The following is a 144,179-nucleotide window of genomic DNA, read 5'->3' as shown; positions in this document are numbered from 1 at the left end:
TCACTTGCTGAAGAAATCCCAAATCATTGGAAACAAGAATGGTATCATCCACATAAAGAGCAAGAATCACAAAACTGCTACCTTGGCGTTTTATGTATAAGTTGGGATCTGACGAGCAAGAGATGAATCCTTTAGAGGTGAGAAAAAGATCAAATTTTGTATAACAAGCTCGCAAAGCTTGTTTGAGACCATATAGTGCCTTATGGAGTTGAGCAACAAGGTTCTCTTTACCTGGAATAACAAACCCTTCTGGTTGTTCCATATAAATTTCCTCTTCCAAGTCACCATTAAGAAAAGCAGTTCGCACATCCATTTGATGAGCTTCTAAATCAAATTGAACAGCAAATGCCAATAAAAATCGAACACTTGTAATGCAAACAACTGGTGAAAAAGTCTGTTGATAATCTACACCAGCTACTTGGGAGTAACCTTAACCTAAACGTGCCTTGAACTTGTCAAAAGATCCATCTGCTTTTACTTTTGTCTTATACACCCACTTACATTTAATAGCTATACAACCAAGAGGTAATTCAGTTAGTATCCATGTACCTTTAGAGATAAGAGAATCGTACTCTCCTTCCATAGCCTCTTGCCATTGATCCTTTTGTGGCGAAGAGATAGCTTCATCATAAGTAACGAGATCTTCAGAAGTAGAAAAAGCATTATCAGCAATATCGTCATCATAAACATGACATGAGCCATGTTCAAAATCAATAGGCAGATCAACAAAAATATCAATATCATCATTGGCAACATTTGGAATGGATGGTTGTGAAGAGGAAAGTTGCTCTATAGAAAGATTTTCATCTTCTGAAAGAAATGGAAAAGCCTGAAGCAATGATTTAGTATCATCAGAATCATCCATGGACCATGAGCCTCCCATAAGCTGTTCGTTAAAAGTAGCATCACGATTCACAATTACTTTCTTGGAGGAAGGGTCATAGAATTTGTAGCCTTTGGAAGTGTCACAATATCCAATAAAAATAACTTCAAGACCAGGAGCATCAAGCTTTGTTCGTGTTTCTTTGGGAACATGAATATAAGCAATACATCCAAAGGTTCGAAAATGAGATACAGAAGGAATGTCACCTGTCCATGCTGTGATGGGTATCTTACCAGAGGGTGCAGTAGTAGGAAGATGATTCTGAATAAATGTTGCTGTCAAAGTAGCTTCAGCCCACAAAACACGAGATAAGCCAGAATGAATCAGCATACATCTTACAGCATTGAGAATAGTGCGATTCTTTTGTTCAGCAACACTGTTCTGTTGAGGCGAATATGGAATAGTGTGTTCATGATGAATTCCACTGTCAGAAAAGTAACTCACAAACTCTCGAGAAACATATTCGCCTCCATTGTCACTACGAAGCTTCTTAAGGCGACGACCAGTTTGAAGTTTCGCAGCCTTGTGGAATTGTTTGAAAACAGATAAGGCTTCAAATTTTTGTCTAAGTAGAAATACAGTCGTATACCTTGAGAAATCATCAATGAAAGTAATGAAGTAGCGATATTGTGATCTCGAAGAAGGTAGAGGTCCACATATATCAGTATGAACAAGATCCAATATGTCATGAGAATGAGTTGTATTTGAAAGAGGAAAGGGTTTACGATTGTGTTTCCCAAGAGCACAAAATTCACAAATTCCCATATGGGGATGGGCTTTAACACTAGGTTGGTAACCTAACAGGACATAAAAGTGTCCTTTCAGGGTTTTGAAAAAAACCTTCAAAACCATAGTAGATCCATTCATTTTGTAAAATCCTTTCATGAGGTTATAGTTCAAGGCCTCCTACACATGGAAAAAATAAGAAACTTATAAAATTTCTCTTCTTTTGGTCACACCAAGCCTCCAAAGTTGATGGACGAGTACATTTTCATCAAAACAGTCATTTCTTACGTTTTTGCTACATAAAAATAAGATTAGGGATTTTTGCAGGACTTGAGATAAATTCCCTAGTTAACTTCAATGGGTTGGTGATCAGAACATATGATTGCTTCTCGCTCACTATTTTTTGTATTGCCAAAAAAAATAGGTACAAAAAAGTTGAATTTTTACCATTCTGCAAACCTATCATCAAAGTTTATATAGCCACGCTCAATACGAATAATATATGCATGTTTTCTTAGTTCCCTATTGTCCTTTAGGTTCATAAGGAGCCATGGAGCATGTCAAAAGAATAATAAATCTCTTACCAAGGGAAATCTTGGGGACAAAGATGAAGTGCTAAATACAGCAAACATGAAAAAACTGGGTTCAACATTATGAGTTGTAGAATCCCATAGAAACTATTCAATATCTAGCCAAATTTGATCCTTATGATTAGATATGGTTACTACCTACAAAATTCATGTAGTTGTCACAAGAAACTAACAATATTGAAAAAGCTATACTTGATATACTAGAATGTTTCCTTTTCTTCTATAATTGAAAAAATCAACCATCGTTGTCTACTATGCAAAATAGGGTATTAGGTGCCCCAAAACTCAAGGAATATTAGCTTTATGTTACAATATGCGACATAGAAAATGAAAACTGCATTTGGATATCATGAAAGCCACCAATAAAATCATAGAAGAGCTAAAATTGGCTAAAAAACAGATTTGACAATTTTTGTAATTTGGTCATAACTTACAACTTTAACATTTATTTCTCCCTAGAAGCATCAAGACATGTTGAGGACTACTAAAGATAGTTCTCTAGCATTATAGATCTCACAAACATGAATTCTAGAGTGGTATAGTTGCAAAAAGTTGAAAATAGGACCCGTTTTTTCACACAGTTTAGGTTGTGAAATGTTATGCAAGGACAAGGTTAAAGATAAAATTGATATTCCAAAAAAATGTCAAGTTTTTTTCAGCTCATGAGACAACTTTCTAGACAGATAGCACCTCAAAATCCATTTTGAAACTCTTGACATAATTCAAGGAAAATGGTCACTTAACAGGACATAAAAGTGTCCCAGGACATAAAAGTGTCCCATTACCAACCTAGTGTTAAGATCCATGCCATGAACAAGATCACAACGTTGAAGATCAAGGAGTTTTGAGAAATCAGCATGAACAAAACAGTGATGCCATACTTTGCAATCATGATCACCTGGAGCAGTGACAATATTTGCTACAGCATCGTTGAGAGAGAGTTCAAACAAATTACCGTTTCGAGGAGCAGTGGCTATAGTCTGTCCATCTTTCTCAATTTGGCATTTGGTATAATCAAATCCAACAAACAGACCAAGATCAACAAGTCTAGCAACTGAAAGAAGATTACGTTGAAGATCTAGTACATGTAATACTCCTCGCAAAATTCGAGTGGAAGAAGATAAGGTACCAAGATATAAGTCTCCAATACCCTTTACTTGACAAGTAGTATCATCAGCAAGATAAACAACACGTTGAACTGGCAGTAAATGATATTTATGGAGCCACTTAGACTGATATGTCATATTTCCTGTAGCACCAGAATCGACAATAAAAAGTGATCCATCACGTACATGAAGTATTCTGTCTGGAGCAACTGAACATAGGACGCAACTTGTTTCTGGTACAATGTTGTTTCGATGTTTAGAAACATATGCTCTATTCCGATCTATGTCGAATCGACGCTTATAGCACACATGAGTGGGATGATCAGATCGTCCACAATATTCACAAGAAGAAGAAGAAGAAGAGTCTCTAGATAAACGTGGTTATTTTGTAGTAATATTGTGTTCTTCACCATATTGACGTGCCCAACAATCATCTTCAATATGGCCATTTTTGTTGCAGTAAGAACATTGCTTATTAGGAAATTTGAGACGAGAGAAAATATTACCGCGACGTCCACCTCTGCGGTTTCCTCGTTGAAATGGACGCCTTCGAGCATAAAAAGCACGTTCCATCTGTTGTGACTCAGTCTCCTCTTGTGAAATCATAGCTGTATCGTGACCAGCATTCCAACATTCTTGACGTTGAAAGTATTCAATTAAAGACATGCAGGCTTGGTCGAAATGAAGACCATCTTTATTAGAGAGAATAGTAACAATGTTATCATAAGAAGAGTCCTTCACTGTATCAAGGAGAAGTGTAATCAGTTGCTTTTGTGGAGCAGGATCACTGGCAGCAGCAAGTTGATTAATAATAGATTTGAAAGATTCAATATGTCCCGTCATGGCAGTACCAACTTCTTATTGTAACTTGTTAAGCAACCCTCTCAAATAAAGTATTTCTGTAACAGATTTCTTCTGAAATTTTTCAATAAGGTACTTCCATACGTCATGGGAACTAGGCAGTTCATACATATCAAGCAAAAGGGAATCAGTAAGAGCAGAAAGAATATACTGATGAGCTGCTTTATCATGTCGTTGTCAATCCGTATAGGTAACATTCCAATCTTCAAATATAGGTCCTTCAGTGATAAGCACGTTATCATTATCCGTATCAACAGGTTGAGGCGGACAAACACGATTTCCAAGAACAACATCGGAGAGTTCATCGCCTTCAAGAATTAACAACATCTTTGCTTTCCAGCCTGGAAATCCTTGACCTTGGAAAGGAGGAATAGAACGTTGGCCAGAAGGAAAGCCGTTGACGAGAATATTCATAGCCATATCTTGTTGCGAGAAGACGTATAAGATAAGTTCACAGAATCTGCACACCATATATGGTGAAGGCCGCAATTGAGAATGAGAGAGATATGAGTATTGCGTTCTGTCAACGATAAACGTAAGAAGGATGCTCAAGGAACGTCCAAAGATGTGAGAGACGTCACCCAAAAAAGGCAGGGTAAAGGAGACGTTAATAATAAACGAGTCCTCAAAATAGAGTGGCGTGAGACACAAAATTGACGGCCACAATACGAATAGCAAAAAGTTAAATCTTCTCAAAAAAGTTAACGCCAAAATAAGAAAAACGATCGCGGATGCTTCACGAAGAAGTAGGACGAAGAAAGTTGCGTCAAGCTCAATTGCAGTAAAAACAGCATAACTTTCTGTTGCGAACTCCGATTGACGCAACCCTAGAACTCAAATCGAAGAGCTCGAGGAGACGAACAAGTTTTGGATGAAAAAAACCATTGCGCATTTTCCGTTTCTCCAAATTTTGAGCAGAACAGCAAAAAAAATTGAGATGAAGTTCAGGGTGTCATCAACAAGAAAACGTAATCAACGATTAGATTGATTAGAAATAAACGCCACATAAAACACTAATCATATTCTTCTTAATACAAAACAACCACAGTTAACAAGAATCAACGCTCAAAAATAAAATTTGTAGCAATTTTGAATCTTACATGCGAATCACATACACATACTGTTGTATCACCATGAATTGAATCGGCGCATGATCGTTACCGCTCTGATACCATGTTGAGATGTAGAGAGAAAGAGAGAGAGACGAGACAAGAGACACACCATATACGCTCCCAAAGACTGATTCATATTGAGGACAAGATACAAATATATAGGTGAGACCAAGTTCAATAGAGTGAGCCATAGCTCCAACAATTTGAAGACCGAAGAACCCTATTATATTTTGGTTCATGCTTATCATTCCTATACCATAGTAAACAAGTAAGTTAGGTAATCAAAGACATCCTCATGGCCTATAGTTGTCCAAAGAGCTTTGTCAGCAGATACAATTTCTTCCCTTAGGTGGAATTTGCTTATATATCTTGCTTCCATAGAAGCATTGGAATGTCACGTTTCAATGTGCCTATGAACATGAATGCGTACTTGCTTTAAATTTCTCTAACCTAACTATAAGCAGAGAGGCTTCAAAGAGAATCTGAGATGAGATAAAGGCACAATCCAAGGCCTTACAACAACATATTCAGGATCCTAAGGACCACCAACAACACTATGCTGACTAGAAGAGATCCAACCAATGCTTTCAAGCAAGGGGATAGAGTATTTCTATGGGTCCAATTGAAAAGAAGCAATTTATCTCTAGGAAATTTCAAAAGGCTTAGTTCAATACATTGTGGTTTTAGCAAAGTAGTCAAAGTACTCAGCGATCAAGCCTACGAGCTAAAGCTACCGAAATATCTCGAGGTTCATGATGTGGTTCATAGCACTATTCTAATGCCTTACATTCTCAATCCCAATCATTCTCTAGATGATGAGTTAATCTTAATGCAAAATCATAGAGTACTATAACTTCAATTGGCTTGTATTCTCAAATTGAGAGAAAGAACCCTTAGAAACAGCGTGATTAGAGAGAATCTTGTCAATTGGAAAGATTATCCTACTAAGATACTACATGAGTGGATGAAGTCTCCCTTTGTAAAGACTTTTTTAATCTTCTTTCTTTGGTTGAGATGAGGACATCTGAAATTCTTTAAGTTGGGGTGAATGCAAGATTTTTACCTTTACAAATTAAATAAAGTGTGTATGTTTCTATTTGAAAATATTAGATTAAACAATTGGTAGATCCTTATCATAAATTTAGTTGTTCTTCATATTTTTAGAATCTTAAGCACAAAATTACTTCAGCTAAGAATTTTTTGAATCAAAATTGGCCCTGTCGAAATGCTCTCTAGCAGTAGAGGGTTTGCTCAAACTCACTACAAGAGTAAAAACTCTAGTGACCTAATCAGGGCCTAATCAAGGTTATGAACCCCGAATCGCTGATATTAATGAAAGGCAATTGATTTTAAACTATTTTTATTGAAACAATTGATAGAGTTAAAGGGGCAATCGCACACAAGGCTCTAGATGAAAAACTACATTAAAGCAATAAGAAGAAGAAAGGGATTAGTATATTGTAGAGAAACTCTGCAAGAAGATAGAGTCATACACAAAGATAAAGGTAACTTTTCCTAATAATACTTATATTTTTGCATTTAAAATTTGTTTTGCTCTTTAATTAGAACATAGCCAAAATAGTGCAAGTCAATTGGCCATTGAAGGGTACTCACATGCTATGGTGGACACATGCAATGGGTTAGAACACAGATAATATACACTCCCACCTAGATGATCAAGGAAGGGGCTATGGTGGACCCATGCAGTGGGTTAGAACACTAATAATGTACACTCCCATCTAGATGACCCAAAAAGGGGCACCCATAACTCAAAAACAACTTAAGCACTTACGATGAACCCTTCAAGAGAACATGAAAATCTCAAGCACCAACTCCCCTACCCATGCCATTATTCTTGAAATTGAATTCTAAAAGGGTTCCTAATCTGCTAATTCTAGCCTCTTGGACTTCCATTGCTATCAAAAACCTTTAAATGCTTACAACAACTATATCCCTTGGATTTCATGGTACCCAAGACACCAAAAAATGATTTTCATCCTTGTGGAGCTCAAAAGGTACATCATTTTCTTGAAGGGGTACCTCTACATCCACAACCTCTTCTACCAACTCCTTAGGGCACTGCACCCCAAGCCAAGCACCCTTTGGAAAGCACTACCCCATTCGCTCCTAGCAATCACAATACCCTACACCACAACTAAAGAATCACTAGAGTGAAACATGTTTGGTGAGTATATCCCTAGTCCCATACCCAGCTCTCTTTGTAATATGCCATCAATCATCAACTACACTTGTTATTTACAACTATCTCTTGCCCTCTCAAGGACATGTTTTGCATGCTTTACATCAGGTTTTTAAGGAGAAAACATACTCCAAACTTAATGCACATTAGCAACGTATATAAAGAGGCATAGGGCAAGCACAAAACAACAAGCGAGAGAAATTTGCAACAAAAGTTCTAGGCGGCAGCGGAGCACATCGAGCCCGCAATCTCAAAACCGTCTCCCATGACTCTCTCCAAGGTGGTGACTAAGGCAACAGCCAAGGCTTAGTCCTTTTTGGCATACTTGACAACAAGCCTACGAAGGCTTTGTTGGCACCATTGGCAGCATGCGAAGGACAACATTTGCTTGAAGTAAAAAAAAATCTTGGGAGGCCACCCACTCGACTGGGTTTCAACTTGAGCATGCTTAACCACAACGTAGCTAACCATTGAGTTAATCTCTTTCTTACCTATATCCTCAAATATTTTGGGGTTAACATTGAATATTTTGTCTAACAAGAAAAACCATGTGTAATAAGCATGAGGTGGGTGTGTTATGAACACATATTAGTAATTAAGGGATATAATCCATTATTGTTTTTGACCTTAATCACCCTACACGTTGTTACTATTCCGCCTAATTTTCCCCTTCTCAACCACTTTAAGTGATATATAAAGCATGGTCTTTCTTCCCACTTATGTTTGTGTACGTGCTAGGAGGATGTGTTCGTAGATGTAAAGATGCATAATCCTTTGCACTAGAGCCATATCTTTACGTCTTTCCTACTTTTTCATTCATTTATCTCCTTACAACTAATAATTAAATTTTTTTTATTGATTCTCAAATTACATCCTTTTGTCTTGATGTGCACTGCATGAGAGATGGCCCCACCAAGGAAGAAAATGTGATGTCCCAATGCCATGCGTGAAGCTCTATCAAATCTTTAAACTGTTGCACTAGTGAACAAAGTTACTAATAGCCATCGTCAATTACAAGCCATTGTTGCACTCAAACTTGTCCTAGTAAGTCAAATTCCCAATTTTGCATTCATCATACATAAATTGACCTTAGTAAGAGAAGCTTAGTATGTCCTTTAAAAAAGGCCAAGAATGTGGTTTTCATCAGAAGAGATGAGCATTGTTTCTAAATCAAGTTGAAAAAGCTATTGGAGGAAAGTATTATCTATTGTTAAGTAAACCTACTTGATCATTATTGTAAGACATCCCTTGAGAAGAAATTTATTTCTTATAGGATATCTTATCTCCATATGGAACTTGTGGTTAGCAAGAGGATCCCATAGTCAGAGAAGGGGAAACACAACTGCTAGCAACGAATATGCTAAACTTAGGAGCTATTGCATCTTGTGGTGAGCGAGTACCACTAGAAGTTGGCTGAGATTTTCAACTTTGCGGTTAGTGAATAAGAAAACCTTTGCAAAGGCTCTGTTTACTAAGTAGAGAAAGTTCATGAGTAGCGGCAAACTTATAATAGTGGATATTCCATTTTGTTAAAAGATAGGGATGTCTTCATTAGAAGGGCATTAGACCTTTTTTAAGAAAGAATTGTTTGGATGATGTTTGAAAAGATATATGAATGAAATTATAACAAAATTTATTACAAGAATCCTAACTATAAGATTTCAAGGAAGGAACCTACATGCACATGCAACTGCAAGAGAATCTACTCTTGGTGAAGACAAAGAGAAAGCAATTTCTTATGAAACTATTGACAACCCTAGAGCACAATGATAATATTTTATTATTCAAATGCTAAGGACACATTGTTCTCCTCATCAATTGTGCTGGATTTAGGACAGTAGAATTGGCTAATGGAAAAATTGTATATACTGATCTCCTACGAAAACCATTGACTTTGAACTAGGGGTACACTCTAGCTTTTACCCTAATGCGATTTTTCAAGAATCAATCTAGCATCCACTATGGCTAAGGAGGTTCGACCTTTAGAGATAAACATGCAAAACATATCAAAGGACACATAAAAATGGGATTCCAAGGATTTAATTAGTTAAAGAAAACTTCCTCCTCAAGAGTATGAGAGTTGGACAATGGATATTTATGGTCAAATTGAATCAGGTCGATACGGAGTCAAATGATTCAAAACCTTCATGGCTATATGAGTAAATGGATGTATTTCCTAAACATCTCACCACCTTCCCTCTGCTCAAGAAATTGACCATGAGATAGAGATTCTCCCATGAAGTGAACCTTTATCAAAGAGACCTTACAAAAAGGCCCTAACAAATGCCATCAACTAAAGGAGAAAGTTCGTCAACTTCTAAAGCAAAGATTTATTAGACCAATCATATCGTGCACTCGTACTCTTTGAAAAGAAAAAGATGGAACTCTGGCTTTGGGTCAGCTATAGAAAATTGAACCAGGGAACTATTAAGAACAACTACTCTATATTATGCATCAATGGTAGTTGGACAACACACATAGATCCAATGTCTTCTTGAAGATAAATCTAATATTGGATTATTACCCAAATAATAATAAAGGAACCAGATATCCCAAAGATAGGCTTCAACACACGAGATGGTCTTTTTGAATTTATAGTAGTATCAATAAATTGACGCAACATATTTCTAAGCCTTGCCTAGATGAATTTGTCCTTGTCTTCTTTGATCATATTCTATTCTACTCAAAGAATGAGGAAGAACATGAATCACAATAGACAATAGAAACTATATGCTAAAATGAGAAGGTGTACCGTCTTCTCTCCAAAAATCAAATTCTTGGGATTTATCATTTCTCGAGAAGGTATCTCAGTAGACCCTACTAAAGTTCAAGAAATTGTCCATCTAATGTAAGCAAGCTTAGAGGATTTTTGGGGCACGACTATTACAGAACCTTTATAAATGGCCATGATGTGATTGCTTCGCCTTTGACATGCCTTCTAAAGAAAGGGATAAAGATTAATTGGGAACTGCAACACCATGAACAACTTGATAAACTTAATTATTATGTTACCCTTGTGCCTTGTCTGAAGCTAATAATATTCAACCGAACCTTTGATGTTATCGGCGATGCTAGTGGTGTAGCAGTTGGAGGAGTACTAGGTCAAGAAGGCATATGGGTAGCTTTCTCATCATGTAATCTATTGGTGCATGTGTGAGTTCATTATTTGTCATTACTAGTACCTCTTTGGTGTTTATATCTCTTGATATTCTCCATTCATTTGAATACTACATTTGTGTGGAACCATCTTATAATGCATTTTCAAGCAATTTATTTCTAGCATATTATATTGGTATATATATGGTACACATTTTGTGAGGATTGTTGAAGGCGAGTGGGGAGAGCTTGGTACCCATACGAAGTGGGCTATGTCCATGGAGCTCCCCTTACGCAACCTCACCATGGGACATGTATGGATGGATATAAGTGCTTTTATCATTTTGCATAGTCAGTTCGTGTTTGCACTTAGCTTGAGGCAAAGATCAATCTATATCCAACTCATGATATATTGTTATTTATTTATGGTGCTTTGAAATTGCGAATTATACCAAAAAATTTCCAAAATTTTGTAAGACTTTTCCATCACTTTTGGATAGTGTTTATCATTCAAAACATGTATTGGTGGTACCAAAAAGAGGTGTCTTAGACAATCCTTTGGTATCACTTTACAAACCCATTTTCATGATTTACATGTAAAATAAAGTAGAATGATATATATCAATAGATAGCTTTTTAAAAGTAAATCCAAAATTATAAGATCCAAGTTTTGATATTGTTTGTAGGTCCCCACTTCTTGTAAAAGGCACCATCAAAAAGTACTAAAAGTGGTACCACCAAATATACTTCATATTTATGCATGTATTGATATTTTCATCGACTTGATCTCATTTGTGCATTAAATATGACAAGTTCATTGTCACATAGAGAGAGCTCTTTAATACCAAGACGTTTAATGGTAGTAATGTCCCAAGTAGATTTAGGATGTTCTCATACAAACAAGTTACTTTATACCAGTGTGTGACTTAACAGCTAAGCTTGAGACTATTTTGATGAAGAGAGGGAAGAGCTTGACGCATTGGCAAAGTCTACTATTATATTACATTTGGAAAACTCTTTTTGCTTAATGGGCTAATAATGAAAAGTATTTTGAAATGCTATCAAAAAACTTTTGTAGCAATTAAAAGAACTAGATTATTTCAAGAAATGTTCATCTTATGAAGAAGTTCTTTACCTTGAGAATCACAACAAATAGTTCCATTGTGCCACAACCATTCACTTGCTCATGAGACATGTTTCACTAGGAGTAGCAATTCATTTCAAGAAAGCAAAATGCTGCTTTCATTGTTGATAGAGGTAGAAACCATCTAAGGGAAAGTAGAAAGCAAAATGCTGCTTTCATTGTTGATAGAGGTAGAAACCATCTAAGGGGAAAGTACCATCAGAGGAGCAAGTCTCAAAAGTAGTTGATTCATTGCAATAAGAAATCCCTACACCAATGGGGACATGGTGGCTAGCAAGGGTTCTATAGGAGGATGTGTTGCGACAATATGGTGCAATCAAAGTATGGTTGTATGGTGGCTACAACTTGCATTGCTCTTGCAACCACAAAAGAATATCTTGCAAGAGACGGACAAATGCGGTCTATATCCTTGTACTTCGAATCTTTGGGGGATGATGAGAGCTTTTCTCATATATTCCCTTTGGAACCTCCTCAGATTCCCTTTTGCTTCCAAGTGGTGTATCCCTTTGCCAAAAATAACATGTGCAGTGGATCTAGCAAGAATGTCTCATAAAATTATTTGTAGTAGTGATGCCATACTCAATGAGACAAAAATGCACAAACTCTCCTACACATATTGAACGTAACCTTTCAAGATATTGTGCCGCATTTTTATGTATAAAAACAATATGTTTGGTGAGCATGTGAAGAAACACTCATTTTTACCTTCCAACTTATTTTGAAGAATTTTAACCAAGCAACAAGAATTCATAACTAAGTTCTAACTTCTTGCCCTTTGGCCAAACTAAAACTGTTATTTTACTTGTTTCGTGCGGCCGCCTTGGTATCGCTGTAAATAGAAGCTACACAAAAGGACTTTGTGTTGGGACCTGAAATATGTGCCCTTTATTGAATTGCAAGATGAAAGTTTAAAGGGTAAAAGTCATTTTTCATATGAGTGGTTTGTCAGAAAGCAGAAGCAGCCTGGATAGAAAGAGAAAACAAGTTAACTTCTTCGGTCTGCATCAACCACCACATTTTGCATGCCTCATACACATAATATAACCAGATCCACAAACAGTTTTTAAAGTCTAGCAATAAAACTGAAGTTCACAATCAAGCTCAAAGTAAGGAACTTAATACACATGTGATGGCATCTCTCTCTCTCTCTCTGGGGGCCGGGGCTTGTTTACCATCATCGTTAACGTGGTCAAGGGAGTCAAAACTCGTGGAATCGAGCCTGGGTCTTTATACTCACACGCATTCACCTTAACAACTAGGCGATGGTCTTGTTTTCGCTTTCACCATTTATTGCTCAAGCATGCCATAAAATTTAGCACAGGTATTTAAAGCTGATAGATGGATGAGCCATGCCTCCTTTTGAACGACTATGAAAGCTTCGACGGGTGCTGTGCCACCCTTTCCGAGGACTATGTACCCATAACCACGCATGTACAAAGCAAGAGGCAGTTCAAAGCGACACGATCAAGCCACCTTAGAAGAGATGAAGTCAAAAGATACCCATCAGCATCTCTACAAGTTCCCTGCTCAACACAAGCAAGGTCGGGGCAAACTTAATGGCAACCCATAATGCTAGTCTTCAGGTGAGCACAGGACAAGTTTGAATGAACGTCTGGTTTACAAATTGTAGATAGCTGCAAATTCTTTCTTCTTTAACTAGCTAGGACTGAGCTTTCTATCTTTACTTTTGTGCCGGCTTCTTTTGCGATTATATCTCAGGAGAAAAACTGGAACATGGATGATGGGTAAAGAACAATCACAAGTAGTTCCCAATTCTACGGGGTAGACTAAATTCCTCCCATTCTTTTAGCTTTTCTCTTCATAATGTGCAATTTAGAGGTGAATTTCAAAATTTTCAAACAAGGTTTTCCAGTTGAGTAGACTTACACTAGGCTATAGCATCACCCATTGGGCAATCAATCAAATAAGGAGAGAATTCATAAGAGGCTACGCCCCCTTAACACTAACTCGCACCGACATGGAAGCTCGGATCAAGGGCCTTGGTGGTCGTAAACTCTTGCCGACCTCAAACATTGGAGGAACTTCGTGTCTATCCTATGAAGAGGAACCCTCTTCCCTGGTGTCATTCGTCCTGTCAGCCATAGTGTAATTCCAAGTTCCTGTGCTCTGTGTCCTCCTCAAAAACCAACCAAGGCTCACTTCTTAAGGAAAAAGTGATTTTGTCCCAACGACGGAACCATCAAACCGGCCCGTAGACCCGCTAGAGGGCGGTAGACTTTAGTTTTCACCCAATCTTTATATATTATACCTAGATGAATCCAAGATAAGCCCAGATTCACCCTTTAAGAAAAGTGCAAGGTATAGACCCATGGTAGTCACCCACAAGACAATATAGACATCAACTCCATCATGCATAGTATTGACTAAATACTACGACATCCCACTAACTTCGCCCATGCCCAATAGTGGGTGTACAACTAGATACTAACGTATGCTCCCAAACACAACATACGACATGTGCACGTACACACACAACACACACACAATCAACATACATCAACACAAAGTTCAACGTACTAAGTTTCTGTCAAGGGCAAACTCAGCCATAATGAAGCCTAACACTAAAACAACCATTAAAGTTGAAAAATTAGCACAAAAATAAGGTATTTGATAGGGCATACGCACCACAAAAGATGGAAAGAATTAGCACAATATCAATTGATCTTAACTCGGACAAAAACTTCATTATGTGAAGTCCGCATGTCCGCTATACGGCTAAAAAATACCTAAATGAATCCAGGATAAGCCCAGATTCACCCTTATAGAAAAGTGCAAGGTATAGACCCATGGTAGTCACCCACAAGACAATATAACCATCAACTCCATCATGCATAGTATTGACTAAATACCACAACATCCCCACTAACGTCGTCAATGCCCAATAGTGGGTGTAGAACTAGGTACTAACATATGCTCCCAAACACCACATGCTACGTACGTACACACACACAATGAGCATACATCAACACAAAGTTCAACGTACTGAGTTTCTGTCATGACTCCGGAGATCAAGGGCAGACTCAGCCATATGAAGCCTAACACTAAAACAACCATTACATCGCAAAAATTAGCACAAAAATGAGGTAGTTAGGGCATACACACCACAAAAGATGGAAAGAGTTAGCACAATTTCAATTGGTCATAGCTCGGACAAAAACTTCTTGATGTGAAGTCTGCATGTCCGCTGTACGACTAAAATATATACCTAGATGAATCGAGGATATGTCCAAATTCACCCTTAAAGGAAAGTGCAAGGTATAGACCCATGGCAATCACCCACAAGACAATATAAACCATCAGCTCCATCATGCATAATATTGACTAAATACCACATCACCCGATCCTTACTTGAACTTTATGACACAAAGCAACTTCATGAATAAACCTTTGATTGGAATTTAACACTTCAAACATAAACACGGCTTGCCAGCTAGAGTGCTTCCAAGTAGACACCTTGTAGGCCCCAAAGATTGGCGCCCCTTTTGGTATTTCTTTATTCTTATTGCAAAGAAACAATCTGTACGCTTTCACCTCACTCCCACCGAGTTGTCCAAAATTGTCCATGATTGTAATTGCGGGTTTTGACCCAATTTCGGCAAAATAACAACATCAAAACCCCTGTAGATCAAAAAGTACATGTCTAGGACTTTTTCCCTCACATTCTGGAAGATTTCTGATGAACTGCAAGTCAATTTCAGCATGTTGTAATTGCTTGTTTTGTCACTGTCAGGTGCCCAAAGCCTTGTTTAAGCATCCCAAGGCCTTCTCAAGGCTCCCTTGGAGATCTCTTGCAGTTTAGGTGTGAAACCCTTAAACCTGCAGGAAAACACAGCAGGCTGTAATTTTATGTTTTAGATCGTTTCCAGTAATCCTCTTACCTTGGCAAACGCGCATAAAACCCGAGAATTGTACATGGTCATCTGAGAAGCCCAACTATTGGGGCTTTACCATATGTGCAAAAGGGAAGAGAGATGTGCAAGAGAAAATCATCGCGCTACATGAGACAAGGGAGATGGCAAGGTTTCCATTAAAGACGTGGTCATCTACACCCACTACTCACACACAATGTAGTCACCTCTAACTACTCGGATTTCAATGCCGATCGGCCCGACCATCTCGTGGCGACCTGCCCCTCATTGTGGCAGGTGAAACTCTCGGCCATCAGCCGTTTCACACCGGTCATACAATGTCCAACCATTTGTGACTTGAAAAAGAGGGTCCCAAAAATTTGATAAAAACCAAGGGAAAGAAACCAACAACTAAGGTTAGTGGACTGTGGTTGTCACAGCCTCGTGACAAAACCCCTCCTAAAACGAGTCTAGCCTGACCCTCAGATACGCTCTCTCTCTCTGCCCATCTCCTCAGCTCATGCTCAATTATGAATGCATATAATCTAGTGAGTGTGTGTCCAATCATGATAGTGGGTGATTCCCAAGCAAACGAGGGTCCCTAGATTTGACAATAGGTACAATCGTGGACATGCTCCAAGTATTAGGGAAACCCTCACACATAGCTCTAATAAACATCAATGCAAGAAGATCAACCAAAAGATCCTTCGCGTGTATAAAATGCTCAGCTACCGAGACATCATGATCATATGCTCTCCCAGTCTTCATCCTATAAATAGCCTTCTTTACCATCTCCGCAGTAAAGAAAGCGCAAGTGCATGGGCATGCCTCTAGTGGATGTAGCAATGATTGCTGGTCTTGGGCCATGTAAAGAGAAGTAGCATACTCACCCCATATGTCTGTAGATTTTGTTGAGAAGTGCTCACAAAACAATCTCGAAGCCTCACCTAAGTCTTGGCTCAAGAATAACTCATATAAATCTCTCTCAAGCTGAGCTAGGTAAGCTCTCTTTTTTTGTCGCACAAGGCGCCGACAGGTAACCTGTGACTATCTGTGTGTGATGATACCCATGAGCACCTCCCTTTGTAGTTTGTCTCATCTCTCTACACTCATCATACCAACAATATAGACAGAGTCTATCTCCCTCGTAAACGTACAGCGAGTGACCCTGGGTGCCATGTGGTAAACTTTGTCGAAGTGCCTGATGCGTCCCCGAGTAAAATACAATGCCCCTCCTAGTGAAACTGTTCTCAAAGGCTCCTACATCCAGTCTCAGAGACCAGCAATGTTGAGTTTGGTCCCACAGGCCTCACATTGTCATGTAGTACGCTTTTCCATAATCACAATGCGGCCCGTCTCTCTAGAAAGCCACCTTCCCCTCCTCCCTTGCCGCCTTGATCTCTGGCATGACCATCTCCTAAGGTAAGATCCTCTCCTAAGAACACACCTTTCTTCTTTAAAGTTGGCCTCTTTCTCAAGAACTCGTTCTTTGCTTCCATTGAGGGGAGGCGCAAAATCACTGTCCTTTCTCTAATCAAGAATGTGCTCGTATCTGCCTTCCTCTTCCCCACCCTCCATGCTTTGGTATGTATGTGTGCTATCACCCTCATTATTGTCATAAGCTTCTTAACTTCCTCATTTACATTATCACAGTCTTTGATACCAAATATGTGTACATGCATGGATCGTGTCCTCCTCCTTTGTTTCTTCCTCCAATGTCATGTAACAATATATGGGGTGGGCGTAAACTCCTTGGTCGTGTCTTTCTTGGCCACTTCAATCCACTTCTCGGGCTCCTCTCTCGCCTCTTGCTTGTGGTTCTTCTTGGCAGCTTCTACCAATACGTTCTTCTTCTCAATGTTCCCTGTGATCTCCTTGGTTATCTCTTCTTTGATTGCTTCCTTGTCGGTGAGGTCGTCTTTTGTCATAAGGGTAGCAATAGTGCCTTCCAAAAGAGAGATTCTCTCTTGGAGGCTTTCTTTCTCCTCTTTGCATCTTCTCTTCCTCTACTCCTACTCACGAAGAAAAACGGTTTTCGCTTTTCTCCATTCTTCTTCCAAGCTTTCATTTCCATCTCCAATGTTGAAATGTGCTTGTCTATGAGCCGTGAATTGAGAGAGAGAGAGAGAGAGAGAGAGAGAGAGAGTTGCCTTGCCAGCCATTGGTGTGAGTGCGAAGACATGCTCCCTTTCCCCACACACATACAGAGAAAAGAAAACAAAGCTTTTCATCTTGTACAAACAACTCAAGAGACCTCAAATATTTATTTGAGAATCTTGAACTATAGACTTAGTGTTGAAAAAAGAGATGGGATATCCGATCTAACACACTTGGGCAATAGAAAGATTAGATTATTTCACTTTTCTCTTGATATTCTCTCACACACACATGAGAGCATAATTTCTCACGTCGTGGAAACAATCCCATGAGACCTTATGTAGGTTGCTAACTAGGTGCTGGCTGATCCACTTTCCATAGCCATGGGTTGGTATTGATTCGTCTTCGTCTTCGTTGATGTCGAAGCTATGCGGGAACGCCCGTCAAAGGGCTTGTAAAAAAAGCTCCAAGACCCATGAGCTCAATTTTGCAAAGGACCCAAAATTTGCAAAATATGTGAGCGAGACCTCTTTCGATGAGGTGCATACGCAGTGCAGAAGGCCACAAAACCACCCCCCAAATCCGCTCTCAAGAAACCTCCTACCCCAAGAAGTATACAAAGAAAGAATTAGAAGAGGTTGTTGATGCATTGAATTGCTCATCTTTTTGACGCACAGAACAACACTGAAACGCATGCCAAAAAGCAGAAGAAAAGCACTGACTTCCCGGGTTATTTGGGTCGTCAGTCTACTTTTAAAAAGAGAAAGAAACAGAAGAAGCGTGTTCGATTTGAAGGAGTACCCAGTTCTTCTTCTTCTTCTTCTTCTTCTTCTTCGAGTCCTTCTAGCTCGAGCAATGAAGACCGAAAAAGCAAAAAGCGAAGCAAAAAGCAACACTTCGGAAAGGGCAAGAAAAAGGCAAAGAAGTCTAAATCTCGCCCCGTGATTGACAGTTTTATAGAGGACTCATCTACAAACAGTTCAGACTCTGATGACAGCAACTTTTATGCAAAGAAAAAGAATTTTTATAAAGCCAACCAGTATGAGTTTTTGGAAGACAAAAGTAAGAAAGTCCGAGAGTTTAAGGAAGGTGGACAGTCAATTAAATTTGACACGTTTTCTGGCTATAAAGATGCTTCGAAGGCTTTGTCTTTTGTAAAGCAGTTTGACATCGCTTTCGCGGAAGGGCGTTACTCAGAGCATTCTAAAGATTCGGAGAGCTGCCTCTTACTTTAAGCGGAATGCTCGAACTTGGTGGTCCACGCTTCTATTAAAGAAGATTGCGCCAGTTAAATGGCTGAAATTCAAGAGGCTTTTTATTTCTTCTTGGCTGACTCGAGAGTATGAACGCGATATACGAACTACTTGGAACCATCTTCAGATGACCAAGAAGGATACAGTGGACGCTTATTGCGAGAGATTCTGGAGCTCTTTTCTACCCGCCTCTTCATTTAAGAAGATCTCGTTCGAGGAACAGATTGCGCAGATCCGAGATCACTGCTTGGAACAAAAGTCAGCTTCTATTTAGGAGTTGAAGAGTCATGCGAAACGGGGTTTTTCCATTCACTCTGGCAGTTTGACCTACCCCACAAATGAGATCATGACGCAAAGAGCCGAACAGACTTCGACAAATGAAAGTAGAAAGAGGAAGAGCAACCCAGAAAAGAAAGATGCACGATCCAAACTCACTCCTCAGGAGAGAGCTCGCTTTATTAGGGAAGGGAAGTGCTTGGATGTGGGGAAACTGGACATATCTCCGCGAAGTGTCCTAAAAAGGCACAAAACGACAAGGACGACGAAAGGCCTAAGAGTTCGAGAGCAGCTGAGGAACGTGGAAGAAAAGGCAAGATGAAAACAGGACTGGTTCCAGATTGCGTGGGTACCGATTCCAGCACAATGGACGAGAGTACAGAACTTTGTCGAGCTTGGGGCAAAGTGAAAGACTAAGAAGCCTTGATCCCTTTTTCGATGGAGGAGCCAAGACAAACTTCATTTCATTAAATTTGGCGGCCCAGCTCGAGATCACTCCCGATCGGATGGGACCACTTGCGGAGGTAGTTCTAGCGGCACCCGGCAGGGACGTAGCCATTACACATATCATTGGCAAACTTCGGTTGCATTGTCAGGGATATTTGGGGTATGAGGACTTTTACGTAATGCCTTTGAAAGGTTGTGATGTTCTCTTGGGAATTCTTTGGTACCACGAGAACAACGTCGTGGTTGACTATTGCGCGAGGAAAGCGACATTGACCACAAAGAAAGGCAGAACCATTGTACTCGATATTTAACTTAAGGGCGAGTTTGTCCCTATTGTATCGGCTTCGACCATTTCAAAGTTAATGAAATCCAGTCTATTTGTTTACTCGATCTTTTTGAAAGACTTGAGTGATGAGGATAGGACAAATATGTCTGAACTTGATAAAGAACGCCAAGATTTTCTCCACTCTCATGCCGATTGCTTCTCAGAGGGCCTACCAGACGAGTTACCACCCGCTCGTCCTGAGGATCATACAATGCAATGATACTTGGAAGCACTCCTCCGAACCGGCCACCTTACCGTGTGAGCTGAGCCGAGAACGAAGAGATTATGAACCAAGTGATAGACCTCTTAGAAAAGGGTCTTGTCCAGCCTAGTACTTCACTGTATTGCTCTCTAGTGTTGTTGGTTTTGAAGAAAGACGGATCTTGGAGAATGTGCATTGATTATAGAGCTCTCAACAAAATCACCATCAAGAACAGATCTCCGATTCCTAGGATCGATGATATACTCGACAGATTATAGGGATCCTCGTGTTTTAGCAGGATTGATTTGAAGAGTGGATATCATCATATCCGAATCGGGCCGGGAGACGTCTACAAGACAGCTTTTCGGACGACTTTTGGGTTATTGGAGTTTTTGGTGATGCCTTTTGGCCTAACCAATGCTCCTCCGACATTTAATCAGATGATGGACATAATTTTTTGAGAGTACAGGCTATTTGTTGTCACTTTCTTTGACGACATCATTGTTTTCTCCAAGGATGAGGCAAAACATAGAGATCATCTGCTTCAAGTCTTTCAGGCATTACGAGATCACAAGTTAGTGATTAATGCGAAGAAAAGTGAAATTTTTCTACTAGAGATGCACTTTTTGGGACACATTGTGTCAGCAACAGCAGGAGTGCAAATGGATCCGGCCAAGATAGAGAGTATCCGTGATTGGCCCCATTTGAAGAATGTCCATGAAGTTCAAAGCTTCTTGGGATTGTGTTCGTACTATAGGTGGCTCATTTGAAATTTTGCAGAGGTTGCTTCCCTTATCACGTGACACATCCAAACCCTATGTGTCAGTGGACAAGCTACAGCATGACCAGGGTTCAGTTCAGTCAAGTCAGTTTAAAATAGGAAGTGATCTGGCACTTTTGTGAGTCTGTACGCAGACCGTGCATGTCTAGACACTTAGAGTAGATGCATATCCTCCGGTTGTACACAGTATGATCATCAGCATTACCATCAGAATTCATCAGGAGCATTTTCCAGTGCATAAAACCTATTTTCCCTATTTTTGACATTTTTCACTTATTAATTTTAAGTGACTTTTGTTGGGAACTAGGTAGGGCAATTTTGCTAATGAAATATATAAGCAACCTAGCGCTAGCACAATCTGGAAGAGAAGGAGGAAGTGCACCAGGCAATGCAATTGCAATAGGCATCTCTCTCCCCATCTCAAGCAAGAACCACGTCCCCTTCAGCCTAGCGTTTCTCAGCAAGAAACTCCAGCGTTTTTAGTCCCTTCAGCCTGGAGTTTTCAACATCCACTCCCCTCGCCAACAGTCATCGCATTAGCACTTGCAGACATGAGCGTTTTCAGCCTAAGAAGACTAGCAAGTCAGCGTTTTACAAAGCAACAAATCAGTGTTTTCTTCAGCAGTAAAACAGAAGCAAATCAGCGTTTTCATCAGCAGGAAGACCAGCATTTTTCAGCAGAGTCATCGTCCTCGCCGTTCTCATCGCCGTTGTTGATTCCATCCTAGACATACCTTGTATGAGAATCTAGTACTAGATTTGTGCAATCAATAGCATAGACCTCTCTCGCCATCGAGAGAGGGGCCCTTGGAGGAGGGTTTGACAATATCTCTGGTGTCGTATTCTCTTCTCTCTCTCAGACTCATGCACCTTCATTCACAGTGTCTATTCACTTAGTTGCCATTGCACTCTCCCATTAAAGAACGGAAGGCTATCCCTTCCGTAAGTAAAAGGAACCTTGAGCACAGTTCGGAGCACTCATCTTGAGCAAAGTTCAACAGTCACTTCCGCTTCACCTTACATTGGTATCAGAGATTTGGCAGTGTTCTGTATCACTCAAGGAAAGAACCACAAGAACCACATAATTTTTGTTTTTTTTTTTTTTGCTTGTTGAGGTTGCAGGTAACCCAAGTCCACTTGGGCGTGCCGATTCCTAATCGTGTTTTTGAAGCGTGACAAGAAACCCAAGAAAGAAGGGCTTGTCCAACCTCCCCTTGTTTCTCTTTTCACTCATTGAGAGTGGACCATGCACTTAGCGGCCGGCCAATCAACGTGAGGTGGGAAAAAGCAACCTTGGTGTGAGCGCAAGGCCTCCAAGGGGTGCCCCGCGGAAAAGAGCAGAACTCAGGTAAAGAGAAGATCCTTCTCTAACACAGATTGCAAGCAAAAGAAGAACCGCAAGAGCCTCAAGACCCTCAAGAACCTCAAAAATCTCAAGATCCTCAAGACCCTCAAGAACCCCAAGAACCAAGACCCCCAAGAATTCAAGTTCCTCGTGAACTTAAGAACCCAAGACCACAAGAACCCACGACTACAGTGGATGGTCATCACTCGAAGCGGAATGGATACTTCGCTTGGAGGTGATGAGCATGAGAGAGGCGAAGAAGAATCTTCCCCACCAGGAGGTTTTTCCGACCCTCCCCCTACCCCATCTACGCCAAGGATTGCACTAACTCCTATGGAGGAGTTGGAGCAAATGTTTATGGACAACAAGTTAGAACGTAAAGCAAGGAAGTTAGAAAGTGACGAAATAATGGCAGCCATAGAGCGTAAATACTAAGACAGAATGGCAGCCATAGCGCGTGAGCGCGAAGAAAGAGAAGCAAAATTTGATCGTGAGAACAAAGAAAAACAAGCAAAATTTGATGGCAAGAACAAAGCACGAATGCAAGAGATGCTATGTCTCTTTTCTCAAGTTTAGGCACAGATGCAAGAGATTCAGAAAAAGGAGACTCTCTCCGTCTCTTCTTCTCCCAAGCACGACACACATGATTTGGTTGATAATGATAAGCATGATGAATTGCATGATAATGATGAGCATGATGATTTGTATGATCACGATGTGATTTCTCACAAGCACGATGATTTGCATGAAGATGATGTGATTGTTCACAAGGATGATGTGTTAGTTGATACTTTCTCTAGTGAAACTAATCTCATTGCAGGTTCGATAAATCAGAAAGAACCGATCTTGGCTCTCGATCCTAGGTCCAAAGACTCCCCACAGGAAGTATTATGTGTCCGCATGATTAGTCAACACTTATTGTTCGAGTATTGCATTCGTGATCGTTTCCGATATTTTAATCAGGATCTTTATGAGATCCCTTTTCCTAAGCATGACATACTGTACGTTGAGCACGTTTCACTCATGCATGAGCACGGATGTATGTGGATGATTCATGAAAAGATGAAATGTTTGCACCCAAGGATTGCACATTCCATGTCTTTTCCTTGGCATGACACAATATCTGAAAGAACACAAGAAGGATTGAGCATTAAGCATCGGCCATTTCATTGTGATTTGCCACAATTGATAGATTTAGATCAGAAAGACAAGTTTCGATCCCATTGTTTGCGTGTATTTGATGAACGGTTTAGCACTCCGTCTATATGTTCATCTACATTGCATGCACAGTCTTTCAAGAAGAATAGTATTTTTCCAGTCACTTTACATGGAATGGGTATGTTCATGTTTTTATGTTGGAAGTGGTTTTATGAATTTTCCTCCTCGGGGATTCTTGAAGGTGGACCTATGTCCATAGAAGAAGTGGAACCATTGAAGGAGACTCAGAAGACTTTGTGTCTCTTTCGGCGCGGCCCAAAGAAGCAAGCTTTGCAGAACTATATGAAGTTCAAGTATCGCATGATCCCACACATTAGAGTGGGCCGGCGAAGAGTCCTTTCCAGGATTCCGGATGTTATTGGCTATCTCCCTCGATGCCATACAGTTCGGTACAAGTATCTCACTTTGAAAAGGAGGGGATGTCACGTGACACATCTAACCCTATGTGTCCGTGGACAAGCTACATCATGAACAGGGTTCTGTTCAGTCAAGTTAGTTTAGAGTAGGAAGTGATATGGCACTTTGTGAGTCTGTTCGCAAACCGTGCATGTCCAGACACTTAGAGTAGATGCATATCCCCCGGTTGCGCACAGCATGATCATCAGCATTACCATCAGAATCCATCAGGAGCATTTTCTAGTGCATAAAATCTATTTTCCCTATTTTTGACATTTTTCACTTATTAATTTTAAGTGACTTTTGTTGGGAACTAGGTAGGGCAATTTTGCTAATGAAGTATATAAGCAACCTAGCGCTAGCACAAATTGGAAGAGAAGGAGGAAGCGCACCAGGCAATGCAATTGCAACAGGCATCTCTCTCCCCATATCAAGCAAGAACCACCCCCCCCTTCAGCCTGGTGTTTTTCAGCAAGAAACTCTAGCGTTTTCAGTCCCTTCAGCCTGGCATTTTCAGCATCCACTCCCCTCGCAAACAGTCATCGCATTAGCACCTGCAGACATCAGCGTTTTCAGCCTAAGAAGACTAGCAAGTCAGCGTTTTACAAAGCAGCAAATCAGCGTTTTCATCAGCAGTAAAAAAGCATGAAGACCAGCGTTTTTCAGCAGAGTCATCGTCCTTGCCGTTCTCGTCGTCGTCGTTGATTCCGTCCTAGACATACCTTGCATCAGCATCATGTACCAGATTTATGTAATCAATGGCATAGACCTCTCTCGCCATCGAGAGAGGGATCCTTGGAGGAGGGTTTGACAACATCTCTGGTGTCGTATTCTCTCCTCTCTCTCAGACGCATGCACCTTCATTCACTTTGTCTATTCACTTTGTTTGTGTCCATTGCACTCTCTCAATAAAGAACGGAAGGCTCTCCCTTCCGTAAGTAAAAGGAACCTTGAGCACAGTTTAGAGCACTCATCTTGAACAAAGTTCAATATTCACTTCCACTGCACCTTACATCCCCTTAGCATATCTTAACACAGAAAGGAGTCCCTTTCTCGTGGGGACCCACAGAAGTGACTGCCTTTCAGACATTGAAAGAGAATTTGACTACGGGACCAGTTTTGACTTTGCCGGACTTGCAGAAGTCATTTGAAGTATATTGTGATGCTTGTGGTCGTAGTTTGGGTCCGGTCTTAATGCAAGAAGGCCATGTCATTTCTTACGAGAGCCGATTATTTTCAAGGCCAGAATTGATAGCACAGATTTATGAGAAAGAGCTTTTGGCGGTTATCCATGCTCTTACTCAGTGGCGGCACTAACTACTCGGAGCGGATTTTATTGTCTTCACAGGTCATCAGAGTTTACGCTACTTCTTGTCACAGAAGCAGCTATCGGAAAAGGAGATGTGGTGGGCGAACATCTTGTCACAGTTTCACTTCCAAATTGTCCATGTGTAGAGACAAAAGAATTTGGTGGCAAATGCTTTGTCTCGGAAGCCGTTGGTTTTGGCTATTTCCGCGATACATCATAGGAGCTTTGAGGATATGGTCGATCAGTATGCCACAAATACGGATTTTACAGACGTTTTCACATGGATACGGGATGGGGAGACAGTAGCGGAATATTCCATTCGGGATGGCTACTTGATGAGGAAAACCATGTTGTGCGTTACACAGCCATTGAGGGAAAAGGTTATGACTGAATGCCACTGTCCACCTTTTACGGGTCACCGCGGCATTGCTATTTCCATGAAAGGGGTAGAGGGATACTTCTTTTGGCCGAGACTCAAGAAGGATGTGGACGAGTTTGTGCACAGTTGCTTGTATTGCAATGAATTTCATTTTTGATCTCCCTAGAACACAGAGTGGTCACGATGGTATCTGGACTGTTATCGATAGATTTGCAAGCAGGCTCATTTCATTCAGTGAAGAAAACAGTCAAGCCGGATCACTTAGCGAGACTGTTTGTTGCCCATATTTTCAGATTACATGGCATGCCTAAGACGATTGTCTCTGACAGGGACACCAGATTCACGAGTTTGTTTTGGAAGGCAATTTGGGAGAAAATTGGCGCGGTTGCAGTTCTCATCATCTTTCCACCCGCAGACTGACGGGCAATTTGAGATTGCCAATTCGGTGGTTTTAGATTTATTGAAGTCTTATATCTCGGATCAGAAGACTCAATGGGAAAAGTATCTACCTTTGGTGGAATTTGCCTACAATAACACGACTCACTCTTCGACGGGGAAGGCGCCATTTGAGATTATTGAAGGTGTTGTGAAGGCTCCACCCTTCTTAAGCACGAAAGATAAGATTTTTGAAGCTGATGAGTACACGCGCGACTTGGACACGGCTTTTGCAAAGGTCCGCGAGGCTTTGCAAAAATCTCAACAAATACAGAAAAAGGCAGCAGATCACCATCGTCGCGATTTGAAATTGAAGGAGGGTGATTGGGTGCTCTTACGTTTTGAGAAGTCATGCCTGAGAAAGAAGAAGGGAAAGGAGAGGCTTTTCCCAAAGCTTAGTATGCGATACTATGGACCTTTCCAGATCTTTGAAAAGATCAATGATGTCTCCTTCTGACTAAAACTGCCTGACACTTGGAGGATTCACAATGCATTTCATGTGAGTCTCTTGAAACCTTTTAAAGGTGATGTGCCCGAAGATGGGGAGCCCGATGAGCAACCCGAAGTGGAAGAAATAGAGGAGATCCTTGTTTTTCAACAGATTTTGGTACATAAGGACAGAAAGAATAAGGGTAAAGAAAGAAGGCAGTACTTGGTTAAATTCAAGAACTATCCTGCATTGGATGCGAAGTAAATGGATGAGGAGGACCTAGCAGATACTCCTCAGATTTTGAAACTTTACCTTGAAGCTTTTGTTTTAACATAGTCTATTTCAAATGGAACCCAGAATTCAGCTTGGCCGGAGATCTGGTGCAGTGGGTTGCACAAGAGGGGAGTTACTCCGCTTCTTTGTCAACAGATGCCTTGATTTTAGAATACTAGAGTCACTGATGTCTCTTTGAGCTTCAGGGATACTGAGAGCTGACAGTATTCTGCTGTATGACTTTATGAAATGGAATTCTTGAATATGAAACTAATTTGTTCTTGACTTGTTTTTAAGTACAAGAACTGATAGACGAAATGACTGTAGCATTTTGGTCTAAATGATCTCGAATAGACATGGTTGCAATAGGGTTAGTCAATCGGGCATCTATGAGGTCCTGAGTGGAGCTAGATGCGATTGCTAACTACATTGCCGATAAATCATGGTCTAATATCCGAATGAATGTTGAATGTGATTTGTCATGTGATGTCCTGTGATGTCAAGTGATGTCCTATGATGTCGTGTGATGTGACTGTCGATTGGTACATGTGCTAGATGTGTGTTCCTAGTGCGTCGGTACTAACAGTCACTATCTGCTAAGACAGTTTATGGCTTCTGTCTGTTTTGCAAGCGTAATCGAGGGTGATTACAATGCTTTCAAGAGGGGGGTATGTCACAAACTGGTGACGTGACGTGCCATAACACACACATCTATTCACTCCTGACTGCAGACAAAATGATGATGTGGTTGCCCGTACACCCTCTGCAGAAAAATCCCGAACTGCTGACGTGGTAGGTTCTATACGGTAGACCTGACCCGTAGCAGCTATACGGACCCCCGTGATTTGCAGTGTGAATTGCTGCAGCAGTGTTGACGTGGCTGAGCGTACAAGAATTATACTTTTTGGCCTTGCTTTTTACTCTACACAAGAGATGGGAGAGAGGGATAAGTTCTTGCCTTATTTTACTAAAGCATAAGAGAAAGAGAGAGAAAGAGCCTTTGCTTTATGAGGGCTTTTAAAACAAGCTTTTAATTTTTAGCTTTTGGGATCTGCTTTTGGCATCCCTTGTAATCTTTAAATAAGCAGGCAAGGCCTCACAACTCAGAGCATCTGGACGCAGAGTCTGAGTGTGAGCACCTGCCAGCACTCTTGTACTTTGAACACAGATTAATACAAAAAGAAATACCGAAAGGAGCGCCAGTCTTTGGGGCCAATATCTCTAGGCACGGAACTCCGCCGGGCCAGTGTCAAATCAATTGTGAACTGTGAACTGTTTTGAAGTGGTTATTTGTGCTGTCGTGGTAGATTCTTGACTTGGAGTGTCCAAGTCTCTTACAGAAAGAACGTATGCAAGGGTAATGTAAACAAATTGAATTTATACAACGCAACTGCGCTTGATGAAAAAGATTATTGTTCACAAAACAATTTCTAGGTCAATCGTGCAAACACATACTAGTATGAAAAGAGACAACTAGGAGAGAGACTTCACATCAATTACATATTTTGTATTCACCAACTGTTAGCCCCTACTGGCAACTTTCAATTCATATTGCCTTGATTCTCCTCAGATTCCTTTGCAGGCGAAGTTTGAGGCTCCATGCACTACATACAAAATCTTGTGTTTGTATCTACAAATCGAGCCCACAACCTCACCTAGCATAACAAACTCTCACTGCTAACCACTCAACCATGCGCAGATGGTTGCCTCCAGTGCGATTCTCTCTCTCTATATATACAATATTTTGCTTCTCCCCTACCCTACTGCTCGCCATTTGTCCCCTTCCTGGCCTGGCATCCGCTGCCTCCCCTCACTTCCCCTCCAGCATTCGTTGGTTTGCCACCTGCCTTGCTACCCTCAACCGGATGGTCTCAATATTGCGCCCGTCAATTCTCACAACCGCGTCCACGTTCATGGTCACCTTTCAAGATTCCTTTCACTTTTGGAATTTTCCCCAGCCGGTACCCCATACTCGGATCAAAGAGATTGATAACTTCAAAATCTGACAGCATAACCATAGTTGAGAATCTCGTTGAGGAAGCAAACGAGGTATCGAGTAGCGAGTAATACATAGTAAATGGTTCCATATAGAGTTTAGCATAGTAGGCTATGGAGTTTTGTGCACAGAGAGAGTAGGAAAAGAAAGCTCTAAGAGCAAGCCTGCAAGCAAAACTAACTAAACTTCAGCACTGCAGAAGACAATTCGACCCCTCACCTCTAAGCATGCAACCGTTATGTAAATAAGCTATTTTATAACCTTTAGTCTAGTCAATTGAACGTACATCGGTCCATTCTTTTGCGATTAGAATGTATAAGTCTTTTTTTCATTGCTGTCTATGACAATCAGACTTGGTGCATGATTTGCAAATACTAGCAAAGGCATTTTAGGGCCAAAACATTATCTTCTTTTAGGCAACCTAAGGTGTTCAATATACTAGAAGGTTAGTATCAAAAGCTAAAAGCCACTAAGATGCATATTTCTGAGCACTTCAAAATCTTTTAGGTTTGCCTCAGCTTACCCTTGAGCAAGTTGAATATCAAGATTAGCAAGTTGCAGATCTATAAAACATACGCTTAAAAGAGCTCAACAATTCTGCAAATTTGGGAAATTCTACTAGTATTCTGGTTTGCATCTTTACAAGGAGGAATTATGGCCGATTGGGAAAATGGTCCCTTGAACAATACTACTGGAACCAATGTGAAATGGATGTTTGAACATTCAAACTTAATCGAGCAAGAACCTTTGTTTTGAATTAATGCTTAAATAAACTTCTTCCGAAAACTTCGAAAACCTACACATTGAAAAATTTAGAGGTATATTAACTATATTCTAAGATGTTCACACTAAATTTCTATAATTTGATAAGTTTTCAACTTCTAATTTAATTTAGAGCTAATTTCAATTTTTTTAGGTGGGATTCCACTAAACCTAGGTTTTTATCGAGCAACCTAGGTTTTTTTTCAGCATCAGTATCCATTAGCATTAGCATCATTATAGTAGCACCCAATCACCATCATCGCGATTTGAAATTGAAGGAGGGTGATTGGGTGCTCTTACGTTTTGAGAAGGCACGCCTGAGAAAGAAGAAGGGAAAGGAGAGGCTTTTCCCAAAGCTTAGTATGCGATACTACGGACCTTTCCAGATCTCTGAAAAGATCAATGATGTCTCCTTCCGACTAGAACTGCCTGACACTTGGAGGATTCACAATGCATTTCATGTGAGTCTCTTGAAACCTTTGAAAGGTGATTGCTCGGTTGGAGAATTTGTTAATGGCAGTAGAAAAGTTAACAAAGCTACTGGATACATACCTCGCGCTCACTGCTGTTGTCCCCCTCGCTGCCCCCCCCCCCCCCCCCCCCCACCCCCGGTGCCCGCTGTGGTTTTTTCTTTGCCCAGTGAGCTACTTGCAATTTGGCCCTCCAGCACTGCGTCAGTCATTGGGACAGTGTTTTTGAGCCTCATTGTAGCATCTTCCAATCTCCTTCTTCTCACGCCATAGCAGTAGACACAGACGGAGGCTCCAGCTTTGCGACAGAGGGACTCGTCAGAAGCCCCCTCGCCCGACCCCGTTGAGCCCACCATTCGACTTGCTCTCTCGCCAATAGAGCAAGCGAGCCTTGCCACAGAGGTAGAGCGATTGCAGGCGACTTCGGTCATTTGCAAGATTCTCGACACCCGACCTAGCAGAGGAGAGCTGCGAGACCTTCTCCAGGCCTGCCTTCTCGCAGAGGTGGGCAAGATCTTGGATGTCCAGATTCTCGGACCGGGTTACTATCAGATCGAGTTTGAGACCTCCGAGATGGCGTCCAAGGTCATAGCTATGAGTCCACTAGCCATCCGAGCATCACGCGCCCACTTTCGATAGTGGCGACATGGTTTTGACTGGCTTCGGATGTTCTAGTAGAGGAGGCAGACATCCCCATCTCAGTCTGCTTTCCGGGTTTACGGAGGGAGTACTTACCACTTCTTTCTAGGATTGGCTCCGCCATTGGGACTCTCCTGGAGACACCTCGTCGTACGGCAGCATCAGTAGCTGCCAAGGCGACAGGCATCCCCTCAGTTCGAGTTTTGGCCAGAGATACCCACACGCTCCCGAAGGTTTTCCTTCTGCCTCGGGTGAGTGGGGGTTGGTTTAGACAGAATGTGGAGTACTCGGGCCTCTCGAACCACTGCTTCATTTGCCGACAGATGGGCCATCTAGCGAAGGCATGTCCATGGAGGAGGCCGCAACCTGCACCACAACCTCAAGCCTGCCAGGGCTGGCCCGCAGCCACAGCCAGTGGCACAGTGCACAGATGCAAAGCCACCCCCGAGCCTGGGGCTCCAGTGGAGGAGGGGTGGCAGCAAGCCTGTGGCCGATGACGCCAGGGGCCAGAGCGTCAGCCTAGCACTCAGAGTGGCCCTCAGGTGCCTACTCAGCAGCAATGGGTTCCCACGGGGAACCACTTTGGTCCTCTTGAGCAGGAGGAGATCCCTATGCCAGCCCCCACCTTCGCTTCACCCTCGACAGCCGCTCCCCCCCAGAGTTCCCCCCCTCTTTCTCATCCTCCCCGCCTTCTACTCCCGTCGCCTCTCCACCTCGCTCCTCTACCTCTGTCGCCCCATCGCTCCCCCCAGCTCCTTCTTCCCCCCCTCCTGCTCCAGTTTCACAGTCCGCTTAGGAGACTGGTCCCTCTCCGGCGGCTAGATCTCTTGGCAGCGCCTTTGCCACGAGTCGCCTAGCGAGAGAGGGTTAGCCCTTCTTGCGGCCCCCTTCGCAGATTCAGACATCCTCCCTTGCAGCTATCCCTCGTGGGCTGACGAGCATTGACATCCGATGCTGCTGGGACTTCTTCGACTACGGGTTCACTCGTTTTCTCGGCGATTCCGCAGCAGACCGTGAGGCAGCCTGCTTCAAGGTCCATGTTTTGTTCCTCACCGCTAGGGGGACAGAGGCCTTCGACTCAGCAGTTGGTTTCTCCTTCCCCTCTGTGGTAGGGCCGAGACAGAGTGGTCCCTCGACTCAGTGGTAAAATGGTTGCATACACAGGTCTTAGAGTTCTCTCACCACATGGGAGAACTTGGAGTTACAGATATATTGCAGACTTTGTGGCCATTGGCCAAGTTTGCGGTGACACCCCCAGACTCAGCAGGATGTAGGCACAATGTGGTGTACTTCTTTGCTGATACGCAGTGTTTGCCTTGCTATGTATACATTCATGAGGACTCCTGGACAGAGGAGGTTGCTTTACGCACGGCTCGCTCTGCTTGGGCTTGGGCTAGGCACTCACTGCAGTCACGCCTATCTAGGGGACACTCGGATGCGGATTACTCCCCATCCAAGCCTGCCTCGAAGATAGCCCGTCTTGTTGCTGCGGCAACATCTGTTCCCCATGAGGATCGTCTCATGGAACGTGCAGGGACTAGGTGGGCCCCAGTTTCAGCGACAGCCGGGTCGATTGCGTCAGGAGCTTCAGCGTTGCCTTGTGGGAGGAGAGATTGATCTCCTTATGCTTCAGGAGCACCATCTGTGTGAGAGCCGCATTTGGTGATGTGGTCAAATTTTGCGTGGACGATATGATACCTTTTGGTCAGCTGCTTTTGGACCTGGAGGCATCCAGGGTGGGGTATGTATGACTATTGCGGACTCATTGCAGCAGGCCATTGTGGGCAGAAGGATTATTGTGCCAGGCAGGGCTCAATGGATTACTATGCAGGTTCAGGGTGGCCTTGTGGGCTTCCTGAACATCTATGCGCCCAATGTGGCGAGTGCTCGTGCAAAGTTTTGGTCACAGATTGTTGAGTCTTTTCCGCAGGCCGATCATTGGTGTATAGGAGGGGACTTCAACTTGTTGGAGGACCCTTCTGACAGGATTGGTGGCAGCCATGCTACTGTGCATGGAGTCGAGTTGGCAGCTTGGGAGAGGTTGTGTATGACTTTGAGGGTCTCGGATACATGGCAGCACTCTGGTTTTGTGAGGACCCAGACATTCTTGCCTTCTCTAGATCGGACTGCAGAGTGGGAGGGGTGAATCTATCACGGATAGATCGCTTCTACACTAGTGACCACTTCAGTGACTTGGGAGGATCAGTGGGCATCCTGACAGGGACATCCTTCTCGACCATGCACCAGTGATCCTCACGGTGGCAGACAGGCAGAGGAGTGGGAGCACGATGCTTCGCATCCCAGAGAGGGTCTTGTTGGACTCAACACTCACAGAGAGGGTAGAGGCTCTCTGGACAGAGGGCATGGACAGCCAGGTTTCACCTGCAGACAGAGTGGCCTCAGGCCTAGCTCAGCTTAGCCACTTTTTTCTTCAGGAGTCTCTGGCTCGCCGGGCTGTAGCGAGAGAGGTGGAGCAGCGTCTCAGACGAGGCATTGCTTCACTACAGAGGATGCAGGAGCAGCATCCAGACACTCCATGGTTGGAGGAGCAGTTACAACAGGCTCGACAGGAGCTTGCTAGCACAGAGGAGAGGCGTCATGAGTTTGCCTTTCGCCGACAGGCATCTCAGTGGACTCAGGTGGGTGACAGAGTGACTGGTGCTTTTTTTGAGACACTGGGACCTCGGCACTCGCATGCCAAGGTCATTCAATTGAGGAGGCCTGATGGGTCAGTTGCTTGTGAGCCCGAGGATATGCATGCAGTTGCTACTGACTTTTACCGTGAGTTACTGTCGGCTGAGCCTTAGTCAGAGCGGCGGGATGCATGTAGGGAGTAGGTTTGGGCACAGATGCCATGTCTTGTGACAAAGGAGATGCGCCAGAGGCTAGAGATGCCACTTCAGCTTGAGGAGCTGCACACGACTCTTAGGGCCCTCCCTCGTGGTAGTTGTCCAGGTGAGGATGGGTTGACTCCCAGCTTTTTCTTGGAGTACTGGGACCTGCTTGGCCCAGATCTTTGTAGTGCTTTTCAGTACATTTTGCACACAGAGTGATGCCTGACAGCATGAGTGAGGGCCTGATCTACCTCATTCCCAAGGAGGGTGGCTCCTTGGATGATATTTGAAAGTGGCGCCCCATCACCATCCTCAACTCAGCCTACAAAATTCTTGCCAAGGCTCTGAGTTTGAGGATTCAACCACTTTTAGAGAGTCTTATACATGGGACTTAGACAGGTTTTGTCAAGGAACGCAGTATCCTTGACAACATCTTTACTTTCTGGGAGGCTTCTGCCCTGGCACGGCTCCGTGGTGAGGACCTTGTGATTCTTCTTCTCAATTTTGAGAAGGCATACGATCGAGTTGACTGGGACTTTCTAGAGGGCACTCTCCGTAGGATGGGCTTTTTAGATGCTTGGATCAGAGGGGTGTCAGCTTTGTACAGACAGGCTCACAGTCAGGTCCTTTTGGCAGGAGGGAGAGGTGAGCGCTTTATGCTCACACGCTCGGTCAGAAAGGGTTGTCCTCTTGCCCCCTTTCTCTTTCTGTTCTATGCAGAGGCGATGAGCAGATTTTTGGTGTCACAGCAGGTTGGTCTTCGGGGCTTGGAATTCCCTATTCGGGGAGATGAGCTACTGGACATTGAGTTTGCCGATGACTCAGCCTTGTACTTAGATGGCCAGGAGGCCAATCTTCACAGTTGTGAGCAGGCTTTGGAGACATTCTGTTGTGTATCGGGCGCACTGATCAACTGGAGAAAGACAGTGGCTTTCTCGGTTGGTAGGAAACCCTTTTGTAGATAAATCTAAGTAAAACGCTATTATATCAAAGAGTTTCCATATATGAAAATTATGAATGCATTTTGACTGCATACATAAGATAATTTCAATTACCTCTCATGAGTAAGCTAGCTCTCTCTCTCTCTCTCTCTCTCTCTCTCTCTCTCTCTCTCTCTCTCTCTCTCTCTCTCTCTCTCTCCTTACACCCAAAGACCGCATATATAAAATCATACATCATCCTAGTGATTATTTTACTTCCAAATTCCCCGCCACATTCTACAACATCTTCTGATACAACAATATCCTCATTTAACATATCCAATTTGATACATTAATGCTCATTTTATTTTATTAATTTTAAGTGAATTTCTTTGCAAAAAATTCTAAGAGGATGCACTCGAAACATTTTTCAACAAGTGAGAATACCGCTGGACACTCTTAGTAGACAGATCTCTTTTACTTGTCAACATTGTGTTAGAAGTTGTGAGATCAATAATCTCTAACATCATGGATTGTACATACATTGATTGGAGTTTCTAATGAGATGATTTTTCATGAAACCATACAAGTACTTCTTGGGGATGATAGTTAACATTTGGTACATATTCTAGCATTCCAACCTACTCCGATTGGGTACCAAACAGGTAGTAAATGTTTCATTTTTTAGGCCTTGTTTATTCCATTGGTCATATGCACATAGATTTTTGGCGTTAGACAATGTGTAAATGCTCATCCTTGTGTATATTTTCCAATGTAGAACACAGTAGTTCTTCCTGTAGATTCACGGTTTCAACAACATGACTGCAAATTTGTTGATTTGGGCAACACACCAACAAACAACAATTTCACTAATTTACACAATATCAATGTAGATTTTCTAGTTTAGGTAGCACTAGTGTAGATTCTTCAATTTAGACAAGACATCTCATTGGTATCAATTCACCAATTTAGGCAACACCAATCACAAAATCATGCTACAATGGATGGCCACCACTATCCTTTAGTATGATGTAGCCTAAGTATGTAATGGAAGTGATTTTGTTTGGATTGGACAAGAAACTTATGATAATTGATTATTAAATAATGAGTGCGACCTATAATATCTTGATACACAAAGATATGATATGTACGTCTTATTCTTGTGGTATGGGACACTGGAATATGTAGTATGTGGATGACAGTAGGCATAAGAAAATTGTTTCTTTTTGGACCCTGGAGAGGTCACCTAATAAAAATGTAACCTATCACGTGAGTTCAACATAAGGGTATTTAAAGTTCTTGAAACTTACTGAAATATATATACTGAAGGGCATTATTTTTTCAAATTTGAAAAAGACTTACAGATTTTAAAAGAAAAGGATACATTATATTCTTAACAAAATTCACAGATAAGGGGTTTTACAAACATGTCTTGAACACACGTGATATGGTAGTTTTACACATAGTGAACCCCCCATTTATGTACATATTATTATTTCAAGTGCTCTTTATGATCTATGATCATTATTTTGTCCAATCCGGTATTTTGTATCCATTTTGAGCATTCAAGAAATATATATATAAATATGTGGAAGAGGAAAATGCTAACTCTTGCACACAGGGACATTGCATCCAGTGACTTGTAATATTCCTAAATCATAAGCTCTAGTTCAAATCTCTAGTCAGTCTTTGTCTTTTCAATATCCTGATGGTGTCCATGTACAACTATGCTCCTAAGAACAACTATAAGAATGAAGATTACCAGATTTAGGACTTCAAGTCATCCTAAAAGAACATGGTTCCAAATCACAGTACTATACTCTAACCCTATTTTCACTAGCTTAAAATCATCATTTAAGACACCACATAGCTTTAAGAATGATGACAACTATTATATGTAGTGGGCAATTTATCAATCTCATCCTCAAATCTCAAGCTATGACCTCAAAAAACTTTGTAGGTGCTCATCAACAAGCTTTCAAACTAGTGTGAGTCTTCATCATGTATTATGTGAAAGTAATCCAAATTGAAATGTTACAAAAAATCGGGGAATAAGGAGCACATAGAATTGAAGATTCATAGACACGAGCATCTTATGCTCACCACAATTTTCTCACTACTAAAAATATTATCCAAAAAGGTCACAAAAGTGAATTTTATACTTCAATCAAAGGTTTAAAATTTGATCCATGGCCAAAAATTACTCTCAGTGGAGGGTATAGATAGTAAATAGTGGTAAGTTACAATGTGGAACATAGTAGCCCCAACTTAGCTTACCAATATCTCATAATTACATTTGCAAACAATTTTCTCACTACTAAAAATATTATCCAAAAGGTCACAAAAGTGAATTTTATACTTCAATCAAAGTTTAAAATTTGATCCATGGCCAAAAATTACTCTCAGTGGAGGGTATAGATAGTAAATAGTGGTAAGTTACAATGTAACATAGTAGCCCCAACTTAGCTTACCATATCTCATAATTACATTTGCAATAATGGAAAGTATACATTTGGGTGGTGCACAAATGAACAATGTTCATCCTGTTGTAATAATGTGAAAATTACATACTTGACTACAAGGGTGTCTTGTTAGTCTCCTAGGCTGTACCTTTTAGATATGCTAACAGGCATACTGCCAAAATCATTGGGGGGGGGGGGGGGGGGGGGGGGGGGGGGGGAGGGGGGGGGGGGGAAGAGAAGAAGAGAGAGAGAGAGAGAGAAGAGAGAGAGAGAGAGAGAAGAGAGAGAGAGATACAAGAGAAGAAGACCCAATCAAATGTAATAGAGATGGTGCATAGATACTGTTGTGTGCCATATCACTAGAGAGAGAGAGAGAGAGGTACAAGAGAAGGAGAGACCCAATGCAAATGGTAATAGAGATGGTGCATAGATAGTGTCGTGTGCCATATCACTAGAGAGAGAGAGAGAGAGAGAGAGAGAGAGCGAGAGAGAGAGAGAGGCCTAATCAATATCACACGACCAAATTATGAGCAAAACATCATGTAAGAGGAGGAAAGGAACATGTGATGGTAGTTTTTTGTCAAGACAAGGCATCATTAATGCTCCCATCACACACACACACACACACACACACACACACACACACACACACACACACACACACAGAGTAACCAATATCACACCACCAAATTATGAGCAAAACATCATGTAAGAGGAGGAAAGGAACGTGTGATGGTAGTATTTTGTTGAGACAAGGCATCATTAATGCTCCCATCACTGAGAGAGAGAGAGAGAGAGAGAGAGAGAGAGAGAGAGAGAGAGAGAGAGAGAGAGAGAGAGAGAGAGAGAGAGAGAGAGAGAGTCAATCAATATCACACCACCAAATTGCTATTTAAAAGATAATGAAAGAGGAGAAAAAGAAAACAATGAAGATAGGATCCAATGCTTGTCACAATGAGGTTGAGGGGAATTGGGTAGGAAGGCATATGCAATAGGGGTCATCGGCGGGGGGGATCTTGGTTGAGTAGGGTCCTCTCTTTCCTGATAAGTGGCATCATACCCCTTTTAAAAAAAAATATGGTGGCAAGGGACTCTCCTCCATTTGGGAGGAAACAACCTGCACGTTGCAACAAGAATGATGCAACGATGGGAATTAACAAACATCCTATTGTGGATAGGGGAGCCCTTGGTGGAGTGAGAATCTTCCATGGAGTGGTTGGGTTTACCATGGGTGTTCCTCTCCTCATTGGCCATGGGTGCTGACATTGAGTGGAGAGAGGGCCTACAAAATCTAGTCAAGGAGCACTCCTAATGTCCTCTCTAGCCACGAGGGTCACTAACAAGAAATCATGCATTTACATTATGTGCGCTTGGAGCGCATTAAAAAATCCCTATAAATACACACTCAATTGGAATAAAACAACCCCTTCTTCTTGAGAAACTTGTGGATTTTTTTTCCAAAATGCAATAAAAACCCAATAACCTGCAATCAAAAGTGTGATCTATTAGTTTCTAAGAAGTTTGCCCAATAAAATATCACTTTTTTGAACTAAGATTCTATACTTACTTTTTTCAGGATGACGTCCCCTCCTCCCCCTCCCTCACACCATGTGAATATATGGCATGTCATTCAGGTGGCTCCGCATGCTCCATTCCAACATGTCTAGTTCTTGAGCAGCTGAGTGCTCGTGAGCGGAGGGAGGCTTGATGAATCTCCTCTTTGCAGGCTCATGCTCCCGCTCGTTTGAATTTTTGATTGGGCACACTAGTGCCTTGGGTGATTTTGCATAGCTTGTGGCGATTCATTAACAAACATCCAAAGGGAGAGTGGCAACTCCCGTGGCTTGGTGGTAGCTTGAATCGGGCTTGATGTTATTCTGTTGTTTGCTGTCTGTCACTTGCGTGGCTCCTAAATTAGTTTGGTTATTTATGGTAGGGTGGTTGTCGTGTTAACTAGTCGTTTTGGTGTGCTAGGGTGGCTCCAATGTTAGCCAATCAGCTTGGACTATTGTATTGATGATGTGTTACTGGGTTTGACCAGACATTTTATTTTAATTTCTTTTTAGTATAAATATATTAAAAATCACATTGTGTGAGTATTGCCAAAAAGAAAAGATGATGTCAACAAGTGCTAGCCCAGTTATAGTCATTGCCCATGAGTTCAAAAGTGGTGGATCAACACCCCTTGACTGCTTGAAGACATGTTGTAGCCCTTGAGGGTGCTTCCCATGTAGTTTGCCCAACCTTATCTGGATGAGAAGACTCACCTTAAGAGGGGTTGGGTGTGTGTGTTGTAATTTCAAAGCTGTAGGTAATTCTCAAAGAAAAAAAGGATGCTTCTGCATCAATGTAGCATAAAGAGATTTCCAACATAGCATGTGACCATTTTACTTAGCTAGATATAAGGCTTCATTCAAATTCGTGTAGTATGTGCCCACAATTTTAAAAAAATCGTGGATAGCTGGAATCAAAACAGATCCCAGGCGGAGTGAAATTTGTTGTAGATTCTTCAGGTTAGTGAATTTTTTGGCCTGTGGAAGGCCATAGGGTTAAGTGTGCAAAGTTGTTGCAAAACTGAGGCCGTTGGATTCTTTGGCTAGATGAGCGCCACATGGCAAGGTTCTTTATAAAATATCTTTGTTGTCCCTTTTGTTTCCTTACATCACTTTTTTTGAGAGACAAGTGTCCCTAAGGGATTCAAAAGTCTTGTGAATAGAAAGCTTAAACTAAGGCAGCATTTACTTTGTTTGCATGCTTGAAAATGAATTTTATACTTCTATACTATATATGAAGCAACTTAAATTTTTTAAGGAAGGAGAGACTGTCAGGACATGGGTCCTGTACCCTAAGAACTAGGCTAGGCAAGGACTACGGCCACGGGCCGGGCTAGGCAATGTGGATAGGGGATCCATCTAGGGCAAGGGGCTAGGAGCCTACCCTATAAAGGGAGGCTGGGAGGAGGATCTACCAGAGCCAAGTTGCCTAGTTTCTTACACTGGTATCAGAGCCACACTCTCTCTTAAAGGCGTGGTCACCCTTGGCCTCTAAAAATAGGTCTAGTGGGTGAGAACCACTCCTTTTATGGAGTCTTCCCTGTTTTAGCCGTGGCTTTTTGCCAAAACGGGGAGAGCCTTCCCTTTTTGGACATCAACTTACGATGCAGAAAACGAAGAGGTTTTGGACTTGAAGGAAGCGCCCTCATGCTGCAGGCTTTTGCGCCATCTCACCACGGCCATAGCCGGACTGTACAAGCCGCTGGGAACTCCGCTTCACTTCGTCCTCGTCGTTCACGCTGCCTACGAGCTCAACAGTGAGCTTTCATACTTATTAAAAGGCCTTTGAAGGCCTTTGGCCATTGAATTAAGTCTTGGCCACTCTCAGAGGCCCTTCCCACGAGTCTTCCCACCAAAGGGGTGGCTAAGCAAGGTCGGCAAGCTTCTGCTGAAGCAAGCCAAGCAGTTCGACCAACCTAAAATCACGACGACCTTCCCACGGTCCGCCTGTAGAAATTACAATATTTACTGCGTTTTCGTAACAATTTCAAGGCACCATCCGAGTCGACCATACTCGGTAACCGTAGCTTCGCCGAAGGACGTCAAGCTTGTCGACGACAACTTGTAAGTTTTCAAACAGTATCCAACATCACGGAGTTACGGATTGCTCAAAGCCTTGACGAACAACGTAATTAGCACGGCTAATTATCGGTTACGGTGCAAACTACGACTACGGGAGTTAGCACGATGATTCACTGCTACGACGCGGAGTAGCTATACCTTACAAGTCCTACCGAGATCAGGTATTTTTTATTTTTTTCTGAGTATTTCTTACACTGCACGGAGTAGCCATGGATTCGGATATCAACATGAATTTCAATTTTGAGCAAAGTATCCCCGCTCCTGCCAATGATGTCTCGCGGCCGGATACTCTCAAGGAGAGTACCCACGACGCTATGGCAGGAGAAGATACTTACGAATTGCTCGATATTCAGGAATTTTTTGCACTTCAGACACGCATGTCAGTCATGGACGAAAATTTTAAGGCTTTAAATGAAAATGTGACTAAACTTTCTACTTTAGTCATTCAATTGATGCAACAGCAGACTAAGAGTCCGGCTGACACTCACATGCATGAGCACGTTGGAACACAAGGGCAAGGCCCAACTAATGAACCACTGCATACTCTCACTGCCAAAGAGGTAGATGATTTGTTGAAAAATTTCAAACCACCAGTTTTCATAGGCGAAGACCGGGACCGCAATAAGGATGCAATGAACATCTTTCTCAATAAATGGGATGGAATTCACGCCTTACGGCGCACTCCGTATGCAGTAAGAGCTCTGCAAAGGAGCTTAACTCTAAAAGTCAAGGCCTACAAATGGTGGATGTCTCTCAAGGAAAAGAGCATCATACCGCAGAGTTGGGCAGCCCTTGAAACAATGTTCAACAAGGAGTTTTTGCCTACAAATGAGGCTGATCGGAATTGGACCGACTGGGACACATGTTCCATGCGCCAATATCCATCACTCCTTGAATATATGTCTCACTATCGGGACGTCATCCTCAAGTTGGAAGGATTGGATACCTTTCAGCAAGTACGAGGGTTCATACGAGGTCTGACTCCAGAACTTAAGAAGTACGTCAAATCTCAGGACCCTAAAACACTTGAGGAAGCCATCGTGAAAGCACATATTCATGATGACCCTGATGATAAGAAAACACATAATAGTCACGTGCCTGCTAGTACACATAATAATACACGAACTCGGTACGGGCACAATAAACGAAAATTTATAGTTGCTACTTCAGATGCATCTTAAAAACCCAAGGGGTCCAGGGGTCCTCACTCTCTTGAGGACTTTGATAAGGCAAAGAAAGAGAAGCTATGTTTTCAATGCTTAGGAAGAGGCCATGGCAAAAAGGATTGTCCCAAGGGGAAATCTACTACCCAAGGGAAGGCGAAAGCAGTGCACACAATGCAACTTACTGCCTCTCGAGTCTTCCTCCAAGTTTTCTACAGTGGAAGTAACACACACTAAGGTGGTGCATGAATGCTGTCTCACAGCTTCCATGTGGCAACAGACCTTTGGACCACGTGAGTTAGTACGTATGCACGGATATCTGCAAGGGCACAAGGTGTGCATCTTGGTAGATGACGGTGCTACGCACAATTTCATCAATTATGGATTGGTGAAAAAACTCAAACTGCCTCAAACTCCGAGTACTCACCGCTACAAGGTAGCAATGATGAATGGACATGACAGTGAAGTATGTGATACTCAATGCAGAGCTGTTCCATTGGAAGTACAAGGATACTCTACTTGTTTGGATTTTCAAGTTATGAACATGGAAAGGGCTGATGTGGTTCTTGCTAGGGAGTGGTTGCATAGCCTAGGTCCATCAATGTAGCGTAGCTACGAGCACAACAGTTTGATGTTTGATTCCCATGGCGCACATGTGTTGTTGTTAGGAGAAAAGGATATACCATCCTCACCACTGATTTGTACTGCTGAGCTGATGCAGCTCATTTCTGATAATGAAATAGAGCAGGTTTTCTTGTGTTACTCACTGTCTCATTTTCTTTCCAATCTTGAGTTTGTTGAACATTCCTCAACGCCGCATGCTTCTCTCTCCTCTATTCCACCAATTTCTAATTCTACACAAGCAAACGTTGCTAATCAGTTACAAAAATTGTTAACGGAATTTCAAGATGTTTTTTCTAATGATTTGCTATCAGGTTTACCGCCGACACGTTCAGTGCAACATGGCATTGACATGGTTGCAGGCTGTAAGCCTGTTAGTAAACCACCATACCGTATGAGTTACTCAGAGGCTGTTGAAGTGGAACGTCAGCTTGCTGACTACCTTAGCAGAGGGTTTATACAACCCAGTTCTTCACCATGGGCTTCGCCCATACTTTTGGTGAAGAAAAAGGATGGTAGTATGCGCATGTGCGTAGACTACCGAGGTTTAAATGCGGTGACAATTAAGAACAAATATCCATTGCCAAGGGTCGATGAATTATTTGACAAGTTAACGCATAAACGAATATTTTCAAAAATTGACTTAAGGTCAGGATATCACCAAGTCCGTATTCGGCTTGCTAATATCCCTAAGACTGTATTCTGAACACGGTTTGGACATTATGAGTTTTTGGTGATGCCCTTTGGGTTAACCAATGTGCCCGCGAGTTTCATGACACTTATGGACAGTGTCTTGAAACCATATCTGGGCAAATTTGTCATTGTGTTCCTCGATGACATACTGGTTTATAGTGCTTCTGAAGAAAAGCACTTGCAACATCTGAGATACGTGTTTGAGTTGTTACGTGCCAACAAGTTATATGCCAAGCAATCTAAATGTGATTTTCTTAAGGAAGAAATTCACTATTTAGGGCATGTTGTTTCAGTCAATGGCCTGTACATGGATCAATCCAAAGTGGATACCATCTGGCACTGGCCACCTCCTAAAAATCTGGAACAATTACAGATTTTTTTAGGCTTTGCAGGTTTTTACCGAAGGTTCGTTAAAAACTATGCTCACCTTGTTGTACCTATGACAGACCAACTAAAAGGCAAAGGTAATTCTTTCTAGTGGGGTACCGCTCAACAGCAGAGTTTTGAAAAACTCAAGGAGGCATTAGCTACAGCTCCTATACTGGCTATTGTCGATCCTTTGAAACCATTCGTTTTGGAAACGGATGCCAGTGACCGTGCTATTGGAGCAGTCCTGTTACAAGAAGGACGGCCAATTGCATTCGAAAGTAAGAAGCTGGATGCAGCTCAACAGAATTATTCAGCTTACGAACGTGAACTTTATGCAATAGTGTCTGCCTTAAAGACATGGCGTCACTATTTGTATGGTGCTTAGTTCGAGATTGTGTTTGACCATGAAAGCATCAAATGGTTTACACAACAAACAGATTTAAAGGGTCGAAAAGCCAGGTGGGTTGAGATCCTTTAGGAATATGACACCAAGTTAAGGTATCGCAAAGGCCGGTACAATATAGTGGTAGATGCTCTCAGTCTAATGCCAGAGATTAATTCGCTATTGTTCATGGAAATCCGTAGTGAATTTTTCGAATCTCTCAAAGGCAAATATGAGCAAGATGAAACATATTCCAAAGTGTGGAGCCATGTTCAAAAGAGGGATCCTTCTCACTCCAATGCAGGTAGTGCACAGTTAACCTCCACACCTAGTTCTCCTTTATCAAGTGATGAACTACAGCGATGGAAGCATTTTACCATCGACAATGGGTACCTATTCCACAAGGGGAGAGTTTGTGTACCGACGGACACAGACATTCGGCGCCAAATTCTTTATGAATGTCATGATAGTCCAAGTGCAGGGCACCCGGGGATTAGAAAAACTTACTCTCTCGTACGACGACAGTTTTACTGGCTAGGTCTCCGTGGTTTTGTTCAAGCTTATGTCTTGCATTGCCAAAAATGTCAAGTTAACAAAGCAGAGCGCTTGAAAGCAGGAGGACTCTTACATCCCTTGGAAATTCCCAATGGAAAATGGGAAAGTATCTCCATGGATTTCATAGTAGGTTTACGAACCACTATACGAGGTCATGACTCAGTATGGGTGGTCGTAGACCGGTTGACTAAACTATGTAAGTTTATTCCAACCAAATCAACGGTTAAGACACTAGAACTAGCAAAATTATTTGTGGACAATCTGTACAAATTATATGGGTTGCCAAGTAATATTGTTAGTGACCGTGACCCAAAGTTTAACAGTCACTTCTAGAGAGCTGTATTTAAACGGTTGGGTACAAAACTAAACCTCAGTACAGCCGACCATTCGGAAATTGATGGTCAAACGGAACGGGTTAACCAGGTGCTAGAGGATATGCTTTGAGCGTACGTTAGCAAAAAACAGACAGACTGGGAAGAATACTTACCTATTCTTGAGTTTGCATACAACAGTTCTAAGCATGTCACAACGAGCTTCAGTCCTTTCATGCTCATGCACGGGTTTCAACCTAGGTCACCAGTTACGGTGGGGTTGGCAACCGAAAAACTTCAATAGGTTAAGGATTTTCTCCAAGACCACATGGATATGCTAAAACTTGCTCGTCAGAATGTCCGACAAGCACAGGATTGGTATAAGAAATATGCTGATGAGAAGCGTCGGCAAGTTACCTTCGAAGAAGGGGAGGAAGTATTTTTACGTGTGCCAAAACATTCAGAAAGTCTGAAAACTGGACCGACACCTAAATTATCTCCCCGGTATTGTGGGCCTTTCAAAATACTCAAGCGAGTTGGTGATCGCGCCTATAAGCTACTACTCCCATCACACTCTCGTATTCATCCGGTATTTCATGTTAGCCGTTTACGAAAGCGGTTACATGGGGACGACAACGTCATAGACCAACAAGTTTTGGTCGATTACATTGAACCTCCTACGTTACCTCATGAATCTGAATGTGTTATGGATTTCCATGAGTTGCGTACGCGCCATCATGTACGACAACAAGCTTTAATCAAGTGGAAAGACCGACCTGAAGAAGGTGCCACTTGGGAAAACATTAGTGTTCTTAAGAAGAAGTTTTCCACTTTTGTTTTCGAGGACGAAAACTCTTCTTTAAGGGGGGAGTTATGTCAAGACACGGGTCTTGTACCCTAAGAACTAGGTTAGGCAAGGACTACGGCCACGGGCCGGGCTAGGCAATGTGGACAGGGGATCCATCTAGGGCAAGGGGCTAGGAGCCTACCCTATAAAGGGAGGTTGGGAGGAGGATCTACCAGAGCCTAGTTGCCTAATTTCTTATAGAGACCCTCCATGTGTCACTCAGTGCTTCATTCAAGAGAAAACCTTATAAGACCTCTATTTTAAAATGCAAAACTCAAAGGTAGGAAGATTTAAAAATGCAAAAGTGAATAGTAACATTGCAAAAAATGAAAAGACTTTTGGGAATTGAAAATCACAGGCTTTCTACTTTACACAAAGTAACTGAACCATTTAAGTACACATAGCAAAAAGACTTTGGAAAATATAAAGTCAAAAGCCTTTCTACTTTACATAAAGTAAATAGTCCAGCTTGAGTGCACATACCAAAAAAATGACAATTGTTGTGGATATTTTATAGGCTTTCTACTTTACATAAAGTAACTGAACCATTTAAGTATACATAGCAAAAAGACTTTGGAAAATGTAAAGTCAAAAGCCTTTCTACTTTACATAAAGTAAATAGTCCAGCTTAAGTGCACATACCAAAAAAATGACAATTGTTGTGGATATTTTATTGTTTTATGAGAACTTAATTTTTAAAGATAAAAGTGCCTTTGTTTTTTCAAAGGGTTTTTTTAAAGACCAATAGTGATATCTCTTAACAATTTGTGAAAGTGTATTTTCAAATAAAAAAATTTGGCCAAAATCACAATAGTAAGTGAATGTATTTAAATCTCAAAGAAATTACAAAAAGACCTCAAGCTTAGCCGAGCCTTGAGGTGCTGAAGATTACACATTTATTCTCTCCCAGAGGCTACCAAGAACAAATTAGGTGTACTATACTAACAAACTTTTACTTACCGTACCTTGCCACAATGGCATCCGTGTATTTTGAAAACAAACAAGTGTATTTTCAAAATTTTAAAAATAACTATAAAGAGACACTTCTATACCCTTTCTGAAAGTGCTTGAAAAATTGTTGGCATTGGGCACCTGTGTTGGTGTCCCTTCTCTCTCAATTTATCGGTTACTATAGTGAGTGCATGTATGTATGTACATGCACATGACAGAGACATTAACAAAAACTCAAACATTGAGTATATTTTATAAAGAGAGGAGGGCTTGCCTGCTTATGACAAAGCTCTGACATCCATGGGGTAGATCTTGATGCAACTCAAGTATGTAACCAGAGAGAGAGAGAGAGAGAGAGAGAAAGAGAGAGAAAGAGAGAGAGAGAGAGTTGACAAAGAGAGGAATTTTGTGGACAACCCACTATTAGATTTAGCAGGAGTACATCTTCTTGTGTAAATCAGCTTTTGGGATGGTAGATAGGTCAATTTCAACACGTGCATACATGCTTGTGTATTTGTGTATACGTGTGTGTGTGTGAGTGAGTGTGGAGAGAGAGAGAGAGAGAGAGAGAGAGAGAGAGAGAGAGAGAGAGAGGGAGGGAGGGAGATTAAAAGGGCACTTATCAACGAGAAGAAGAGAGTAGAGAGAGTTTCCATATATATGTGTGTGTGCATGTGAGTGTGTGTGTGGGGGGAGAGAGAGAGAGAGAAGAAGAAGAAGAAGAGAATTTTAACGTCGTAGGAAACTATCCCAAGAGACCTTAGATTAGAGATCTAGCCGACGAGGAGAGTTGAACTCAAGACTTGTTATTCAAGAGGAAAATGGTATAACCTTTCTATCACCCAAGTGTCGTAGATTGGTTATGCCATTTCCCTCTTGCATAAATCTTTCCTCCCCCCTTACCTTCAACATGCCATTGTGAGTCCTCACCTTGTTTTAAGTGGTTGTTTGCTGCATGTACGCTCGAGAAAGAAAACCGCATGCAGGGGTGCGGGGCGATCGAGGGTCTCTCTCTCTCTCTCTCTCTCTCTCTCTCTCTCTCTCTCTCTCTCTCTGCGCGAGGCCTCTGAAGTCTATGTGTGTGTGTGTGTGCGCGCGCGCACGAGGCCTCAGAAGGCTCTCTCTCCCTTTATCTACGAGGGCAAGGTTGTGGGAAGGAGAGCTCGCGGGCAGGGTTGTGGAGAGCAGAGGAGGGCGGGGAGAGGGGAAAGGGGGGGAATCTTCCCACTAATGAATTTGTTTTTACGTCCACCAGTATGTCTTTATCGTTCTTGAAAGAAAACCAAAGCCGGCACCACTTTCATGAGCAAAAAGTCACAAAGAGAGAGTGGTTTTTAACGCTCCTCTCAAGCTTGAACTGAGGCGTCTACTTTTCCCAAACACTGCTTAAAAATACATTAATTCTCTTATAGACATTAGCATTTGTAATACAATTATCTATGGCAATAACAGCGTACAGAATATTGAGCAGCTGCAGATATAGCATTAATAAGCGAATATCGAGCAGGCCCTAATTACAACGTCCATATGAATATTGCTGAGAATGGGAAATTAATGGAATGAGGTAGCGCAGCACCACGTGTGTAGTCTTTCCTCCCGTGAAGTACTTGAGCTTACGTAGTAGTCACGCCCTGCGCACTACTGAGGTACTCTTTGCACTCATTCACTGCCCCTCTTGCACCGTCACGCTTATTCCATCTTCTGATAATAATCTTCCCACAGACGACGTCATGGGAAAAGTAGCCCAACACTGAGAGAGAGAGAGATCGAGAGAGAGGGTCTCTCTGATGATGAGGAGTATGAATCGTCATCAACCTCACCTCATACTTGCTATTTCTTTGTCTTGTTGGTGTCAAAGGGGGAGAGAGAGAGAGAGAGAGAGAGAGAGAGAGGGTCTCTCTGATGATGATGAGGAGTATGAATCGTCGCATACTGTGCTTGTTACTTCGTTAGCGCAGGAGCCAAAATCTCAATGCTACGCGCTCATTAACCCACGTGCCGCACTTTCAAACAGGATCCATCGTTTTATCGATGCACCTGGGATAGCTATACGTCAGTCAGGGAGCAGGGCAGAAAGCTTTTGAGCCTCGGTGTTGCGAGCGCGCGCGCCGGGAGCTACAGGTCACGCCAAGCACAGGAGGTTGCTGAGGCCGCGAGCTATCCCTCACAGGGGGCCGCGTGCTACGCTGTTGACATCTGAGACAGGTTGCCCTGCGGGGTCATTTATTGAATGCATAGGAGCCGCCAGTGGTTATTCCATTAAAGGGGATAAGGGCCTTGTTAATCATAGCAGGTTCAGCGGGGCAACAGGTGGTTTGTCCCTTGTTTTCATTGGTGCCTATATTAGGCTGTGGCTCATGGCTTCTTCGCGATTACAGAAGGGGGCATCAGGACAGGTTCGCACAAGAGCTCAAGGAGGCTCTGGCAGTTCGAGTACTGCTCACCGTGAGCCGACTCAGCAGGGGGCCGCCTACTGCCTTTGTTAGGCCTCTCTCTAGATGCAATCACCTACGCAGGCAAAGATGCAATCACCTATCCTAGCATCACATGTCACAAGCTTTTTTAATTTCACGTGGATCGCAAGCGTTGACGAATTTCAAAACTATCATGCTCCCTGTTAGATGTTATGTTTGGAATGTCTTGGTCGATATGCATCCATCTTGAAGGCATGTCGCTCTAGGCAAGATGTTGATATGGGCACAAAAATTCACAATTATATTGTTAGTCAGAGGTTCTTGGAAAAAGATGCCGTGCTTGGCACTGCCTTGGTTGATATGTATGCCAAATGTGGTGTACTACAGAATATACACAACATGGCAGTGGCAATAATGAAGCAATCAAATTTTTCACCAAATGCAAAAGAAAGGCCTTTTTTCATGGCTAGGATGTTTTCATGAGATATGCACAACATGGCTGTGGCAACGAAGCATTGGGATGTTTTTAGCAGATGCGAAGGAAAGACCTTCCTTCAAATGCAATCACCTATGCAATTAGGGGCTATTGTGAGGCTGTTGCAGAAACATTTTGTGCTTGGTAGTGTGGCAAGCTTGATGAGTCGCAAACACTAGACAACATGGACTATGGTGTTAGCAGGTTATGCACATGAAGGGCGAGATTGATTCGTTCTAAATTGTCTTGAGTAGATGCAATGTGAGGGTGTTTCGCTAAATGCAGTTACGTATGTTTGCACATTGAAAGCTTGTGCCATAAGCAAAGCTATTGATAGGGGGAAGTAGATCCATGATGAGATTCTAAGGTAGGGGTTTTTGAAAAGCCATATCATGTTGGGTGGGGTGGTGTGCTCTTGGATATATAAATCTGAAACATCGTCTCTTGGAACAGGTTGATTGTAGGATGCCTGTTTTGGCTGTGGCAAAGAACACTCTACTGCTTTTACTAGTGGATGCGAAAGGAAGAGCTCACTTCAAATTCAAATCACCTATGCTTGCACCTTTCAACGTTGTGGCCTTACTTACGCAAGATGTTAACGGGGGTGATAGAATTTACAACGAGATTGCCAGCCAAGGTCTGTTGGAGAAAGATGGCATGCTTAGTAGTGCTTTAGTTGATATGTATGACAAATGTGGTGCAGTCATGCAAACATGAAAAATTCTTGATTGGCATCCTCTCCGTAATGTCACTTGGAGCGTGTTGATGCGGGATATTGGATGCAAAGGGAAGGCCTTCCTCAAGAAAGCACTAGCCTTACGCAACATATTTAATTGGGGCTGAAAATCCACGATATTGGTGATATTAGAAAAAGCGATGATGCAACAAGCAGTGGTGGATCTCACAGAGATGAATGCGAGGAGTTAAGGCAGCAAGCGAGTGCCAATCTTAAGAGATACACATAAGGTCATGAAGAAACCTGCAGGTTCCAACGCAGAAAATCGGTCGCAAACGAGCTAGAAACGCAGGTCTCTGCGTCGGGTTACAGGCCCCAGTTACAGGCCGGGTTGTTTCCGTCAGTGCCCTGTGATGGTTGTTTTACGCTATGAGCTGACCGAACAACGGGACCATGAGCTGTGCATTGTCAAGCAGGTTCAGGGAGCAGATCTTGGAGCAGATCCAATATAGCAAGTCCATGCTCTCATTTGTTTTGAGCTTTGGTGCCTGCAACGGGATTGTGGTATCGATCCCTCTCATTGATGGTTGCGCTGGCATTGTTGTTGGGAGATCTGTCAGGCAGCATGGTTGATTATTGCAGGGTTTAATAAGTAGGTTATTGAGCAAGCTGTGAAGAAACGCCTTTCCTTCTCAGTTGATGGGAATCCTTTCTTGATGTCTTTTTTGAGCGTGTTGATTTCCCAGCATGGTTGTGGCAACGGCCAGATGCGAAGCAATTCATGATGAGAGTGCTAGTCAAGGGCTGTTGTGATAGGTTTTGTTCTTCGTAGCAAAGGACTCTCTCTAAATGCAATCTCCTTTGCTTGCACCTTGAAGCTGTCTCACCTTCTGCAGGATCTTCACATGGGGAAGAGAATTCACAATGAGATTTCTACGTAGGGACTATTGCGAAAACATATGCTTGGAAATGCTCTGGTCGGTATGTATGTCAAATATGGGTTCCTTGTGAAAGCGCATAAAGTTCTTGATGAGATTTCTGTCCATGCCCAACATGATTGTGGCAGTGAAACATTAAGATGTTTTCACCAGATATGTGCAACATGGCTGTGGCAAGAAAGCACTGAGATGTTTTCAGGAGATGTAAAGGAAAGGCCTTTCTTCAAATACAATTACCTATCGCGTCAGATGTTATAAGGGGTCTTTTGGAGACACAAATGGTGCATAGCAATGTGATGGTTGATATGTACGCCAAACGTGGTGCCCTTATGAAAGCGCAAAGGACTTTCTTGATGGGCTTTTCGTGTGAAATGTTGTCTCTTGGGACATGTTGATTGTAGGATATGCTTAACTTGGCTATGGCAAGGATGGCGTCCCCTAGAGCGAGTTGGTTGTAGGATATGCTTAGGAGTGTTTTGATCTATATGTATGCTGAATATGGTGCCAATTCTGGATAAGCTCTTACTACGAATTGTCGCCTTTTGGAGCATGTTGATGGCTGGATACGAGCGACATGGTTGTGGCAAGGCAGTTCTCAGCTATTTTAACCACATGAAAAGTGAGGGTTTCTCACAAGACAAAGTCTCTTGGAGTGCTTTTATACACAGATATGCCAAGCAAGGGTAAGCGAGGATGCTCAAAAATGTTTTTCCTAGATGCAATACGACTTGGGCATGTTCTTGATGACCATTTTGCTTGAAATGTGATCGGAATGGCGTCTCTTGGAATGCACTGGTCGCGGGATATGCACCACAAGAGTAGGGCCAAAGAGGTCTAGGCTGTTTTGAGCTTCCTATCCAGAGTGTGGGCTCTTGGAATGCATTGATTGCAAGATTTGCCCCACAGGAGAAAGCTTTAGTATGTTTTCAGCAGATGCAGAGCGAGGGCCTCTGTTTAGATGCAATCACCTATGCATGCATCTTGAAGGCATGTGGCTCTATGCAAGAAAAAAGATGTCGTGCTTGGCACTGTCTTGGTCGATATGTATGCTTAATGTAGTGCGCTTGAGAACGCACAAAAAGTGCTTTAGGAGTTTGTTGTCCGGAATGCCACCTCTTGGAGTGCACTAATTGCGGGATGTGTGCAACAAGAGCAGCGCCAGACATCTGGAGGTTGTTTTCAACGGATGTAAAAGTAAGTGTATCTCTCTCACCTATACTTTCGTCTTGAATGCTACGCTTACATCTTAAAGGGACGTGGCTCTACGCAAGTGCTCGAGAAGCTTCTTGTCTATCTGAATTTATGATTAGAGTTCTAGTCAGTCACAAGCTGTTCAGAAATAGGTTGTTCTTAGCAGGGCTTTTCTTTATATGTACGGCAAATGTGGTGTCCTTACAATGTCCACAGAAAGGCAACAAATCCACTAACAACTCTAGGTAAGAAGCAATACTCATGAAACACATCAAGTAGACTCACAAAAGCATGCAGAGAAGTTCTCATGTCCGAATTGTCATCACTATTACAGATAAGCCCAATGTGGCTGTTTCAACGAAGTACTTTGTTGTTCTCATGGGATAGTGAAGGCCTCTTTCCAGTTGTCCCAATGAAATCACCTATCCTTGCACATTGAAGGTGTTATTGTTATGAAAGACGTTGACATGGGTGAGAGAATTAATGATGAGATTACTAGTCACACAGGTTGTTGCAAAAAATTATCGTGCTTCCTGTGATCTGGAGTGTGGACGTAAGATTTGTTCCACAGGGAAGGGCCAGAAAGCTCTAATTTTTTTTCAACAGATGCGAAGCAAGGGCCTCTCTCAAGATGAAATCACCTATCCACGCATCTTGAAGGCTTTTGGCTCTACGCAAGATTCCCAATGTCATTGATGCAAGGAAGTGCATCAACGCGAGACATTTAATTTCGCGGTAAGCATTATCATTTACTTATTTTTGACATTGAGAACGCAGTTAATGAATGCACTGAAAATTGCACGTTGCCGTGGGAATGGCACGTTCCCTCGTATTATAAAAATTGGGGAGGATTGTGCAAACTCCCACATGTAAGGATACTTGCATGGTTTTTTTGTTTTTTGAAACATGAAAATGGAACAACAAACGATTAATAACATTGACATCTTGTATGATCACAAACAATGAGCTTGACAAAATTCTAACCCTCGTGGTTTTTTGCGAGGTACGCCTTTGAAGCACCAGAATCGGTATCCCACTTCTACAAAGAACACCTCTGAACCATGACGATCGGTATCCCAAACACTCTCAGGTAAAAAAAAGTTAACACGCTTTGATGAAATCTCTCTCCGTGCTTCATTTTCTCTCAAAAAAAATAGCAAACACCCTTTGATGAGCTCTCTCTCTCTCTCTCTCTCTCTCTCTCTCTCTCTCTCTCCTTCATTTTGAAGTCTCTCCTCCCATTTAATAAATATCTTAGACATAAATTAATAGCATAAAATTAACAATTTTTTTCTTCATTTGAGAAGTGCTAAAATGGCATATACAGTTTCCAATATTTTGCTTAATCTTAATTCGATACGAACGCAGCTAACGAAGCACTCTAGTCAATTGCTACGCCAGGCTTTGTTTATAAGGATTAGGAGGAGGAGGAAGAGAACGTGATATGAAAGGCTGCGCACTCCCTCGTAGCTCTAGCACCTGCAAAAGCCGTGACCAAAAGCGTAGATTATATATTTACCAAAATACCCCTCTAATTTGTGAAAATTCTCAATATATCCCTAAAATTTCAAAATTTCCCAAAATACCCTTGTACCTATTTTTGTTGGATTCTTCAAGATTTTCTAATCTTTATTCTTGTTTGACAACTGAGATCGGTTTTTGAGTCCTTAGCATGTAATTTGTCGCAAATTACCTTGCATAAAAATAATGAAACAATTCATCTGCAAAGCCTACATAACCAACTCAAGTTTTAGTTTTAGCATCTTGTATGGTAGACAATCACTCTTTCTATGAAAAGCTACAATTTTTTTTTGGAGAAATTTAATCTCACAACCATGGGTATTTTGGGAATTTTGGAAAATTTGAAGGGCATTTTGGGAATTTATGAAAAATTATGGGGGTACTTTGGGAATTGGGTACACTTAAAAGCAACGAATTGGCAGGAGAAAAAATCATGAGTAGATGCTGTCAAACACGGATCGCAATCCATGTACCTGATAGACATTTGTAAAGGAAAATTGATCAGTGCACTCTAGAGAACTAAGGAACAACTTTTCCAAAAATATCCACAACAAAAAAGTGTAAAAACCTGATCAAAATACCAAAAAAGGAGTTTTTTTCAAAAAAATGCAAATCAGACACAAAATATTTCTTTTGGCCTACAAAAAGTGGATCAAATCCAAAAAGATTTGGGGAAGAGTATCACCACACCCTCTGTCACAACCTCACCAAAGGTCATGCCAAAATCTTGCCAAACATTGATCACAATCCATGTATCTTTTGGGATCTTTGAGCCGATATTTGACAGGTATAAAAGTGATAAGATTAAAAGTACTTTTTCCTAAATCACTATGATCAGAAGAGGTCAAAAGGTGGGCCAAAAGGGCATAAAACAGATCCAGGGAAAAAGCACTAGAAAAGACCCAAGAGTTGAGTTTTGGTTGACCTAAGAGAGTCTAAATACTATAGAAACGCTAAAGCTGACATAAGGGAGCCAAAGGAAAGTTGTGTGTTAAGTTTTAGTTCAATCTGGCACTGAGGTACATAGATCGTGATCCATGTTCCTCTGACACAAATTGATACAAAACTTGCACCATAGCTAGGGAACATCCCAAGGACTCTAGTGATCATTTCAAAACTGAATTACAATCTCCAAATTCAAGCCAAAAGTCCAAAATTGTCAAGCATTTTGGGCAAGTGACAGAACTGAGCTAATTCTAAAATCCAAAATTTCATTTCAGAAATTCTAGTACCAAATGACCTACTAATCATGATGATTTTTTTGGTACCAAGAAAAGTCAGTTTAGCCTCCAAACATGGATCACAATCCATGTTCCTCTGAGTCAGCACAAGAGAAAAATTTGACCACAGAGAGAGGTAGTCCCCAAGAACCTGGTGTTTTTCTCAAAATTGAAATTGGACCTAAATTGTTGATGTTGTGAGTGAAATTGTGGAATATTGAAAAACCTAGTTAAATTTTATCGATTGGAAGCTTGAACTAACAGGAACAACTGTAAACTCATAGCTATCAAGCATTTATTGATAGGTTGCAAGTGCTAATGAGGTAACCTGGTTTGGATTTTGCAATATCAATTCTTCATGTATTTGCAATTAGGAAGATTGTACTAAAATAGAAATCCTAGCGTCATAGACCAAGTGAGCAATCACTCAACTAAAGGTAACGTGAATCAAAGACCACTATATCCTTTAGAAGCCATTATAGAGGAAAGCTTTTCTGACTCCTCGTCAAAAAGATATTACACCCTAATGAATGAGGAATCCAGCAACTTGAACCCTAAGGAAGCAGCTTCCATGGGGTCAGGTCCTTCACAATCTGCATCTGACATAAAATTATTGTATTCGAAGTTTCAATTTGAAAATGTGCTTAAGGACAAAATCTATAAGGATGAATGGACCGCTACTGTGTTAAGTTGGAAAATAAGCCAAGCGAGTTCAAGGACTTTGTAGATGTGGATTATGACGGAGACAGACACTTTGAAGAGAGGGAATAATGTACCTAGTGGTTCACAACCCCTTTATTGTGGACAAATGGAGAATGACTGGCACCAATGACAACGTAGATGAAGAGCTAGCAAGTGAACCACCCAAAATGGACAAGCAAAACACACTTATGTGGGGCTATATAAATTCAACAATGGAGAACATACACTCTATTATAGATGTAATGAACCCTGCATCAAGGAACTAATTGATCACATAAAACTATATGTTTTTACTTACACAGAGGGGAGAAGTTCTAGGTGGTAATAATGGATAAGTATGGACAAAAATACTCTCATATGGACCATAAGGAGCTAGAGTGATATACATATTTTGGGGCACCACTCCACCAATACTATGTAGATTCATAAGAAGTTAAAACCACAACTACTCACACAAGACCAAAAACGGGGAATGTAAGTCTAGTAAGAACCATAGTGGAAGATTCTTTTGGAGATCAATGATTCTCGAACATAGGGCCGATGGGATCAACGAGGTCTAGGGCTTCTATGAACACACAACGAGGCAGTGCAACACCTGATTTGACTTACACAACCAAAGTCCCTAAGACTATTACACGAGATCGAATAGGATGACTTGATGAACATATGGCGGATAGGATATCAATTATAGTGCCAAGGAGAGAATATGAAGCTAGAGAGGCCACATCAGGAGGACCAAAAATGGTGAGGATGGTTGTGGAATCTAGACACATGCGACTGTCCCAAGTGCCAAAGTGTGTACCCAAAAAGTATAGTGGATTCAGAGATCTGCATGCTCATATTTTGATCTTCAAACATATGTTGAGGACAATGCAGGTAAATAATTTTCATACTCAATATGAATGATTTGGGTTGAACCTAGAAGGAACGGCTTTGACCTAGTTTCAACCTTTAAACAACCTGAAATCACCAAGTATCGAGCAACTTCTCCGAGAATTTGCCAAGGAATTTTCAAAGAGAGGAATTAAGCATAATATTGTATCCCAGATCTATGCATTTAGACAAAAGGAGAAGAAAAAGGTAAAGGAATCCTCGCTTCAATTTAAGCAGTACATGGAAAGATTCCTTGCTAGAGAACTACCTCAGGATGAGAGACTGTCAGTCCTTTTCATAGAAGGATTGCAAAATGACACTCTCAAAAAGGACTTGCACTTAAAGGCATGTGTTACTTTTGAGAAAGTCACAAAAGAGGTGTTTTATTTGGTAGAAAATTGCAAGGCATATGGGTAGGTGATGGAGGACACAGACCAAGGGATGAATAGCACCTCTTCAACCACTAGTTAATCTACAATAAAACTGGTCGGGTGAACCCCAATTGTGCCAGACGTTGATCAAATGATCAAGGAAGTGATCAGAAGGATAAACCAAGGAAACAAGATGAGCCCAAACACACGAGAACATGCTTGTGTTGTAGTCCCTCTTTTCTTTACGCAACGACTACTTGAGGAAAATAGTGTTGGATTTGGCCAACAAAAAACTGCAATGCTGCCTTGTTTTACACTTTTGTTTGCTTTCATGGTGATGAATCAATACCATTAAGCGAGTGCAAAGGTAGGTTGCCTTGGTAAGGTTTGCTCTTATGGTTTTTTGGTGGCCCAAGAAGGTGCCTTGCTCCAAGTTTTAACCTACATGGTTTGGTGATTAATGGGTACACCAAGATCATGTGGAAGCCATGATAAAATCCTCCTTTTTTGGTATACTTCATAAGTTTAATTCCAAGAATCACAAATATCTCGCCAATTTCAAGGGGATCCAAATAAATATGGTGCTTTTTTTAATGATGTTTGGAATTATGTTGTGCATAGCTCCATGAGATTGGAAGGTAGTCCCTAAATCAATAAGGTAAGTGACGCAATTACATCTATTCCTTATACATTTGAACTTGGCAATTCATCCACCTTTTCTTGAAAGTAAAAATTTGGTGGTTGAAGATGCTCATGATGCCATGCAGTTAGGTGGGGGAACATAGCTTACCGTTTTGGAGAGCATGGCGAGCCTAGTTCTCTTGAAACCACTACCCTTGAGACTCTTGAGACAACTCCAATTGTGAGGAGATGTGGAAGGCCACCAGAACCAGAAAACTTGGGTAGATCTAAGGGTTCTAGCATGAATATGAATGATGGTTTCATCAAACCATCACTTTAATTTTAAAAAAAATCTTGGTGGTTGGCCTCGTAAGCAAAAACCATTATATGTAGGAGGCACACCTACACCGTCACATAATTTGTTTCATGTGGTTGATGATGATGATAGTAATGATAAACATTCATTAGAGCGTGAGGGGGTAGTGTAATAAATGCAAAATACAATAAGGATCAAGTAGTGAGGAGAGTAGAGAGAGATATGATGCAAAGTAGAATAGTGTGAAAAATCAAAAACCTTAGATTTGCACATTATTACAAAGTGATAGCATCATCCACCCATGCACTCTAAAGGTAGATCTTAGATGGCAATTGAGATATCTAGGGAAAATCAGAATACAAGGGACTAGCAATCTTTCAACAAGGATGTGTGTGTGTGCGTCAAGTGTGCACATCATTTTACAAATTACTCATGAGAAGGCCTCCTTATATAGATGTAAGGGAGCCTCTAAACACCCATGTGTAGCCTCCCTTTTGATAGCCAAGTCCAAGTAGAACTTGGCCATGCGTCCATGTGTGGAAACCCTTGTGTAACTAGGTCCAAGTAGGACTATCACATGCCCCCATGTGTAGTTTCTTTTTGGTAGACAAGTCCTCCTAGAACCCATCCACCATCTAAAGACCATAGAGAACCAGTCACGGGTCATAGAACGACTATTTTTCATAGTCTTTTGGCCATTGTATGACCAAGATATTCCAATGAATAAATAGTCTTGAGGTCTTCCATCCACAAGACCCCCGGAGTTGGCCGTGAATTTTCTTTGTACCATCCATGATCACAAATAGAGATCTTATCAGTGTGCACCATTGGATTTTACTCATGTGGAGGCCCTACAAATTGTGTAGCATATATTGTGGTGTAAAAACTGGCAGAGGTGGGCATTTCATGTATACCAACACCCCTCCTCAATGAACCCAAAGATGCTCTATGGTGGTTGTGTGCCAACTTCAAGTTGATGAAGATGTCAAAGTAGCTATTCTTTCCCTAACCCTCGGGGGGTTCACTATGTGTAAAACTATCATATCACGTGCGTTCAAAACATGTTTGTAAAACCCCTTATCTGTGAATTTTGTCAGGAATATAATGTACCCTTTTCTTTTAAAATCTGTAAGTTTGTTTCAAATTTGAAAAAATAATGCCCTTCTTTATATATATTTATGTAAGTTTCAAGAACTTTAAATACCCTTCTGTTGAACTCACGTGATAGGTTACATTTTTATTAGGTGACCTCCCTGGGCCCTAACCTTGTGCTTTGATTGCCACTATATAAGGAGCAGCTTTAAGAGCAGGTATTTGTGGTTGATCTACAAGAAGCTGCGATAGCCCCTAGAGCTTTGGTATCTTCACAATTATCTTTAGTAGGAAACTACTCTAGCTCCACAATCTCATCCTCAATTAGCTCTTGAACATAATGATGTTGAGCCTCAATATGTTTCGTGTGTGCATGGAAGGTATGGTTCTTGGCGATCGTCATGCAGCTCTCATTGTCGCATTGAAGTGTTTTTTTTTATTCAAGAGAAACACCTAAGTCCATGAGAACTCTTTTGAGCCAAATTTCTTCACAAGATGGAAAACAAGTAGCTTTATACTCTGCTTCTGTTGAAGAGAGAGTGATGGTTGGATACTTCTTGCTTATCCAAGCAAACACTCCAGAATGAAGTGAGAAACAAAATCTAGTTTGACTTTCTAGAATCACAATCTCCTTCTCAATCAAAGTCACATCACCCACTAAGAGAGCTTGTACCAATTCCATAGACAATGCCGTGGACTAAAGTTCCTTTGATGTACTTAAGAACACGCATACCTTCCTTCTAGTGAGATTCCCTTGGTTGGTTGGAAAACCTAGCTAAAACACCTATTGTAAAATAAATATTTGGCCTAGTGTTACACAAGAAAATTAAACTTCCCACAAGTTCTGTGTGTCGACTAAGGGAGAAGAATCTTCCAAGGAGAGTTTTGCATGTACCTCCATTGGAATGCAAACAAGTTTCCAATCCATCGTGCCAAAATCTTTTCTGATCTCTATTTCATACTTTTGCTGGGAGATCAAGATTCCTTTTAAGTATTTTTAAATCTCAATCCCCAAACAACAAGGCAAAAAACCCACGTCTATCATTTTGAATTCACAGCTCAAACTCTCATCAATTTGTTGGATGAGCTCTTTGTGATCACCTGCAATTATCAAGTCATTGACATACAAGATAGTAATGACTTGTTTTACATTCTCTCTAAGCACGTATAAATTCTCTTCAGAAGCACTTCTTCTGAGCCAAGTTTTTTGAAAAACTTATCAATTTTGACATACCATGCTCTTGGAGACTTTTTCAGGCCGTATCAAGCATTCTTCAATTTGTAAACCTTCTGTTTTGAATAAGGAGACTCAAACCTTGTGGTTGTTCTATATACACCTCTTTCTTGATAAGTCCATTAAAAAATGCAGATACAACATCCATTTAGTAAACAAACCACAAATACTAGACAGCAGCAAGAATAAGATGAATAGTTCTCATTTGAGCTCTTTGAGGAAAGGTGTCTCTAGCACCACACCCTTTGACTTGAGAGAAATCTTGTGCTACTAACTTAGATTTTTTACTTTTGCAAAGAGCCATCAACTTTATGCTTGACCTTGTCCACTAATTTGGTTTCGATAAGTTTCTTCTTTGGATGCCAATCAACTACTTCCCAAGTGTCATTCTTTGTGTTGCTACCATACTTTGACTGCATTGCTTCCTTCCACTTTGGATTAGCCATAGCCTCATCGATGAAGACTTCTTCCTTCACAGAGTCCATAATTTTTGTCATAAGAGCCATGTTGACGATGTGTCCAGAGACTCTTCTTTTGCTTCTATATCCTCTTTGGTGGTTGCAAACCCCCCTCCCTTTCACGTGGATTGTGAACTTGAGGGCTTCGAGCATCAAAAATCTGTTGAGACCACTTTTGTAGTGGATTTATATGTGATGCTACAATAGGCTTGGTTAGATTTATTTTAATCATCATCATTAAAAAACTCCTCTTGGTGTTTTAGCTGACTTTGGTATGGCACATGGTGATTTATTTATTCATTTGATGAGAAAGTGGACAAATATGGTTTCTCCATTGCATATGGCCCTTCTTCAAATACCACATCCTGGCTCGTCTGTATTTCCTTTGCCTCTAGATCATAGAGTCTGTATTCCTTAGACTCTTCAATGTATCCAAGAAATCATATATGAGATTTGAGGCATGTACGCCACCATCTTATCTTTTTGCATCTCTTTTAGCTTAGCAGTGCTTAATTGACCAAGTCTCTCATGCCATAACTAAGTTGCAAAATTTTTGTAGTGATTGTAAGTGTAAAAATTCATAGAGATTGTTGTGCCTTATTGCGTTTCCCATTTTTTTGTCTTTAGAATCCGAAATTTTTGCTCCACTTTTCTTGAAACGAACTTCAAGATCATGATCAGTGATCATAGCAATGAGAGAAAATTCTTCTTGATTTGAGGCACGTACAACATATCAAAGAGCTCTTTAGTTTCATTTGTAGATGTTCAAAAATAAAGTATCCCAGACTCTTCAACAAGACATTTGACATTATACCCATAAGTATAATTATTTCCATTAATTATACTTATGGGTTCTTCTAGAGGCTTCCAAGAACTATGCCATTCGTTCTTACTAGTCATATGTCAAGATGCACCACTATGTAGAATCCAAGAACCATCAACAAGTGGAGTTTGTGCTGATGAGAAAATCTCTTCTATGACAAACCATAGTTCAAGTTCTACCTCAACATTGTTGGCGGATTATCTTTCCTTCCAAGAGGTTTTCATGGTGCCGTTCTTCTCATCTGCTTTCTTCTCTCTACAGTCTTTAACAACATAACCCTTCTTCTGATAGTAAAAAAAGCTACCTAAAAACTTCCTCTTCTTGGGATCCTTCTTAGAGGTATTTGACGTAGTCCCATTTCCTTTTGCATAGGCAATGAAGGTAGAATCACCTCCACCATCCCTGGTCTTGAGTCGCAACTCCTCTTTAAGAAACATTTCTCTTAGTTCTTCAAAGATAAGAGGGGCTGGATGAACTTGAGTGTTGAGTACTGTAACAAGACCATCATATCTTGTTGGAAGTATATGAATGCAACACCAAGTTTGATCCGCTTAATAAAGGAATCCACCTTCTCTCCATCAGTAAGTTTCTCAGTAGCAAGCTCATTTTCTAGATTTAATTTTGGTGTAATTGTGCACCTCATATTGGTGAGCCAATATGTTTCAAGATTCATGTGCTTGAGTGGTCCGTTGACCAAAGTGAGGACAAAATCCCTTACATACATGACAATGGATCATAATGCATCTGCATCCCTTCTTTCCAAGCACATAGAAGAGTAGCATTTGGGGAAATCACAATGCTTGGAGTTGTTGGATCATTTGTTGCAGTGGGATCCGGGTCTGCACCATTTGATCCCAACATCATATTGAGCAATTCATATGAATACATAATTGCTAAAACTTTAAAGTTCCGCAATGTATAGTTGCTGCCATCAAGCTTGCCTTTGGTGAAGGTTGGTGGACAAATGAAAAGTGGAGAAGCACTTGAAGATGTTGACATGATTGATTTTTGAAAGTAATACAAGTACTTTGCGTACTTTCTTAGCTATGAGCACCTAGTGCCCTGATACCATGTAAGAAATGCGGAATACAATAAAGATCTATTAGCAGGGAGAGTAGAGAGAGATGCGATGCAAAGTAGATTAGTAAAAATTCAAAAACTTTAGATTATCACACTATTACAAAGTGATGGCATCATTCACCCATGCACTCTTATGGTTGATCTTAGATGGCAGTTTAGACAACTAGACCAAGTAGGAATACAAGGGTCTACCAATCCTTCAACAAAGATGTACGTGTGTGCATCAAGTGTGCACACCATTTCCAAATTACTCATGATAAGAACTGCTTATATAGATGTAAGGGAACCTCTAAGTGCCCAATTGTAGCCACCATTAGATAGCCAAGTCCAAGTAGACGTGTCCATGCACCCATGTGTATGGACACCTTTGTGTAACCAGGTCCAAGTAGGACTCTCCCATGTGCCCATGTGTAGCCGCTTTCGGGTATACAAGTCCACCTAGAACTTGGCCACCTTCCAAGGAGATCCGGCCGCCGACCATCATCTGAAGAGCATAGACAATCGCATCGGATGAACATTTCCAATCGCCTTTAGGCCACTGTCTGGCCAAGATATTATGATTAAAGAGATATTTTGGTGAATAAAAAGTATCGGGGGCTTTTGCCCTTGAGGCCCCCAAATTTGGCCTTGAATGTACTACGTACTCTTTATAATCACAAATATAGATCTCATCACGTGCGAAGTTGGAATACACTACAGATATGTGCACCATTGTCTTCTTCTAATATGGGGGCCTTAAGACATGTGTGGAGTATATTGTGGTGGAAAATTTGAGAGAGGTGGGCATTGCATATTGTATTCAAACTGGTAGAGGGTGGTGATGATGGGCATTAGAAATAGAAGGTTCAGTTCTTGATGACTCTTCTAAGGGTGATGATGATATTCTTGACATTTTTTGCTCCCAAGAGGAATATTGTTATGGCCTCGAGGAAGAGCCTCTTGGAACATTTAGGAGCCCCCCCCCCCCCTTCAATGGAGTCAAAGGACCTAATTTGGGACATTTACATTGTAATTTTTTTAATTTCATTCTTTTTCAATTTTGTGTGCGCTTGATCTCACTGATCACATTGTAAATGGAAAAATATGTATGCTAAAAAAGAAATTCAAAGGAGTGGCAACTTGCATGACTCTATGCACATGTGGAGCTTCATGGATTTCATGGGTGTTGCTATAAGCATGGAGCTTCACTACATGGCATCCAAAGGACACTTCTGGAAAGATGATATGATAGGATCACTTCAATTCCCTAACTTTGATGAGAAAATGAGCCAAATTACATTTCAATAGATAAAAAGGTTTCTCCACTTTCGGGACAATTCACAAAAACCACCTTGGGGATGTAAAGAGCACTAGTTATGGCAGTGACTTGACTTGGGGAAAACGTCAAATTACACATTTCAAAATCAATACAGTGTAGGCCAATGTGTGACTTTGTATGAGTACATCATTCCCTCTTAATGTAAGTTGAATCCATGTAGGGTTTATAATCCAAAGAAGCCTTATATGTTTGGCATACAAATATGGAGTTTGTGTGGCTCAACAATGAGGTATAATTTTTCTTTTTAGATTTATGATAAGAGGTCATGACCTAGATTGTATTTTCATGCATTTCCAAACTTTTTGAAAGCCCTTTAAAGAAAGCGGCATCATGTGTATCTTGACAACAAGTATTATACCTCTGTAAAGCTTCTAGAGCACTTGAGATTTGAAGGGCAAAGTGGTGCAAGTACTTATGTGGGTAATAGGAAGCAGTTTTTCAATGCAAAAATGATACACTTGGATAAGCAAGGATGCGAGGCTAACGTGATTTCCTTTTTCAAGAAGCAAGGTCTCATTTCTTGTTCATGGATCGACAAGAAATTTTTTTGTTTGTTTTTTATTGTTATGTAATGCAAAACGGTGAGGAAAAGTGCTTGGTAAATGATGGAAAGAGGTGGATTGTTGCATGCTGTGATATTTTTTTTTGTGAAATATAAAACATGTAAAGATAGCTGTGATGTCTTTGACATCATGGTCCTTGGGAATGGATATAACTTGCAAACTACAATGCATGGGGTTTAAGTGGTGGCATGCAGTCTTTTGGGTTCACATGGATCCCATGTTTACAAATTTTTGGATCATTTGGAAGGACATATATGGAAAGAGGTATGTATCCAGCTTTGATTTTATGTCATGTATGCATGAGAAGTTTGTAAACAATGCTTTTTTGCCTTATGTATGTAAGTGACCGGTGGTTGAGGATGCTTACAATGGTAAATTTCCCATCGTATTCATGATGTAGCAAATAAATATTGTGTGGTGTGCTTTGTAAAATGAAACAATCTCATGTCTCAGCACAGGAAAGAAGATGTCTCAAATCCATCTAGACCAAGTGGGAATGTTGTAAGTGAAAGAAGAAGATGTGTGTTCATCCTTGCTTCATGGGCTTCCATGCAAGAATTGTTGTGGATTTTCTCTTTGTTGATGGTTTCTCAAGGATGAATAGAAGATGAGAGCCAATCTTATGTAAGTTTTTTTTCTCTCCTAGTGTGTGTATTTACCAAGATCTCTTTCTACTTTCTCAGAGCTCTCCATTTCCTTTTTGTAGGAGAGATTGGAGTCTCTCCCATGGTTTTTTCCAGTGCTCATAGTTGTTGCTCGATGGGTTTTCTTTATTGATGGCTATTGTTTGTTGTCTATGGCTTTTAGTCTTATTGAGCATGTGTTAAGTTGCTCACTAGATGCTCTCATGGTTGGATGGTTATGGTTTTGCCATCCAAAAAATGGTTTTTCATGTCATGGTTGGAATGGTTATGGTTTTCTTCATTTGCCCATGTGATTTTGTGGATATATAGTTATGGTTTTTACCAAGTTATGATTTTTTGACAGGTAATGGTGAAGTGTTTTTGCTTAGTTTTTTTTCAAGTCATGGCTACCATGGCTATGATTTTCTCCACTTAGCAGGTTATTTTATGGTTATGACTTTTCCAAGTGTTTTGTCATGTCATGGTTGCTATGGTTATGATTTTCATCATTCACCATGTGTCTTTCATGTCATGGTTTTTATGGTTAAGGTTTTCATCATTCGACAATGTCATGGTTTTAATGGTTAAGGTTTCCATCATTCTTTAGGGTTCTTTTTTTACTAGTTTTATAAATATGGATTTTGCATTCTGGTAGGTCTTTCTTGCTAATTTATGGTTATGATGATAGTTTTTTCCAAGAGTTATTCTTCTCACCAAGTTATGGTCATTGCTAAGTGCACAATTATAATTTTTTCCAACACTTTTCTTTGCTAGGCTATGAGCAATTATAGTTGCATAGTTATGATTCTTAGAGTTTTGGTCTTTGAAAGGTTTTTTGGGTTGATGGATATGGTTTTGGCTAGGTTATGGTCATTTCCGACTGAATAGTTATAGTTCTCACCAAAACATGGTTGTTTTTCTTATGCTTATGTTCTTCTCAAGTCTTGGTTTTTGCCAGGTGTTTTTGACTTGTGGTTATGGTCTTCACCATGTTTTTTTTAATGATTATGACAAATGATTCTCTATTATATGGAAAGTGGCCGTAACAAGCGTGGTGGGAGGTATTCGGAAATTTGTAATGGTTCTTCGTCTATTGCAAGTGTTATGGTCATTTGCTCTATCCATTGCAAGTGCTATGGTCATTGTAATTTATGCTCAAGGAAGAGAGCATGTCCTTAGGAGCATGATAAGTTATCACTGCATCATTTTAGAATGGAAATAAAAAATCCATGACTCGGTCTACGAAGAAGGTAGTACTTTGTCATGAAATGTTTTTAAAATCTCTAGGGTGGATATAATTGCTAACCACCACCTACTTATGAGCCCATGGAAAAGTCTCATAATTAGGGAGTTGGATTGAGCTTAAAGTTCTAATCATCCATGATATAGCATGGTTAGTAGTATAGTGCTTAGAAGCTGGGAAATAGATTTTCATGAATAATTCCCTTATCATTATCAAGGGACAATGCAAATAGGTGGCTTCTTTGTATCCATGATAGCTAGCAAAGACTTACAATACTCATGTGGTGCTTGGGGCACTAAATTAGACACTTGCTTAGCCATTTCTAGCATATATGTGATTATACCAAAATCTATCAAAGAACATGCTAATTTTGACTAAAATGTAGACCTCTAATAGTTTTTTTGGGGCTATATCTCCTCATGTATTTGAAATTTATTCTATGATAGTTGCTGATAAAAATGTTGGAATGTCCAAGTCAATGTTTTTCTTGAGAGAACAAAGCTATGCACTAACAATATTTCCTATTCTACATACTACGTAAAAATATACCAAATTTGAGAGCTTAGTACTCTCATTATAAATTTCAATATTCCTACAATTTTCAAGCTAAAGCACATGGTCTTGTGGTTATGCTCAATGGAGGGTTTTCTAAATGGACTTTTATTCTAGAAGTTGTGAAGTTTTTTAAGACCCTACCAAGGACACTTTTATCTCCTTCTTAGTTACCAACCTTTGCTAAATTTCAAACTTAACGACGCCTCTTAGGTCACCCCATTGGCACAAAGTGATCACAATTGGGAAGTTCAACCCATTTTTGCATACCCACAACAAAGGATAACACCTATGCCTATATGAAACTTCAACAATGCTGGAAGATTCCAACAACCATGAAGGTCAATTGTATACCAAGGAGATTTTTTTATGTTTGTAATGCAAATTCGCTGTAATATTGCTTCATAAAACTCATACCCCATTCTCATCTTCTAAGTTTGAGGGAATCAAGGCTATAAGCCCGAGTTATATCTCTTTCTATTATTGTGGCAAATTTAGCTTCTGTACCTAAAACTTGAAGCAAGGGTTTAAAGCCCAACCTTGTAAAGATTGGATTATCATTATTATGACTTAAATGAGTAGATACGGTTTTCTTTTGTAAGTCATGTTCTTATTCTTTCTAGGCTTATCTCTTTGCATTGCAACACATGGTTGTTGCATCAAAATTCAAAGGGAACCTTTGTGTTAGCCTTGTTGAGCTCTATGCATAAATATCTACATTTCAAGTGCCTTGGGAGGATCGGGCATCAACATCCACAACCGTCTAGGGGATATATCTCACCACCTGAGTGTTGCATTGAGATTGCATTTATTATACAAGGTTCTTGACACTTAGCAAAACCTAGTAGACATGTCCAATGCCTGAGTTAGTGACTTGCAATTACTCTGCTCGAGAAAAATTCATTTCTTTCTAGTGCTTAGACTGTGCAATCTGACACCTAGGATTTATTCCCAATAGTGTAAGGTTGTTTCCTATTGATATTGGAGTTGTTTTGGAGTTAATTTTCTAATTGGTTTTCATGTGAATGTGTGAGGGATCAGGGAAGAGAATCCAAGTTTTCTTTAACACTAGTCTTGTAAAAAACTAGCCACTTTTGTGGCTTTTTGAGACTTTTGTAAACAATTTCTCAACACTATGTTAGTTATTCAAATAGAAAATGGTTTCAGGGAATTATGACCAACACTCAATACGAGTTGATAAAAAATAGTACAGAGCTAAATGAAGGTCTAAAGGTGTCTTTCCATTGCCATCTTCTACAACTAAATTGTGCGGATGTACAAAAAGTTTCTATTTTCTTTTGAAAGTAAATCAAATCATTGCTAAGCAGGCCCAAACTTCTTTGAGAAATCCCTCAATAGGTATGTCATAGATGTACCAAGCTTTTTGAACCCATATACAAAGACTGCCGACATTTTTTACTTCTCCAAGTTAAGTGTTGAAGTGCAGCTTTATGTAAAATTTACTAATTTTAAAAAAAGATTTTATTTTTATCTTTGAGCTTTTCATGTAAATTGTGTATTAAGAAACCTTTTTCATATCTTGAACCATAATTAAGAAGTTTCATGAAATTTTGATATCATATACAAAAGTTATGTTTCATTTACTAGAATCCTGATGTAAGCCATTTTCGTGGCTTCAGCCACTTTTGTGGCTCATTACAAGTCTAGTGTTAAAAGAATGTACTTTGGTCATCAAAGTGGAGTGTATTGTACAAGAGATAGTCAATTTCTTGACATGTCTTCATGCCCTAGTAAAGTCACTTGCTTCCCGATATTGACATTAAATTCTTGATTCTACCTCTTTCCGAGATGATATAGGTGTTGGTTGTTGGTGGGTCCCAGGACATTGATGCTGTAGCTGCGAATGAGAACATAAACTAATGTGAACACAGACTTGTCCAATAGAGATACCTTAGTTATGTTAATGGATAGGACAAATTGGGAGAAGAGGAGATTAGGGTTTCCTTAGTCTTTGTTTTGTTGTGGTGAGATTCTCGCTACAAGAGTGTTGAACAATAAAGGTAAGTGTTTTTTATAGGGTAAGAGCTTGTTACAAGGCTTCATTGGATATTAGAGTGGTGACATTTTCACTGGGACACAAAAATGCAAGAAAAAAACTAAATTTAGAGTTCATGTACGGAGTTTTTTGTTGAGTATTTTGACCTTGTTTCTAAGTTGACTTCTTTCATCTTAAGAGTAGGGTAAGTAAACAAGTTCCAACAAGTACTCTCGTCATTTCAAATCTACATGCTAGTGAAGAGATCTTTACTATTGTGTGAAGATTTGAAATTGGTGAAAGTTCAAGGGAGGATAGTGCATGCTTGGAAATTTGTGACTCAAGGTAGGGATTGCATGTATCAGACTATGTGAATGCACAATCACAAAAATATTTTACAAAACATTTGTAATCAGTTAAAATTTGCAATTTTTTCCTCAAGAGATGAGTTGGGAACAATTTTGTTCTTGTGAATTGACGTGTGTGTTATACTTGATTGACTAAGCACACATATGAAGATTAGTTGCAAGTTGCTTCCTAGGGTGGGAGAAAGAACCATTCAAATTGGTGTCAAGAGGACTAATTGCTTATTGACTCCAACCTACAAGGCCAAAAAATAATAACATTTAAGGAGATAAGGCTGTTGTAAGGGAGGGTCCTAATGTAGTCACGTGCTAGTTCCACTACACACTCGAGGATATGAGGCTACCAATTAGGGTTTCCCCTCTTTAAATAATTATTTGTAATAATTTTCATTAAACAAAATTCTTTTGTACATATTGTAGCGTACAATTGAACTTCATTGAAGTCTTAGGAATCCAAGACATTATTGGCACCGCAAAGGGATGAATCTATAACCCATAGCTTTGCATATGGAGAGCTAACACGTATTACTATAGTTATAGCTAATGCACAACCCTTGGGAGTGGCACCCATTGTGGACCCTCATTGTGTAAGCTTTGTTGCCGATAGTGAAAGCAGGATGCACTTCGCAGGGCACCAACCTTAGATCAACAAACAGGACCATCAATATAATTCTTTGTCCTTGGGAAACACTTTTGTAGATAAATCTAAGTAAAACTCTATTATATCAAAGAGTTTCCAGATATGAAAATTATGAATGCATTTTGACTGCATACATAAGATAATTTCAATTACCTCTCATGAGTAAGCTAGCTCTCTCTCTCTCTCTCCTTACACCCAAAGACCGCATATATAAAATCATACATAATCCTAGTGCTTATTTTACTTCCAAATTCCCCGCCACATTCTACAACATCTTCTTATACAACAATATCCTCATTTAACATATCCAATTTGATACATTAATGCTCATTTTATTTAATTTATTTAAAGTGAATTTCTTTGCAAAAAATTCTAAGAGGATGCACTCGAAACATTTTTCAACAAGTGAGAATACCGTTGGACACTCTTAGTAGACAGATCTCTTTTACTTGTCAACATTGTGTTAGAAGTTGTGAGATCAATAATCTCTAACATCATGGATTGTACATACATTGATTGGAGTTTCTAATGAGATGATTTTTCATGAAACCATACAAGTACTTCTTGGGGATGATAGTTAACATTTGGTACATATTCTAGCATTCCAACCTACTCCAATTGGGTACCAAACAGGTAGTAAATGTTTCATTTTTTAGCCCTTGTTTATTCCATTGGTCATATGCACATAGATTTTTGGTGTTAGACAATGTGTAAATGCTCATCCTTGTGTATATTTTCCAATGTAGGACACAGTAGTTCTTCCTGTAGATCCACGGTTTCAACAACATGAATGCAAATTTGTTGATTTGGGCAACACACCAACAAACAACAATTTCACTAATTTACACAATATCAATGTAGGTTTTCTAGTTTAGGTAGCACTAGTGTAGATTCTTCAATTTAGACAAGACATCTCATTGGTATCAATTCACCAATTTAGGCAACACCAATCACAAAATCATGCTACAATGGATGGCCACCACTATCCTTTACTATGATGTAGCCCAAGTATGTAATGGAAGTGATTTTGTTTAGATTGGACAAGAAACTTATGATAATTGATTATTAAATAATGAGTGCGACCTATAATATCTTGATACACAAAGATATGATATGTACGTCTTATTCTTGTGGTATGGGACACTGGAATATGTGGATGACAGTAGCCATAAGATAATTGTTTCTTTTTTGACATATCATTTTAACCATTATTTTCTGACAAGTACAGTTTGCAAGTAGCTTAGCAGCTGAGAACGATTGGTTTCTATAACAAAGAGATATGTAATGGAAATGAATAGAATATATGTTTATTACATCTATCAAGTGGAAAAATCTTGCTTGATGTATAGCATATGAAAAAGGATACCACATTTATGTACATATTATTATTTCAAGTGCTCTTTATGATCTATGATCATTATTTTGTCCAATCCGGTATTTTGTATCCATTTTGAGCATTCAAGAAATATATAAATAAATACGTGCAAGAGGAAAATGCTAACTCTTGCACACAGGGACATTGCATCCAGTGACTTGTAATATTCCCAAATCATAAGCTCTAGTTCAAATCTCTAGTCAGTCTTTGTCTTTTCAATATCCTGATGGTGTCCATGTACAACTACGCTCCTAAGAACAACTATAAGAATGAAGATTACCAGATTTAGGACTTCAAGTCATCCTAAAAGAACATGGTTCCAAATCACAGTACTATACTCTAACCCTATTTGCACTAGCTTAAAATCATCATTTAAGACACCACATAGCTTTAAGAATGATGACAACTATTATATGCAGTGGGCAATTTATCAATCTCATCCTCAAATCTCAAGCTATGACCTCAAAAAACTTTGTAGGTGCTCATCAACAAGCTTTCAAACTAGTGTGAGTCTTCACCATGTATTATGTGAAAGTAATCCAAATTGAAATGTTACAAAAAATCGGGGAATAAGGAGCACATAGAATTGAAGATTCATAGACACGAGCATCTTATGCTCACCACAATTTTCTCACTACTAAAAAGATTATCCAAAAAGGTCACAAAAGTGAATTTTATACTTCAATCAAAGGTTTAAAATTTGATCCATGGCCAAAAATTACTCTCAGTGGAGGGTATAGATAGTAAATAGTGGTAAGTTACAATGTGGAAGATAGTAGCCCCACCTTAGCTTACCAATATCTCATAATTACATTTGCAATAATGGAAAGTATACAATTTGGGTGGTGCACAAATGACCAATGTTCATCCTGTTGAAATAATGTGAAAATTACATACTGTTGAGATGTCGAGCTCTACACCTTGAGTTGGCATCCACTACGGGTCTTGGCCGCTTACGGCATTTACTCACTGGCGCGTTAGGTGACCGACACGGAGGATCTCTGCCAGTGATTCTACAGCTGGACTACACTTATAGTGCCAGCCTAGTACGCTTCTAGCGAGTTCACACTTAGTGATCGCATGTACATATGTGCTACTTTTTAGCTTTAGCACTTAGTCATTTTGTACTCTCTTTTCTGTGAAGAAGAAGAAGAAGCTTTCCATCTCTTTGTGCTTTGTGCTTGTCTTGTGTAGCTCTCTTGCATCCTCATTCTTTACATGGTATCAGAGCCTGGTGCAGGCAAGAGAGGCTAAGAGAGCAAGAGCATCACAATCTCTTCGTTCGCAATCCACGACCAGATTGTGAACAGGTCTCCAAAGTGCAGTATACAGAGATTTACTGTACAAGTACAGTGGTTGTATGTACGCTTGATTGTGGACACTCGTTGAGTGTGGAAAGCGTTACAGGAACCACGATAGCAGGTTCAGCAGATTTGCAGGTTTTTGCAGATTGCAGCTATTTTGTCTTAGTGCTTCAAGATGTCTGACGGTTTCAGTCAGATTGTTACTGAGAAGCTTGAGAAAAATAACTACCCTGCATGGAAGTTCAGAATAACAAATTTCCTAAAAGGAAAAGGTTATTGGGACTATGTAGAAGGAGACAATGAAAAGGAACCAGAGATTCCCGAGGCAAATGCTACAGCAGAACAAAGGAAAGCTTTGAGGGACTGGCAACAAGGCCAGAGCAAAGTGATGTATTGGCTTTCTATGAGCATCACAGATGGCATGATGGGCTATCTACAGGATGCTGAAACCCCCGCCATTGCATGGAAAAACTTAGGCAGAGTGTTCGAGGTGAACACCAAGGCCAGGAAGCTTCAACTAAAGTCGGAGCTAAATCAGGTTAAGAGGAACAACCTCTCCATCAATGATTATGCTTTGAAGATCAAGAGTATCATTGAGGCTCTTGGATTTATTAAAGTCTCAGTGGAAGACGATGACATTGTCTGTGCATGCTTGGATGGTCTAGGAGATGAGTATGTACATTTTAGGTCTTCCATGAATACAAGAGACGACATCCCCGTGTTCCAAGATTTGATTTCTATGCTTATTCTTGAGGAGAAGAACCTTGACACATCTTCTTCTCATGGCAGAAATAATTCTGAACAGGCCTTCTATTCTAACTCCAATAGAGGTAGAGGTAGAGGTCGTGGTCGAGGCCCAAGGGGTTGCAGGGGCCAATTTCTGGAAGATCAATCAAATCAAAACAATACAGGTGGCAGGGGAAACCAGTCTCAAGGCAGGGGGAGTCAAAGAGGTCGTGGTGCAGGATCAAGCAGGCAGCAACATACTCCAGATAGTAGAGAATGTTGGACTTGTGGTGAAAGAGGTCACATGTCACGCGACTGTCCAAAGGGAAAAGCAAGTAGAAAGAGAGAACAGGGCAACTATGCATCTACTAGCAGAGATGCAGATGACAGCAAAAATGAGCGCATGTTTGTTATGCAACATGTAATGAATACAATGACTGCAGAGAATTCCACCCAAGATGATGTTTGGTATGTGGATTCAGGTACCTCTAATCACATGACATCTCGTGGAGAGTGGTTTAGAGATATGCGCAAACCAGATGTGTCAAGCTATGTGCACACAGGAGATGACACAGCTCACCCCATTGCTCATGTAGGGGACATACCTCTAAATACGAAGAGTGGGAAATCAAAGTACTTAGCAGATGTACTTCATGTCCCAAACATTACAAAGAATCTTGTTTCTGTTGGACAAATGGTTGAGCAGGGTTTGCAGGTTCGCTTCAATCCAAATGGCTGTTATGTAGAAGATTTCCAGAATGGCTGTAAGCTGATCACAGAGGGCAAATGTGTGGGCAGAATGTTTACGCTGAATGTAGACATGCCTGAGGTAAAAGCTGCATTATTTGCACAGGGCACAGGTGTTATGGCTGATGTTGACATTTGGCACAAACGCATTGGCCATGTCAATGAGCAGAGATTGCGCAGCATGCAATCAAAACAGATTGTAAAAGGTTTGCCCAAATTCAAGGTGGATGGTATGCATAAAGTGTGTGCAGCATGCCAGTTTGGAAAACAGTCAAAGGGCTCATTTCCACATGAGCGCAATGTATGTAAAAAGCCACTTGAGGTGGTGCACACAGATGTTTGGGGTCCAACCGATACTGCAAGTATACATGGTTGCAGGTATTATGTCTCTTTCATTGATGACCATACAAGGAAAGTATGGGTCTACTTCATGCGTAACAAAAGTGAAGTGTTTCGTCACTTTCAAGACTTCAAAGTCATGATTGAGAAGGAGACAGATATGCAAATCAAGACATTGAGGTCAGATGGAGGGGGAGAGTACTTCTCCAATGATTTTTCAGATTTTCTGCGAATGCATGGTATACATAGGCAGTTTACATGCAGATATACTCCACAGCAGAATGGGGTCGCAGAAAGGAAAAACAGGCACATTGCAGAGGTTGCACGTGCATTGATGAATGAGAAGAACATGCCTCATCATTTCTGGGCTGAAGCTGTAAATACAGCTGTGTACATTATGAACAGGACACCTACAGCTGCGGTGCATGATGTAACACCTGAGGAAAAGTTTATAGGTACAAAGCCTGATTTGGCACACTTGAAAGTGTTTGGCTGCATAGCTTACGTGCATGTACCAGATGAGTTGCATAGGAAATTGGATCCTAAAGCAGAGAAATGTATTCTTGTGGGATATTCCCTTGAACAAAAGGGGTACAGGTGCTACAATCCTACTACACGAGAATTACGAGTGAGCAGAGATGTAGTCTTTGATGAGATGAGCAGCTGGTACAGTAATGCACATGGCACTATTGGGGCTGATGTAAAAGATGATGTGGTTGTACAAAATGTGAGGCCACAGTCACAGGTTTTGAGTGGTACAGTAATGCACATGGCACTATTGGGGCTGATGTAAAAGATGATGTGGTTGTACAAAATGTGAGGCCACAGTCACAGGTTTTGAGTGGACCACAAGAGTCCTCTTCTCGTGGCTCTGTTGAGAAACCATGGAATGGTAGACTACGTACGCAGGTTACTCCACCAACAGGTACAGGGAATGTATCACGAAAAGGAAAGGAAAAGGTTGATGAACCTCCCTTTATGGTTGATGCATCATCAGGTTTTTCACATGTAGACATGGATTCAGATGGTTCTGAACAAAGTCTTGATGAGGAATTTGGAATTCCGGCTGTCAGGACACCTGGTGTAAGGAAAGTACAAGAAGATGCTAGAGGGCAAAGGAGTGACCCAGGAGCGCGCAGATCTAATAGAGTCAGAAATCCAGTTCAAAAATTGACTTATGATGGGTATCTAGCGCATCACCGAGCCTACATGGCTAAGGTGATACAGGATGTGGAGCCCACATGTTTTGAGGATGCAGTTGGAAATGTGCATTGGGATGATGCAATGAATGAAGAGATGGCTGCATTGGAAGCAAATGACACATGGGATTTGGTGCTATTGCCAAGTGGCAAGAAAGCTATTGGCTGTAAATGGGTGTATAAAACCAAGCATAAGGCTGATGGTAACATTGAGCGTCACAAGGCAAGGTTGGTCGCAAAGGGTTATGCACAGACGTATGGCATAGACTATGAGGAGACCTTTGCTCCAGTGGCAAAGATGATGACAGTGAGAGCTGTCATAGCAGTGGCTGCATCTAGAGGATGGATTATGCATCAAATGGATGTAAAGAATGCCTTCTTGAATGGTGAGTTGCAAGAGGAAGTGTATATGGATCAGCCACCTGGTTATGTTGATCCAGGTTACCCAGATTATGTATGCAGACTTCTCAAAGCTTTGTATGGTTTGAAGCAGGGCTCTAGAGCATGGTATGACAGGATTGCCAAGTATCTTGTCAGTATTGGTTTTAGGAGAGCTCATGCTGATCATTCACTCTATGTACGTGAGAGTGATGTGGGGATTGTGGTCATTACCATATATGTAGATGACCTTATTATTGTTGGTGACAATGCTATGGAGATTGACCATGTGAAGGGTCTTCTCAAACAGGAGTTTGAAATGAAAGATTTAGGCGAGTTGCGCTACTTTCTTGGCATTGAAGTGATCAGGACTCCAGAGGGTGTATGGCTATCACAGAGACAATATGCTTTGGACATGTTGTCAAAGTATGGTATGGCTGATTGCAAGCCAATTTCTATTCCCTTGGATGTGAATGCAAAGCTGAGTGCAGAGAAGGGTGATGTTGTTGAGGATGTCAACATGTACAGGAAGATTGTGGGTAGTCTAATCTACTTGACTATCACGAGGCCAGACTTGAGCTACACAGTAGGCTTGGAGAGTCAGTTCATGCAACTTCCGAGGAAGCCACATTTGGATGGAGTACGACGCACACTTAGGTATGTGCAAGGTACTCTTGACTACGCATTGTTCTATGCAGCAGATGCACCATTAGCATTGTATGGGTATACAGATGCAGATTGGGCAGGTAGCATTGTTGATAGGAGATCTACGAGTGGCTTCATGTTCTCTTTTGGGAGTGCTGCTGTTACTTGGAGCAGCAAAAAGCAGCCTACGGTTGCTTTATCGAGCACAGAGGCCGAGTACAGAGGTGCAGCACTTGCGGCGTGCGAGGTAGCTTGGCTACGCACATTACTTGAGGACTTGGGAGTGCAGGTGGACCAGCAAATTTTCATCCATTGTGACAACCTCAGCAGCATGCAGTTGGCTAGGAACCCAGTGTTCCATGCCAGGACCAAACACATAGAGGTCCATTACCACTACGTTCGAGAGCGAGTGTTGGCGGGCGACATCGACTTGGTCTACGTCAGCACAGAGGAGCAGATAGCGGATATCTTTACCAAGGCCCTCGGAGCTGAGAAGCTTCGACGTTTCCGGACTATGCTTGGACTCTGCGACATGCAGAGCTCGAGGGGGAGTGTTGAGATGTCGAGCTCTACACCTTGAGTTGGCATCCACTACGGGTCTTGGCCGCTTACGGCATTTACTCACTGGCGCGTTAGGTGACCGACACGGAGGATCTCTGCCAGTGATTCTACAGCTGGACTACACTTATAGTGCCAGCCTAGTACGCTTCTAGCGAGTTCACACTTAGTGATCGCATGTACATATGTGCTACTTTTTAGCTTTAGCACTTAGTCATTTTGTACTCTCTTTTCTGTGAAGAAGAAGAAGAAGCTTTCCATCTCTTTGTGCTTTGTGCTTGTCTTGTGTAGCTCTCTTGCATCCTCATTCTTTACACATACTTGACTACAAGGGTGTCTTGTGATAGTCTCCTAGGCTATACCTTTTAGATATGCTAACATGCATACTGCCTCAAATCATTGGGGGGGGGGGAGAGAGAGAGAGAGAGAGAGAGAGAGAGAGAGAGAGAGAGAGACAAAGGGAGAGAGAGAGAGAGAGAGAGAGAGAGAGAGAGAGAGAGAGAGAGGTACAAGAGAATGAGAGACCCAATGCAAATGGTAATAGAGATGGTGCATAGATATTGTTGTGTGGCATATCACTAGAGAGAGAGAGAGAGAGAGAGAGAGAGAGAGAGAGAGAGAGAGAGGTACAAGAGAAGGAGAGACCCAATGCAAATGGTAATAGAGATGGTGCATAGATAGTTTCGTGTGCCATATCACTAGAGAGAGAGAGAGAGAGAGAGAGAGAGAGAGAGAGAGAGAGAGAGAGAGAGAGAGAGAGAGAGAGAGAGAGGCCTAATCAATATCACACGACCAAATTATGAGCAAAACATCATGTAAGAGGAGGAAAGGAACATGTGATGGTAGTTTTTTGTCAAGACAAGGCATCATTAATTCTCACATCACACCGACACACACACACACACACACACAGAGCGTGAGAGAGAGAGAGAGAGAGAGAGAGAGAGAGAGAGAGAGAGAGAGAGAGAGAGAGAGAGAGAGTTAACCAATATCACACCACCAAATTATGAGCAAAACATCATGTAAGAGGAGGAAAGGAACGTGTGATGATAGTTTTTTGTTGAGACAAGGCATCGTTAATGCTCCCATCACTGAGAGAGAGAGAGAGAGAGAGAGAGAGAGAGAGAGAGAGAGAGAGAGAGAGAGAGAGAGAGAGAGAGAGAGAGAGAGAGAGAGAGAGAGAGAGAGAGAGAGAGAGAGAGTCAATCAATATCACACCACCAAATTGCTATTTAAAAAATAATGCAAGAGGAGAAAAAGAAAACAATGAAGATAGGATACAATGCTTGTCACAACGAGGTTGAGGGGAATTGGGTAGGAAGGTATATGCAATAGGGGTCATCGGCAAGGGGGGGGGATCTTGGTTGAGTAGGGTCCTCTCTTTCCTGAGTAGTGGCTCCATACCCCTTTTAAAAAAAAATATGGTGGCAAGGGACTCTCCTCCATTTGGGAGGAAACAACCTGCATGTTGCAACAAGAATGATGCAACAATGGGAATTAGCAAACATCCTATTGTGGATAGGGGAGCCCTTGGTGGAGTGAGAATCTTCCATGGAGTGGTTGGGTTTACCATGGGTATTCCTCTCCTCATTGGCCATGGGTGCTGACATTGAGTGGAGAGAGGGCCTACAAAATCTAGTCAAGGAGCACTCATAATGTCCTCTCTAGCCACGAGGGTCACTAACAAGAAATCATGCATCTACATTACGTGCGCTTGGAGCGCATTAAAAAATCCCTATAAATACACACTCAATTGTAATAAAACAACCCCTTCTTCTTGAGAAACTTGTGGATTTTTTTTCAAAATGCAATAAAAACCCAATAACCTGCAATCAAAAGTGTGATCTATTAGTTTCTAAGAGGTTTGCCCAATAAAATATCACTTTTTTGAACTAAGATTCTATACTTACTTTTTTCAGGATGACGTCCCCTCCTCCCCCTCCCTCACACCATGTGAATCTCTGGCATGTCATTCAGGTGGCTCCGCATGCTCCATTCCAACATGTCTAGTTCTTGAGCAGCTGAGTGCTCGTGAGCGGAGGGAGGCTTGATGAATCTCCTCTTTGCAGGCTCATGCTCCCGCTCGTTTGAATTTTTGATTGGGCACACTAGTGCCTTGGGTGATGTTGCATAGCTTGCGGCAATTCATCAACAAACATCCAAAGGGAGAGTGGCAACTCCCGTGGCTTGGTGGCAGCTTGAATCGGGCTTGACGTTATTCTGTTGTTTGTTGTCTGTCACTTGCGTGGCTCCTAAATTAGATGGTTATTTATGGTAGGGTGGTTGTCGTGTTAACTAGTCGTTTTGGTGTGCTAGGGTGGCTCCCATGTTGCCAATCAACTTGGACTATTGTATTGATGATGTGTTACTAGGTTTGACCAGACATTTTATTTTAATTTCTTTTTAGTATAAATATATTAAAAATCACATTGTGTGAGTATTGCCAAAAAGAAAAGATGATGTCAACAAGTGCTAGCCCAGTTATAGTCATTGCCCATGAGTTCAAAAGTGATGGGTTCAACACCCCTTGACTGCTCAAAGACATGTTGTATCACTTGAGGGCGCTTCCCATGTAGTTTGCCCAACCTTATCTGGATGAGAAGACTCACCTGAAGAGGGGTTGGGTGTGTGTGTTGTAATTTCAAAGCTGTAGGTAATTCTCAAAGAAAAAAAGGATGCTTCTGCATCAATGTAGCATAAAGAGATTTCCAACATAGCATGTGACCTTTTTACTAAGCTAGATATAAGGCTTCATTCGAATTCGTGTAGAATATCGTTCTTGAAAGAAAACCAAAGCCGACACCACTTTCATGAGCAAAAAGTCACAAAGAGAGAGTGGTTTTTAACCTTCTCACCCTCCTCTCAAGCTTGAACTGAGGCGTCTACTTTTCCCAAACACTGCTTAAAAATACATTAATTCTCTTATAGACATTAGCATTTGTAATACAATTATCTATGGCAATAACAGCGTACAGAATATTGAGCAGCTGCAGATATAGCATTAATAAGCGAATATCGAGCAGGCCCTAATTACAACGTCCATATGAATATTGCTGAGAATGGGAAATTAATGGAATGAGGTAGCGCACCACCACGTGTGTAGTTCCTCCCGTGAAGTACTTGAGCTTACGCAGTAGTCACGCCCTGCGCACTACTGAGGTAATCATTGCACTCACTGCCCCTCTTGCACCGTCACGCTTATTCCATCTTCTGATAATAATCTTCCCACAGACGACGTCACGGGAAAAGTAGCCAGCACGAGAGAGAGAGGGTCTCTGTGAAGATGAGGAGTATGAATCGTCATCAACCTCACCTCATACTTGCTATTTCTTCGTCTTGTTGGTGTCAAAGGGGGAGAGAGAGAGAGCGAGAGGGTCTCTCTGATGATGATGAGTATGAATCGTCGCGTAGTGTGCTTGCTACTTCGTTAGCGTAGGAGCCAAAATCTCAATGCTGCGCGCTCATAACCCACGTGGCGCAGTTTCAAACAGGCTCCATCGTTTTATCGATGCACCTGGGACAGCTATACGTCAGTCAGGGGGCAGGGCAGAAAGCTTTTGAACCTCAGTGTTGCGAGCGCGCACGCCGGGAGCTACAGGTCGCCCCAAGCACAGGAGGTTGCTGAGGCCGCGAGCTGTCCCTCACAGGGGGCCGCGCGCTACGCTGTTGACATCTGAGACAGGTTTCCCTGCGGGGTCGTTTATTGAATGCATAGGAGCGTTATTCCATTAAAGGGGCTAAGGGCCTTGTCATTCATAGCAGGTTCAGCGGGGCAACAGGTGGTTTGTCCCTTTGTTTTCATTGGCGCCTATATTAGGCTATGGCTCAGGGCTTCTTCGCGATTACAGAAGGGGGCATCAGGACAGGTTCGCACAAGGAGCTCAAGGAGGCTCTGGCAGTTCGAGTACTGCTCACCGTGAGCCGACCCAGCAGGGGGCCGCCTGCTGTCTTTGTTACGCAGGCTGCGCGACATCCCTCAGTAGGGGGTTGCATGCCATTCACTCTACCGACAGGTGCAGATCACGAGAGGGGACACAAAGGGGATGCGCCTATGTATGTTTGGCAGAACTGGTTGAGCGCCCGCAGTGGGCTGTGGTTGTGATTCTTACCCGCATCGGGTTGAGGCATTTTGTTTTCTCCGCCGGGACTCAGCTGAGCCAGAGCGTCGAGCTGTTTTGAGGTTTTCCTGATTCCTCGAGTGGGCCACGACATCTTTGTATGCCAGTAGAAGGGTGAGCCATCAAGCTCCGATCCCTCACCATTTTGTATTGTAAGCCATGTTGGGCTCGCCGAGTTGAGGAGGATATACCCTCACTCGCCTATCCTTGTTTTTGAATTGGTTTCTAGTGTGCCGGCCACTATAGACCCGGACATAGATTCTCTCTTGGAATGCACTGATTGCAGCAGGGCAGAAAGCTCGCAGTTGAGAGTGTGGACTCTTGGAATGCACTCATCGCAAGATTTTCCTAATAGGGACAAGGGCAATAAGCTCTAGTCTGTTTTCAGCAAATGCGAAGCGAGGGCCTCTCTCCAGATGCAATCACCTATGTGGGCATCTTGAAGGCATGCGGCTCTGTCGTGCTTTTTAATGGTCACAGGAAGAATCCAGATGGGAATTGAAGGCCTCTCTCTAGATGCAATCACCTACGCAGGCATAGATGCAATCACCTATCCTAGGATCACATGTCACAAGCTTTTTTAATTTCACATCGATCGCAAGCGTTGACGAATTTCAAAACTATCATGCTTCCTGTTAGATGTTATGTTCGGAATGTCTTGGTCGATATGCATGCATCTTGAAGGCATGTCGCTCTAGGCAAGATGTTGATATGGGCACAAAAATTCACAATTATATTGTTAGTCAAAGGCTCTTGGAAAAAGATGCCGTGCTTGGCACTGCCTTGGTTGATATGTATGCCAAATGTGGTGTACTACATGATATACCCAACATGGCTGTGGCAATAATGAAGTAATCAGATTTTTCACCAAATGCAAAAGAAAGGCCTTTTTTCATGGCTAGGATGTTTTCATGAGATATGCACAACATGGCTGTGGCAACGAAGCATTGGGATGTTTTTAGCAGATGCGAAGGAAAGACCTTCCTTCAAATGCAATCACCTATGCAATTAGGGGCTATTGTGAGGCTGTTGCAGAAACATTTTGTGCTTGGTAGTGGCAAGGAAACACTCTACTGCTTTTACTAGTGGATGCGAAAGGAGGAGCTCACTTCAAATTCAAATCACCTATGCTTGCACCTTTCAACGTTGTGGCCTTACTTACGCAAGATGTCAACATGGGTGATAGAATTTACAACGAGATTGCTAGCCAAGGTCTGTTGGAGAAAGATGGCATGCTTAGTAGTGCTTTAGTTGATATGTATGCCAAATGTGGTGCCGTCATGCAAACATGAAAAATTCTTGATTGGCATCCTCTCCGTAATGTCACTTGGAGCGTGTTGATGCGGGATATTGGATGCAAAGGGAAGGCCTCCCTCAAGAAAGCACTAGGCTTATGCAAGATCTTTAATTGGGGCTAAAAATCCACGATATTGGTGATATTAGAAAAAGCGATGCTGCAACAAGCAGTGGCGGATCTCACAGAGATGAAGGCGAGGAGTTAAGGCAGCGAGCCAGTGCCAATCTTAAGAGATACAGATAAGGTCATGAAGAAACCTGCAGGTTCCAACGCAGAAAATAGGTCGCAAATGAGCTAGAAACGCAGGTCTCAGCATTGCAGGTCTTTGCGCCGGGTTACAGGCCGGGCTGTTTCCGTCAGTGCCCTGTGATGGTTGTTTTACGCTACGAGCTGACCGAACAACGGGACCATGAGCTGTGCATTGTCAAGCAGGTTCAGGGAGCAGATCTTGGAGCAGATCCAACATAGCAGGGCCTTGCTCTCATTTGTTTTGAGCTTTGGTGCCTGCAGTGGGATTGTGGTATCGATCCCTCTCATTGATGGTTGCGTTGGCATTGTTGTTGGGAGATCTGTCAGGCAGCATGGCTGATTATTGCAGGGTTTAATAAGTAGGTTATTGAGCAAGCTGTGAAGAAAGGCCTTTCCTTCACACTTGATGGGAATCCTTTCTGTGATGTCTTTTTGAGTGCATTGATTTCCTAGCATGGCTGTGGCAACGGCCAGATGCGAAGCAATTCATGATGAGAGTGCTAGTCAAGGGCTGTTCTGAAAGGTTTTGTTCTTCGTAGCGAAGGACTCTCTCTAAATGCAATCTCCTTTGCTTGCACCTTGAAGGCGTCTCACCTTCTGCAAGATCTTCACATGGGGAAGAGAATTCACGATGAGATTTCTACGTAGGGGCTGTTGTCAAAACATATGCTTGGCAATGCTCTGGTCTGTATGTATGTCAAATATGGGGTCCTTGTGAAAGCGCATAAAGTTCTTGATGAGCTTTCTGTCCATGCCCAACATGATTGTGGCAGTGAAACATTAAGATGTTTTTTCACCAGATATGTGCAACATGGCTGTGGCAAGAAAGCACTGAGATGTTTTTCACCAGATGTAAAGGAAAGGCCTTTCTTCAAATACAATCACCTATCCAGTCAGACGCTATAAGGGGGCTTTTGGAGACACAAATTGTGCATGGCAATGTGCTGGTTGATATCTACGCCAAACGTGGTGCCCTTATGAAAACGCAAAGGACTTTCTTGATGGGCTTTCCGTGTGAAATGTTGTCTCTTGGGACATGTTGATTGTAGGATATGCTTAACTTGGCTATGGCAAGGATGTCGTCCCCTAGAGCGAGTTGGTTGTAGGATATGCTTAGCAATGTTTTGATCTATATGTATGCTGAATATGGTGCCAATTCTGGATAAGCTTTTACTACGAATTGTCACCTTTTGGAGCACGTTGATTGCTGGATACGAGCAACATGGTTGTGGCAAGGCAGTTCTCAGCTATTTTAACCACATGAAAAGTGAGGATTTCTCACCAGACGAAGTCTCTTGGAGTGCTTTTATACGCGGATATGCCAAGCAAGGGTAAGCGAGGATGCTCAAAAATGTTTTTCCTAGATGCAATACGACTTGGGTATGTTCTTGATGACCATTTTGCTTGAAATGTGATGGGAATGGCGTCTCTTGGAATGCATTGGTCGCGGGATCTGCACCACAAGAGTAGGGCCAGAGAGGTCTAGGCTGTTTTGAGCTTCCTATCCAGAGTGTGGGCTCTTGGAATGCATTGATTGCAAGATTTGCCCCACAGGAGAAAGCTTTAGTATGTTTTCAGCAGATGCAGAGCGAGGGCCTCTGTTTAGATGCAATCACCTATGCATGCATCTTGAAGGCATGTGGCTCTATGCAAGAAAAAAGATGTCGTGCTTGGCACTGTCTTGGTCGATATGTATGCTTAATGTAGTGCGCTTGAGAACGCACAAAAAGTGCTTTAGGAGTTTGCTGTCCGGAATGCCACCTCTTGGAGTGCACTAATTGCGGGATGTGTGCAACAAGAGCAGCGCCAGACATCTGGAGGTTGTTTTCAACGGATGTAAAAGTAAGTGTATCTCTCTCACCTATACTTTCGTCTTGAATGCTACGCTTACATCTTAAAGGGACGTGGCTCTACGCAAGTGCTCGAGAAGCTTCTTGTCTATCTGAATTTATGATTAGAGTTCTAGTCAGTCACAAGCTGTTCAGAAATAGGTTGTTCTTAGCAGGGCTTTTCTTTATATGTACGGCAAATGTGGTGTCCTTACAATGTCCACAGAAAGGCAACAAATCCACTAACAACTCTAGGTAAGAAGCAATACTCATGAAACACATCAAGTAGACTCACAAAAGCATGAGAAGTTCTCATGTCCGAACTGTCATTAGTATTACAGATAAGCCCAATGTGGTTGTTTCAACGAAGTACTTTGTTGTTCTCATGGGATAGTGAAGGCCTCTTTTCAAATGTCTCAATGAAATCACTTATCGTTGCACATTGAAGGTGTTATTGTTATGAAAGACGTTGACATGGGTGAGAGAATTAATGATGAGATTAGTAGTCATAGGCTGTTGCAAAAAATTATCGTGCTATCTGTGATCTGGAGTGTGGACGTAAGATTTGTCCCACAGGGGCAGGGCCAGAAAGCTCTAATTTGTTTTCAACAGATGCGAAGCGAGGGCCTCTCTCCACATGTAATCACCTATCCACACATCTTGAAGGCATGTGGCTCTACGCAAGATTCCCAACGTCATTGATGCAAAAAAGTGCATCAACGAGAGACATTCAATTTCGCGGTAAGCATTATCATTTATTTATTTTTGACACTGAGAATGCAGTTAATGAATGCACTGAAAATTGCACGTCGTCGTGGGAATGGCACGTTCCCTCGTATTAACAAAATTGGGGAGGACTGTGCAAACTCCCCCATGTAAGGAGACTTACATGGTTTTTCTATTTTTTGAAACATGAAAATGGAACAACAAACAATTAATAACATTGACATCTTCTATGATCACAAACAATGAGCTTGACAAAAATCTAACCCTCCTTGTGATTTTTTGCGAGGTACCCCTTTGAAGCACCAGAATCGGTATCCCATTTCTACAAAGAACACCTCTGAACCACGACGATCGGTATCCCAAACACTTTTAGGTAAAAAAAGTTTGTCAAAGAGTTAGCGGTCTTGCCAGGAAGGCGCCGGGTCTCTAGCTGTGAGGGTTTGTGGGGAGACTGTGAAACTTTTCGCTTAAGCAAGCTTAGTGTTCGTAGCAAAATACATTGTGTGTAGCCATTGGAATCTTACATGCAGACACACACATACGCACACGTGAAACCCTCAAAACAAAACAAAGATGAAAACATCAAGGCTTTGATCGTATCTAATCAAAGGTAAGATGAAAGGGTTCACTGATGCATTTATAATAGCAAGTCGTTGTGCTCCAAATAAACTACGAATGGTTCTTTGAAACTATAACTTAGTGCTTACAAAGATGTAGATATTTTGCCTAGCGATAGGAGTGAGCCGTGTGTACAAGTCTTCTTGGTTCATAGTAATATTAAGAAAGCAAAACTCAACCCCTAGAGGAGAATAAATATGTGCACATCGAGAGAATTAGAGTAGTCTAGTAGTGGCAATAAGAGTATGTGGAGAAAGAAGAATTTCTTGCAGTCTTTCCGGCCCAAAGAGAAACACAATTCTCTGTTGGAAGTGGATTTTACGGCTAATACAAACGTTAATTCTAATATGTTGCACAAAATGAAAGGGTTGAAAAGTTACACCATTAGGGTTATTCATCTAAGAAAGCTCAGAAAGCAGTCAAACAATGGAGGAAAGAGATAAGAGAGACAACCAACACACAAAGACCCACACCAGCTTAATCCAAACAAGTGAAGCACACCTCAAGACTTGTGATATTATAGCCAACTTGATGAAGTAGATGATGTGTAGTAGTCCCCAACACCGTTTGCAAGCCACCAACAGTGCGTCTTTATTGATGAAAGAAGGTTACATAGAGTGTATGAGTATTACAAGTGAGGAGATAGAAGGTTTGAGGCATGAAGTAGCAAGCTCAAGATGTGTTGGGCTGAAATTGAGAGAAATTTTTCCTCAAGGAGATGGCTAGGAGGTTGGGTGATAGCTTGATAGAGTGGCTTGATTATGGGGATTGCTTGAGCGCTTGATTGCTTGATGGTTTGCTTCCTTCTCAAGTGAGGAGCAAAAGGCTCTTTTTATAGGTGAGGTTGCCTCTTGAAGAAAATATTTGCTTAGAAATATCCAAGGGATTTTTGCGACAAGTGTCTCCCTTTTCAAAATTATCTTGAAATTATCTTCAAAGTTTCTAGATCTTTCTCTTCAAGAAATATCTAGAGGTTCTTCTAGATCTTTCTTCAAATATCTTCTCCTTGCCGCCATAAACCTCCAAGAGTAGCTTTATAAAAATTTGAGAGAGAGCTTGGCATACATCATGGATGACATCAAACAAACTCGTAACCACTTTTCTAAGGGATTTTTAGGTTCATAATCACTCCAAAGTGCACCTACTATGTGTAGAATGACACCTCATGGGGTATACTATGACTAAGGCTACTTTTGGCCATGCTATACATGTCATATGCCACATAGGATGCCTAGTAGATAGGAGGTATGTTTTATAGACTCATTTCATTATGGCTCCAAGAAGAGGTTCACAAAGAAGCTCGGGATCGAAGCCCGTTCCAACAAGAGTGACACATCAGACTTCGACTAGCTTTTTGCATGCTAAATAGAAAATTTGTATACTTATACACACTTAAGGTATACATATAAAATGCATGATATTGTAGGGCTTAGCTTCCGTTCCCACCATGCACGTGCCACGGCACGACATCCACTCCCTCTAAACCTGCACATCCTCCTGTATGTGCCACAACCAATGTTTGGAGGTTTGACTCTCTTGGAGTTTCTTCTTCTTCATCTTCACTGGGTGATTCGAAACCTTCATTCTCGCTTATTTGATCAGCTGGATGACTATCCTCTCTTCTTTTGAATACCTTGATTCTCTTTCCTACAATGGGTATCTTTATCTCTGTTCCATCCAATTCAGCCAAGGTGTAAGTGGCATTGTCATGTACATACTTGACTATATACAGTCCAAGCCATCTTTTTGAAACCTTTTGCATGACAATATGCTGGTTATCAAGACTACTGTCATACACTAGAACCCAATCTCCTTGCGTAATTTCCTTCGTTCTTAGCCTGTATCGTCTATCAAAGTAGTCCTTGCTTTTCAACCTGTCATCCTTCAATCTTTCTTTTGCAACCTCAATGTCTTCAGGCCTTCTTTCTAGCTGTCTTATACGCAAGGCAAGGATATCTTCTCTGCTAAGACCATCTTGCCAAGGTAGCACATTCCATGTGGGAATGGTTTCTTCAATGGGCATTACAGGCTTTTGACTATACATCAATTCTGTAGGCATGTAGCCAGTTACTGAGCTATGTGTCGTGCGATCAACCCATAGAGTATATGGAAATAGTTTTGGCCACTCACTAATTCTCCCTTCACAAGCTTTAGCCAGGGCTTTGATGATTGGCGGATGCCCTCTTTCACTTTTGCCGTTGCCTTCCGGATTGTAAGCGGTGGTAAGGGAAAGATTGATTCCTATCCTGGAAAAGAATTCCCTTGCTTTCTCGGCATCCAGCTCTCCTCTGTCTGCAATTATCTTTCCCACACAACCATAGCGGCAAATTACATCCTCAAGGCGAAATTTACATACTGCCTATGTAGTCTTTGTCCTTAAAGCTCGCCCTTCAACCTGATTAGTCAAGTCTTCTCTTGCAAGAATCAAGTACCTCATCTGCCAGAGTCCTAAAGGCATGGTGACTAGATCCACAACCCATTTGTAATGCATGGCTAGTGGATAAGTAGGATGTAACCCATCACGATGTCGCACATTTGAATACATTTGACATGTCACACATGATTCCACAAAGTGGGATACATCTTTGTACATATCTTTCCACCAATACCTTTCCTTTAGCTTTGAAAAGGTTGCCCAAACACCACGGTGTCCAGCCCATAGGTTCTCATGAAACTCCTGCATGAGCTTTACTTGACTCTGTTTGTTACATACTACCCTTTGTGGTATAGCACCCTTCTGTTTTGGATGTTTCCATAACCATCCTGCAGAAAGTACCCATATGCTTTTTTGTGTATCCTCTTAAACTCATGCTTAGACCAATCACCCTGTTTTGTTAAAGTACTCAAATAACGACCAATAAGCAACCAATCTCCTTCATACCCATCTTCTAAAAACAATTCAAGTGCACTAGGTGTGCCAACATCATTATGATCAACCTGATTAATGGAGTAGAACCTTGTGCCTACATCTTCACTATCATCTACCATGTCTTGCTCATCCTCATACCTTGCCCTTGACAACATATCCGCTACCAGATTGTCTTTTCCTGCAATATGCTTGAACTCAGGATTCAATGACTTAATGTAGGCAATCCATCTTAGCATGGCAATGTCTGGTGTTGAGCAGCTTGTAATCATTCCAAGGAGTGGCAGAAAATCTATTTCCACAACCACATATGCTCCAATCAAGTACTCCTTTTCACTCTTTACTGCTGTAACCATGCCGCACAACTCCCGTTTTACCTGTGGGTAGTTCCTTTGTCGAGTACTTAGAACCTTGGCTCCAAACCTTACCACATATCTATGTCCCTCTTCATCATCCTTCCCTATTGTCCATCCAATTCCTGTCGGACTCGTATCCACTGTCACTATTACTGGCTTTCCACACTCATATTTTACCTATCTTAAAGTTGGTGCTTGTTGTAGTAAATCCTTTAGCTTTCTCATAGCCCTTGCTTGTGCGTCTCCTCAATGAAACTTTTGGTTTGTCCTTAACAACTGATACAAAGGATCTGCTACATGTGCATAATGTGGGATCCATATAACATAAAACACACATGCACCAAGAAATCTGCGAACTTCATTCACAGATATGCATACCTCCTTCATCTTTTGAATTGCATCAATTTTTGCTGGACAATGTCGTCTCCCATTGGGGCCACACATGTGCCCAACAATCAACACCTCCTTCACTCCAAACACAGACTTTTGTCCTGAGAGGGTAAGGTTCATCTCTTCCGGTCTGGATAGGATCTTGTCACAATCATCTATGTGTTGTGCCACAAAGTTGCGGCACCCCTTGGAATCCAAAGCTTCATCTTTATTACTTTCTTCACATCCTTTGATAGGAACATCATCAAGAAAGGGCATAGTTACCTAGGAATAAAGTCACATAAGACCTTATTCATACCATTCATCATATGTGCAACCGAATTGGTTGCTCCCTGTGGTAAGGTACACATCCTCACCAAACCCAAAGGTGTCTTCATGGTAGTCAGATCCCTGCTTTCCATTGCTAGTTGGAATTGATCATACCCCTCGGGGGGTTCACTATGTGTAAAACTACCATATCACGTGCGTTCAAGACATGTTTGTAAAACCCCTTATCTTTGAATTTTGTTAAGAATACAATGCACCCTTTTCTTTTAAAATCTGTAAGTTTTTCTCAAATTAAAAAAAATAATGCCCTCTTGTATATATATTTCTATAAGTTTTAAGAACTATAAATACCCTTCTGTTGAACTCACGTGATAGGTTACATTTTTATTAGGTGACCTCCCCGGGTCATACCTTGAGTACAAATCTCCCATAGAATATATTGCCCTTCCTGCAAATGCTTCTGCAAACTCATCCACAATTGGCCCTGTACCCATATTCCTGATTGTGACTTTATTGACCGGCTGCATAGCTTGGATGAAGCGCAAAGCTCCATTCTTCTTTGGTACTGTGAACCACCTGTTTGAGTATGGAGCGCATGAAGGCTCCAAAATACCCATCTTGATCTTCTCATTTATCAGCTCAATTAACTTTGGTAAGTGAGCCTTTGGAACTGGTATTGGCCGTAAGTTCCAAGGTACATGAGGGATGGTAAAGATCACCATAGGAGCAACAATGGTAGGATCTACACATCCTATCTCATGTGGCTCAAATGCAAATACTTTTCCATGTTTAGAGAGTATCTTTTTAAAAAATTCCCTTTCAACCTGTGTCAAGGAGTCCTCATTCCCAATCTTCAATTGCTTTAGAGATTCGTTTGTAAACCTGTGTCCAATCCCTTTTGGATCTCTAAGACTAGGTTGCAGAGAAGCCTGTTCGAGCTTTTTGTTGCAGTCCTTTGGCAAAGGAAGTGTCACTGGTTTTACCTTCTTTGTCACAGTCTTGTACTTAGTGTCCACTTTTACTTCATGTTTTTGCTTTCTATCCTCCTATTCCTTTTGAAATGCCTCAACCACATTGTAGATTTCAAGTGAGCACACTTTCACTATCTCATTTTGGTCATGCGAAGGATAATCTACTATAGACTGCAGATCCTGTAATGTGTCCTCAAAAGAAAACTCCTCAAACATACCTTTTATGTTTTCATTGTTACCTAGCAGACCATGCTCTTTCCACTCCTTTTGTAGACTATGTATATGTTTGCGGGAACCTCGACTCAAGTTCTCACATTTTAGAAAAGAAACATATCCATATTCTGTTAGACCTGTAAAACATGTACAGAAATCCTCCTTATGTGAGAACCTTTTCTTTTTTGTACCATCGTAATCCCGCTCTACAATGGTACCTAGCCAAAACCCATTCTCTCTCGATGATCATAAAACTCTTTACTCAATCTGGGCAATGGGCACTCTCGGAGACTGTCACGATTTCTTTCATGATCCACACAGACAGTGAGAAATTGAACAACACGTTTTCCATCTTTACTTCTTATCCTAGCATAAGTAGAACCATCATCCATTACCTTTGTTTCCATTCTAACCCCTACAATGTAGGGTTGTCCAAGGATGAGATCATAAGAATATGTGTCCCATACAAAGAAATTTTGCTCTTCCTTTACATCTCCAGTAGTCACTTTCACACTAGGACAAGCTTCATATAACTCACCTGATGAATTATTTGCTACCTTAACCATCCAGCCATGATCTGTGTCCATTGGTAATTTGCACTTGTTGAATAAGCTCTTTGACATTATGTTTATTTCTAAACCATGGTCAATCAAGGCAACAAATGGCTCTTCAAGATCACCCACCTTGACCATTGGGTCTGTCGTAACTCTTGCCCAATGATTCCTGGAAAACTGACTTCTTGGAATGGCTTCGTACTCCTCATCTCCATTTGAAAATTGTACTTGCTTTGTTCTTCCAGAAGAATGGTAGCACCCTACGACATCCTCATCATGCTTTCTGTCTTCCACCTGTATTACCTGTGTCTTTAAGCTTGGTGTCAACAAGAGTTTGTCTCTTCCTCTTGATGATATCAATGATATCCTCGTGAAACTCGCGCTTGGCTATGCCAAGGACCTCCCCCAATGTAAACTCTATTTTGCTATTCAAAATTATTTCTTCTAGAACTTTCTTCAAGTTTGTAGCAGCCTCAATATCAGACTGTAACTTATAAGTTGGAGTTTTAGGCTCACCTTTTGATGACTCCTTTTTCCTCCCATTTGTACTTTCTTCCATATTCACTTCAGGTGGGGGTGCTTCCTGTGTCGGAGGCGCTCGAGGACGTATTGTGTCGCTTCTTCTAGTAATTCTTTTTGATGGTCCTTCATCGCCACTCTCTCGCCTGCGCTTTTCTTCCACAAACACTTCCTTGTTTTGACATCTTGCAATATAGGCATGCACTGACAAGGAGTCCATAGGGTCATTCCATCCTGTTTCTAGACGGATATAGTCACCTGCTTCATGTAGGACTTCTCTTGTAAGCTTCCCTTTCCTTGCTAGCTCCATAGCACTTGGCCACAGCTTACCATTTTCTTCAAGGTTCAATATTGACTGTATAAGTAGATGCTTCGGATGCAGTGATGGCATGTGTAGTGGCCATATCCTCTACCAGACTCTACATTCCTCCTTTCCCAAAGTTAGTCCTTAACGGTAAACCTGTCTCCCTTAAGTGAATCTTCCCATATTTGAAGAAGACAAGATCTTTTCTCAAAGCTTCACTGAAGCCCTGTGGAGGTCACTTATCAAAAGTTTCCTATATCATGTGCGTTCAAGAGGTTATTAATAATACCTCAATATACATTATTATATTTACACTACGTGCCTATTTAAAATCCCCCACTCCCCTCTGTATGTATACATTTTGATACATGTTGATCTTTTAATAACCCTCTCCGGTTAACTCACGTGATAGCATACACATTCTAAAAAGTGACCGCCCCGGGACTGAAGCTGTCACATTATCTCCTAGCATGCTCTGTGCTGTCACACCATATGCATCTATGAACAAAACCTTCTTTAGGTTATTGTTTTTGCCTTGAAGATGGTGCCAATGGTTGCCCCTTCTCTTCAAGCTTTGTAAGTTTTACTTTTAAATCCCTCATACCTTTCACAAGCTCATCTACTACAACGTCATGAACTTTTGGGAGTATAAAGGAAGAAGGCTTTACCATCTTTTCAGAAGCTGCGGAGGTAGATGGTGCACTACCAACAATCATCTTATCCCGTCTCCTTTGGCGCTTGGCAAGTAATGAAACAGCAGCTTCAACTTTGTTTCAATCTGTCTTTAGTCCCTGCTCAGCATCTTTGTCCTCAAGAAGTATCTCCAATTGCTCCTGGATCCCCTTTCCTGTTGCTTGTAGAAAGAGCTTTGTCTTTTCTGAGTCGAGTGTGGCCTTCTCTGTCCTTGTGAGTTGAGCATAACGCCGCTCAAATTCCCTGAGTAGCTCTGTTGGAGAGAGCCCCTCCTTCGGCTTGGCTACCCAATCCAGGAAAGTTCTCTTTGTTACTCTCTCAGAGTCCTCCATGAAATACTCCTCCTTCATCGCTAGCTTGAACTCCTCCCAATTTCTTCCATGCTCATTCCTGATTCCTCTCACATGCTCTCTAATCTCGGGAGTCACAACAAGATCAAAGCTTTGGAGCATCTCATCTTCTGGCACACGACGCAACTCCATCTTCTTTATATAGCCACGGAGATACTTTGTCATATCTTTCCCATTAAACTGATCCATTTTGTGCACCACTACTTGAATAGCTTTGGTTGCTCACACTTCTCGTCTTTCTGTAGCATGTTGTTGTTTTATAAACAAGGAAAATGCTTGAAAAATTTGCATTGTAGCGGGATCAAAAGGCATACCTTGCAGATGCGGATGATGATCACCCATGGTTGAAGTAGCTTGCAGATCCCCACTAACTCACACTGACAAACTTCGCATCGGGTTCACCAAAAAGTGTGTCAAAGAGTTGGCGGTCTTGCCAGGAAGGCGCTGGGCCTCTAGCTGTGAGGGTTTGTGGGGAGACTGTGAAGCTTTTCACTTAAGCAAGCTTAGTGTTCGTAGAAAAATACATTGTGTGTAGCCATTGGAATCTTACACGCAGACACACACATACGCACACGTGAAACCCTCAAAACAAAAAAAAGATGAAAACATCAAGGCTTTGATCATATCTAATCAAAGGTAAGATGAAAGGGTTCACTGATGCATTTATAATAGCAAGTCGTTGTGCTCCAAATAGACTCTGAATGGTTCTTTGAAACTGTAACTTAGTGCTTACAAAGATGTAGATATTTTGCCTAGAGATAGGAGTGATCCGTGTGTACAAGTCTTCTTGGTTCATAGTAATATTAAGAAAGCAAGACTCAACCCCTAGAGGAGAATAAATATGTGCACATCGAAAGAATTAGAGTAGTCTAGTAGTGGCAAAATAAGAGTATGTGGAGAAAGAAGAATTTCTTGCAGTCTTTCCGGCCCAAAGAGAAACACAATTCTCTGTTGGAAGTGGATTTTACGGCTAATACAAACGTTAATTCTAATATGTTGCACAAAATGAAAGGGTTGAAAAGTTACACCATTAGGGTTATTCATCTAAGAAAGCTCAGAAAGCAGTCAAACAATGGAGGAAAGAGATAAGAGAGACAACCAACACACAAAGACCCACACCAGCTTAATCCAAAGAAGTGAAGCACACCTCAAGACTTGTGGTATTATAGCCAACTTGATGAAGTAGATGATGCGTAGTAGTCCCCAACACCGTTTGCAAGCCACCAACAATGCGTCTTTATTGATGAAAGAAGGTTACATAGAGTGTATGAGTATTACAAGTGAGGAGATAGAAGGTTTGAGGCATGAAGTAGCAAGCTCAAGATGTGTTGGGCTGAAATTGAGAGAAAGTTTTCCTCAAGGAGATGGCTAGGAGGTTGGGTGATAGCTTGATAGAGTGGCTTGATTATGGGGATTGCTTGAGCGCTTGATTGCTTGATGGTTTGCTTCCTCCTCAAGTGAGGAGCAAAAGGCTCTTTTTATAGGTAAGGTTGCCTCTTGAAGAAAATATTTGCTTAGAAATATCCAAGGGATTTTTGCGACAAGTGTCTCCCTTTTCAAAATTATCTTGAAATTATCTTCAAAGTTTCTAGATCTTTCTCTTCAAGAAATATCTAGAGGTTCGTCTAGATCTATCTAGAGGTTCTTCTAGAGGTTCTTCTAGATCTTTCTCCAAATATCTTCTCCTTACCGCCACAAGCCTCCAAGAGTAGCTTGATAAAAATTAAGAGAGAGCTTGACATACATCATGGATGATATCAAACAAACTCGTAACCACTTTTCTAAGGGATTTTTAGGTTCATAGTCACTCCAAAGTGCACCTACTATGTGTAGAATGACACCTCATGGGGTATACTATGACTAAAGCCACTTTTGGCCATGCTATACATGTCATATGCCACATAGGATGCCTAGTAGATAGGAGTTATGTTTTATAGACTCATTTCATCATGGCTCCAAGAAGAGGTTCACAAAGAAGCTCCGGATCGAAGCCCGTTCCAACAAGAGTGACACATCAAACTTCGACTAGCTTTTTGCATGCTAAATAGAAAATGCGTATACTTATACACACTTAAGGTATACATATAAAATCCATAATATTGTAGGGCTTAGCTTTTGTTCCCACCATGCACGTGCCACGGCACGACAACGCTTTGATGAAATCTCTCTCCGTGCTTCATTTTCTCTCAAAAAAAATATCAAACACCCTTTGATGAGCGCTCTCTCTCTCTCTCCCCTTCATTTTGAAGTCACTCCTCCCATTTAATAAATATCTTAGACATAAATTAATAGCATAAAATTAACAAATTTTTTTTTCATTTGAGAAGTGCTAAATTGGCATATACAGTTTCCAATATTTTGCTTAATCTTAATTCGATACGAACGCAGCTAACAAAGCACTCTAGTCAATTGCTACGCCAGGCTTTGTTTATAAGGAGTAGGAGGAGGAGAGGAGAACGTGATATGAAAGGCTGCACACTCCCTCGTAGCTCTCGCACCTGCAAAAGCCGCGACCAAAAGTGTGGATTATATATTTACCAAAATACCCCTCTAATTTGTGGAAATTCCCAATATATTCCGAAAATTTCAAAATTTCCCAAAAATACCCTTGTATCTATTTTTGTGGGATTCTTCAAGATTTTCTAATCTTTATTGTTGTTTGACAACTGAGATCGGTTTTTGAGTCCTTAGCAAGTAGTTTGTCACAAATTACCTCGCATAAAAATAATGAAGCAATTCATCTACAAAGCCTACATAACCAACTCAAGTTTTAGTTTTAGCATCTTGTATGGTAGACAATCACTCTTTCTATGAAAAGGTACATTTTTTTTTTGGGAGAAATTTAATCTCACAACCAAGGGTATTTTGGGAGTTTTTGAAAATTTGAAGGGCATTTTGGGAATTTATGAAAAATTATGGGGGTACTTTGGGAATTTTTGAAATTTTGAGGGGTATTTTGGGAATTTCCACAAATTAAAGAGGTATTTTGCAAGCTGTGGGCCACAAATCAGCTCCCACCTCTGCAAGTTGTAGGTAGACTTCACAACAACCACAACCTCCTCAATGCTCACACTCATCATGCTCAACTCTCCTTTGTTGCATGCTCATCTACCTGTCTTGATGACTCCATGAGCTTCAACTCAATTGAGAGAGAGAGAGAGAGAGAGAGAGAGAGAGAAGAAGGGGGGGGGGGGGGGGGGGGGGGGGGTGAGTGTGTGTGAACGAGTGTGGCAAGAGGTAGGTGGGCAGGTGGACTGCGGATAAAGAGAGCGAGGAGAGGCAACGAAGTGCCGGATGTTTTGTAGAAAAAAATCTTATTTTGACCGATTGATCTTTACATTGTAGGAACTTTTATGGATCTCAATAAAGGTTATTCTTCTTAGTGGATGGATGTATAGAAAGGGAACACAATGAGTGTGATCATGGAAAAAAAAAAGAGGTTTCCAATTAATAGCGATCGTGTCATCAATACATGAGTGTCCCCATTGAAACAAGAAGGAGCTAAAACTAGGCTTTGGTGGTGGTACATAAAAAGGATCAATTTTTATTCCATTTGATTGGCCTTTGGAAATTTGGAGGGAATCCACCGGTTGTCAAGATATTTTTCTTTAAATTATGAAGCCAAATAAAGTCAAAATTAAAGTGTCACCATAAATGTGAAAGAAACGTAAGATAATGGCCTCGTTCTTGTTTGGAGTGGCAAATGTTTGAACTCATGGGAGAGAGTAGAGTACTTAGCTCCATTGTTTAAAACATTGTGTCAAGCCTCGCTTGTAGTGGCTCCATAAAGAGCAGCTTGCTTTGTTGATACAGTGGGCACATAGCTTTGATAGGTCTTTGCCCTGGTTGTGCTAGTTCTCTAAACGATCTCGTTGCGTTGTTGCATGAGGTTGACCATCCCGCAAGTTTAATGCCAAAACCTCACTTGGGCCCAAACCAAATCCAAAAGGCGAGTCTTTTGATACGGTGGGCATAAAACTAGACCTCATAGTGCTCTGTCTCATTTGTTCTAGTTCTCTCTCTTCTAAAGGAGCTTACCGTACTATTCTAAGAGGATGCCATCACACAAGACATATTCTAGAGCCTCACTTGGGCCCAAACCAAAACCAAAGAGCAAGGAAAATGACATGAAATCCTCTCAAAGTATGAACAAGAGACCTGCACCTACAATGCATGTGGATAAAAAAGCACCCTCCACACAACGAAAAATGCTAAGAAGCTATTTGGGTGGAACGTTTAAGTGAGCATCTCTCCTTTTCAATTAAGAGGGTCCAAGAAATTACATGAGGAGGCAAAGAGATGAACATTGAAGATCCCTACTATTACTTTTTTGTCTTTCTCCTTTTGTATCCATGCTTTTTTTGATGCACCTTCGCATGCATGCACGTGTATGCACTCAACTATGTTGTTGGCTTAAAAAAAATCTATGTTTTGGTGTCAGAAAATTATCTACCTAGCTAAAGTTTTAGACATTTGCTATATGATTCTAGGTGCACATGTATGTTTGAATGTGCTACAACTTTGAGTAGGAGCAAGACATTAACCTAGATAATGTGTTGTAGAGGACATACATTTCTAAGCGAATGATAGTATGAAATTATACTCCACACAATACCAAATTTGATACTATTTTTTGGAGTATGAAATTATGTTCAATGAAATACCAAATTCACCATATTGTATCTTAAATAACACCAATTTGGTACTATTTTGTGTAGATGCATGTTGTGAACTTATATTCCTTATAGTCAATAATTTTTTACTTATTGATATCAATTTTGGTAGTATTCAACACAATATGCATAACGTGATATTTAAGTATATATGATACAACGTATGCATGTTTGGATGTGCGACAATCTTATGTGTTCTACAATGCAGGTTTTGATATGTTACATGTTGTGAAACCAATCGATAACGAACTAGATTTGAATAAACGATATTTGGTATTGTATGCCACCTCTTTGAAGCTTGTAAGGCATGTCTAGTTGGTGGAAAATGTCTATTCACATTTTAGGTAAAAACAAAATACAAGAATATCCTCTGTTCACTAGATTTTTCTACACCGAAGAGGACCTAAAGGAGAATTATGGCTTGAGTCTAGAGGGGGTGATCCCAAAGGACCTCAATGATGATGATCTATCTCTCGATCAGTGGTTGGTAGTGTTTAGGAAAAGTACCCAAATAATTCAATGATATGAATTGTGTGCAGTCCCACTTAGTCAATGATTGAAAACTATTGTATCATAAATTCTATCAAGCTGCTATGCTTTTGAAAGATGACATACAGTGTGAAGAAGAACCCTCCAACCAATAAAGTGGCATGGTATTTTTTTGGTGATAGTGTGTCCAATATGTGTAGTAGTAGTGTGGGAGGTTTGGAAAGAAATATTGAAATCCTAGTAGTTGATTCCATTGATGACGTGAGAGTGTGTCCAATATGTGTAGTAGTAGTGTGGGAGGTTTGGAAAGAAATATTGAAATCCTAGTAGTTGACTACATTGATGACTTGCAGATGGTACTTTATAGGATGCCTTGGAATACTACAACTCCCATGAGTATTCTATAATCACTAAGTGCTAATATCTAGCAAAAAAAGAAGACTTTGTTGGGGTATGAAAGCTAAAATTTCGTGGAAAGAGAATTAAGGATAATATTATGGGCTACAAAACACAACTTGCTGAGCTGCAACAACAAAGGCATGTGTGTGATGATGAGATAAGGAAGCGTGAGGCAAACTTGGAATCGAATCAACGAATGCTCCTGCATATTTTTCGTTAGCGAAAATATCGAAAGGCCCGACGAAGAGGTTTACAAGGAACAAGCATTTAAGCTAACATATGTCACTTCTTTTAACAGTGTTGGAGATTTTAATTTTAGGGTGCTTAGTTTGTTTTGCAAGCTTGGGTGGTTTAGAAAGTTTTAGTACGAGTAGTTTTTCTATATTTGGCACTTCTGAAAGATAATGTATTTTTGTTAGTTTTAAAAGATTTTGTAGTTTGGTAGTTTAAAAAAAATTCACCATTTAGTTACTTTGTATAGTTTTAGTAGTTATGGTAGTTTGGAAAGATCTTGTAGTTTTGATAGTTTGGCTGGTGTTGGAAGTTTGGAAAGTACTAGTAGTTTTCTCCTGGGTTTTAAAGTTGATGTAGTTCTAATGTATCGATAGATTTGGTACTTTTGAAACTTTTGAACCTTTGGTAGTTCTAGGTTTTGATGATAAGACACTCTAGTTGGGGTCCTTTTCATTAAGTTTGGGTACTTTTTTAGCTTTAGCTAATCTGGTAGTTATGAAAATTTTTAAGACGTACATTTAGTACTCTTTGGTAGTTTTGAAAGTGTCTAGTACATTTCGTATTATTTGGTACATTTGGTACTATTAGGTGGTACCTTTGTTGATTTTTATTTATTTATAGTTGAGGTACTTTTGGTGCTGGCTGTATTTTTAAAGTTTGGCTAATTTGGTTGTTATTCAAACTTTTGGTTCTACATTTGGTATTTTTGAAAGTGCTTGGTATATTTGGTACTATCTTGTAATTTGGTAGAGCTAGGTATTTTTGGTACTTTTGTAAATGTTACTAAACATATGTGGTAGTGATGTGTGTGAGCACGCTTAGGACCGTCAATGCATTTTATCCCTCATCAGGAGTTTTTTCCCTCCTATGCATTGTATATACGCCCATTATTCTAGTGCTAACTTAACTTTCATTGTGAATTAAACAATACATTCTCTCCGTTGTGTGCCTTGAGCTTCTTCATCCTCTCCAAGTTGTGTGTGTTTGCAACCCTATTTTCAACAATTGGTATATGAGCAAGTTGCGTCCTCTTGGGCTTAGTTGCTAGTATCATCGGCACATGCCTACTCATTTTCTCAGATTTGGGTGAGCTTAGGTGAGTGCCAACAAGTCCAATAAAACTTTGGTAATCTCCGAGAGCTTTGTTTGCTCAGAATTTCCATTCCGGATTGTTTACACTACATGCTGGAAAAACCGCCCAAGAAATTGAGACCGCAACTCTTGCCATGAGCGTTGATCACCACTCTTCATACCATCAAGCAAGACCTTGGTACATCCGCGCATCAGAAGCAACACAGTCTGCAACTCTTTTCCATATGTTACCATGTGCATCAGCATCATCCATAACTCAAAATCCGCTACCCAATCCTTCAGATCTTTGACACCTATGAAAATGGTGTCAATGCTTGGCTCCACCATCTCTCATATCTTAAAACTCAACCACCAAACATTCTACTTGAAAAACCACCCACCATTTTTCAGCTTCAAAGTCCTTAGCTTCAACTAGGAGCAATCAGTGTGCTCCTCCATGGGGGCACCAGAAAATGGAGAGGGGGAATGGGGAACACACCCAGCACACACCAAAAATGCCTTGCTATGGACCAAGGTATTTAGAGCACCCCTATCCTCTAAAAAACCACCTTCAAACAATGAAATCACACTAGCAAGCCACCATTGGCACACAACACAATGCACTCACCAAAATAAAACACACGCTCACACACTTTGGGAATCCACACCTGCACAGCATATGTACAACTTCTATTGCACAGACCACCGACACACACAAAACGTCTCTCTCTCTCTCTCTCTCACTCACTCACTCTCTCTCTCTTTGCACCACACAAAGAAGTTTGCGGGCACACACATCCACCAAACATCGACACACACAAACATTAGTTGTAGAAGAGAAAGGGGGGTGGGGGGATTGTTTGGTGGACACAGCAGGCTGCAACGTAAAAGGTGGATATACACCAATATTTGTTGTACTCATTCATTTTTTCAAAAGAATTGGTATAATTCTGCTAATGAGGATTCTCAAGTGCAATATATTCTATCATTCTGTCTTAGACTCTCTGAGCCTACAAACCATGTAAGTGGCTGAATGGTCCTAGGAAAGTCCCCCCAACTCTTAAGTCAAAACCCTTAGTTTTGTAAAACACACAATCATTATCTTTGCAAGTAATTGGATGTCTATGCTTCTTTGCTACTACAAACTGTAATCAATCTTTCTCCTTGTCTGGTAATCAGAATTCAATTCCGAGTAGCACATTGTGTTCCTTGTCTCTTGATCTACAATCTAAGTGTAATCATTCTCAATTGTGTTGTGGCTTGAGAAATCTCGTTGGTGAGCTAAATGCATTGATTTGAGGTTTTAAATGGTTTTTTTAAATATGTTTTGACCTTAGAAGAGTGTTTCTATGCTTAAGGGGGACCTTTCCGTGTATTTCTATTTCCGTTTTCTGTACATTTTTTGGGATGGATCGTGGTTTATGTACCTTTCTAGATGGCTGTAGAACTTGGTAGGAACGTGCCCTTAGATGTTGTAATATCTCTCCTTAAGTTTCGTTGCATTCCGAATCGTTTGGACGATGAAAAGGCGTGATGACCTAGAGCGGTGAGATTGGACATAGATTGACTAGAAAGTGGTTGATTTGCTTTTGTAGTAGTACGAACAGACCTTTATGTTCACTTTGGTGAGATTGACAATCTCAGTAAGTCTGCGTGCGCCATCCCGAGTCACTTCCTTGCATATTGATATTATGTTAGTAATAAAAAGCTATGATGTAGATGTCCATCGCGGCAACCTGCTAACATTGGCGTCGCTGCCAGGGAAGTCGATCCTTAGGTGGTGAGTGGCTTAGTTATACAGAAAATCCGTTCAAAAGATTTTGGCACCCATTCTGTTTACACATAGATAGTAAGGCAGCTAGACGTAGGTTTACTGCTTAGTAGAAACTGGAGTCTAGGACCAACGAGTGCTACTTCTTATGAGCAAAGAAAGTTGTGAGTGAAGTACAAAAGGGTATTTCGTTCTTTGATTTTTCCATGCGTGGAAAAGAGTATTTCACCATACATTTCGTTGTTGATTCTGTATTGTTAAATTCAACTATGTTTGTGCATCTATTTTAGTTTATAGGAGTAGGCTAAGTATCATATTCCACCTTCAATTGGGGCCAAAAGAATCAAGGTAAAAACTCTCAAAAATCGCATTTTGGTGCCAAAGGCCATAACTTTGAAAAGTTGTAGCATTGATGGTCAGAGATTTAAAGCTGAACTAAACTCAACAAAAATTGGCAAAAGGGGATATACAAGCTTGCAGGAGACAAACTGTGCATATGTCTATCAGTTTGCCTGCCCAACATGGATCGCGATCCATGTACCTTTCAGACCAAGTGAGTAGAAATTGTTTCATATGCTTAGAAGTGACTCTCACACTTCATAATCTTGAGTTTGGTCAGAAATAGAGTGCTAAAAGAATATCCAAATCAAGAAACTGGGTTGAGCAAAGCAAAGCTGTGAGATTTGAGAAAATTTCAAATTCAAATTGGGGTGAGAATTGGGTACAATTAAAAGCAATGAACCAGCAGGAGAAAAAATCATGACTAGATGCTGTCAAACACGGATTGCGATCCATGTACCTAATAGCCATTTGTAAATGAAAATTGATCAATGCACTCTAGAGAACTAAGGGAACAACTTTTCCAAAAATATCCACAACAAAAAAGTGTAAAAACCTGATCAAAATACCAAAAAAGGAGTTGTTTTCAAAAAAACGCAAAGCAGACACAAAATATTTCTTTTGGCCTGCAAAAAGTGGGTCAAATCCAAAAAGATTTGGGGAAGAGTATCCCAAGTGCCAAAGTGTATACCCAAAAAGTATAGTGGATCCAGAGATCTGTATGCTCATATTTTGATCTTCAAACATATGTTGAGGACGAAGCAGTAAATAATTTTCATACTCAATATGAATGATTTGGGTTGACCCTAGAAGGAACGGCTTTGACCTAGTTTCAACCTTTAAACAACCTGAAATCACCAAGTATCGAGCAACTTCTCCGAGAATTTGCCAAGGAATTTTCAAAGAGAGGAATTAAGCATAATATTGTATTCCAGATCTATGCATTTAGACAAAAGGAGAAGGAAAAGGTAAAGGAATCCTCGCTTCAATTTAAGCAGTACATGGAAAGATTCCTTGCTAGAGAACTACCTCAGGATGAGAGACTGTCAGTCCTTTTCATAGAAGGATTGCAAAATGACACTCTCAAAAAGGACTTGCACTTAAAGGCATGTGTTACTTTTGAGAAAGTCACAAAAGAGGTGTTTTATTTGGTAGAAAATTACAAGGCATATGGGTAGGTGATGGAGGACACAGACCAAGGGATGAATAGCACCTCTTCAACCACTAGTTAATCTACAATAAAACTGGTCGGGTGAACCCCAATTGTGCCAGACATTGATCAAATGATCAAGGAAGTGATCAGAAGGATAAACCAAGGAAACAAGATGCGCCCAAACACATGAGAACATGCTTGTGTTGTAGTCCCTTTTTTCTTCACACAGTGACTACTTGAGGAAAATAGTGTTGGATTTGGCCAACAAAAGACTGCAATGCTGCCTTGTTTTACACTTTTGTTTGCTTTCATGGTGATGAATCAATACCGTTAAGCGATTGCAAAGGTAGGTTGCCTTGGTAAGGATTGCTCTAATGGTTTTTTGTCAGCCCAAGAAGGTGCCTTGCTCCAAGTTTTAACCTACATGGTTTGGTGATTAATGGGTACACCAAGAGCATGGTGGAAGCCATGATAAAGTCCTCCTTTATTGGTATACTTCATAAGTTTAATGCCAAGAATCACAAATATCTTTCCAATTTCAAGGGGATCCAAATAAACATGGTGCTTTTTTGAATGATGTTTGCAATTACGTTGTGCATAGCTCCATGAGATTGGAAGGCTGTCCCTAAATCAATAAGGTAAGTGACGCAATTACATCTATTCCTTATATATTTGAAGTTGGCAATCCATGCACCTTTTCTTGAAAGTAAAAATTTGGTGGTTGAAGATGCTCATGATGCCATGAACTTATGTGGGGGAACATAGCCTACCATTTTGGAGAGGATGGCGAGCCTAGTTCTCTTGAAACCAATACCCCTGAGACGCTTGAGACAACTCCAATTGTGAGGAGATGTGGAAGGCCACCAGAACCAGAAAACTTGGGTAGATCTAAGGGTTCTAGCATGAATAAGAATAATGGTTTCATCAAACCATCACTTTAATTTTAAAAAAAATCTTTGTGGTTGGCCTCGTAAGCAAAAACCATTATATGTAGGAGGCAGACCTACACCGTCACATAATTTATTTCATGTGGTTGATGATGATGATAGTAATGGTAAACATGCATTAGAGGGTGAGGTGTAGTGTAAGAAATGCAAAATACAATAAGGATCAAGTAGTGAGGAGAGTAGAGAGAGATACGATGCAAAGTAGATTAGTGTGGAAAGTCAAAAACATTAGATTAGCACATTATTACAAAGTGATGGCATCATCCACCCATGCACTCTAAAGGTAGATCTTAGATGGAAATTAAGATATCTAGGGAAAATCAGAGTACAAAGGACTAGAAATCTTTCAACAAGGATGTGTGTGTGTGCGTCAAGTGTGCACATCATTTTCCAAATTACTCATGAGAAGGCCTCCTTATATAGATGTAAGGGAACCTCTAAACACCCATGTCTAGCCTCCCTTTTGATAGCCAAGTCCAAGTAGAACTTGGCCATGCATCCATGTGTGGACACCCTTGTGTAACTAGGTCCAAGTAGGACTATCACATGCCCCCATTTGTAGTTTCTTTTTGGTAGACAAGTCTTCCTAGAATCCCTCCACCATCTAAAGACCACAGAGAACCAGCCACGGGCCATCGAATGACTATTTTTCATTGTCTTTTGGCGATTGCATGACCAAGATATTCCAATGAATAAAGAGTCTTGAGGGCTTCCGTCCACGAGACCCCCGGAGTTGGCCGTGAATTCTCTTTGTACCATCCATGATCATAAATAGAGATCTTATCAGTGTGCACCATTGAATTTTACTCATGTGGAGGCCCTACAAACTGTGTCGCATATATTGTGGTGTAAAAATTGACAGAGGTGGGCATTTCATGTATACCAACACCCCTCCTCAATGAACCCAAAGATGCTCTATGGTGGTTGTGTGCCAACTTCAAGTTGATGAAGATGTCAAAGTAGCTATTCTTTCCCTAACCTTGTGCTTTGATTGCCACTATACAAGTAGAAGCTTGAAGAGCAGGTATATGTGGTTTATCTACAAGAAGCTGCGATAGACCCCTAGAGCTTTGGTGTCTTCACAATTATCTTTAGTATGAAACTACTCTAGCTCCACAATCTCATCCTCAATTAGCTCTTGAACATAATGATGTTGAGCCTCAATATGTTTTGTGTGTGCATGGAAGGTATGGTTCTTAGCGATCGTCATGCAACTCTCATTGTCGCATTGAAGTGATGTTTTTGATTCAAGAGAAACACCTAGGTCCATGAGAACTCTTTTGGGACAAATTTCTTCACAAGATGCAAAACAAGTAGCTTTATACTCTGCTTCTGTTGAAGAGAGAGTGATGGTTGGATACTTCTTGCTCATCCAAACAAACACTCCAGAATGAAGTGAGAAACAAAAGCTAGTCTTACTTTCTAGAATCACAATCTCCTTCTCAATCAAAGGCACATTACCCACTAGGAGAGCTTGTACCAATTGCATAGACAATGCCGTAGACTAAAGTGCCTTTGATGTACTTAAGAACACGCATACCTTCCTTCTAGTGAGATTCCCTTGGTTGGTTGGAAAACCTAGCTAAAACAACTATTGTAAAATAAATATTTGGCCTAGTGTTACACAAGAAAATTAAACTTTCCACAAGTTCTGTGTGTCGACTAAGGGAGAAGAATCTTCCAAGGAGAGTTTTGCATGTACCTCCATTGGAGTGCAAACAAGTTTGCAATCCATCATGCCAAAATCTTTTATGATCTCTATTTCATACTTTTGCTGGGAGATCAAGATTCCTTTTAAGTATTTTTAAATCTCAATCCCCAAACAACAATGCAAAAAACCCACGTCAATCATTTTGAATTCACAGCTCAAACTCTCATCAGTTTGTTGGATGAGCTCTTTGTGATCACCTGCGATTATCAAGTCATTGACATACAAGAAAGTAATGACTTGTTTTACATTCTCTCTAAGCACGTATAAATTCTCTTCAGAAGAACTTCTTCTAAAGCCAAGTTTTTTGAAAAACTTATCAATTTTGACATACCATGCTCTTGGTGACTTTTTCAGGCCGTATCAAGCATTCTTCAATTTGTAAACCTTCTGTTTTGAATAAGGAGACTCAAACCCTTGTGGTTGTTCTATATACACCTCTTTCTTGATAAGTCCATTAAAAAATGCAGATACAACATCCATTTGGAAAAAAAATCACAAATACTAGACAGCAGCAAGCATAAGATGAATAGTTCTCATTTGAGCTCTTTGAGGGAAGGTGTCTCTAGCACCACACCCTTTGAATTGAGAGAAACCTTGTGCTACTACCTTAGCTTTGTAATTTTGCAAAGAGCCATCAAATTTATGGTTGAGCTTGTCCACTAATTTGGTGTCAATAAGTTTCTTCTTTGGATGCCAATCAACTACTTCCCAAGTGTCATTCTTTGTGTTGCTACCATACTTTGACTGCATTGCTTCCTTCCACTTTGGATCAGCCATAGCCTCGTCGATAAAGACTACCTCCTTCACAGAGTCCATAATTTTTGTCATAAGAGCCATGTTGATGATGTGTCCAGAGACTCTTCTTTTGCTTCTATATCCTCTTTGGTGGTTGCAAACCCCCCTCCCTTTCACTTGGATTGTGAACTTGAGGGCTTCGAGCATCAAAAAGCTGTTGAGACCACTTTTGTAGTGGATTTATCTGTGATAATGCAATAGGCTTGGTTAGATTTATTTTAACCGTTATCATTAAAAAACTCCTCTTGGTTTCTTACCTGACTTTGGTATGGCACATGGTGATTTATTTATTCATTTGATGAGAAAGTGGACGAATCTGGTTTCTCCATTGCATATGGCCCTTCTTCAAATACCACATCCTGGCTCATTTGTATTTCCTTTGCCTCTAGATCATAGAGTCTGTATGCCTTAGACTCTTCAATGTACCCGAGAAATCATATATGAGTTTGAGGCATGTACGCAACCATCTTATCTTTTTGCATCTCTTTTAGCTTAGCAGTGCTTAATTGAACAAGTCTCTCATGCCATAACTTAGTTGAACATTTTTTGTAGTGATTGTAAGTGTAAAAATTCATAGAGATTGTTGCGCCTTATTGCCTTTCCCATTTTTTTTGTCTTTAGAATCCAAAATTTCTGCTCCACTTTTCTTGAAACGAACTTCAAGATCATGATCAGTGATCATAGCAATGAGAAAAAAGTCTTCTTGATTTGAGGCACGCACAACATATTAAAGAGCTCTGTAGTTTCATTTGTAGATGTTCAAAAATAAAGTATCCCAGACTCTTCAACAAGACATTTGGCATTGTTTCATTAATTACACTTATGGGTTCTTCTAGAGGCTTCCAAGAACTATGCCAGTCGTTCTTACTAGTCATATGTCAAGATGCACCACTATGTAGGATCCAAGAACCATCAACAAGTGGAGTTTGTGTTGATGAGCAAATCTCTTCTATTACAACCCATAGTTGAAGTTCTACCTCAACATTGTTGGCGGATTATCTTTCCTTCCAAGAGGTTTTCATGGTGCCTTTCTTCTCATCTGCTTTCTTCTGTCTACAGTCTTTGACAACATAACCCTTCTTCTGATAGTAAAAAAAAAACCTAAAAAATTTCTCTTCTTGGGATCCTTCTTAGAGGCATTTGACGTAGTCCCATTTCCTTTTGCATAGGCAATGAAGGTAGAATCACCTCCACCATCCTTGGTCTTGAGTCGCAACTCCTCTTAAGAAACATTTCTCGTAGTTCTTCAAAGATAAGTGGGGCTGGATGAACTTGAGTGTTGAGTACTGTAACAAGACCATCATATCTTGTTGGAAGTATATGAATGCAACACCAAGTTTGATCCGCTTAATAAAGAAATCCACCTTCTCTCCATTAGTAAGTTTCTCAGTAGCAAGCTCATTTTCTAGATTGAGTTTTGGTGTAATTGTGCACCTCATATTGGTGACCAATATATTTCAAGATTCATGTGCTTTAGTGGTCCGTTGACCAAAGTGAGGACAAAATCCCTTACATACATGACAATGGATCACAATGCATTTGCATCCCTTCTTTTCCAAGCACATAGAAGAGTAGCATTTGGGGAAATCACAATGCTTGGAGTTGTTGGATCATTTGTTGCAGTGGGATCCGGGTCTGCACCATTTGATCCCAACATCATATTGAGCAATTCATATGAATACATAATTGCTAAAACTTTAAAGTTCCGCAATGTATAGTTTCTACCATCAAGCTTGCCTTTGGTGAAGGTTGGTGGACAAATGAAAAGTGGAGAAGCACTTGAAGATGTTGACATGATTGATTTTTGAAAGTAATAAAAGTACTTTGCGCACTTTCTTAGCTATGAGCACCTAGTGCCGTGATACCATGTAAGAAATGCGGAATACAATAAAGATCTATTAGCAAGGAGAGTAGAGAGAGATGCATTGCAAAGTAGATTAGTAAAAATTCAAAAAATTTAGATTAGCACACTATTACAAAGTGATTGCATCATTCACCCATGCACTCTTATGGTAGAGCCTAGATGGAAGTTTAGACAACTAGACCAAGTAGGAATACAAGGGTCTACCAATCCTTCAACAAGGATGATGTGTGTGCATCAAGTGTGCACACCATTTCCAAATTACTCATGATGAGAACTCATTATATAGATGTAAGGGAACCTCTAAGCACCCAATTGTAGCCGTCCTTAGATAGCCAAGTCCAAGTAGAACGTGTCCATGCATCCATGTGTATGGACACCTTTGTGTAGCCAGGTCCAAGTAGGACTCTCCCATGTGCCCATGTGTAGCCGCTTTTGGGTATACAAGTCCACCTAGAACTTGGCCACCCTCCAAGGAGATCCGGCCACCGACCATCATCCAAAGAGCATAGCATTCGATCACCGTCCATCGGATGAAAATTTCCAATCGTCTTTAGGCCACTGTCTGGCCAAGATATTATGATGAAAGAGATATTTTGGTGAATAAAAAGTATTGGGGGCTTTTGCCCTTGAGGCCCCCAAATTTGGCCTTGAATGTACTACGTACTCTTTATAATCACAAATATAGATCTCATCAATGTGCGAAGTTGGAATAAACTACACATATGTGCACCGTTGTCTTCGTCTAATATGGGGGACTTAAGACATGTGTGGAGTATATTGTGGTGGAAAATTTGAGAGAGGTGGGCATTGCATATTGTATCCAAATTGGTAGAGGGTGGTGATGATGAGGCATTAGAAATAGAAGGTTCAGTTCTTGATGACTCTCCTAAGGGTGATAATGATCTTTTTGACATTGTTCCTCCCAAGAGAACTATTGTTATGGCCTTGAGGAAGAGCCTCTTGGAACATTTAGGAGCCTCCCCCCCGCCCTTCAATGGAGTCAAAGGACCTAATTTGGGGCATTTACATTGTAATTTTTCTCAATTTAATTTTTTTCCAATTTTGTGTGCGCTTGATCTCATTGATCACATTGTAAGTGGAAAAATATGTATGCTAAAAAAGAAATTCAAAGGAGTGGAAACTTCCATGACTCTATGCACATGTGGAGCTTCATGGATTTCATGGGTGTTGCTATAAGCATGGAGCTTCACTACATGGCATCCAAAGGACACTTATATGATAGGATCACTTCAATTCCCTAACTTTGATAAGAAAATGAGCCAAATTACATTACAATAGATAAAAAGTTTTCTCCACTTTTGGGACAATTCACAAAAACCACCTGGGGAATGTAAAGAGCACTAGTTATGGCAGTGACTTGACTTGGGGAAAACGTCAAATTACACATTTCAAAATCATTACAATGTAGGCCAATGTGTGACTTTGTATGAGTACATCATTCCCTCTTAATGTAAATTGAATCCATGCAGGGTTTATAATCCAAAGAAGCCTTATATGTTTGGCATACAAATATGGAGTTTGTGTGGCTCAATAGCGGGGTATAATTTTTCTTTTTAGATTTATGATAAGAGGTCATGACCTAAATTGTATTTTCATGCAGTTCCAAAATTTTTGAAAGCCCTTTAAAGAAAACGGCACCATGTGTATCTTGACAACAAGTATTTTACCTCTATAAAGCTTCTAGAGCACTTGAGATTTGAAGGGCAAAGTGGTGCAAGTACTTATGTGCGTAAAAGGAAGCAGTTTTTCAATGGAAAAATGATACACTTGGATAAGCAAGGATGCGAGGCTAACGTGATTTCCTTTTTCAAGAAGCAAGGTCTCATTTCTTGTTCATGGATCGACAATAAAATTTTTTGTTTGTTTTTAATTGTTATGGAATGCAAAAAGGTGAGGTAAAGTGCTTGGTAAATGATGAAAAGAGGTGTATTGTTGCATGCTTTGAATTTTTCTTTGTGAAATATAAAACATGTAAAGATAGATGTGATGTCTTTGACATCATGGTCCTTGGGAATGGATATAACTTGCAAACTACAATGCATGGGGTTTAAGTGGTGGCATGTTGACTTTTGGGTTCACATGGATCCCATGTTTACAAATTTTTGGATCATTTGGAAGGACATCTATGGAAAGAGGTATGTCCAGCTTTGATTTTATGTCATGTATGCATGATAAGTTTGTAAAGAATGCTTTTATGCCTTATGTATGTAAGTGACCGGTGGTTGAGGATGCTTAGAATGGTAAATTTCCCATCGTATTCATGATGTAGCAAATAAATATTGTGTGGTGTGCTTTGTAAAATGAAACAATCTCATGTCTTAACACAGGAAAGAAGATGTCTCAAAGCCCTCTAGACCAAGTGGGAATGTTGTAAGTGCAAGAAGAGGATGTGTGTTCATCCTTGCTTCATGGACTTCCATGCAAGAATTGTTGTGGATTTTCTCTTTGTTGATGGTTTCTCAAGGATGAACAGAAGATGAGAGCCAATCTTATGTAAGTTTTTTTTCTCTCCTAACGTGTGTGTTTACCAAGCTCTCTTTCCACTTTCTCATAGCTCTCGTTTTCCTTTTTGTAAGAGAGATTGGAGTCTCATCGATGGTTTTTTCCAGTGCTCATAGTTGTTGCTCGATGGGTTTTATTTATTGATGGGTATTGTTTGTTGTTGATGGGTATTTCTAGGACATAGATGTTGAAAATGGTTCTCATATTGCAGGTATGGATTGTATTGTGGTTCTAATATGTTTCTTGATTGTGGTATGTTGGTTTTTTTTCTTGAGCCTATGGTTGTTTAGTGGTGGTGTGTGCTTTTGTCATGGAAGGTTGTTTTACGTAAATTACTCTGGATCTTATCTTCCTTTTTGGTTTTCTACACTGTTGGGATCAAATGCCACTCAAAGATCTCCACTATGTGATTTGGGTCTCTTGTTGGTATCTTTTTTGTTGTCGATAACTTTTAGTCTTGTTGAGCATGTGTTAAGTTGCTCGCTAGATGCTCTCATGGTTGGATGGTTATGGTTTTGCCATCAAAAAATTGGTTTTTCATGTCATGGTTGGAGTGGTTATAGTTTTCTTCATTTGCCTAGGTGATTTTGTGGATATATAGTTATGGTTTTTACCAAGTTATGATTTTTTGACAGGTAATGGTGAAGCCTTTTTGCTTAGTGTTTTTTCAAGTCATGGCGACCATGGCTATGATTTTCTCCACTTAGCAGGTTATTTTATGGTTATGACTTTTCCAAGTGTTTTGTCATGTCATGGTTGCTATGGTTATGATTTTCATCATTCACCATGTGTCTTTCATGTCATGGTTTTCATGGTTAAGGTTTTCATCATTCGACAATGTCATGGTTTTAATGGTTAAGGTTTCCATCATTCTTTAGGGTTCTTTTTTGACTAGTTTTATAAATATGGTTTTTGTAATTCGATACGTTCTTTCATGGTTTTATGGTTATGGGATTTACCACGTGCCCAGTGTTTTTATGGTTTCTATAGTTATGGTTTTTTCCACTCGCCATGTGTTCTTTGCTAGGGTTTTTGTGGCTATATTGTTATGATGTTTTGCATTCACCAGGTGTTTTGTCAAATTTAGGGGTTAGGGTGTTTTGTAGCATGCATTTTTTTGTTGTTTCTCTAGGTTCTTTTTTCCTGTTATTGTAGATTGCCATGATTATGGTTCTTGTCATTCACCAAGTGTCTTTTGCCAAGTAATGGTGAAGTGATCTTTGCCAAGTGTTTTGCTAGGTCGTGGTTGCTATTATGGTTATGGTTTTCTCCATTTTCCATTTTCAAACGTTTTTCCATGTCATGGATTTCATGGTTATGGTTTACATGATTTGCAAGGTTATGATTCCAGCTTTTATGGTTATGATTTTCACCATTCACCAGGTGCTTTTGTGGTTTTATGGTTATGGATTTTTCCATTCTCTAGGTGTCTTGCTATGTTATGATTTTTCTCCATGTCATGTCATGGTTACCATGGTTATTGCTTTTGCAAGTGTTTTTTGCGAGGATATGGATTTTGCATTTTGGCAGGTCTTTCTTGCTAATTTATGGTTATGATTATAGTCTTTTCCAAGATTTATTCTTCTCACCAAGTTATGGTCATTGTTAAGTGCACAATTATGATTTTTTCCAACACTTTTCTTTGCTAGGCTATGAGCAATTCCAGTTGCATAGTTATGATCTTATGGTATTGGTCTTTAAAAGGTTTTTTGGGTTGATGGATATGGTTTTGGCTAGGTTATGGTCATTTTTTGCTACATAGCTATGGTCATTTCCGACTAAATAGTTATAGTTCTCACCAAAACATGGTTGTTTTTCTTATGTTTATGTTCTTCTCAAGTCTTGGTTTTTGCCAGGTGTTTTTGACTTGTGGTTATGGTCTTCACCATGTTTTTTTCAATGATTAAGGAAAATGATTTTCTATTATATCGCAAGTGATTGTAACAAGTGTGGTGGGAGGTATTGGGAAATTTGTAATGGTTCTTCGTCTATTGCAAGTGTTATGGTCATTTGCTCTATCCATTGCAAGTGCTATGGTCATTGTAATTTATGCTCAAGGAAGAGTACTATGTGCATGAACTTAGGAGCATGATAAGTTATCATTGCATCATTTTAGAATGGAAATAAAAAATCCATGACTCGGTCTACGTAGAAGGTAGTACTTTGTCATGAAATGTTTTTAAGATTTCTAGGGTGGATATAATTGCTAACTCATCACCTACTTATGAGCCCATGGAAAAGTCTCATAATAAGGGAGTTGGATTGAGCTTAAATTTCTAATCATCCATGATATAACATGGTTAGTAGTATAGTGCTTAGAAGCTGGGAAATAGATTTTCATGAATAATGCCCTTATCATTATCAAGGGACAATGCAAATAGGTGGCTTCTTTGTATCCATGATAGCTAGCAAAGACTTACAATACTCATGTGCTGCTTGGGGCACTAAATTAGACACTTGCTTAGCCATTTATAGCATATATGTGATTATACCAAAATCTATCAAAGAACATGCTAATTTTGACTAAAATGTAGACCTCTAATATTTTTTTTGGGGCTATTTCTCCTCATGTATTTGAAATTTATGCTATGATAGTTTCTAATAGAAATGTTGGAATGTCCCGGTCAATGTTTTTCTTGAGAGAACAAAGCTATGCACTAACACTATTTCCTATTCTACATACTACGTAAAAATATACCAAATTTGAGAGCTTAGTACTCTCATTATAAATTTCAATATTCCTACAATTTTCAAGCTAAAGCACATGGTCTTGTGGTTATGCTCAATGGAGGGTTTTCTAAATAGACTTTTATTCTAGAAGTTGTGAAGTTTTTTTAGACCCTACCAAGGACACTTTTATCTCCTTCTTAGTTACCAACCTGTGTTAAATTTCAAACTTAACGACGCCTCTTAGGTCACCTCATTGGCACAAAGTGATCACATTTGGGAAGTTCAACCCATTTTTGCATACCCACAACAAAGGATAACACATATGCCTATATGACACTTCAAAAATGCTGGAAGATTCCAACAACCATGAAGGTCAATTGTATACCAAGGAGATTTTTTAATGTTTGTAATGCAAATTTGCTGTAATATTGATTCATAAAACTCATACCCCATTCTCATATTCTAAGTTTGAGGGAATCAAAGCTATAAGCCCGAGTTATATCTCTTGCTATTATTGTGGCAAATTTAGCTTCTGTACCTAAAACTTGAAGCGAGGGTTTAAAGTCCAACCTTGTAAAGATTGCATTATCATTATTATGACTTAAATGAGTAGATAAGGTTTTCTTTTGTACGTCATGTTCTTATTCTTTCTAGGATTATCTCTTTGCATTGCAACACATGGTTGTTGCATCAAAATTCAAAGGGAACCTTTGTGTTAGTCTTGTTGAGATCTATGCATAAATATCTACATTTCAAGTGCCTTGGGAGGATTGGGCATCAACATCCACAATCGTCCAGGGAATATATCTCACCACCTGAGTGTTGCATTAAGATCGCATTTTTTATACAAGGTTCTTGACACTTAGCAAAACCTAGTAGACATGTCCAATGCCTGAGTTAGTGACTTGCAATTACTTTGCTCGAGAAAAATTCATTTCTTTCTAGTGCTTAGACTGTGCAATCTGACACCTTGGATTTATTCCCAATAGTGTAAGGTTGTTGCCTATTGATTTTGGAGTTATTTGGAGTTAATTTTCTAATTGATTTTCATGTGAATGTGTGACGGATCAGGGAAGAGAATCCAAGTTTTATTTAAAAGAATGTACTTTGGTCATCAAAGTGGAGTGTATTGTACAAGAGATAGTCAATTTCTTGACATGTATTCATGCCCTAGTCAATTCACTTGCTTCCTAATACTGACATTAGATTCTTGATTCTACCTCTTTCTGAGATGATATAGGTGTTGGTTGTTGGTGGGTCCCGGGACATTGATGCCGTAGCTGCAAAATGAGAACATAAACTAATGTGAACACAGACTTGTCCAATAGAAATACCTTAGTTCGGTTAATGGTTAGGACAGATTGGGAGAAGAGGAGATTAGGGTTTCCTTAGTCTTTGTTTTGTTGTGGTGAGTTTGTCACTACAAGAGTGTTGAACAATAAAGGTAAGTGGTTTTTATAGGGTAAGAGCTTGTTGCAAGGCTTCATTGGATATTAGAGTGGTGACATTTGCACTGGGACACAAAAATGCAAGAAAAAAACTAAATTTGGAGTTCATGTAGGGAGTTTTTTGTTGAGTATTTTGACCTTGTGTCTAAGTTTACTTCTTTCATCTTAAGAGTAGGGTAAGTAAACAAGTTCCAACAAGTACTTTCGTCATTCCAAATCTACAGGCTAGTGAAGAGATCTTTACTATTGTGTGAAGATTTGAAATTGGTGAAAGTTCAGGGGAGGATAGTGCATGCTTGGAAATTTGTGACTCAAGGTAGGGATTGCATGTATCAGACTATGTGAATGCACAATCACAATAAGATTTTACAAACATTTTCCATCAGTTAAAATTTGCAATTTTTTCCTCAAGAGATGAGTTGGGAACAATTTTGTTCTTGTGGATTGACGTGTGTACGTGTTATACTTGATTGACTAAGCACACATATGAAGATTTGTTGCAAGTTGCTTACTAGGGTGGGAGAAAGAACCATTCAAATTGGTGTCAAGAGGACTAATTGCTTATTGACTCCAACCTACAAGGCCAAAAGAATACATATAGGCTGGTAGTAGTGATTAAAGAATGGTATAAAGACCTTAGATCTATATAAAAAAAAAAGACAAAAAGAGAAATTTAACGAGGAGTCGATTTTTTTTGAATTTTTTGCTAGAAAGTGAATTTTTAGCTAAGTTTTGTAGAAAGAGTCTATCTTTAGGTCAGAACAACACCCAATAAGTTGAAAGTAAAGTTGGGCATTTTTTCAGTAAGGGTGGAAGAAAATTGTGATTTTCTCTTGAGTTTCTTGAATCTCAAGAAATTTGAGCCAACGCTTGCGCCGTACAAAGACCTAAATGCAAGGAACACATCCATAGAGACAGATCTTGAATTAAGTTTGTGTGCATGAGATTATACCAATTTCTATTCAAGAAGTGGACCAAAAGTGGGTAAAGTGGTCACTTGAAACCATCAAGAAAGCCTAAACATTAAGCTTGTTGCATTATTGAGTTTTGGGAAGTGTGTGGTATGCACGTGAGAGAGTCGGGATGACAATTATCTCAAAAGATACTAGGGAGAAGAAAATGGTTATTTTCTCCAACAGAGTGCAAAGAGAACAAATTTATGACACACTTTGGTTCATGCATTGAAAAGATATTTGTATAGAACCAGTTAAGGAAATTGTGCATGAAGTCTTCTGGTCTGCTTAAGTTGTGTACATACCATTTTCTAGCTTGACATAACTCTATCAGTGCTCTAGCTTATCGTTTTTCTTGTATAGGCAAGGAGAATTGTGCACAAGAGGACTTGAAGCCTGCAAAAATCTCCAAGGCATCCAAAGAATTCAACGTAGTGGGTCAGATTTAAAACTCCCATATTGTTTATATTCTCAAGCCAGGAGCTTGGTACAAGCTAGGTATCAGAGTGTTGAGAGATCATGTGAGGCGTGGGTCTACTGAATAAAGTTTTGTACAGACCATTTGGTAGCTCCGCATAACTCTATCAATTCTCTAGCTTCTCCTTTTTCTTGTATCGGCAAGGAGAATTGTGCATGAGAGGTGAAGCGCAAAAAAGGCTCCAAGATATCCAAAGAAGTCCAGGTAGTGGGTCATGTTTCAAATTCCCATATTGTTTATATTCTCAAGCCAGGAGATTGGTACAAGTTAGGTATCATAGTGTCAAGAGATCAAGTGAGTTGTGGGTCCATTGAAGAGAGTGTCAATCAGGCTAACCTAGAACACTTACTGGCTGTTTTTAGAAAGAGGTGGTTTGTGACACTTCTTCTCTACAAGATTTCACTAGCCTTATGGATCAGAGAGTACCAGAGATGGGCTAGCATAGTGAGGGAAATGGACCCGGTACCTCAAGCTAACAAAAAATTCCATCATTCATACAATTGTACTATTATTACACAAATGGTAAGGGAGAAAAGATCTATGTGGACATCCATCATAAATGCTATGTTTTTGAAGACTTACGAAACCCTGAGGTTTGAGAGAGAGAGTTGAGACTGTTGACAATGGACACTAATCCATTAACGAGAGAGGGATTGCCTATCTTTGGACTGATAATCTTGATCTTATAGATGCAATGGATATGACTAGGGCGATAAATAAAATCAATATGGAAAAATATAGACCTCTTGTGGAGAATTATTCAAGAGCTTGAGAGAGTGCTTGTCATAGATGACCCTAGAGTGGGGTTATACAAGTTAATAACCAAGGAAGTGGAGAACTATTACATCATGGAAGAAGTGAGCCCATTATAGCCTACTCAAATCAGATAGACATATATGTATGTCTAGCAATTTGAAACTAGAAAACAACCTATCTTGTTAGACAACAAGGTGCATGAGTATAGATATGCATATATAACATACGTGGAAAAGTTGTGAGGTCCCCACCCCGTCGTATCAAACGACGGATCTGATGGTAAACCTCGTGGCCACAAGATCTATAGCGGAAGCAAACAAAATGGTTCAGGGTTCAACTAGCGGACAATCTCTCATCACAAAGTGAGTCGAGTTCGAGCCTACTAGCAACGAGATCTAGCTCCACCTCACAGGGGAAGCGTACTTAACTATCTAGCGATCCTAAGACCCACCTTCCAAGAGGAGAGAAACCTTGAGTGCCTTTTTCCCCATGTTTCAGAGGCACGTACTCTCGAGATTTCACCGATCTCGGGGCAATGAGTATTACTAATATCAAAGTAAGCACAATGGGGACAGAGAGTTCCCGACCAATCGGGACCACCCATCTCGTAGGCATTGGCAACCCGAGCCAAGCCCCCACTTTCCACCCCCACACTCACACTTCCTCGTGTGACCTAATTACTACCACAAAGGTTGTTCAACATAAATATTTCTTGTTTAATTCCGAATCACATGGTTCGTTAAAACAGCCCTTCAACCAGTATTGCAAACAACACCAAGACAGAATTCTAGTAAAAATTCTACTCAAACTTATTCATAAAAATTCCAATGTTCTGGAGGTACAACATCCCCCCTCCAGCGAGAATTCACTCCTCGCGTTGTCGCCTAGCTGCCCATACAACTAGGAATGTCCACCGCATAGAAAGCATGTCATGGACACTCCCACCGCATAGCTAGCAAGACGTGGGTTCCCACCGCATAGAAAGCAAGTCGTGGGTATCCACCGCATAAAAAGCCAGTCGTGGATTCAAGAGCCCTAACGAGGAACTCTGCCCCCTGTGATCAGTAGGGGGGCCAGGACTGATTCAACATTGGAAATAAAATGAACATGCCGAGCTAAATTTTTCCTAGCAGACATTCTTTCCTCTTGCAACAGCATACCCATCAAACATTACCTTCCTACTTTATAACTTAATGTATAATGATTTCAATGCCGAGGTTTCCGTCGGATTTCTCCAACATGTTTGGGGATATGAGCATTCCTAACTAGCGTATGCAATGTTAATTTAAACAACTTGAATAAAAATATGATCTACCTCTTCCACTTCTTCATCGATGGCCCGTGAGATGGCCGGTATTTGTTCCTCCATGGGAGCCTTCCCCTTCCCGTTGACATTGCTCGTTCCTGCTTCGTGATCATGGGCACCACCGAAGCGCGTCCTCTTAACCGGGGCCATTTCTCACTACTTTAAATGATTAGCTTGGAGAAAGAGCTAAGGTTCACAAGCATCATAATATTCCAATGGGTAGATTAGTGACATCAATTAATCCCTCTTATATGAGAGTCTAGATTTCTTTCATAAAGCAATCATTAAGGATGGCACACAATCCTATGGGAACCGGCTCTAAGATAATTACTCGGCTTACATGATCAAGAATAATTAGGATTTCACTATTGCAATTACGAGAGAATTGGATTAAGTATGATTAAACTATTTCCTAGCAATTAGATGATGCAGATTTACCCTATGCATATGTGTGAGGAAAAACCAATTCTTAGAGACTTATTGACAGATTAATTTCTCCTTAATTACGTCTTAATGCATAAGAGAAATGAATTCAATTAAGCTTTAATGTTAATGAGTGATTACAATAGTGATTCTCTTCAATCTGCACAAATACTAGCTTACGGATTAATTACTATGCTATCTAGAGAGAGAAGATTCTAATAATTATGCTCTAATCATTAATCGAGAGTGAAGAATGGCTGATAATTCAGCTATGGAATGATGATTATATAATAGAGTACGAATAAGGAGAGTTTAGAGAGTAGTCATAGAGATTTTCGGCTAGGAATAGGCATAATGTACGAGAATTTTTTTGGTGGTAGAGAAAGGGATTTTCAGATAGCATTAATTAAACTGTCGTTACTGTGATTAAGAGCTAGTAATCTTCTCGATTTTCTGATCTAATCGAGCTTCTTGGGATGAAAATTCGGCAGCACCTCCCTCCTAGCTTCTTCTTCAATAGGTGTGTGATTCGGCAACACCTCCCCAATGTATGTTGGTGTGTGTGTATGCACTGTGTGTGTGTGTGATCATAAGTGTGTGTGTGTGTGTGTGTATGCAGGTCTTTAAATAGGCTCCTACAGGCTGAAAATCGATCTGGGTTGCTAAATGCATCTGGGAGCTTCTCCAGTTAAGCATGGCAAGTCCAGTTCTTTGCCCACCAAGTGTCAGGTTGGCTTGGTTAACTGGTTCTGAGACTGAGTTGCAGGCTTAGCAGCTTTCCCAAGACTCCCACAAAGTAAGAGGGCGCCCCCTAGCTGCTAAAGCTGATCTGGGGTGGCCTGGGACCTGTTCCCACACAGTCCCGGGCCCCCGGTGCCTCCCCGGATAATTTTTAGGGAATTTGGTTCTAGGCTAAAACGGGTCATACGAATCGGATTTTGATGCCGTAAATTGCCATACGAAGCTCTAACTAAGGCGTACTGGCCCGAGTACCTGCCATATTTAGCAGTCCCCCGGGTCCGAAAATGCATTTTTTTCAAATTTGGGGTACGGGTGCAATTTTTCGAGACGATCAAAACTGGACGGGTCGGGTGACCAAAAACTTACTATTTTTGGAAAATTTTCACAAAAATTATTTTAATTCACATTTTGAAGCTTTATAAAATTCTAAACATCATGGCACTGACAGAATCTGGAAAACTGCTAAAAATAGTAACTTATTCCACTGTATTCATTTCGTGGTACAAGGGTGCTCTTGTGATCGGGTCAGAGTCCTTACAACCTCCCCAACGTGAAAAATTTGAGATATCCTCATCTCAAGAATGAGTTTGGGTAATCTTTTAAGAGCGTCGATTCGTCCTCCCAAGTTGCATCTTCTTCAGGGTAATCCTTCCATTTTACTAGATGCTCCGTGATAGTTCTGTTGCGTAACTTTCTTTCCCTTGTTTCAAGTACATAGTCAGGTTGGAGCTCGAGAACTCCTTGTGCTGGCATGACTATCTGATCTGAGTCCGAGAATTGATCAGGATTGGGAATATAGGGTTTGAGTAAGCTGACATGGAATACATCATGAACCTTTAAGTTTGCAGGTAACTTTAGCTTGTAGGCCTGGTCACTTACAATCTTAACGATCTCAAATGGTCCACAATACCTTGGGCTTAGCTTCTTGTATCTGCCTAGCGATAAATTGCTTTTCTTAGGTCGGACTCGGAGAAAAACCTTATCTCCTTCCTTGAAAGTTCTATCTGTGCGGTTCTTATCTGCATAGTGCTTCTGCCTATCTTGAGCTGCCTGAATGTCCTGGCGAATGGCTCTAGTCTGTGCTTCCATATCTTCTAACATCTTTCTAGAGGCTTCTACTCTGATGGTTGGATCTGAAAAGTTCAGTGGTGCTAAACAGTCCTGTCCATAAAGAGCTTTGAAAGGTGACATTCTAATACTTCTGTGTTCGGAAGAGTTATAAGCATATTCTACCAAAGGTAGATATTGTAACCACTTCTTTGGTTCTTGCGAACAATAGGCTCTGAGAATGTCCTCAATGACTTGATTAACTCTTTCAGTTTGCCCATCTGTTTTGTGTATGGTATGCTGTACTGAAAGCTAATTGTGACCCAATAGATTGGAAAAGAGAAGTCCAAAATTTTGATGTAAACTTGGCATCTCTATCACTGACAATACGCTTGGGTAGACCATGTAGCCTGAAAATCTCCTTGATGAATACCCGACTAATATCTGAAGCAGTAAAGGTTGTCTTTACGGGTATTAGATGAGCCACTTTTGTGAGCATGTCAACAACCACGAAAACAGAATCATAACCTCCTGTAGAAGGTAACCCTGTAACAAAATCCATACTGATGCATTCCCACTTCATCTGGGGTATGTCAAGAGGTTGAAGTTGCCCTGGTAATTTGATCCTTTCGGCCTTTATCCGTTGACAAGAAAGACATTGCCTCACATAGAGAAGTATGTCTCCTTTCATTCCAGACCAGAAATAACTCCTTCTGACGGCGTGAAGAGTTTTTGCATAGCCTGGGTGTCCGGATGTAGGGCTATCGTGTGCTTCATATAGAATGGCCTTCTTTAAAGCTGGGTCTCTGGGTACACAGAGTCTATGTCTGTAGTGAAGACATCCTCCCATAAGAGAGTAATCTTTAGCTTCAGGCATCTTATTCTGCTGGACTAATGAAGCCATACGTTGGTACGCTGGATCTTCGAGGGATGCTTCTTTGATTCCATCCCAGATAGGGTTATTTGGAATAGAGATAGCTCCGAGAAACGATTTTCGGCTAAAAACCATTTGCAACTGCGTTTTCCTTCCCTGGTCTAGACTTTATGTCAAGGTCATATTCCTGTAATAGCTCTATCCATCGCCGTTGTCGCATATTGAGAATGGGTTGAGTAAATTAAACTCTTGTGGTCTGTAACCAACTGAAACTTGCGTCCAAGAAGATAATGTCTCCATAACGTCAGTGCATGTATAACTGCTAAAAGTTCCAGATCATGAGTGGGATAATTCTTCTCATGATCCCTCAGCTTTCGCGAAGTATATGCCACCGGTCTTCCTTCTTGAGTAAGAACTCCGCCTAGAGCAGACTTACTAGCATCTGTCGCTACTTCAAATTCCTTCCTGAAGTCTGGAAGCTTTAAAATAGGAGCTGAGACCAAGAATTCTTTTAGCTTAGCAAAACTAGACTCGTGTTCGGTCTTCCAATCGATCCTCATTCCTTTCTTTAGGAGTTCCGTCAAAGGTGCAGCAATACGTGCATAATCCTTGACAAAAATCCTGTACCATCCCGTTATTCCAAGAAATCCCCTTACTTCGCTGACAGTGGATGGTTGAGGCCAGTCAACGATGTCCTTGACTTTGTCTGGGTCCACTGAAATCCCTTCAGCCAAAATAACAAATCCAAGATAGTTGACCTTTGGTGAGCAAAAAGTGCACTTGCTCTCTTTAGCGTAAAGTTGGTGTTTCCGAAGAAGATCAAGTACTTTGCGAACATGTTCTTCGTGATCTGCCTCGTCTTTGGAATAGATCAGAATGTCATCAAAGAAAACCAAGACAAAATCATTGAGGTAAGGTCTGAAAATATTCTGCATAAGTCGGTTGAAGCTTGCAGGAGCGTTTGTTAGACCAAAAGACATTACTGTGAATTCGTAGTGCCCATACCTAGTATTGAAAGCTGTCTTCGGAATATCTGATTCCTTGATCCTGATTTGGTAATATCCTGACCTTAGATCTATCTTTGTAAATATTTTGGCACCGTGGAGTCTGTCCAAAAGTTCGTCAATCCTTGGAATTGGATACTTGTTCTTGACAGTTACCTGGTTCAGTCCACGATAGTCTATGCATAGCCTTAAGGTCCCATCCTTCTTCTTCTGAAAAAGAACTGGAGCACCCCAAGGAGAAGTACTGGGTCGAATGAATCCTTGCTCAATGAGTTGCCTTAGTTGTTCTTTGAGTTTGATGGCCTCCGGAAGTGACATTTTATAAGGTCTTTTTGAGATAGGTTCACACCCAGGAATAGTCTCAATCTCATGATCTACCTCTCTGTGTGGTGGAAGATTCGTAAGGTCTTCGGGGAATACATCATCATACTCTCTCAACCAGTTTGGTCAAAGTGAGGTATCTGATTGGTCCACCTTGTTGAGTTTAACTGCATATATTTGCTGACCCTTCCTTAGTCCCTTCAAAAGTCTGCTGGCCTTAACTAGAGTAGCCTTAGGTCTCCCATTTTCCCCCTGGATTAAGGCTTCATTACCCAAGTTATCTGTAAAGGTAAAATTCCCTTGTGCACAATGTATGTGGGCCCTATTTTTCTTTAGCTAGTCCATCCCTAGTATCCCATCAAAGAATCCTAAGGGTAGAGTTCGAAATTGGGCAGAAGTTGGGTGTCCCCCTAAATCGAAGTCAATTTTGCCTGCAGAGTGTTGAGATACTATCTCCTTGCCGTTTGCTAACTCGACAACTAGCTTGCTTGACGGATACTTAGCTAGCTTAAGCTTTCTCATGCATCTCGGTGAAAGAAATGAAAGAGTACTGCCACAATCTATAAGGAAGTTAACTTGTTTACCTCTGAGAGATCCTGGCGTATGATGACTGCGTATTGCTCGCAACCATTGGGATTGTCAATTGCAGCATGTAGGGTTGCTCTCTCCACTGCTTCATCACCCACAGTTGGTTGTACTACTGCGTCATTCACTCTGGCGGTAGCTCCACGCCCTCGCCCTCTGTTCATTCTTCCGCGTCCTCCTCTTCCATTAGCTTGGCCACGCCCACGGGTATTCAAGGGTATGGCATTGGCGTTGGTTGCATGAATGTTCCTAGGGCAATTGGATCTGTAGTGTCCATGCTCGCCGCAACCATAGCATCGAACATCAGGGAACTCCATGGTTGTAGTGGTAGCCACAATAGGGCGCTGGTTATAGGTTTGGTTGGCTGGTCTGTTGTCCCAAGCAGTGTTCCTTGCCCTCTTTGCCCAATGATTCCTCCTATTCTGATTAGCCTTTTGTACTTCGAGAGCTAGAGGTTTAGCCATCAACAAGGCATCCTGTAGTGTTGACGGCCTGAGAGCCTCCAGCCGAGTGTTCAAGGGATCGATTAGTCCTTGACAGAACCTTGCCACCTGTTGTTCCAAGGTCATCTTAGGAGCATATCTCCGAAGAGTGACAAACTTTGCATAGTATTCTTTGAGAGTTGAATTCAGCTGCCGAAGTGAAAAGAATTCATTCATTCTCAAGGTCCTATAGGCAGGTGGTAAGTAACGCCCCATTATCGCAGCTTTGATGTCTTTCCAAGATTGGGAAGATCCTTTAATGTCCAGGTCTCTGCAATGTTGCTTCCACCATATTTTGGCATCTCCAGTCAAGCGGAACATTGCAAGCATGGTCTGATTTACGGGTTGGGTCCCTGCAGCTTCAAAGTAATAATCCATGGCTTCCATCCATACTTCCGCATCTCTCTCCACATTTGCCCCCTCGCCCTTAAAGATCGGAGGTTGGGCTTGCTTAAGGAGGAGCTTCTTCTCTTGCGCTGCCGAGTACAGAGCAACAGGCGGTACCTACATGGGTTATAAGAAATTCTTGATACCATTACTTGAATTTCAAGATAGACACGAGACTTTAATAAAATTCAAAATTCCACTTTATCAAGAGACAGAGATTCAGAGACAAAAAGCACTTTATTGGTGGAAATTTATTACAATCGAAATTCCTCAAGGTTTAGAATGACTGATGACCGCTTATTACATGGCTTTATGGATTGCGTATAACATACGCCTAGGAAATGGTATTGACATGATGCACTACTTCATTCGTGTAATAGTTCTTATACACATTCTTGAGGGGATAATAAACTAAGATATCGGGCCGGAGTTCCGCTTTCAGTAATCCAAAGGTTTTGACTCGGTTTGCTGGAATCACATTGGTGACCTTCTCCAAGAGCCAGTCGTTGATGGTTTGGTTGGAGTTGCCCGAAACAGTCTGGTCCAATCGTGTGGGCACCAAGTAGAATATCTCTATCACTCTCAACTCTTCTCCCCAACGTATCTTCTTCAAGTCGGTAGCCAGGCATCCTAGCTTCCGAGCGTTGATGTAGTAAACCCCTCCTGGAAATGTCGATCAAGTTCCCATCCTTTATCAATGCGAGTGGAGTGTGGCGTATAAGCCTTCAACAGTATCTCCATGACATCTCGCCTGAACTGGTAAACTGGGGATCTTCGAGCTTGCTCATAAATAAGCTCAAACACTTGGAACTTCCGATATTCGAGCACGGGGTCTTCCTGCAACACCAATGCAAGGAATTCGTATCAACTACCTATATACTTTCAGTTCCATTTAAATGTTCAAACAATACGACTTTATTTTCCCAGCCTAACCTAGGCTCTGATACCAGGTGTGAGGTCCCCACCCCGTAGTATCAAACAACGAATCTGATGGTAAACCTGGTGACCACTAGATCTATAGCGGAAGCAAACAAAATGGTTCAGGGTTCAACTAGCGGACGATCTCTCATCACAAAGTGAGTCGAGTTCGATCCTACTAGCAACGAGATCTAGCTCCACCTCGCAGGGGAAGCGTACTTAACTATCTAGCTATCCTAAGACCCACCTTCCAAGAGGAGAGAAACCTCGAGTGCCTTTTTCCCCATGTTTCAGAGGCACGTACTCTCGAGATTTCACCGCTCTCGGGGCAATGAGTATTACTAATATCAAAGTAAGCACAATGGGGACAGAGAGTTCCCGACCAATCGGGACCACCCATCTTGTAGGCATTGGCAACTCGAGCCAAGCCCCCACTTTCCACCCCCACACTCACACTTCCTCGTGTGACCTAATTACTACCACAAAGGTTGTTCAATATAAATATTCCTTGTTTAATTTCGAATCACATGGTTTGTTAAAATAGCCCTTCAACCAGTATTGCAAACAACACCAAGACAGAATTCTAGTAAAAATTCTACTCAAACTTATTCATAAAAATTCCAATGTTCTGGAGGTACAACATCCCCCCTCTAGCGAGAGTTCACTCCTCCCGTTGTCGCCTAGCTGCCCATACAACTAGGTATGTCCACCGCATAGAAAGCATGTCATGGACACTCCCACCGCATAGAAAGCAAGACGCGGGTTCCCACCGCATAGAAAGCAAGTCGTGGGTATCCACCGCATAAAAAGCAAGTTGTGGATTCAAGAGCCCTAACGAGGAACTCTGCCCCCTGTGATCAGTAGGGGGGCGAGGACTGATTCAACATTGGAAATAAAATGAACATGCCAAGATAAATTTTTCCTAGCAGACATTCTTTCCTCTTGCAACAGCATACCCATCAAACATTACCTTCCTACTTTAGAACTTAATGTATAATGATTTCAATGCTGAGGTTTCCGTCGGATTTCTCCAACATGTTTGGGGATATGAGCATTCCTAACTAGCGTATGCAATGTTAATTTAAACAACTTGAATAAAAATATGATCTACCTCTTCCACTTCTTCATCGATGGCCCGTGAGATGGCCGGTATTTGTTCCTCCATGGGAGCCTTCCCCTTCCCGTTGACATTGCTCGTTCCTGCTTCGTGATCATGGGCACCACCGAAGCGCGTCCTCTTAACCGGGGCCATTTCTCACTACTTTAAATGATTAGCTTGGAGAAAGAGCTAAGGTTCACAAGCATCATAATATTCCAATGGGTAGATTAGTGACATCAATTAATCCCTCTTATATGAGAGTCTAGATTTCTTTCATAAAGCAATCATTAAGGATGGCACACAATCCTATGGGAACCGGCTCTAAGATAATTACTCGGCTTACATGATCAAGAATAATTAGGATTTCACTATTGCAATTACGAGAGAATTGGATTAAGTATGATTAAACTATTTCCTAGCAATTAGATGATGCAGATTTACCCTATGCATATGTGTGAGGAAAAACCAATTCTTAGAGACTTATTGACAGATTAATTTCTCCTTAATTTTACGTATTAATGCATAAGAGAAATGAATTCAATTAAGCTATAATGTTAATGAGTGATTACAATAGTGATTCTCTTCAATCTGCACAAATACTAGCTTACCGATTAATTACTATGCTATCTAGAGAGAGAAGATTCTGATAATTATGCACTAATCATTAATCGAGAGTGAAGAATGGCTGATAATTCAGCTATGGAATGATGATTACATAATAGAGTACGAATAAGGAGAGTTTAGAGAGTAGTCATAGAGATTTTCGGCTAGGAATAGGCATAATGTACGAGAATTTTTTTGGTGGTAGAGAAAGGGATTTTCAGATAGCATTAATTAAACTGTCGTTACTGTGATTAAGAGCTAGTAATCTTCTCGATTTTCTGATCTAATCGAGCTTCTTGGGATGCAAATTCGGCAGCACCTCCCTCCTAGCTTCTTCTTCAATAGGTGTGTGATTCGGCAGCACCTCCCCAATGTATGTTGGTGTGTGTGTATGCACTGTGTGTGTGTGTGATCATAAGTGTGTGTGTGTGTGTGTGTGTATGCAGGTCTTTAAATAGGCTCCTACAGGCTGAAAATCGATCTGGGTTGCTAAATGCATCTGGGAGCTTCTCCAGTTAAGCATGGCAAGTCCAGTTCTTTGCCCACCAAGTGTCAGGTTGGCTTGGTTAACTGGTTCTGAGACTGAGTTGCAGGCTTAGCAGCTTTCCCAAGACTCCCACAAAGTAAGAGGGCGCCCCCTAGCTCCTAAAGCTGATCTGGGGTGACCTGGGACCTGTTCCCACACAGTCCCGGGCCCTCGGTGCCTCCCCGGACAATTTTTAGGAAATTTGGTTCTAGGCTAAAACGGGTCATACGAATCGGATTTTGATGCCGTAAATTGCCATACGAATCTCTAACTAAGGCGTACTGGCCCGAGTACCTGCCATATTTAGTAGCCCCCCGGCTCCGAAAATGCATTTTTTTCAAATTTGGGCTATGGGTGCAATTTTTTGAGACGATCAAAACTGGACGGGTCGGGTGACCAAAAACTTACTATTTTTGGAAAATTTTCACAAAAATTATTTTAATTCACATTTTGAAGCTTTATAACATTCTAAACATCATGGAACTGACAAAATCTGGAAAACTGCTAAAAATAATAACTTATTCCACTGTATTCATTTCGTGGTACAAGGGTGCTCTTGTGATCGGGTCAGAGACCTTACAAAAGTGTTCCTCCTAGGGATAAATTTTTTCTATCATCTATTCAAAACAAATGGCTTGTAAAAAGCCGATTGAAAAAAAGGTAAGTTTTATGGGTAGAGTTACAAAGATTCAACCCCATGCAAAGAGTACCCGGAGGATAGGATCCAAATCACTAGACGTTCAAGAAACTTGGATGAGAAAGTGTCACTTGTCAGACCCAAAACCTATTAAAGATGGCTATATGACTATTACAGGGTCATCCATGCCACACCATATTGAGAAATTGAGGCCAGATGTTTCTACAAGAGAAGTGTTGAGAGCTACATCTAGAATCCTAGCACCTCCATATAAGGAAGAATTTTAAAGAGCTATAGGAGTGATGAGAAAAGTCCCTATGCCAAGGCCCATGCATCTGTCCCAAGCTGAAAAATGCATGGCATCAAAGTACAATGGATTAGGGGATTTCCATGTACATTTGGTATTATTCAATTAGGTATTGAGGATAAGTACCACTATAAGAGACTAAGGTCTTTTCCTTGCATGATAGCCGCACCAGGATCAGAAAGAGTAAAGCGAAGAGGCATGGGGGAAGAGAGAGACTACAACTTCTGTTTTGACACAATTTTTGCTTTGCCAATTTCCACACATTAGTTGCAATCATTACCGTGAAGATAGCTTTATCATTTGTCTTGATTATAGCCTCTTAGATACCCTATCATGAATATAATATACTCCTATTGATATACCCTTCCACATCTCTCCTTTATATGATATAAATACAAGATAAAAAAGAATTCCATTTTGTATCCTCTCTATATACTATAGCTACTTATTGGCTCTCCTCAAAAGAAATCCATTAATGTTTAGGATTCCCTTGGAATATTCTATCCCCCCTCCCCCCCTCCTACCCCAAAATTTAACATCAGCATAGACAACTCACCTCGTCGTCCTCACCTATTATCTTGAAATTACCCTGGTGGAATTGCCTAGAATGAGCCTCCCAACCTCCCTAAAAGTAGCCCCCTAGGCCTCATTCCCTATCTAGACTCATAGCCGGCCCCTTGGGTCTGGTCCTTGACCACCTGGCTATGCCCTTGGCATGACATTACCCCCCCCCCGCCCCCTGGAGAAGCAATTTTGTCCTTGAAAACAAGAGTGATGATACACTAATGTTTTCCACAGTGGCATCCTTCAGGGGTCCAACTATTTGTTTGATCCAAACATGGTTCAATAGGAGGTTCAATGAAACCAAGAGGAACATCTTTATTTTCCACATTGTTTTCCATTTGCAACCATCTTGTGTTACCAGTTTCTTTACAGCAGAGCTTATAAATTCCTTTTGGAACTCACTTGAGTATTCTAAATGAGTTATCAAAACTAAAGATGTACCCAAAAGCGTACCCCTTTCACTATGTGTAAAAGTAGCTTACTAACATAACTCATCAGCCAGGTTTAAACCCTTGTATTAGTTAAACAACCCCACCATTAGTGGTCAAACTTGAGAACCAAAATGATATGTGAAGAGACTAAACCTAGTCATAGACTTACTTTAGCTTACAATAGGCAAATTCCAACTAGAGCAATAAATGCATACTAATTGAATTGCTTGGTTCTAACGTACGCACTTTGCATATCCTTTACCACAAGATTATGCTTTGTAATCTACCTAATCTGCTTATCCCCGTGGATATTGACAGTAGGATAACTATTTTAACCTGCCTATCCCCATGGATACTGGCGGTAGTGAGGTTCCTAGGATTCCCCATGGTTTACAGAGAGTCATCTAAATGACTGGTAAATAGAGTTAATCATCTTGGTTAACTTGAAAGATCCAGAAGCACCCAAACCAAGCCATGACCTCTTTTGGTGTTTGGTAGATCCAACATTAATCTCAAAGAGATACCGCACATAGAGTGCAAAAATGCTTCATAGCACTAATGTGATGAATATGCATGCCACTCCAAATCAGCCTTTTCTAAACAGTAGGGCCCATAACAGCTGGTGTGCATGCATTTTTAGCAAAAACAGATTTGAACGTGTATATCCATGATCATACTTTCCAATACTTATGGTGAATATGATGCTCCTATCACACATTAAAGAAGAGTGTGAATAGTTTTGAACAGAAACTAAATACTTTCTATTGCAATCATGTGAAAGCCTTACTGAAACATTTGAACCATAATAGAAGGTGAAGCATACTTTCCAATACTTATGGTGAATATGATGCTCCTAGCACACATTAAAGAGGAGTGTAAATAGTTTTGAAAAGAAACTAAATACTTTCTGTTGCAATCATGTGCAAGCCTTGCTGAAACATTTGAACCATAATAGAAGGTGAAACAAAACTCACTTCTTGGTACAAATAATGAAACTTTTTCATTAACAACTTATAGACTTGATATATGTATAAAAAACCATCCGTAATTTTGTTTAGATGCACTTGTACCCTAACAAGTCATTCTAAGTATTCGACAATTTCTGGCCACCGAAACTGCTCATGACACGTCATGCTAAAAATGGTATAGAAAACAAAACTGACTAGCACCTAGGGACTTTGTCTTGACACATACTTGAAATAGTGGGCACTAGTGTGAGTCGGAGAGACTCATATTCTTCACATGTGGAATATGTCTCATGTAAGGACGTCTATAAGAAAAGAACATCCTTGAAGTACAAAATGTACTTGTGCATGGAGGTAACAGAAAACACTCTACAACGGGAGTGAGAGGGACCCTCATTAGCCTTGCTCCACACTGGCTAAACCAAACTCCTTGAGTTCCTAGACTATTTTGCATCCCATGTGACAACATGTGCCATATAAAACCCTACAAGTGGTTGAATACTTGCGAGTAGAAACTTATTTTGGACACTACAGCCCAAATTTTGTGGATGACCTTGTCATCTCTCTTAAGAGCAGAAATGGATGAAAACAAATTTTATGCATCCTACGTGGAAAATCAAACAAAAAGAAACAAAACCAAATATGATGTGTACCTAGAGGTTGATAAGAGTGTTAACTTATCCGTAGTGAAAATCCCTTGCCTAAATTTCCCGCCTACAAAGGCCTAAAAGTAATGGGGTGGAAGTAGGATTGCACACTTACCCTTGGGTGTTGCCTTTGTAATCGAAATGCTTCAATTAAAATCCACATTGTCAAACCATGTGGTTAGAATTTTGTAGGGAAACTGCTCGACTAGTAGCAACAGTAACTGAAGTCAACTTTGGAAGTTGAAATTATCCACTACCCCTTGGCAGCTTATGGACTTCTTTTCGTGGAAGTGAAAGTGTGATGGGTCCAAGAATTGATCATCAACAATTAAAGAAGTGATTGAGTAATCATGAGATGGGTCTTACCCCAAAACAGTATTGTATAGACACTCTTAGTGCTATAGATAAACTAAAAAGATCCACTCAAGTTCAGCTCGTATTCACCACTTGGTCTACTCTAGGCCCAAAAATCCATAATCTTGGGTTTTTGTGAACACCCATGCTGTCTAAAATGCTTGCTCAATCTATAGACCGTAGTAGAGAAGAGCCTTTATGAGTTTAAGTCTTTCAAAAACTCAATGTGATCTTCACAATGAAGATATAGAGTGTGAAAATAATACCCAAAAAAAAGTAATGGCAAGACCCTTGCTTGTCCATGAAAATCAATGGGTACTCAACTAAATAGAGTTGGTAGATCTGGAAAGAAATCACTAAGCGATTACAAAAAGATGGCTCTTAGCCATTCCAAAATAAGTGGCAATAGAGGAATCTTAATGGCTCTTAGCCAGTCCAAAATAAGTGGCAATAGAGAACTCTTAGCCCTTCCTATTGTCGTTTAGCCCTTGGTGCTACTGTATTGACATAGAAAGATGTCAATGAAGGCACACCTAGTTTCCTTTCCCGCAAAGAGGTTGGAGAGAGAGAGAGAGAGAGAGAGAGAGAGAGAGAGAGAGAGAGAGAGAGAGAGAGGGAGGGAGGGAGAGAGTATGTCGGGTTGAAGAAAAACCCTTATGTGAATGTGGTGTATGCCCCTTTCATATGATCTCGTGTAGACCATGTGTGTGTCTTAGCTTATCCTACAAGCGTACAATTACATGCCCTCATAGAGAGAGCCTTTAGCTTATCATATAAGCATACAGCTGTGTACTTGTACCACGCCCTCATAGAGAGAGGTACCATAAATCACATTTTGACTCATTTACCATATATGTGATTGTGATTGTATCAGGGTGTATATGTATGGCACTTTGTCGGCCATGAAAATTAAACATAAACACAAAATGTTTTAAAATATCTATGACTGAACTGGTCCTTGACAGAGTAGCTAGTGTGATAGCGGAAGCTGAAATAATAGTGGGATAGGATTATGTCAATCCTAGTGGCATGCACGCAGAGGTGTAATCCCATGGCAACATTGACGGTCTCTACCAATTGACCTGATAGGTAAAGTACCTTGCACTATTGGGCATGGATACACCATAATTTTCCATTATATGTACATGGCACGAGTTAGAAGCCTTGCTTCTCGTAAATTGTGTCAAAGCACTGTGCTTTGTACAATAGGCAAGCATTGCTAACATAAAAGAGAACTTAAAAGTGTGTATCATGGATTCCTAGTTGTGACAAGTTGTATTGAGTTTGGTGAAATAAAACTCGTTGCCATTTGGATCATAGCCATAGCTATTACAGAAGAGAATTTTGTTGCATTGCATATACCGCCGTCGTGTGCGACGTAAAAACCTGCTATTAACATATTCTAAACCTTTGGAAACCATTATGCCAAATGTCAAAAAGGCAGCCATGCTTCACGTTAGTGCGCATGGAGTGCTTGTTCTGAAAGCTAATAAATGCTCTCGTTGACACACATGTGTCCAAGTGGAGAGGAATCGATCGTGTCGAAATTGTTGAAGAAAGAAAGCATTATGCATTAGATCTTGATTTAATATGCTATACTAAGAAAGTTATTATATCCTGTACAACTAACTAAAAGGGTTATCTAAAAGGGAAAATAACCACTAAAGAGCATGCAAGAAAATTGATGACTGCTTATAGATTGACTATGTAGTCTCAGAATCCATACCTAGTAATTTGGTACCTGTGGACAATGTTTTTGTTGATGCTGTCCCATACAATTGAAACATAACTTTTGTAATTTGTCTTTCTGAAAGTCTAATGTGGAAAGACTCCTCTTTGCCATTTTAGTGGAGACTGGTTCAACGACTGCCATAGGTGTAGATACTGTAGCTTGTGGGATGCACGAGAAGATCAATTCCGTAAGGTGATCCACTTGTGTAGGAAGCAATTGGATGTGAACTACCAGTTTGCAAAACCATTTTTCAAACATTTGAAAGTCATGTCTTGTGACGTATTCTTTGTCATCGGGTAAATTACTAGATTTCTCCAAAATGTCAAGCACACTCTGAGGAGGAGGAGTAGATGCCCAGGAAGGAAGTTCAAAGTCAAAAATATGATCCTTAGAAAGTTCCATATCCAAAAAATCAAACGAGGCATCCATGATAGGTGGGTGTGGTGCTAGCAAAGAAAGGAAAGAATACCATGATTCCCAAAAGTATTGCAACCTTAGTATACACCGTTAAAATTAATAACTAGTCGTGCTAACTAGATTCCTAATCTTAATCGAAGAAAAAATTTCCTTCAAAAGCAAGTCGTTCTTGAACTAGGAAAGAATTGAGTTGGAATCCCTTGGATCCGTGGTTGTCCCGCTAGCATGCCGTTACAATCGAGATGTGCCTCGACAAGATTCTCGTCGAACCCTTACTAACGAGCAATGCTTAAAGGCCTTGAAAATGGACACCAAAAAACTGCAACTACAGCAAACCGACGATCCACCAAATATTTACCAAAACTCAGCTTGCCAAGATTCGGCACCTTGCTGTGATTTGCTGTTTGTTGCTTGTATGGGGTGTATGCCTGTAACATTTAATGGCCTAGTAACTTGTCTGTAGCGGAAAATAGCATGAACATAGTGAGCATTTCATTATAAGATATTCACAATGAGAATAACAAGAGTGCTTGGATGGAGAGAAAGCAACAAAAAGTAGAACACCTAGTTAGATAGCATGGATATACTTCAAGAGAGATAAATTAAGCTATTGACAACAATTGAGGACCGGATTTACATGGAGCCGGTCCCCCCTCCAAAAGGCTTTGCATTATGGTTTCTCCCATTGAGAGAGACATTGTACAATACAATTCTTTGTGTTCCTTCAATACTAGCTAGTGCAATGAAGATGCAAACTTCAAGCACTAAGTAAAACACTTATTAAACACAACATCAATTTTCTCACGGTCTCAGACCCAAGACCTCACACACCTTCCAAGATGGTGACAGCTAGTCGGGTATGAGAGTAGATTGAGAGGAAGAAGGAGTAGTCTTACGAGAAAGATGTACATCTCCTCACATAATCACTTATATTAGCATAACTTAGCTTAGTAATTAACATGGTAGAGGAGATGAGAATGCATTGAAGCTTGACTCTTGGTTGGATTTTCATCACAAAGCCAAGAGTTGTTGGTATAGGCCTCCCTTCCCACCAGCTTGGAATAGGTGATAAAATTTCCATTAAAGCTTGAGAAGGAGAGAGAGACTTTTCTTACTTCACACATGAGTTGTGAGTGTGTATGCAATAATGCCTTGTAAATTCAGTCCCCCTCTCTCTCTTGGTCGACCCCTCTTGCTATTTGCTCTTGCTAGCACCTCATTCGACCTCTCCCAGCTTAGCCAATGAAAGCTAAGTAGCATAAGTAATAGCCTTATGACATGTGTCCCCCTTTCCCCTTTTGTGAGAGATTTAGGTAATTAATTAATGCAACTAAACTCTCATTGGACCCCTACTCTCATTGGACCCCTTTGTCTCTTGGCCAATAGGAATCAGACAAGACATTGGGCTGTTGAATGCTCATTGGACCCCTTGGGAGACTGTCCAATAGTCTTCTAGAGAGATTAATTATTATTGGTTCTCTTATTAAGTGTTTTTAAATTATTAAACTAGATTTAATCTAGCCTAATTCTCATTGGTCCACCTCCATGTCCATCCAATAGGATTTGAGTACACCTTGTGGGCATCTGGGCTAGGGAGCTGACATGTGTCCCTCATTCCCTTTGTGTAAAGGAGCTTGTGAGTGTGTGTGTGGGTTTCTCTCTCATCCTCTACTTCTAGGGATTCCCCCCTCGCATGTAGGATCCATGAAGACTTTGGTAGACACACAAAGCACCCAATTTTCCTAGCGTTTGACCTTTGGACACAACCTTTGAATTTTGGAACCTTAGCATTTTGGAAGTCTTAATGGGCTGAACCTTAGGGTCTTTAAATCCCATTATTGCACATTTATCTTTTGCAGATGGCCCCTCCTTTAAATCCCTATTTTCCCTCCTTTTGATCCCTACTGTGGCCGGTCTACCAGCTTAACCAATATTCTAGCTTTTTCTCCCCTGGCACTTCCCCATATTCAATGATCAATTTAACATGAGAAAATCATTTAGGAGAATTAGAAATTAGTTATTTTGACATTAACTCTCTCTTGAAATCATGGTCGTCCTTGACTATGGGGTAGAGAAGATAAAGCCTATTCATTAGTCCTTTTTCTAGCGGGTAGAGGATCCCTATGTTACCCTATGACATTGTTCCAAAATGGATGACTAGTCCATTTGGCGCTTGAGAGCCTAAGTTGCTACAAGCATGTCTGCACATGAGTCCTATCAATCTTCCATAGTAGAGTGACAAGCTCTACTTAGTGTTTGGGAGACGTTGTTAGGAGTTTTTTGGAGCAAGGGATTGTGCATATGTACATATACATGCATGGTGCATCAAATAAAGAATTGCCCATTTTTCAGATCCAGGTGGTTACGTGGGGCCCACATGTGTACAGGTAGGACATGGTGTACATAGTGTATCGATTTTCACTATTATCAGTACCACTGTGTTTTTCTACAATAAGGAGGAGTTGGTAGTGCGTAAAACTTCTCGAGGAAGCTATCTGCGGGCCGACGACATGAGGTAAGCAGGTGCGTCAGATGGCATCGAGTGGCATCAAAAGGTCGAACGGGGTCAATACTTGCACGCGGAGAAGTATGGACACGACGTGGGTGTTTTCTTGTGATACCTATGCAGAAAGGTCATCATGAGGACCACTTTTTGGGGCCACTTCATGTGGTTGCGGGATGCATTATTTGAAAAAACTGAGTGCCAGGTGTGCGGATGATGCAAAAAGGTGACAACTATGCACTGCGAGGTCAGTTTTTGGCCTGTTCGGGGTCCGTTTGAGGTCATCTAAAAGGCCATGGGTGCCCAACTAATAAAGCTAAGTGTGGGAACAGAAAAAAGAGAGAGAAGACCAGAAAAAACATGGAGAAGAGAGGAGGAACAGCCGCAAGTGTGTTTTTGGAGAATTTTTTTGGCCCTAAACTGCTCATCCGAGGTCGGATTTGAGCACTTTGACATTGTAGACTGGGGTTTTTGGGCGTTCCGGATGCAATGGTGCTATCCATTTTTCCAAATTCCTCACAGATTTTCTGCTGTTTTTCTGTGTAATCTTCTCCAGTGAGTGAAGCCTCTGCTTAACTTTGTGGTTGTATCTGGTGTATTTCCTCAATACTGTGTAAACAATTTGCCCCATTGGTGTTGGGATGAGCTTCATTGAGTCTAAAAAACAGCAATTTGCCTCCTTTGAGCTGAATTGAGAGTGTGGGTGAGTGTGTATGTGTGAGTGTTGAGTGGGCAAGTGGGAAATCTCTCTCTTCTCACTCCGTCTGTGTGTTTCCTGTCTCGGCCAGGCTGGTTGTGTAAGCCGAGCGGTGCCCCATAATGTGTATGTGTATCATCCCAAGAGTGTGTGTCGGGTCATTATAGGGGCGTTCTGTGTGTTTCCATCCCGTTCACATTCTTTTGGCGCCCCCACTGAGGATCTTCTTCGAGTACCTTCTGCTTCGAGCTTCAAGCTTCGAGATTCGGGATTATAGGTTGCAGGTTGCAGCTTACAGGCTACAGGTTACAGGTTACAGATACAGGTGATTCACACAGGTACAGGTAGCTAGAGTACAGTGATATACTAGCAGTGATGTCACTTGCAGTTGTTGTGGGTATGCATCACTTGGCGCCTATTTGAGCGCATTGTCTGCTGGATTGTACGTTACTTGTGGAAACTGCCATTGTACGCATTTGTGGAGCCATACTTGGTTGTATTTGGCTGTCCCAGCCATTTCTGAGACTTGGTGAGGAAGATACTCATTTCTGAGACTTGACTATACGCGATTTGCATTAGCCATAGTGAGTTAACCCACCCTACCAAAATCATCCAAACATTGTGGCTATCCCTACCATTTCACTGTATATAGGTGTGTGTGAGTTAGGGGACTTTTCCCATATCTTCTTAAAAACCCTTAATTAGCTAGTCACTAGGTTAGTTGAGCCAAAAAAATAAAAAAAATAATAAAAAATATAAGTATATTATGGCCCATTTGTGTGTAAATATTTCATTGTATATAGGGCCTAAATAAAAGGATTTTTCATAATTATTTTGGTATTTATTTAAATATCTCTACCTATGGTGTGTTATTTATGCTATGTACATTGCCTCACCATTACTATATTTTTTCTTACCATTTTGCATACTCTTTATTCCATATAAAAATAATTTCATGCAAGCTTCTCTTATTTTTGGTGTAACTCCATCCTAACAAAAATCCAAAAAAACTAGTTTTATTTATGTGTATATTTTTTCACTATTATCATTTTTTCCTTCCTACATCTATTCTCTATTACTCTCATAAATTTAGACCACAAAAAATATTAATCTTTTTATGGTAGACTTATAAGAGGGGGAATATTTTGACCCCTTTATATTTTTTCCACCTATATTATTTATATTTGACATGTACATATTTTTTTAGACCCCTCAATATTTGATTTTCTTAGTCGTACTATTCACTTATATCATGATCTCAATAATATCTTCAATTATAGACCTACCAAATAAGGTCAAGGGTATGTGGCATGCATGCATGCACCATGGGGAGCTCACTCTTGGAGGTATTCAAAAGAATCATCCAAAGAAGGACCTCACAAGGACCTTGTGCAGTGGAAAAAACAGTCGGTTTTGCTGAATTTCTAAAGATCACATGCTCCCCGAATTTGAAAAGGTGATACAAACAAGAGTTGTAGCTTGTGAGCTGAACTTTCACCTCAAAGTTTTTCATATTTTTTTGAGCTACGAGCTGTGAGCTATGATTTTATTGGTGGACCCCAGTTTGCCCATGCTATGCAGCCACACTCCCTCTTCCACTTTATCATTTTCCTCTTTCACACACACTCCTCCCTCTCCTTCCCACTCCCAAACCTGCAACTCCCATGTCCTAATTCACCCTCTTCACCATTGTCACATCTCTCACATCTGCATAGCCTTCATCCTCCATTTCTACACCCTATGTGTCTCCCTTTCTCTCTTCATATATGTCCATATTACCATACTCTCTTCAGCTTTGTAAAGAACTTCAAAAAAATCAGCAAAAATCCAAGGATAACCTCTGCAAATGAAGGCTTTTATCATGAATTTTCCAAGGTTTGAAGATAACATAGCTTCATCCACACGCGTTACTTCGCCATGCTGACCGCTTCTTCTACCGGTGATGTAAAGAGGTGAATGTCAACTTCTCCAAGCTTCAACCTTGCTTTACAAGCTTATCCCTTCTCTAAATTTTCTCATCATATATCTCACCATTTGGTGAATGATTTTGTAAATATTTTTTAGTGATAATTACTAACTACTAACCACTAACCTTATTGTAAAATGCATCCTCTACTAGAGTAGGCACTCCCAAATTATTCACTCAATCCTCTCTCTTTTCATCCTCAATAATTCTCTTCCCTTGAGCCCACATCCATGTGATTCAAAGGACAAGAGAGACCCACCCTCATTAAAAAAAATAAAAATATGCATAATCTTTTATTCCTTCAAATAAACTTGATTAGCCTAATCCTAATCGGGGCTTCTAAAACCTATAAATAGAGCCCTTCTCTCCCTTGTAAATCATCACATGATCACACTACACCACACCATTCTCAACACATAACACACCACTCTTCAAGCCTAGTTGTGTAGAGTGTGTGCATTGTGAGTGCTCTATTCCATCACTACACATAGGTGCATGGAGAAGCTTGAAGTTAGTTATGCCATCTAGAGGAGTGGGGTGATACTATACTCTGCAATCACACTTGTAGCCTACTCTTGTCCATAAATAAGATTCATAGTTTTGGGTGCAATTGTATGCTGCAACTACGACTCTTCTCTCCAAATTGACTTGATAAGTTGGCTCATCAGGTGGTTGAAGGTATATTGTCCTTGAAGTTTGTTGTGCCATTTCATGCTTGGTGGTTTGAGGGCTTGTTGAATTGTTTGCCAAAACTTTCAATTGTAATAGGGTGCTCGGTGAGAGGGCTCCCGTGACCTTAAGACAATCTGTGCATTGGCAACAAGGTCAAGTTTTGTGTCGTCTCTCTATTTCTCATCAAGCTTTGTGTGCATCTAGTTTTTAAGGCTAGGATTGAGTTGCTCAAGTTGATTTGTGCTCTTTACCTCTCTCTGGCGTGGTGAGAGTTTGTGTTTGGTGTGTGTGGCTATCTTGCATTCCCCTCTCTTTGTGCGTTTGAGTACAAGGAGATATCACGTGCGTCCTAGTTCGCATCTACAACTAGGTGGTGCCCCTTTTCTTGTTTGGTTTCTGGCCGTGGGTTGTTGTTGTCTCTGATTGTGCTTGTCCCAGCCCCACTTGAGCAGCTTGGGAGCCTCGAAGGGTGTTTAGAGGCTGCTCTTCATGTTGCCCTCCCCGGATCGCCTCAAATTGGTGCCCCCATGGAGGACGGTTTGTGTATGTTTTGTGTAGGCTCAACCTTTAGCATAATCAAGTAGCTTGCATGAATCACGAGAATTTGTATGATCCCTTCATTCCCATTGCAAGGCAAAAGGTACACATAATTGTTAGTACTAAGTTGCAATTTCAGCGAGTAATTTGTAAAATTTTAGGCCCTCTTAGGTTGACCGAGATAAACGCTTCAGTAAATCCTTTTATTTTGCCTCTAGGTACAACCTTAGTTTGGACGTCTATATTTTTGTTTTGTTTTAAGCATTAGGTCATGCATAGACAATAGATAATGGCCCAAAAATAGAGGTTTTCCCCTTTCATTTCACTCCACACATTAGAATAAACATTGCAATTAGTAGAAAAATCCATTTTCAACAACGTATGGTGTTCATGTTTGGTGCCCAAAGAGTAGGAGAAATTCTCACGTCACCAAACCCTGTCATCCTACCTCTTATTGATTATCACAGGTCATTTTATGTGAATATTTTTATTTTGTTGTAGAATAGATTGTAATTTAGAAAATATTATTGTGAAAATCTTTTAAAGAAAGAAAAAACAAAAACGCGTCACTTTGAAATTAATTCAATGGAGAGCCAACGCCAAATGTCTCGATATCCTCTTTTCTTTGGAGAGCCTGGAGAGGATGCAGAATTGTTTTTAGCAAATTTCATGATGTCTTGTCGTATCAAGAGGATAGTAACTGATCAAGAACGTGTAGAGATGTTTGAAGTGGTCCTTAGGAAAGATGCTAGCACTTGGTTTGACTCGTTGCATGAGGAAGTTAAAGGGAATTACACGGAAGTTGTGAATCATTTCAAGAGATACTTCTTTGATCCCCAAAACACTCAAAAGCTATGGCAAGACATTGTTTCTCATAAGCTAAAAGACTTAGATGACTACTACTTGTACAAGCAAGAGTTTCTACGTCTTTGGGCTCTATGGATACAAAATGTTGCTAATCCTGGTGATGGTGCAGAGTTCCTAAAGAAGGAGAGGTTCATAGCCGGACTCTTTCCTGACCTTAAGAGAAAAGTTGAGGCGGGTGCACCTGCTACCTTTGATGCAGCTGAAACTAGGGCTGCTGAGAAATATAGAAAACTCATGTGCCTAAGGGGGGAGGTTCCAATAGAAGGTCTTAGACCCAAAGGTACGTCACAAGCATTGACATCTAGGGAGCTTCCTGAGGTAACGGCGGAAGTGATTGAGAAGTTAAATGAATCTTTAAGCAGCTTGTCAATTCACCTTGCACAAGCTGTAGGTCCAAAGGGACAAGCAAAGAAGTCTGAAGAGCGAGATCCACGACCTAGGAGAGTCTTGCAATGTTGGAATTGCGGAGAGTCTGGACATGGGATGTATAATTGTCCTTGGCCCCGTGGGGAGCTAGGGAGACTTAACTTGAATTACCCAGTGATGAATGCAGGTGAAGGAACTAGTTAGCAACCACGACTTCTACAAAGGCCAAATGGAGCAAGACCACCTCCACAAGGAGTGGAAGGAGTTCCACCTTTGCCAGACCCAAATGTGCATGTGGTAGATGTGAAAAACTCAAATGAGGTTGACATGGAAGCAAATGGCATTAAGCGTGGCCGAGGAAAAGGTAAGGAGAAAGAAGGGGTTACATCACAAAGTGACCATGGACGAGAAAAGAAGGCAAAGGAGACCAAGGAAGCTAAGAGGACTCGACGTCGTATCAACCTCCAGGACTTTCCTCTTGGACATGGTATGGCTCCATACAACCTATTGGAAGACATGAGAGGTAAGGGTCCTGATATCTCATGGCCTCAGTTTCTTGCATTATGCCCACAAGTTAGGAGGGATTTAACGAAGGAAGTTAGCACTAGGATAAAGATAAAAGAGAGTGTTCCTGTTCTAAAAATTGCACATGCTGAAATGAATGAGGATATTACACTTGTGCTAGATTGTTACATCAAAGGTAGATTGGTTAGGAAAGGTCTAGTGGATGGGGGTGGACAAATTTGCATCATGACAGAGGGACTCATGCAAAAACTAGGCATGCACATCCATGAGACACCTGAAATTAAAGTCAAGATGGCAAACAATAGCAAAGCTAGGTGTGTAGGCATTTGTAAAAATGTCTCTGTGGAGGCCTTTGGCATTAACAACGCATTGGATTTCTATGTCATGTCTACCAAAGGAAATGGTTACCCATTTATCCTAGGGAGACCATGGCTAATGAAAATGCGAGCTTTGCAGGATTGGGAGAGTGGAAAGCTAATTTGCAGGAATGAAAATCATAAGAAGGTTGTCTTTGACATGAAGGAGCAACGCCAAGAGGAGCTCCATGAAGAATCATTTCAAAGTGAGACGGAGGAAGGCTGGACCGATAGCACTTCAGAAGGAGAAAGTAGCGGCAGCATTACTGAAGAGGAGTCTTCCATCGAAGTCATGGGGGTAAGGTTTAATCCAAACAACCAAGAGACCTCTTGCCCAGTTTTTGAAGAGGTAGGTTTCCAAGAGAACCAAAATGTCCAAGATGAAGGAATGTTAGAAGGTATGTTGTCTACAACACTTACAAAGGACGAAAGTGAGGAGTTCAAATGTGTGCTAAGGAAATTTCCTAGGCTTTTTGCTAAAGACTACACCGATGTGCGTGGAGTAGATGCTGTTCAACACAAAATTGAGTTGAAGCCAGAGGCCACACCTAAGGCTCAGAAGCTACGAAGGCTAGGAGTCATCAAGGAGCAGGCTTTACTCAAGGAGGTAAGAAAGCTTCTAGCAGCAGGTTTCATTTATCCAGTGGAGAATTCAGAGTGGGTCTCTCCCGTTGTTGTCACTCCTAAGAAAAATGGCAAGTGGAGGGTGTGTGTGGATTACCGTCCACTCAATGAGGCAACAAAAAGAGATCACTTTCCCCTCCCATTTCAAGATGAGATACTAAATGAGGTAGTTGGTCATGAGAAGTACACTGTGGGTGATGGCTATACGGGTTACTTTCAAATAGGTATCGCATTGGAAGATCAATTAAAAACAACCGTCATCACTCCTTGGGGTTGTTATGCTTTTAGAGTCATGCCATTTGGTTTGACAAATGCTCCTGCAACATTCCAATGTTTCATGAACATGGTGTTTCAAGCAGTATTTGGAAAGTCAATTAGGGTGTTCATTGATGATTTCTGCATTTATAGCTCAAAATCATTGCATCTACAAAGGGTAGAAGAAGGTATAAAGAAGCTCTATGACATGGGAGGTCAACTCAACCCCGACAAATGTCACATAGGTGAGGATGAAGTGATCTTGCTTGGTCACAAGGTTTCCTATAAAGGCATTCAGGTGGATTCTTCAAAGAAAAAGGCTCTTATTGAGCTCCCATCACCCAAGAATCTCAAAGAGGTAATCTCATTCATTCAAAAGGTGAAGTATATGTCACGCTTTATTTACTTAGCTTCGGAGTTGCTTCATCCTTTGAAAAAGTTGACACTACAAGTAGAATTTGCATGGTCTGATGAGCTTGAAGAGTACTTTTGTAACATTAAAGTCATTTTATCAGAGCTACCAACACTCATGCCTCCTTGTTGGGAGTACACATTCTTTGTTAGCTCTAGTGTTGAGAAAGAAACAATTGGTGCGGTTTTGCTACAACAAGATCCCCACAGTACCAGAATGCGACCCATCTACTTTGCTAGTAGGGTCATGAATGCTTTGGAGAGAGGCTACACGGAGGCAGAACTCATGATGCTTTCTCTCATGTTTGCGGTGAGAAAGTTTAGATCCTACTTGCTACCAAAACCTTTTGTAATTCTCACTGTAGAAAATTTGTTTCCTTGGGTGTCATCTCAAATGAATCTTAGCACTAGGATCTCAAAGTGGATTATGGAATTACAAGAGTTCCAATACTCTTTCAAGGTAGAAGATAGTGTGCATGCACAATTGGCAGGGATCC

The 144,179-nt window shown here is 40.8% G+C and overlaps 1 long non-coding RNA gene across 1 annotated transcript; it reads left to right on the top strand.

Annotated features, from left to right (window-relative positions):
- The first annotated feature begins 80,350 nt into the window (after positions 1-80,350).
- On the top strand, positions 80,351-82,731 carry LOC147450762 (uncharacterized). The gene is made up of 2 exons (XR_015189164.1): positions 80,351-80,621; positions 80,702-82,731. It is a non-coding gene; the product is annotated as an uncharacterized LOC147450762 (long non-coding RNA).
- Positions 82,732-144,179: the final 61,448 nt, after the last annotated feature.

Source organism: Adiantum capillus-veneris, chromosome 9, assembly GCF_014529385.1.
Source record: "Adiantum capillus-veneris isolate H3 chromosome 9, ASM1452938v2, whole genome shotgun sequence".
NCBI classification, from domain to species: Eukaryota; Viridiplantae; Streptophyta; class Polypodiopsida; order Polypodiales; family Pteridaceae; genus Adiantum; species Adiantum capillus-veneris.
This window is presented reverse-complemented; position numbering and strand designations above follow the sequence as displayed.